Consider the following 144179-nt stretch of genomic DNA (forward strand, 5'->3'; position numbering starts at 1 on the left):
AAATGAAGCAGGGCAAAGGCTAACAGAGTTTTGTCAAGAGAACACACTGGTCATAGCAAACAACTTTTCCCACAACTCAAGAGATCATTACACATGGACATCACCAGGTGTTCAGTAGTGAAATCAGATTATGTTCTTTGTAGCCAAAGATGGAGAAGCTCTATACAGTCAGCAAAAACAAGACCTATAGCTGACTGTGGCTCAGATCATCAGCTACTTATTGCAAAATTCAGGCTTAAATGGAAGAAAGTAGGGAAAACCACTAGGCCTTTCAGGTATGACCTAAATCAAATCTCGTATGATTATACTGTGGAGGTGATGAATAGATTCAAGGGATTAGATCTGGTAAATAAAGTGCCTGAAGAACTATGGATGGAGGTTTGCAACACTGTACAGGAAACAGTAACTGGAACTAAACCAAAGAAAAAGAAATGCAAGAAGGCAAACTGCTTGTCTGAGGAGGCTTTGCAAATAGCTCAGGAAAGAAGGGAAAGGCAAGAGAGGAAAGGAACGATATACCCAACTGAATGCAGAGTTCCAGAGAATAGCAAGGACAGATAAGAAGACCTTCTTCAATGAACAATGTAAAGTAGAGGAAAACAATAGAATGGGAAAGTCTAGAGATCTCTTCAAGAAAACTGGGGCTATCAAGAGAACATTTCATGCAAGGATGGGCATGATAAAGGACAGAAATGGTAAGGACTTAACAGAAGCAGAAGAGATGACAAGAATACACAGAAGAGCTATACAGGAAAGGTCTTAATGACCCAAATAACAATGATGGTGTGGTCACTAACCTAGAGACAGACATCCTGGAGTGTGAAGTCAAGAGGGCTTTAAGAAGCATTATTACAAACAAAGCTAGTGGAGATGATGGAATTCCAGCTGAGCTATTTCAAATCCTAAAAGACGATGCTGTTAAGGTGCTGCATTCAATACGTCAGCAAATTTGGAAAACTCGACAGTGACCACAGGACTGGAAAAGGTCAGTTTTCAAACCAATCTCAAAGAAGGATGATGCTAAAGAATGTTCAAACTATTGTACAATTGTGCTCATTTCACATGTTAGCAAGGTTATGCTCAAAATCCTTCAATTTAGGTTTCAGCAGTATGTAAACCAAGAACTTTCAGATGTACAAGCTGGGTTAAGAAGAGGCAGAGGAACCAGAGGTCAAATTGCCTACATTTGTTGGCTCATGGAGAAAGCAAGAGAATTCCAGAAAAACACCCAATTCTGCTTCATTAACTATGATAAAGCCTTTGAATGTGTGGATCACAACAAATTGTGGAAAATTCTTAGAGATGGGAGAAGCAGACCACCTTACCTGTCTCCTGAGAAGCTGGTATGAGGGTCAAAAAGCAATAGTTAGAACCAGACATGGACCAATGGATTGGTTCAAAGTTGGGAAAGGAGTATCAAGGCTGTATATTATCACCCTGCTTATTTAACTTATATGCAGAGTACATCAAGCAAAATACTGGGTTGGATGAATTACAAGCTGGAATCAAGATTTCCTGGAGAAATATCAATAACATCAGATATACAGATGATAACACGCTGGTGGCAGAAAGTGAAGAGGAACTAAAGAACCTCTTGATGAGGGTCAAAGAGGAAAGGGAAAAAACTGGCTTGAAACTCAATATAAAACAAAACTAAGATCATGGTATCTGGTCCCATCACTTAATGGCAAATAGAAGGGGTTAAAGTAGAAGCAGTGACAGATTTTATTTTCTTGGACTCTCAAATTACTGCAGACGGTGACTGCAGCCATGAAATTAAGACACTTACTCCTTGGAAGGAAAGCTATGATAAACCCAGACCGCGTATCAAAAAGCAGACATCACTTTGCTGACAAAGGTCCCTATAGTCAAAGCTATGGTTTTTCCAGTAGTCATGTATGGATGTGAGAGTTGGATTATAAAGAAAGCTGAGTGTGGAAGAATTGGTACTTTTGAACTGTGGTGCTGGAGAAGACTCTTGCGAGTCCCTTGGACAGCAAGGAGATCAAACCAATCCTAAAGGAGATGAACCCTGAATATTCATTGGAATGACTGATGCTGAAGCTCCAACACTTTTGGTCATTTAATGTGAAGAGGTGACTCATTGGCAAAGACCCTGATGCTGGGAAAGATTGAGGGCAGGAGTAGAAAGGGACGACAGAGGATGAGACGGTTGGATGGGATCACGGATTCAATGGACATGAACTTGAGCAAGCTCTGGGAGAAATAGGAGGAAAGAAGAGCCTGGTCTGCTGCAGTCCCTGGGCTTGCAGACTGGGACACGACTTAGTGACTGAACAACAATAACATGCAATGTACACTTACAGAACATCAGTTTTGGATTAGCTGCATTTCAAGCCCGTATTAATCATCATAGTGGGCAACAAGGTCCAGGAATTCCCTGTCTTCTCCTTTCCACCCACCTGGAGCAAGACCTGAAGATGGCCGGGCGGCTTACCACCCGGTAACCCTGCTACTCTGGTGCTGAGAGGCAAAATCAAGAGGATGCCAGACTCTGGGATGTTGGAAACTTTAAATCTCTCCGACTGCATCCTCACCTCGCAACCATCCCCTACTCTGCACCCTCCCTCCAGACTCCGCGAGGAACCTCTGAAGGAGGCGCGCGAGAAGCCGCCCAAACCGCGGGAACGTGTTCCGCAGGGGATGCTGGGGAGAGGGGGAGGGGTTTGCGGGGGGGGGGGGAGGGCGGGGGAAGACGCAGCAGGACCATCACGCATGCGTACGGCGCGCGCGCGCTCATAAAGGCAGCCAGGTCGCCTAGCAACCGAGTTCCAAGCCAGTATCTCGTCTGAACAGGTGGCCTTCCCCAGAGTGCTAAGTCTCACTAGCCGGTCTGGGCTCTCCTCTGTCGTTTCACGGTTCTCCTTATAATTTCCGCTTCTTCTCTCCACTGGGTCCAGTCACGCCCCTGGTGTGTGTCCCCAAGCGCAGAGCCCGCTACTAAAATGAGTACTCGTTTCTGCCTGGGAACCAACCCCTGGAGCCGATGGCCCACCCTCCCCTGGCTCAGGGTGTTGCTGGGGCTGGGACTGATCCTGGGTCTTCAGACCGCCAGCTCCACCGCTTTCTATCTTCCCGGGTTGGCGCCAGTCAATTTCTGCGAAGTGAACGGAGAGACCAATTACTGTCAGGTGAGGACTAGAGGGACGAAGTGAGATGTGAGGGGAAGGCTTCGGGTTGGAGTATCGGGCACACCGGGGCCGACCAGTGCTGAGAGCTTTCTGACTCTACCCGGAATGCCCAAGCCCCCTCTGTGGGTGTGTCTCAGGGTCTCGATTGCAGAGCCTCGCACCTGGCGGATCCGGATCTATCTTTTTCCCTTGATCCTCTTTCTCTCCCTCTCGGTTCAGCCCCTCCCCTCCCGTCCCCTCCCTCTCAGCTCAGCCCCTCCCTTCCCCTCTTCCCCTAGGTTCTGCCCTCCCTTTTGCCCCCGCCCTCCCCTTGGCCCCGCCCCTTCCTTATCTCGTTCCCCCTTTTTCCTGCTCCTGCTTGGTCCCGCCTACTCCCTCACAGCCCCCTCCAAGTGGTTCCAACCTCCCCCCTCCCAATTGGTTGCTCCTCCCCTGTCATAGCTCCTCCCAGTCATAGCTCCTCCTCGTCATAGCCCCTCCCCCGTCATAGCTCTTCCCGTCATAGCCCCTCCTTCGTCATAGCCCCGCCCCGTCATAGCTCCGCCCCGTCATAGCTCCTCCCCTCCCCCTCCGTCTCGGTGGTTCCTTCCTCTTCCGGTGGGTCCTTCCTCTTCCGCTACGTATAGTCTTCTCCCTCACTTCCCCTTCCTGTTGTCCCCCTTATACAATCTGCCTGTCAAGACAAACTTCTCACTTGATCTTATGTATAGTCACACCATGTGTGTGTCACTCCTCACACCTGTGGTCTCAGACTTTTACCTGTTTAATCCTTGTTAATTCATCTTGGTTTCCCTTGGGCCCTCTCTGCAAACAGCAAGATAATATTTACCTCTCAGACTTGTGAGAATAAAATGAGACAAGGTATGAAAAGCACTGACAAAAACATCTGGCACATGGTAAGCTTTAAATAAGTTGTGACCATTATCATTATAAGTTTTCTTTAGTCAGAGATCTCTTGCTCAGTTCCTCTTCCACACGTCCACAAACCCCCTGATAAATTTTTGACTTCCTTCTTTGGCAGCCTAATTTTTTTAAACTAGAAACTCACTGTAAATTTTTTTTTGGCAAGTAATGCATTCAAAAAGTATTACTGAATAGTAAGACTTATTTTCTGATCTCAAGTTGCCGGTCAAGTGTGTGAGCAATGTTTTGGTAGAAGGAACCACAAAGGCTTTAGAGCTAAGAACAGTGCTAGGTGTGGCTTGACTACAGACTTAACAAATTGAAAGTTGGGGTTTTTAGAGACCAGGTCTAGGTGCAGCAAATTTGCACTTAAAACCTGGAGCTTGCCTTTTCCTGTGAGAAGTATTGATAGTAGTGTTTTGAGCTATCATCTTGCCAAATACAGTAAATGAGAAATGGCATTAAAAATAATTTTACACCTGCCTTTTCTCTGACTAGTCCTGGCTCTTTCTTCTTTATTACAGCAGACTTCCTAGCAAAAATGATATAATCTTTAACCATATCAAATGTCTGGAATTTCTTTTTTGTAAGCTCTTTTCTTTTTAGATTTACTTACCTCCTTGAATGTGTTCTACTTTTGATTCTGAGATTGTACCTTCTTTCCTTTGGTGAGTCTCTCATTTTATGTTTAGTATGCCAAACTTCCCGAATTCAGTAGTGTCCGGCCTCTTGATTTCAGATAGGCAGAAATCAGGTAGTGAGATGAGATGGTTGGATGGCATCACTGACTCAGTGAACAGGAATTTGAGCACTCTGGGAGACAGTGAAGGACAGGGAAGGCTGGTGTGCTGCAGTCCATGGAGTCACAAAGAGTCAGACACAACTGAGTGACCGAACAACAGTGCGCATTTATACTTTCAATAAACTTTATTTTTTGAGCAGTTTTAGATTCGCAGCAGAATTGAGCAGAGAGTGTATAGAGTTACCATATGCCTTGGCCCCCCAACACGTGCATAGCCTTTCCCATTATTAACATCCTCAACCAGAGGTACAGTTCTTATAGTTGGTGAACCTTCACTGAATAACATTATCACCTAAAGTCCATAGTTTACGTTACAGTTTAATCTTAGTGTTGTACATCCTATGAGTTTGAACAAATGTATACTGATGTGTATCCATCATTATAATATCATACAGGGTAATTTCACTACCCTAAAAATCCTCTATGTTCTCTGCTCACTCATCCTAATGTCCCTTTAATCCATGACAACCAGTGATGTATTTATTGTCTCTACATGTCTGCCTTTTCCAGAATGTCACATAGTTGGAATCATACAGTATGTAGCCTTTTCAGCTTGGCATCTTTCACACAGTAATATGATTAAAGTCTCTTTCATGTCTTTTTATAGTGGACTAGTTCATTTCTTTTTAGTGCTGAATAATATTCCATTGTCTAGATGTGTCACAGTACATTTATCTATTCATTAACTAAAGGACACCTTGGTTGCTTCCAAATTTTGACAATGATGAATAAAGCTGCCATAAACATTGTGTGTAAGTTTTTTGTGTGGACATGTTTTCAACTGTTTTGAGTAAATACCAAGGAGCAAAATTCCTGGATCATGTGGTAGGAGTATGTTTAGTTTTGTGAGAAACTGCTAAACTGTCTTCCAAAGTAGCCGTACCATTTTACCTTCCCAACCAGGAGTGAATGAGAGTTCACATTCATTTTTTTCCCAAAATAAGATCATAGTATACATGTTAATGACTGCAACAGCCATAAGGAAAGAGACATAAAATCTTTACACACAAGTTTATATTCTTTGGTAGAGTTGAGGGGGTGTGGGTAGCCGGGGTGTAAGTAGTCATCTCTTGCCATTCAGCTTTGGGGCAAATAACTCTTCTCATTTCACTTGATACTGAAGATGTCACAGAGTCAAAGCAAGTGCAATAGCTGATGCTCAAAATGACCCTGAGTCATCAAGGAAGGTTAAATTGTGATCATAATGTTCTGTTTAAGTTAGGAAAGAGTGAAGTGTATTTTAGAATAATTAAACAATAGTTAAAATAATGCAAAAAAAAGCACTTATGCAGGTAGCTTAATTATTTCAAGTTCTTGAGTTCCATGGACGCTAGGGTCCCTATGAAGACTCTTAAAGCTGAATAGGGAATTTGGTGAATGTGTGTGCTTCTCTGGGGAGAGGGGCCATAGTTTTCATCATATTCTCAAAGGGTTCTATGGTTTAAAAAAGTTAAGAATGGCTGAGGTATATGAAAAATTCATATGTTCAGAGACCCTGATGAGGCCAGATAAATGAAATGTTATGAATTTATAGCTATACTGTGTTAAATTTTATAACTGTACTGTGTTATGAACATATAATACTACACTAAGTTATAAATTTATAAATATACAGTTATAAATTGATGGGAGTAATAAACCCAATTACCTTTCAGTTACTTCATTATTACGTATTTTGCAAGTGCTACCTTATTTTACTTTGTATTAATTAATTAAATTAATGTTTTTTTTCCTTCTTGCAGTCATCAATAGAACTGTATGTAAACAGATTGGACTCAGTGGAGTCCGTGCTACCTTATGAATATAATACGTAAGTTATAAGTATTATAATTATATCTGATATAGTTGATATAATTGTAATTAATTTATATCAAAATTATGATATAATACTGTTAAGATGTGCCTTCAGTTTTTAAAGTTAGTGAATGCAAGCCATGGGTGTATTAAGAAATGTGGTGGTAATATTATAATAAAGGTAACAGGAAAAAATGATTAGAGAACTTTCAATGTGAGACAAATGCCTAAAAGATTAGGAAGTTTCCATTCTTGATTTTTCTTGCTAAGAAAGGCAAATTATAAATTTGCTACATTTTGAACCTTGAAAAAGTATCTTTGCAGTTGTACCTTATTTCCAAAACATCGAATAGGTAGGTTTCTACTAAGATTTTAATGGATGAAGGTGCTTAGTTTAGTAGTGAGTAGTTATTACATATTGAAGATTAAGTATGATCATTCATTTGACAATAACAACAAATGATGCACTTCTTGGAAAAAAATGATCATCGTTTCCTTTGGTATTGCTTTACTGCCTCTAATTAGGCAGAAATAAAATCAGGTCTCATTTTCATTAAAATACCAGGTGTAAATGTAGGGTGTTAGTATGAGTATTAAAAATATTACTCAGGCCTACTATTTATTTTATCTTCTACCTAAACCATTTTACATTCAAATTTACTTAAAGGTAGTTGTGATTCTTTTCAGTTAGTAACCATTTGATTTGTGAATATGTGAGAATGTGTTTGAGGGCTTTTTTAAAATTCCCCTTTGGTCAGAACTGATAATTACAGTTTCTAAATGTCTCAGGTTAGAATCAGTACAGACTTTAAGCCATGATTTCCTTATTTGTGCTTACATGTCATTCGAAGTGTAACCCTAAAAATAGTGTTGGTTTCTTTCTGATTGTGATTACCTACATTACAAAAGTCAAGAGCAGTATCATGAGCATTTTGAATCCTGAATTCATAATTATCAGAGGTTAAACAATTTAAAGAGAAATATAGAATCTACCATGAAAGGTGGAGCAGCTAGATAAATGATCAGGACTGATTTCTTTGTTGAATTTTTTTAAACCTTACTTAAACTTTTCTTTTTTTAGATTTGATTTCTGTCATGACTTCAAAAAGAAAAGCCCTTCTGAAAATCTCGGACAAGTCCTGTTTGGAGAAAGAATAACATCATCTCCTTATGAGGTTATTCAGTTGATCTTATTTTAAATTTTATTTTAAAATGAATCTTCTCAGAACTGACTACATACAGAGTTGTCTGTCAGTATCCATGAGAAGTTGGTTCCAGGACCCACTGTGGATGCCAAAATCCACATATGCTCAAAGTCCCATAGTCAGCCCTCCATATAGGCAGGTTCTGCATCTGTAGATTGAATGAACCATGGTTCATGTGTTAAGTTTTCCATCTGCCATCCACAGTTGGTTGAATACGTGGATGTCGAACCTACAGATACAGAGGGTCTGCTGTATATTTATTGAAAAAAATCCACACTTAAGAATGGACCTGGGTAGTTCAAACTTGTAGTTGTTCAAGGGTCAACAGTCATACCAAAGAGTCTTTGCTTTAAAAGGAAAAGAAAAAGGAAAGGAGGTAGAATCTGGTGTTGCCAGAAGAATGCATTAATATAGTCGGCCCTCCAAATCCGAGGGTTCTGCATCTGAAGATTCAACCAACTGAGAATCAAAAATATTCAGGTAAAAAAATTCTAGAGTCCCCAAAAGCAAAACTAGAATTTACATAGTATTTACATTATGCTTAAAACTAGTTGCACAGCATTTACATTGTATATTAAGTATTATAGGTAATCTGGAGATGATCTGAAGTACAGTTGACCCTTGAACAACACAAGTTTGAACAGTGTGGGTCTACTTATACCCAGATTTTTTTCCCACTATATGATCTATGGTTGGCTGAATCTGTGGATGTGAAATCTCATTCAGAGGAACCACCTATGTGGAAGACCACCTATAAGTTATAGGTAGATTTTCAGCTTCAGGGAGGGTTGATCCACTAACCTCTGCATTGTTCAAGGGTTACCTATATAGGGGAGGATGTGTATAAGTTATATGTGTATGCATGCATGCTAAGTCACCTCAGTCATGTCAGACTCTTTGTGACCCTCTGAACTGTAGCCCACCAGGCTCCTCTATCCATGGTATTCTTCAGGCAAGAATACTGAAGTGGGTTGGCATGCCATCCTCCAGGGGATCTTCCCGACCCAGGAATGGAACCAGTGTCTCTTCTGTCTCCTGCATTGGCAGGCAGGTTCTTTACCACTAGCGCCACCTGGGAAGCCCCATATACTCCACCATTTTATATGAGGGACTTGGGCAATGGTGGATTTTGGTATCTGTGGATCTTTATATCTTCCACTGATACTTTGATATACTTCACTGGGCTTCCCAGGTGGCGCGAGTGGTAAAGAATCAGCATGACAATGCAGGAGAAGCAAGAGACGTGATTTTGATCCCTGGATTGGGAAGATCCCCTAGAGGAGGAAATGGCAACCCACTCCAGTATTCTTGCCTGGAAAATTCCATGGACAAAGGAGGGCTATAGTTCATGGGGTCATAGAGAGTCAGACATGGTGAGCTATAGTTCATGGGGTCGTAGAGAGTCAGACATGACTCCGAGACTGAGCATAGTGACTGATACTGTGAGATGACTCTATACTCTTTAAGCTTTCTGCAGTAATTGGTGGTTCCACACAAGGATTTTGCCTTTGACATTTTATTTTTGCTTCATAAAGAGAAAAAGTTTAATTTTTTGTTCTTACATATTTTGGGTAGGGTGATATAAGGAAATATAATTGGACTCTCAGTGTCTATTGATATTGCCCTCAATATCTTAATAGATGTGAGGATAGAGTAAGGATGTTTTCATGAGCAGTTATGATTATGAAGGCACTAAGTTTTTTCTTCTTTTTTCCCCAACTTCATGGAAGTATAACTGAAGTACAATAAACTACACATATTGAAAGTGTATAATTTGATCCATATATGTGAAACTATCAGTCATTAGCCTGTTTTACAACTTTTTATTTTGAAGTAATTACAGATTCACAGGAAATGACAAAAGAATGAACAGGGAGGTCTCATGTATGCTTTGCCCAGGTTTGCCCAATGGTAACATCTTGCACATTGAAAGAAGAGGGTGGCAGAGGGTGAGATGGTTAGATAGCCTCAATGACTCAATGGACATGAGTTTGAGTAAACTCTGGGAGATAGTGAAGTACACGGAAGCTTGGAGTACTGCAGTCTGTGGGGTCACAAAGAGTTGGACACGACTGAGTGACTGACAACAACAACATCTTGTATAGCTACAGTATGACAGCAAAGCCAGGGAATTAACATTGGACAATGCACAGAGCTTATTTAGATTTCACTAGTTTTACATGCACTTATTTGTGTGTGTGTGATACAGATTTGTGTACGTACTACCACAGTCAATACATGGCATAGTTCTATCAGCACAAGGCTCCCTAAAGTTCTCCATTTACTATTCTTTTTCTGTTTAGTTTTCAGAATTCTTTATGTATTCTAGTTATGATTCCTTTGTTGCAACAGTCATTTGCAAATAGTTTATGCCTGTCTGTGACTTGTTTTTTTGGACTTCTTATTAGGGTCTTTCATGAAGCAAAGACTTTAAATTTTTTTTTTTTTTTAATTTTTTTATTAGTTGGAGGCTAATTGCTTCACAACATTTCAGTGGGTTTTGTCATACATTGATATGAATCAGCCATAGATTTACACTTATTCCCCATTCCGATCCCCCCTCCCATCTCCCTCTCCACCCGATTCCTCTGGGTCTTCCCAGTGCACCAGGCTGGAGCACTTGTCTCGTGCATCCCACCTGGGCTGGTGATCTGTTTCACCATAGATAGTATACATGCTGTTCTTTTGAAACATCCCACCCTCACCTTCTCCCACAGAGTTCAAAAGTCTGTTCTGTATTTCTGTGTCTCTTTTTCTGTTTTGCATATAGGGTTATCGTTACCATCTTTCTAAATTCCATATATATGTGTTAGTATGCTGTAATGTTCTTTATCTTTCTGGCTTACTTCACTCTGTATAAGGGGCTCCAGTTTCATCCATCTCATTAGGACTGGTTCAAATGAATTCTTTTTGACGGCTGAGTAAAATTCCATGGTGTATATGTACCACAGCTTCCTTATCCATTCATCTGCTGATGGGCATCTAGGTTGCTTCCATGTCCTGGCTATTATAAACAGTGCTGCGATGAACATTGGGGTGCATGTGTCTCTTTCAGATCTGGTTTCCTCAGTGTGTATGCCCAGAAGTGGGATTGCTGGGTCATATGGCAGTTCTATTTCCAGTTTTTTAAGGAATCTCCACACTGTTTTCCATAGTGGCTGTACTAGTTTGCATTCCCACCAACAGTGTAAGAGGGTTCCCTTTTCTCCACAGCCTCTCCAGCATTTATTGCTTGTAGACTTTTGGATAGCAGCCATCCTGACTGGTGTGTAATGGTACCTCATTGTGGTTTTGATTTGCATTTCTCTAATAATGAGTGATGTTGAGCACCTTTTCATGTGTTTGTTAGCCATCTGTATGTCTTCTTTGGAGAAATGTCTGTTTAGTTCTCTGGCCCATTTTTTGATTGGGTCATTTATTTTTCTGGAATTGAGCTGCAGGAGTTGCTTGTATAAGACTTTAAATTTTATGTGGTCCAATAATCAAGTTTTCCTTTTATGAATCATGCTTCTGGTGTCTAGTCTAAGAAGACTTTGTATAGCCTTCGGGCCTAAAAACTTTTTTCTATGCTTTTTTCTAGAAGTTTTATAATTTAGCTTTATATCTTCAAGTCTGTGATCCATTTTGAATTTTTTTTATATAAGGTGTGAGGTTTGGGTTGAAATTTTTTTTCTTTCTTTTTTGGCCTGTAGGTGTGCAATTACTTCAGTACCATTTGCTGAAAAGACCTTTTCAACAATTTCAGTTCTTTCTACACTGACTTGCTTTTGCACCTTTGTAGAAAAAAATCACTTGGGCCTAGTTGTGTAGGTGTAATTCTAGGTTCCCTGTTGATCTGTTCCATTGGTCTGTGTGTCAGGCATTTGCTTTTTGATGATTAAAGTTGCACACACTCCCCCTATTATACCATTGTACTAAAAGAAAAGTGCACCTTTCCAAGAAATGCTATGCTTTGCACTGAACATGACAGTTCAACTCAGTTTGGGGTTAATATTGTATGATTTCAGGATATCAGGTGTTGAATTTTCATTGTTTATTCTTGCTCATTGTTTTCTGATTAACAACACTAGCACTTCACCTTGGTCATCTCCAGTAGCCAGACTTTGTAAATAAGAGATTTCATATTAAAAGTTTCAAATATTTTCTTATCATTTTTTGGTAACACTTTTATTGAGGGATCATTTGGATGCCAAATAATTCACCCGCTCATAAGTGTCCATTTCAGTGCTTTTCAGTATATTCATAGAGTTCTATAACCATCACTACAACCAATTTTATTATCAGTTTTAAGTGAAGTGTTCTAGATCAGGGTAATTTATAGAAAGCTGCAGTGGATTTTATACCCCACCTTATATAGTATTGAAGAAGGCAGGTTCTCTTGAAAGCAGTGTGTGCCTATGTGTGTATGTGTCTAGTTTAATTATTTCAGATGTGTACTGAGGTGTAGAGGAAATAGTGTTGAGAGTGATGGCATACTGAAATCTCTGAAGAAAAGTTTTATCTGGAAGATAAAGTGCTTACTTTGTGACATTTGGTTTATACAACTTAATACAAATCTCTTAATATTTTAAATTTTCTTTCTTAACAGTTTTCCTTTAACAAGACAGAGACATGTGTGAAAGTTTGTAAGAAATCTTATGATTCAGCAAAGGAAGATCAAAAGAAAAAGCTGGATTTTTTGAAGAAAGGAATGCAACTGAATTATCAACATCACTGGTAGGTTTGGCATCTGACATCGTATGACTTAAATTTTCAATTCCCTTCAGAAGCAGTTTTATGCATTTTATTTCCCTTTGGAGAAATGTATGTTGTGATAGTATAAATTAGTAGTTTTACTGTAAAGTAATTAACCAGTTTGCAGTCTTTGAAAATATGCTGGTATTTGGGAATGGATTGGGGGAAATCTTGATTGGGGATTTAAAAAACATCTTCAAGGAAAGAGAACAGAATGAAAGACAATGTTTGACAATTGGTAAACTTGTGGGTGACTTCTTTATTTGCTGGATTTTATATAGCATCCTTTTTATTTCTTATCTGCAAACAAATTTATGTATTAGTGCCTGGCATATGGTAGGTGTTCAATAAATAGTTGCTGAATGGGTAATGAGTGGAAGAATTTTTTAAATTTTATTTTTTTCATTTTTTTGGCCATGCCACACAGCATGGGGGATCTTAGTTCCCTGACCAGGGATTGAACCCAGGCCCTTGGCAGTGAAAGAGTGGAGTACTAACCACTGGACCACCAGGGAATTCCTTAAGTTCAGATTCTTAAAAAAAGATTTTTTTAAGTATTGGAGTACAAATGAATTAATAAAAATAATTGGAATGTAATTTCTTTACAATGTATTAGTTTCTGCTGTACAATAGCATCAATCTGCTGTATGTATACATATACCTCTTCCTTGTTAAATCCTCCCTCCCACCTTCTCCCCATAAGTTAATATTTTTAATTAAAGCCAAGTCACAAAAAATAGTATATAATTTCAGGTAGATATTAAATAAATTTTAAAACTGCTTCTGGGGAATTTCTTGGCCGTCCAGTGGTTAGGACTCGGCACTTGCACTGCCATGGGCCTGGGTTCAATCCCTTGTCGGGGAACTAAGATCTTGCAAGCCATGTGGTGTGGCCAAAACAAAAACAAACAAGAATCTGAACTTAAATATATGTACGATGATGTTATTATTGCTTGTTAAATCTTTTCCTCAAAAATATTTATATTTAGGATTATTGATAATATGCCAGTGGTATGGTGTCGTGATATAAATGGTGGAAATAAGTACTGTACAACAGGATTTCCGATAGGATGCTTTGTTACCCCAAGTGGCGTATCCAGTGATGCTTGCATCATGCATGTAAGTATTGAGAACTTACTATAGAAATATAAGAATGTTGCTTCATTTACAATTTGCTTTCTAGTATAGTCACTTAACAAATATGAATGGGACACCTATTATTGTCTCCGTTTTATGCTAGAGGTTGAGGATACAAAGACAAGTGGTCCCTTGCCCTCTAGAAGTTCATAGTCCTAAGTAGGAGATAGACTTGTGAGCACACTGATGCAATAAAATGTTTTATGGTAGGAGACTAAGGAGAAAGGAGGATATAATGAAGGGAATGAAAAAAAAGTATTTGTTAGATGAATGGGTGGGTGAGCATTTCTAGAAGGGAAATCAGTCAAGAGATTGGAAGTCTGAAATAGCATGCTGTGATTGAGGGACTGTGAGTAATTGGATATATCTGCAGCATAAGGCTTGGGGTTTTGGGGATGCATGTAGAGATGAAGCTCAAAACAGGGGTAGGTAGAAGCCAGATCATGGCAGGAGGTCCTGTATACAGTGGTAAGAAAAGTCACATTAAATGCCTGTTATGAGCCAGAAGCAATGTTATATCAAACTCTATACACAGTGATTAATCCTTGAAACAGCCCTGTTGCTAGAATCTACTGCTGTTTTACAGATGATGAAATTCAATCTCAGAGAAGGTAAGAGACATGACTAGGGGCAGACAGCTAGTAAGTGGGAGACATAGGACTCCAACTCAGATCTTTTTAGCTTGGAAGTCCTAATCACACGGTTTGAAATTTATCTTGTGGTTCTCAAACTGTTTTCTACTGGGTCCTAGGGTAACAGAAGTGTCTTGGGGCTGCCTTGGAGGCTGAATGGGCATGGAAGGGCAGCACCACTTAGAATCTTTCTTATATGAAGAGACTCAATGTGGATCAGCAATGGGCTGAAGGGGAAGGGAGAGAGAGGAGCAGAGGCTGCCTGCCAGGTTTCTGTTTTGGAGTCTAAACTATGGTACCCTTCATTGTTTCTTTCCAGAGAAAAGGGCTGTGCTTCTTGCATTTCAGTCATTCAGGGACCACCTTGGTGATTTGTGCCACAACTGAGGCACTTGTAATTATTATTTATCTGTAATTTTAAAAGTTTCTTTAAAGTTTTATTGTTATGAATCTAGGAAGGAAAGTTATATTTGGTACTGCTAGTTATAACAGCTATAGCAAAAAGTATAGTGACCATGATATATAAAACAATAGATAACCAACGTGGATAACCCGGGAGGTCACTCTCCCCGGGCTCTGTCCAGGTGGCGTACGGGAGCATAGGGCTCTGCCCGGTGATGTACAGTCCCTTTCCACAACGTTGGAGATGAAGCCGGGCCTTGAGTCTGCGCCTGCATATTCCTACGTCTTCTCAGAGTCCTGTGGACAATGACTGGGGAGAAAAACCATGCAGGAAACAGCTCTCTGGAAAAAAAAACAAAAAAAAAAACAAAAACAAACAAAAAAAAAACAATAGATATTTAATCTTTAATAAATTTCGAAGGTATTTTTTAATACCAAAGGCTTGACATAGCTAACAAGACTCATGGGGCCTGAGGTGTAGTTTATACATGTCTCAGGGATTCCAGCATATCAGAGCAGGCCACTAAAAGTCCTAGTTACATGAAAACTCCATCTTTTCTCCCATCTCCAATAAAGACATCCTGGGAAAAAGGGGGCTTTTTTTTTTTTTTACACAAACATTTGTAACAATTTATGTTAGCCAACATCTGCAAACAATGTAAATGCCCCTCAACAGGTGAGTAAATGAGGAAGATATGGGGTATTCATTCCTTGTACAACAACTCAGCAATTAAAATGAGCAAACTGTTGACACATGCACAACATGGAGAGATCTCAAATTTGTACTAAGTGAAAGAAGCCAGAAATAAAATTTTACAGGTTGTGTGATTTCATTTATGAGGTATTACTAGCAAAGGTAAAGCTATAAAGACAAATGGCTTTAGATCTGACAAGCATAAGGATTTGGAGTGGAATACAGAGAAGACCAAGGCCAGAAGCTCCAATTCTTGGAGCGCAGAGAAATCACTCTGAGGTAACAAAGTTGAGATAAATGGGATACAGAGTTTAGAAGTATGTAACAAAATAGTTGTTTTATTTTTCAAAAGTTTTTCTTTCCTTTTTAAAAAAAACCCTGGAATATAATTGCTTTACAAAAGCTATTGTTTTGTTAAGGACCTCAAAAGTCATCTGGCTTAGTCTAGGAGACTTGTTAATACAGTGCTCTGCAAAAGAGATGGAAAATATGTATTTGTCTCTAATTTAACTTAAACTTATTTAAAAGGAAATTATAGAAATTACAGGCTTAGTGTACTTATATATTTTATTCATCTATTTTCAAGTACATAGAAAAGTAGAATACAGATTGTTTTTTCATCTACTACCTAAGATTATCTCATATATCCCCAGTGATATATATTCTTCACAATGGTAAACATTGACATAGGGAATGTGGGAGGAAAAGCAGCAAATAGCAGAAGAGAGAAGTTAATGAGTAGGAGAAATTTGGATAAATAAAGTTTGTGTTTGATACTCTAGATGAAATTCTATATGGAATGGTTCTTTTTTTGGTTGGGTCATGCAGCTTACAGGATCTTAGTTCCTTGACCAGGGATTGAACTGTGGCCATGGCGGTGAAAGTGCCGAATCCTAACCACTAGACCACCAGGGAACTCTCCAAAGGATATGGACTTAATAAAAACCCTTTTTGTTAAAAAAAAAACACAGATAACAGAAAACCACACAGAGCATTATATAAAGTTTAATGAACTATTGTAAGGGGAACAGCTTTGTAAACCTCAGCCAGATCAAGAAATTGAATTTGGCTGGCCTCCTCAGAAGGTGTCCATGTATCCTACCCGTTGAAACTCTGTTGTGTCCCCTAAAATAACCACAATCCTAACTTTTACCCTAATCACTTCTTGAGTTTCTTTTACAGTTTTATTACCCAAGTCTACATCTCTCAACACTATAGTTTAGATTTGAGCATTTTATATATCTTTTATCAATATTTTCTTATGAAAGTGAAAGTGAAGTCGCTCAGTTGTCTCCTGACTCTTTGCGACCCCATGGACTGAGCATTCTCTTTTTTGGGGGAGCATTTTCAAACACACAGAAAAGTTGAATGCATTGTATAGTGGACACTCATATACCTAGATTCTATAATTAGCATTTTTTGTATTTGATTTATCACAGATTTACACATTTGTCTATTCCTGTATCATTCATCCAAACAATGGTACATTTTCCTCTGTCCCTGATTTCTTTGAAATTGGTAGATGGATCTAGGGGCTTGATTAGATTCAGGTTTGATCTCTTTGACAAGATAAGGTAGTGGTGTTCTTTTATCAGGACTAACATAATATCTCTTTTTTAAAAATAGGTTTATTTAAAAAAAATAAAAATAGGTTTATTATTTAGAGCAGTTTTAGGTCAAAGAAAAATGAAGTGGCAGGTACAGAGACTTCCCAGGTGCCTGCTGCCCTCACACATGCATAGCTTTCCTCCTTATCAACATCACTCACCAGAATGTGGTACATATGTACAACTGATGAATCTTCATTGATACACAGTGAAGATACACATTATAGCACTATGTGATACACATTAATTAATGTGATAGACATTTCACCCAAAGCCCATAGTTTACATTAGGGTTCACTCTTGCATGCATTTTATGGGTTTGGACAAATGTATAATGACATGTGTCCACTGTTATAATATCATGCAGAGTAGTTTCACTGCCCTAAAAGTCTTCTGTGCTCTGCTTGTTCATCCCCCTCCACCTGGTGTCTTTTGTTTCTTTTACTGTGATAACTGGATCCACTATTCCTTAGAGGATGCTGAGGCTTCTGAAACTAGAGGGTAAAGAAACCGTATGCTTCCATCAACCAGGAAACAAAAACCTTTTCTCGTGCAGTGTCTAGCTAGCGCCCTCTACTGACAAAGCTTCATTTAGTGCCAGCTTGCAAAGGAAAGCTAGTTAAAATACTGAAAGGGCCCAGATAATTTTCACAGAGGTAAAAGAGCATGAATTTGGCGGTGAGAGGCAATAAATCAATAACTGGCACACCTTACACGCATGCACTGATCAATACTCTGATGAAAGAGAGCCCTTGTTTATCTCCAGAAATCTCTGTGCAGCTCTCGTTTCTCTGGTATTCTGCCCCACAAAATCCAGCCCCTGTGGCCTCTCTGGACTTTGAACTTTGTCTTTCCAACTGGGGAGATTGCGGGGCTCCCTTGGGTACCCCCTTCCCTGCACCACTGCCTGGAAATTCTCTCTGGGAAGGAAGCTTGAGGCTTCCCCTTCTCTAGGTGATCACTCTCTTATTAATGTTCTTTGTTGTCCAAGGTCTGAAAACCATTTTCAAATATTTTAACCATTTGAAAAAATTGTTTAAGGTGAAAGAGTAAATCTAGTCTCATGTTCTTCCATCATGTCTGGAGGAGGAGATTCCACTCTCCTGTTTTCTTTTTGCATACATTTGCTTGGTGTGACTTTGCCTATCCTTTCAACTTAACTTTCCAAATCTCTTTTAGATGTGTCTCTTTTATACAACATGTTATTGGTTTTTGCTTCAGGGCATCTTCTGAAAAATCTTTTCCTCTTAATGGGTGAGTTAAGCCCGTTTACATGTATTGCTATGATATTTACTTTCAGTTCTGTTATATTACCTTTAGTTTGCTATTTTGATATTACACATTTTATTGATTCTTTTTTTCCCATTTGTTTTTATTAGTTGGAGGCTAATTACTTTACAATATTGTAGTGGTTTTTGCCATACATTGACATGAATCAGCTGTGGATTTACATGTGTTCCCCATTTATTGATTCTAAGACTCATGTTTCCCCATATTTTATCATTTATGAAATCAAGATGTGTCTTCCAGTTGATGGCATGTTAAACTTTAATTGGCAGTGTATTTTTTTAGCAGCACATAAAATAATGTTTTGCAAGTGGTGGCATTTTCAATTCCATGAAATATAATATTTCTTCGAAAAGTCTTTATGTGGTCTACATTTTATTGTAATTCTTCTAATATTTAAGGTTTGAATTTCTATTATAGTCTTTTCATTTCTACCTACTTCTTAGTCACTGTTTTTTTTTTTTGCCACACCATATGGTTTTCAGGATCTCAATTTCCTGACCAGCGATTGAACCAGGCCTGAGGCCGTGAAAGCTCAGAATCTTAGCCACTAGGCTACCAGGGACCTTCCAGTTGCCTGTTTCTTAGAGGGTGTTATACAGTTTGATGATTATGCATCTGGTTATGGATTGTTGTTTTGCTTTGTTTTTAATCGTGTTGTTAATTCCTTGAGTTTCGTGGACTGGTGCCTTTTATCAGTTCTGTAATTCTCAACCATAGTCAGATATTTTCTTCTTTCCTTTTTAGACTCCAGTTAAAGCTACGTTAAGTGTTTTTTTCTTCTCCACATGTCTTAACTTTTTTTCTGTATTTTCTATTTTTTTTCTGTGCTGTGTTCTTCTGGTATATCTTCTAGTCTATAAATTCTCTTTTCACATGTTCCTTCTCTTAAAATTTCAGTAATAATCGTTCTCATTTCTACAAGTTCTGTTGTTTTTCAAGTCTGCTAGGTCATTATTTTATGCTTATCTAGTTTATGCACATGCTTTCACACTTGTGTTTGATGTCTTTGAAATATATATTGAGTTTGGTTAACTTTAAATCTGCCTCTTATCATTCCTGGATCTGAAATCTTTACAAATTCGTTTCTGCTGGTTCCTGCCCATGATTCCTTTTTTCCTTGTATACTTCATTATTTTGACTTCACATTCATTGTTCTCAAGTAGTATTTGTGGAGTTTGAGTCCTAGGGTCAAAATACTTTCCTTCAGGGAGGATTTTCATTTACTTCCACATGGTGTCTTTGGAAAATACCAGTCCAGGAACACCTTAAGGCAAATTCATAATTTAAACTTCCTGAGGCAACTTAGATGATGTGAATCTAGCCAGCAAATCTATGATTTTTGAGGATAGTTTTATTTCTCTCCCCCTACCCCCACCAGGTTCTGTTTATCTTTGAGGCCATCTTCCCAATAGTCCGTTGGGACTATAGGAGTAGGCTCACTTCTGGCTCACCTTTATCCTGAGGATGTTGCTTTTGGAAGGGGTGGGTGGTCTCAGCTTAGTGTGCAGAGGGTCTCATATTAGCCTTCTCATTTGGGAGGGCCCTCCCTGAGTGCCCCCCTCCTCATCCTATGAAGCTACCCAAACCGAAGTTCAGGTTTGCCCAAATTAGCAGGTATCCTTAGTGCAAGAGCAGCATCAGTGTTTCCTTACCCAGCTGACCTCTCTGGCTTGCTGCTTCCCCTTAGAATTTGGCATTGGGACCTCCCTCGCAGTCCAGTGGTTAAGACTCTGGGCTTTCAATGCAGGGGGCAGGGGTTTGATCCCTGGTTCAGGGAACTAAGATCTTATATGCCACATGGCATGGCCAAACAATAAAAATAAATAAAAAAAACAATAAGAATAATAAATAAAAAAAGAATTTGGCATTGGTAGTTCTTTACTTTCTTGTCACCTCATGTTGCTTTTTTAAATTTTAAAGCCTATTTTTTTAGAGCAGGTTTGGGTTTATAGTAAAATTGAGAGGAAGGTACAGAGATTTCCCATGTACCCTCTGTGCCATACAGACATAACCTCCTCCATTCTCAGCATCTTCCACCAGAGTGGGACATTCATTACAACGATGAGCCTGCATTGATGCATCACATGATGACCACCTAAAGTCCATAGTTGACATTAGGGGTCACTCTTAGTGTGGTACATCCTATGCTCATGTTACTTTTAAGGAGATATTTGTTATGATTATCATTTGTGCTTTGCAGCAGGAGATTTGGCCAAAATAAGATGGGAATTGGAAATCTAGTTAGTTTTAAAGCATACTTTTAATATCTAGTAGGAAGGAATCTAACATTTAATGACTTCCTTATTCTGTGCCAGGTACTGTACTAGCTCTTTCCATATGATTTCTCATTTAATCCTCTTAATAATTTTATGAATTAAGTGATGGTAGCCCCATTTTACGGACTTCCCTGGTGGTTCAGTAGTAAAGAATCTGGCTGCAATGCAGGAGACCTGGGTTCGACCCCTGGGTTGGGCAGATTCCCTGGAGGAGGACATGGAAACCCACTCTAGTACTCTTGCCTGGAGAATCCCCATGGACAGAGGAGCCTGGAGGGCTAGAGTCCATGGGGTCACAAAGAGTCGGACGTGACTGAGGGACTAAGCGCAGTGTGCTGCTTCTGTTAGCATATATCATGGCCATACCTCCATGCCAGTACGTGCAGATCTACTGTAGCTGCGTTGTATTTCTCTGTATGGTTATATTGTCTTTCATTTAATTGTACTGGCAGATACAGTCCAACCCATCACAAGTCTTATACAGAAGCTTCTCCCACATCCTTATGGAAAAATAATCATTCACTCTCCCTTAACCAGTTTTACCAGAAAAGAGCAGTCAGAAGTTTTCTTTCTTCTGAATTGGAGCAGTGGTTCTCAAAGTGTGTTCCAGGACCAGTAGCATCGGCACCACCTGGGAGCTTGTTAGACATATAGAATCTCAAGTTTCACCCTAGGCCCAGTGAGTCAGAATCTGCATTTTAACAAGATCCCTGGGTGATTTGTATAAACTTTCAAGTTTAAGAAGCACTGATGTAGGATAATTACCTACAGATATAGTTGTGGCTGTTAGGGAACGAACTAATGAATACTTGACTGATAGAGAGTTTAATTCACTTTTTGATGCCTCTGTTTGATGCCTGTGATTATAAATGTAAATATACCCTCATTATACAAAATTTGGTAAGTACAGAAAAATCTAAAGAACCAGTGGAAAAATGAATGCCTGTAGTATCACTACCGAGAGACACCATAGTTTACATTCTGCAACACGTCTTCTTTCTATTTTCTCTTGTTTCCTTACTTTTACCATAAGTAAAGCCCAAACTCTTGATATGCTTAAACTTTAAGTACCTATAACATTTTATTAGTTTATTTGCATTACTTCATATTTTTGTGTGGTTAAAAACCAGCAATGTGTGCATTTGTGAATTTTACATTTTCAAATTATTCCTTTGTAACAACTGTTTAAGACAATAGAATTAAGTAACATCTTAATTTTAGGACAGATATTCAGGGCTGCAGTTTTAACCTTATAAAAACACATTTACACTTCAGTATGCTTAATTTATAGCTTGGTTTTTTAGAACTAATATATCCCATTTTCATTCCATGCTCACAATTTATATTTTTGAGTTTGTAGGAAAAATTCAAACTTTTTTCAAATTTGTTTATATTTTTGCAGCCTGAATTCAACAAAAATAATACTTACTACCTCTTCAACCACGTTGATATTACCATTACATATCACAGTGAAAATGAAGTAGATTGGTATGTTTCAAAATTGGTTTCTGCTAGACTTGAACCCAAAAGGTAATTATAGAATATCTTTTAAAGTAGTCCCATTAATTTAAAAATTAAAGTGTAGAAGATCTCACCAGAATTTTCATTTTTAGGATATATGTGTGATATAACCTTAGACATAAAGTTTAAAAAAATCAAATAGACAATTTTATTCCCTTTTACTTATAGTAAGCATCTGAGTAACAGGTAATGTGAAAAAGAACTGACAGATCTGGAAGAGAATAGCCTTATTGAGGGTGTCCTAACTCTCTTCTTTAGTTGCTGCCATATGACGGAGATTACGTTAAGGTTTGTGTTTGCTCAGAGGAGAATTCTAGTTCCAATGGAGTCTATCAGGCAGGTATCAGTTGGGTTTGAGGAAGAATCTGCTAACAGTTAGAGCTCTCTAACAGTTGAATAAGCACTCTCAAGAAGCAGTGAGTAGTTAATCCCTAGATGTTTGTAGGAAGAGCCTAGATGACCCAGCTCTTAGAGATTTCATAATTAGGCACCCAGCATAGTGTCTGGTACTTAGTAAGTGAATACTTAATGAATTTTTATTTTATTTTATTATTTTTTTAACACTTAATGAATTTTAAGGGCAGTTCTGCATTGGGTAAGAGACTGGATAGGTGCAAATGATGTTCTAACTTCAAGATTCTTTGAAACTGTAGGATAAGATTGGTACTCTTCAATTAAAAGAGGGAGGGGGAATAAATCATACAGTATATCAAATCATGATCAATATGGGTAAAAATATTATAAAATCTGATATATTAGGATGGAGGAAGTTATCCTTTGAGACTAAGGTGAAGTATATTAAAGGAGGTAAGTGTGGTATAGTTTTCTGAACACAGAACAGGAATTTGGAAATTTGGATTTTAGTCTTATATCTGCTGGTTCCATTTTGGAAGTCAACCCTAAGTTCATTAAGATGGATCAGATTTCATTGTTTTTAAGTCTACTAGCTTATTTTATTTTACCCAAGGTTGTTCCATCTGTCAGAACTAATGACCAAAGGGAAAGAATAGTTAAAGAATGTACTGTACCAATCTTTTGGCCCTGGGTACATTAACTTGATGTCTCACAGGCTCAATTTCCTCATCTACAAAAGGAGGGGACTGAATTAGGGGTTTTTAATATAGATCCTTATGCATCAAACCCAGTTTTTATTGATGTGTATTTTTCTGGGTAAAAGGGTCCATATATTTCATTAGATAAACAAGACCCCAAAAGATGAAGAACATTGGTACTTTTCAACTCTGGTTTATCTTTGTTTTTTTATTTTTTTTATCTTTGTAAAAAGATATTCTTTTGGAAATTAGTGGTTATGTTAAAATTTTTTGAAGATTTATTTCATAAGGTATTGCAGATAGGAAATAAAAGAAAAGATTAAAAGGATCAGGGCATGTTTATCATTAACAGGATAAACAGAGCTACTCAGAGAGGCCAGGGAATACTAACCATTGTCAAGGGCAATCACCCATGCTTCTTTGTGTATGTCACTTCTGATAAGTGGGAATAGAATTTTAGGTTCATGGACTGTGAGATCTGACTCAGAATGGCTGCTCCTGTTGAATGTCATTTGGGTAGAAAGGTACTAAACATACAAAGTATGATATAGGAAGCTAATCTCATCAGCTATATGAAAATCAAATTTAGTGCTTACAGGCACATTGCATATTCTCAAACTGAGGGTAAAAAAAGCCAAGAAAATAATTTTCTAGAGCTGTGTTTATCTATCCTGCCCATAGTAATCACTTATGTATGCTTACAATAAAACTTTTATCTAATCACAGTAAAGCTCATTTATTTGGTCCCCCTGAGAATAAGGACTGTGTTAAAATTCATCTTTTTCGGAATTGGGCAATCTGCTCAAGGTCATAGATGTGAGTTAGGCCTAATGGTTTTCTAAGTTTGAAGTCTTGTGTTTTCTTTCAGGTACTGTACCCTGTTCATTTCCCTGATGGTTGCCATAGCTGATTATCTCTTTTTCCTTAAAACACCTGCTGCGTTGGCTTTTGGATTGCCACTTTCCTGGTTTTCTCTTGTCTCACTGGTTGCTCATCAGTCTTCCAATTTCTCCAACCTCTCTCTCTCTCTCTTTTTTTCTTTGTCATTTTTGGGTTTACCACACGGTTTGTGGGATTTTAGTTCTCCAACCAGGGGTTGAACCAGGGCCCTTGGCAGTGAGAGTATGGAGTCATAACCACTGGACTACCAGGGAAGTCCCTCATTTCTCCAGCCTCTTAATCTCAGTGGGCTCCAGAACTCAGTATTTGAGCTCTGCCTCTTTATTTATACTCACCTTGGTGATCTTACCGTCTCCTGGCATCAGACACCACAACGGCACTTAGGTCTCTGTGTGTGTGCTCAGTTGCTTCAGTCATGTCCAACTCTTTGCTACTCTGAACCGTAGCCCACCAGTCTCCTCTGTCCATGGGTTTCTCCAGGCACGAATACTGGAGAGGGTTGTCATGCCCTTCTCCAGGGGCTCTTCCTGACCTAGGGATCAAACCCATGTCTACTGTGTCTCCTGCATTGGCAGGCAGATTCTTTACCACTAATGCCACCGGGAAGCCCTTCTTAGGTCTCTAGACCTGTATATTTAGCGATCTATTTGCCACTTGGATGTCTAATAGGCATTTCCAACTTAACATGTCCCCAAATAAACTTCTAATCTTCCCTCCAAACCCACTTCTCTTGTTGTCTTCTCCATCTCAGTAGATGACAACTATATCCTTCTAGTTGCTCAGACCCCCAAACCATGACATCACTCTTGATTTCTCTTTATCATTCTTCCCTCATACCCTATATCTGGTCCAACCCTTTAGTATATCATGTGGCTCTGGCTTTTTTTTTTTGGCAGCACCATATGGCTTGTGGAATCTTAGTTACTAGACCAGGGATGGAACCCATGCTCCCTGTGATGGAAGCCCAGAGACCACCATGGAATTCCCCATGTGGCTCTATTTTAAAAACATATTTAGAATCCACCACTTCTCATCACCTCCAGCACTATCAGCTGGTCCATGACATCATCATACCTTACCTGGATTGTTGCAGAAATCTAGCTGGTCTCCTTGCTGCTACCCTTGTCTTCTCATAACCTTTTCTCAATACAGCATTCAGAGCATTCCTTTTTATTTTTTTATTTTAAACTTTTATTTTGTATCGGGGTATAGATGATTAACAATGTTGTGATAGTTTCAGGTGAATAGCTAAGGGACTCAGCCATACATATGGCTTTTTTAAATTTTAAAATTTAAAATTTCAGCTTGTGTTAATCCCCCACTTAGAATCATCCAGTGACTTCCCATCTCAGAGTTAAAGTTGAAGTTGTGAAAGTGGCCTGGAAGGCCTTATACAATTCATATATAAGGCCAGTGGTTTAAAATAGGGCTTCTAATTCGATTAGAGACCTTTATAGAATTTTTGCCACATAGTCTCTCATATGAAATGCAGATCTTCCCTGTATGGGGTTCAAGACCCATGCTTCATAGCATACTTGATATGCATTATCATGTAGTAATTTAATTTTTCCCTTCAGTGTGAAATGTTGACCTGTAGCCTTAACAATTATGATTTCTCTAATTCATAGCTATTTTAAAATGTATTTTGGCTTTAAATAGAACACGTTTATGCTACACTTGTAAGGGTACATTATGGACCAGACAGTAAGTAAGGTTACAAGAATGAATACAAAAGATGTGCACACCAGTAACCTTTGCAGTTGTGAGTGAGTGGTTTGATTGTGCATGTATGTGTAGAGATAATAATCTCATCAGGATTGCATAGTAATCTTTAGACAGAAACCACGGGGTAAACTGTATGTTGAATTAACTAATTAAAAAATGAAGCAACATGGTTTCTCCTTTTGATTTTTCTCCCTCCCCTTTATTCTTTTATTTTTCAAGAAATAGAAGAGTCACTTTATTTCTGACCAGGCATTTGCTAGCTTCACCAGTCCTGTCTAGTTTCAAGCTTCTCTAGTTTTTGTTTTCCATCTTTGGGTTTTAATGGTCATTCTCTTTTTCAAACACAAAATGTTCACATAGATATATCCTCAGGCCCTTTTATGGCTAAGCATGGCATTTTACACACAGTAGGCCCTCAAATCTCTGGGTGCTTATAAATATGATTTCGGTCTCATCTATTTGATTTTCTAACTCTATAGTTGAGGTTACAAGATAGATTTTTTTTTAGTATATAGAAGAGAGGGATGGGATGAAAGATGAAAAATAAAGCCATTTGCTAATAGGATTTAAAAAAAATCTATCCACTGGCAAAGAGAAAGTTCTTAAGTATTGTGTTTTGGGCAGTATATTGAGTCTATTTGCATGTTAGGGACATTTAGAAACAAGAATATTTTAAATTGCAAAGAGTTTTAAATGCAAAATATAATGAAAGGCCCATTTTTATCAGCCTGCTGTTATTACATGCCCAAAGAGCCATGAATCAGAAGTTTACAATTTCAATTTGGTATAAAAATTCCCTTCCCTTCCTTTTCTCCTTCTCTTTTACTAGCTATAAACATGTAGATGAAAACCATCTAACTTGTAATGGAACCCCTATGGAAATTCCTGGAGACAACACAGATAAGTTGAACATCATCTACACTTACTCGGTGAAATTTGAAGTAAGTATTCCATACCATAATCTTACTTTTTTTTTCTAAATCAAGTATATAAATATCATATACTTCAGTAATGTTAAAGCCTTTATTTCTATCAATTGAAAGTTGTATAGTGCACCTTAGGAGTCCAAGAAAGAAGGTAAGTTCTTCATGTTAAAACCATTCAAAGGACAATCATTACAGGAATTGCTGTATTTAATCTACTACATTTCAGGTAGCTTGCCAGGTACTTTACTTATTCTTACTTCATATTGAGGTTTGAATGAGGTACATGGGAAACCAGAGAGGTGTCGCCCGGGGTTGGCAGACTGGCTGACTGCTCAGGTGAGACCTTAAAGGAAGAGTATCTTGTGGAAGAGACGAAGTCTAGTATAGTGAAAAGAGCAGACATTGGACATTGGGACTAACCTGCGGTTCAAACTATGGCTTGGCCACTTACTAGACACAAGTGCATAGGCAAGTCATGTGATCTCTGAGGCTCAATTTCTTCTCATGTCATTTCATCCTCATTTTCAGAATATATAAAGCCCTTAGCATGATATAGAATAGGTCCTCAACATATAACATTTATTATTATTTGTACATCTGGAATTATCCCTTTTGTGAATAGCTATTTTTATAAAGATGGTATGTATTTTTGGTAAATAGGTAGATAGATTAATAACATTCTGGTGAATAATCTATCAGCTCTTTGAAGCCCATGTTTCCCAAAGAGTTTTCTGAAAACAAATTCCTTCATATTTTATTCATTTTAGCTTTTTTTATTTTAGCTTTATATTTTAAAAGGTGTTACATGAAAAAAAGGATCTATGATGAGGTTACGGTGGATAATGCTAGGTTAAACAATGTTAAAACAATGGCTTTAAGGGTATTCACTATGATAAACAGCATTGTAAATTTCCAAAAGATGATTATAACATGCAGCATTTCATAGACCATGGCACAGCTCATGGGGATATCATTTTCTGTAGGAAAATACTGTGTGTGGTGCTAAAAAGTGCACAACTTTGTACAAATGGGGTATTATATATATTATTTTCACTTACTGTATATGTCATGGACATTTTTCCAGGTCAATAAATACAGAGTCACCACCTTCTTTTTATTGACTACATAGTATATATAATGTACAGGCTGTAATCAACGTATTTAGTGCCCTATTGATAAAAATCCAAATGTCTAATTTTTAATTCTTATAAACAGTGTTTTAATTAGCACCCCTTTTTATTTTCTGATTATCTCCTTGTATTAAATTCCTAGAAGTAGGAATTTAGGTAACAGGGTGTACAGAACAGACTTTTAGACTCTGTGGGAGAAGGCGAGGGTGGGATGTTCAGGGTGTAAACATTAAAAAAATATATTTGTTTGCCTGCGCTGGGTTTTAGTTGCAGCACACAGGATCTTTGATCTTCGTTGCTGCATGCAGGATCTTTAGTTGCAGCATGTGGGATCTAGTTCCCTCATCAGGGATCAAACCCGGGACCCTGTATTGGGAGCACAGAGTCTTAGCCACTGGACCACCAGGGAAGTCCCAGGGTGTACACATTTTGATAACACATTACCAAATTCTTTGCAAAAAAGTTGGTAGGCTGTTCCCTAGCATGCTCCGCAATACTAGGTTTCTGTCAATTTAAAAAATCTTGCTTCAGAATTTTAATTCTGTGAGTATAACAAAGTGAGATAGATTCATACTAGGCAAACTCCTAAGGGTCTAATATATAAACCAAAACACCAATTTCATAATTTATTTGGAGAACTCTAAATGCCTCGTTGACCACATCATTCACGTTAGCTGGTTGGCACATCTGCCTATGATAAAGAGATATGAGAAAACAAATATAAATAGAGTAGAATAAGTAGAAAGTTTCTTGGTGAACATAGGACTCCAGAGAAAAAGGAAGACAAGTATTAAAAGATGATATTCACATGGCACATGGACCAGATGTTCATATTCATGGGTCAGGTACTCTTAGCCTTGGGCAGTTTTAGAGGTACTTCCCCAGAAAATGAACAGTGGGGCTTACCTTTCATAGGGAAAACTTTTTATCACTATGTAGGTATATGTATTTCTCTTTATAGTTTTTCTTAAAGACTATGTGTCATATTTTTGATTCAGCTTTGATTATACTTGATTTTATACAAGGCTTATTTCTTATAGCTTTGGATATGCTTTCCTGAGACAAAACCCTAATCACCTTATTTGGGATCAGGTCTCAAATCTCTTTGAACACTTACAAATTGTGCTTGGTTTGTGTCATTTCTATAGATGGCCTGACAGCCATTATAACACAATTCTTCCTAATCTCATTCTCAAAGCAATTCCAGTTTGGGGATGCCTTGCTTTTGTCCCTATGTATCACCTAGAGTGGTTATCTCCATTTTATAAATGAGGATCCTAAAGCCCAGTGAGCTGAAGTAATTTTCTCCAGATCATAGCTAGCAGGAGGTGGAAGTGATATTCAAACTCAGGTCTGTTTGGCCCCAAACTCATAGTTTTTCCACTATTCCATTCTGGCTTTCTATATTAAAGGTCTATTATATTTTCTGCCTACAGAGTTACTGTAAAGAAAATGAGAAGCGTTTATGTTAGAGATATGTGTGTGTACTTTGAGTCATCCAGCTAGAGGTCAGGATTACTTGATCCTACATCCTGCAGTTTACCCAAAATACAATTGGTGAAAACAGGCAATTTACCAGTCCAATAAGTATAGTCCAGTCTTCTAATCTCTGGATGAAACACAGAAGTGTAATCTGGGAAAAGGAATGAAGTACACCCTGAAGAAATTAAAATAACCTTTTCCTAGTGATTGAAAATAGTATTCCAACTCCAAGCTATTACCAGAAGTAGATTGAAGAGTGGAAGCTCTTATATATTTTTATCACTTATCAATTGGCTATTAAAATTAAGTGTAGGATGGTAACAGACTTATTTGTGGTGATTATTTTGAAATGTATAGAAATATTGAATCACTATGTTGTGTAACAAGAACTGACAGAGTTGTAGGTCAATTATACTTCAAAAACAAACTCAGAGAAAGAGATTAGATTTGTGGTTACTGGAAGCAGAGGATGAAGGGAGGGAGGAATTAGATGATGGTGGTCATAACTACAAACTTGGAGTTATAAGATAAATAAGTGCTAGGGATGTAATGTACATCATGATAAATATAATTAATGCTGTATGTTATATATGAAAGTTGGGAGTAAATCCTAGGAGTTCTGATCATAAGGAAAACATTTTTTAATTTCTTTAATTTTATATCTATATGAGATGATGGATGCTCACTAAACCTATTCTGGTCATGATTTCATGACATATGTTAAGTCCCATCATTATGCTGTACACCTTAAATGTATACAGTGCTGTGTATCAATTATACTCAGTAAAACTGGAAGAAAAAAATAATAAAATAAATTTAAGTGTAAGAATGCTTATGTTTACAGGAAATGTCAAGGGAAAGCACATCTAAACTCTGAAGTTTAGACTCAAGCCAGGGGCCTACATGGTATGGTGTTAGTGATCTGTCTGCCTGTTAGGAAGCAACTGTGGCAGTTAAAAGAGCTAAAGTGCAAGTTTAGATGCAGCTATAGCATATGGGGGTTTTGGGGGGAATTGCCTTATTTGGGGTTAGGTCTCAACTCCTTGTTCTTTAACTTTCCTTAATCCTGGGAGCTATTTCAGAGGAGGAATTTTCCTTCCCATTGAAACTCATTTAAGGTGCTTAGAAGGCCTGTGGCTTCCAGATGTGGTACAATGGAAAGAACCAGACAAACCCAAGGTCTGAATCCTGGCTTTGACATTTCTTAGCTGTGTGAACTTGGGCAGGTTACATTGAGCCTATATTTCCTGATCTGTAAAATAGGGATAAAATAGTTACCTCATGTGATTGCTAGCAGAGATAAGTTAACAAACATATAAAATATTTAGCACAGCTCCTAGCCAGTAGTAGACACACAGTGTTTCCTCTTCCTTCTCTCAGATACAGGAGCGCTTGCTTTATAAGTGTCTTATACAAAAGTAGCTCATAGGTGCAGAGTGCACTTATACAGTGAGAATGCACTAAGCCACAATGTTCTTTTTTTGGCCTTTACTTAATTGCTTTTAACCACAATAGTCTGTATCTGAACACCAGGAAGTTGCTGTTACAGTTGTGGGGAGGGCGCCAGGAAGAGTGGTTATGAATATCTCTGATGGTGTTGTTTCTTTATTTTCTGTCTTGGGTTGAAAATGTTTGTGTTTTTTAAAAATTTTTTACCCAGTGATAATCGTACACATCAACATGTCCCAAAGTGCATTCCCGAGAATGCTAGTCAAATAAATTTGGAAAATGCTACTTTCTACTGTCTGCTTTTGTAGCTTCAGAAAGCACATGAGTGTTTGATGTTTTTTAGTTGCTATGTCTGACTCTTTTCAACCCCATGGACTGTAGCCCACTGGGTTCCTCTGTCCATGGGATTTCCCAGGCAGGAATACTGGAGTGGGTTGCCATTTTCTTCTCTAGGAGACCTGCCCAACTCAGGGATCAAATTCACACTCCTGCTTAATAGGCATATTCTTTACCGCTGAATCACCTGGGAAGCCCACATCAGTGTTTTAAAGTCTCCTAATAGAGAAACCTTTGACTGCGTCTAACTCAACAGTTTAGAATCGTCTTTTGACTATGGAGTACTATTCTGGAGTAACATTTATATCCCACTGCAGATTCTACTTTGTGTACACTAGGTGTACATGGTTGTTGTGTCTTACAGTAGCTTACAAGATTCTACTGAACTAGAAATTTTTACTTTTTAAATTAAAAAAATTTTTATTGAACTATAGTTGATATACAATATCATGTAAGTTTCAGGTGTACAGCACAGAGATTCAGTTATACATGCATATATATATATATATATATATTATTTTTTAGATTTTTTTCCCCTTATAAGTTATTACATAATAGCGAGTATAGTTTCCTGTGCTATTTAGTAGGTCCTTGTCAGCTGTTTTAAGTAAAAAAAAAATTATAGTAGTAATTCATGTTCATTGTAAAAATATAGAAAGATCACAAAATGTAAATAAAAGTCATTTAGAATACCACCATGTGCTGAGAACCACCATGAAAATTTTGGTATGGAATTAGATAATTCTGAAATCAGGCAGCTGGGTTTGAATTCCTGTTTTCTACCACTACTTACTATACTAGCTCTTGCCTACCATTTACCTCTTCAGACTTCAGTTTCTTCATTTGTAAAACTGGGTCAATAATAGTAATTATCTACATCACAGGTGTGAAATTTAAATAAGGAAATATAACTAAAGGCACGAGTTATAGTTTCTGACACAAAGAAGGAGCTCAAACAATGCTTGCTACTAGTAGTGTCATTAGGTTGTGAGAATTGGATGAGCTACATTGTTTTGTAACCTGCCTTTTTAACTTAACCATATAATGTAAACACTTGCCATATGATTAAGTTTTCTTCTGCATTATCTAAATTTAAACTTGGTGAGATTATATTATTTTAAATTTAAGATTATGAAAATGAAAGTTCAATTCTCTACAATAAAAAATCATATTGAACCTATAACATAGCTTTCAGTGGACAAATGAGAAGCTGTGTACTTAATTATCATTTATTGAATTTCTTCAATGGGAATGACAGAATTTGAAAATAAGTCTCTTTTTCTGGATTTCCCTGGTGGTTCAGTGGTTAGGACTCCTCACTTCCAATGCAGGGGGCACAGGTTCAGTCCCTGGTCGGGGAATTAAGATCCCACATGCCAGACAGTGCAGTAAAAAAGAAAAAAAAGAGGTTTCCTTTCATCCTCCAACTAAATAATTGATTCAGGTCAATAATTGATTAAAGGATATTAAAGCTGTAGATGACTGAGTGCTGGAGAAACAGGGTTATTCTCACAGTGACAAAGTAGCACTCCATAGATTATTTTCTAACTGTAAATGAGAAAATATAAAAATAAATGGATAAAATAAATATGACAAATAGGAATTCATACTGATCTCTCTGACCGCAGTGGTCATGCTAGCCCTCTCCTCTTGTTGATCTGTAACTTCTTTCTCCGATATTGAGAAACCTGGCTCCCATTATCCACAAGATACTGACTTTTTGGTCAACTGAAGCACACATGTAAAATATTGTCTCCTGCTAACCCATAGTCCTGTGAGAAACAAATGTATTAAACAGTATATAGTGTTCGTGTAGCACTTTTTTGATAAATATCTTACATTCTTCTTTCTTGAACCAAATCTTTAAAATCTGATGTATGTTTTACACTTAGAGCTCATCTCACTTAGGACTGGCACATTTCAAGTGCTGAATAGCCATGTGTGACTAGCTGCCGCCATCTTAGCTAGATCTAGACCTCCACATTTTCAGGGACTGTCCGTTTTGATCTGTGTTTGTACATGTTCTTTGCCTTTTGCTACTTCTCACTCTTAATACAGAAAATCCCACCAGGTCATTTAATAGACTATAGTATACTTGTAAAAATTTTGTCTTTTTGCTTTTTAATTGAACATCTGTGCACTTTGTGTTTTCAGAAAATGATACATGTTTCCATGTGGGTATAAAGTTTGGTGTTTATATAATGATTTTGTTCAGAAGTTACTGAAGGATGGGACCATAATGATTAACATTTGAATGAAGACCTTTTATTCATCTGTTTATATAGCAAATATTTTTGAGGGTCTATTATGTTCCTGGGCTTCTCTGGTGGCTCAGCAGTAAAGAATCCACCTGCAATGCTGGAGACATAAGAATTACACTTATAAGAAAGGGAAGATGTAAATCTAGTGCAGTATTATTAATGTCTCTAGTTGGTGACATGGTGCTTCCCTGGTGGCTCAGTGGTAAAGAATCTGCCAGCCAATGCAGGAGATGTGGGTTTGATCCCTGGGTCAGGAAGATCCCCTGGAGGAGGGCATGGCAACCCACTCCAGTATTCTTGCCTGGGGCATCCCATGGACAGACGAGCCTGGTGGGCTACAGTCCACCAGGTCGCAAAGAGTTGGACACAACTGAGCGACTTGGCATGCATGATTATGTGCCTAGCATGGGAAGTTTTATAAAGTACCTAGTTTAACTTTATTTTTCATACCTGCCTCTGAAGGCAAGTATTTTAAATCTCCATTTTTTTTTTGGCCTCTTGACTTGCAGAATCTTAGTTCCCTGATCAGGGATTGAACCCAGGCCACAGCAGTGAAAGTGCCGAGTCCTAACCACTGGACCACCAGGAATTCCCTTTAAATCTTCATTTTATAGACTATAAAACTGAGACTCATAAAGTCACTTGCCCAAGGTCACAAATGTAAAGGATTATAAATCTAGATTAAGTTGGCTACAGAATCCGGGCTCCTAAAACAGCCACTTTAATGGTATGAGTTTATTTTTATTTTTTATCTATTTATTTTTTGGCTATACTAAGTGGCATGTGGAATCTTGCTTTCCTGACTTCCAGGGAAGTCCCCATGGTGTGTGTTTACAATGGGCAGGAACTATGCCTAGGAATGAAGGGTGGGTACGGGAGGGCTTTACAGACAGCCCCAGGGGGAGGGCAGGGCTCTGGCGGGAGGACAGTGTCTAGAGGCCAGCAGGCCCTGGGGCGTCCAGAAGGCGAGGCCCTGGGGGGGCTGGTGGAGGGGTTGGCTTCCCAGAAACCCCCAGGGTTCAGGTGGGCAGGGGAGGCCAGATCCCACCGTCCAGGCCCAGGCTGGGCAGAACTCCCAGGTGCTAGGAAGGCTTTTTAAGAGAGAGGCCTTAACCTAGTCCTTGAAGGATGTTGAGGATGGTTTGGATGGCATGGGTAGAATGTGCAAGGCATTCTGGGAAAGGTCATAGACTGAGTTAAAAGACCTGGAATTTAGGAATTTGGAGGGGGGCCAGCTGAAGGGCTTTCCAGGTGAGAATGTGCATGTGTATGTGGGAAACAGTGAATAGATTTGTCTGAAAGAAATTTTTTTCATTTGTTTATTCATTCATCAATAGGTAATAAGTGCATTCTAGGTGCCAGGTGTTAAGTCCTGGGTATATAAAGGCCAAAAAGATTCAGTATAACACCCCAGACTTTAACAGTTTATGTGTAAACAGTATTCATAGAAAGGTTAGAAAGATAGATTTGAGACACATTTTGAATGGCCTTGAATGCTGGGCTAAGGTATTTTTCTACTCATCATATTTTACTTTAGAAAACTTACTGTTTATACCACCAATTAAAGATTTTTTTGATTTCACTCTAATCACATTAATTTTAGTTATGTATCTGTGTATGTGAGTTATATAAGCTTTAGTTGTGGGCTAGCTTGAGACCCTAGCCACATATATAGATTGTTTTTTGCAAGATGCATTCCTGATTTTCAGGCACCATGGACCAATAACTGAATTTGAGAATCAGAAATTTTTGGTACTGGTTTACTTCAAACTCATACTTGACCTTGAGCAAGTTCATTTTCTTTTCTGGGCTTCAGTTTCCCTATAGTAGAGTGAGGGAATGGAGCTGGATAAGTAGTTCTCAACCCTATCAGATTAATATCTTCTTTTAATAACAAATGTTTTATCCTTCTCCCTTTGCTGTTGTAAAACAATTTTAATAGATATTAGATAATTATACTTGTCTTACACGTAGTTTCAAGAGACATCAGTATAGCACCACAACTATAATATAAAGGAGGAATAAAAAAATCAATTTTTAATAAGATATATTTCAGTCATTGTTAGATGCTTGCACCTTTGTGCATTCGTGCGTGTGTGCATGCTCAGTCATGTCCCACTCTATGGGACCCTATGAACTACATACAGCCTGCCAGGTTCTTTGGTCCATGGAATTTTCCTGGCAAGAATACTGGAGTAGATTGCAATTTCCTCCTTCAGGGACCTGTGTGTATAATCATTGTAAATATGATATATATGAATACAGATGAATATGAGACTATTTTATATTGGTGGCTCAAATATCACACCTTCCTAAAGGATGCCATGATTTTCTGAAATGTTGATTAATTTTAATAAAGTTTCAAGCCAAACAGTACCATTTTCCCTCAATTTACATGGTCGTTGCATTCCTGGGGGAAAAATAAATGTATATTAACTTGCCTGCCAATGCAGAAGATGCTGGAGACAAGAGTTCAATCCCTTGGTCAGGAAGAGCCCCTGGAGGAGGGTACGGGAACCAACTCCAGTATTCTTGCCTGGAGATTCACATGGACAGAGAAGCCTGGCGGGCCATTGCAAAGAGTTGGACACGACTGAAAAGATTTAGCACACAAAAATACTTTAATTGTAAAACGAAGTTAGAATCTAGCTGCAGATAATCATAAGCAGTTTTTCACTCACATAAATGGTGGATGGGGGCTTTTGGAAGTTGTTCTCAATTCTTTGTGTGGGTCTCCCAGTGCCCCGCAGGACGTCTGGCATTCTGCTATGCTTCTAATACCAGTAGTATCCTCGCGTCGTTTCATTATGTCCCCTAGAGGGTGCTGTTCTCCCTGTTGAAAACAACTAGACTGAAAGAAGCTCTAGTTGCCTGCCCCTTGATTCTTTGATTCCCTGCAGGTGTTTTTACTGAGTGAAACTCATCATATACTGGGTCCTGAATCAAGAACTCTCATCTACATTTCTGCCTTTGCTTCTTGTGATTTCATTAGAAAGAGCATTAAAGACCTGCCTACCTCATATGCTTTTATGTCTTATAAAAGATTTTGAAACTCTGGGATGTAAAGATGCAGAATAATTAATTTTAAATGGATTTAAAAAATGGGTTCCACCATTTAGTTATCTTTTTACATTTGTCATTTTGTCTCAAATGTGCCTTAGGATTTTAAAATAATTTCTTATTTTCTTATGGAGGAGTAGTATGTGTTGTGGATTGTTATTTCCAGCAGATGGCAATGTTTGGTGCAAAAACTACTTGATTTAACAACTGCAGATTTTCTAGGCTCTCTTTGTATTTAAAAGCCAAACTTCATAATGTATATTTGAAAGTATCTCTTTTTTTGAAGTTTTATTTTTTCTTCCAGTTTTATTGAGCTATAATTGATATACAGCATGGTATGAGTTTAGGGGCTTCCCAGGTGGTGCAGTGGGTAAAGAATTCTTCTGCCAATGCAGGAGATGCAAGAGATGTGGATTCAATCCTTTTGTCAGGAAAATCCCCTGGAGGAGGGCATGGCAACCCACTCGAGTATTCTTGCCTGGGAAATCCCGTGACAGAGGAGTCTGGTGGGCTACAGTCCATGGGGTCACAAAGAGTCGGACACAACTGAGTGACTGAGCACTGTATGAGTTTAAGGTGGACAGCATTATGGTTTGACTTATGTCATGAAATGATGACCACAATAAATTTAGTGAACATTCATCATCTCATATAGATACAAAATTAAAGAAATAGCAAAGCAATATTTTTTCCTTGTGATGAGAACTCTTGGGATTTACTCTTTTAACAGCTTTCATATGTAACATACAGCAGTGTTAATTATATTTATCGTGTTGTACATTACATCCCTAGTACTTGTTTACCTCATAACTGGAAATTTGTCCCTTTGACCACCTTCATCTACTTTCCCCTCTCCCCATTTCCACTTCTGGTAACTACAAATATGATCCCCTTTTCTATGGATTTATTTGTTTGTTGTTTTTGAAGTATAATTAACTTACAATACTATGTTAGATCTTGTTTGTTACAAAACAGTGATCCGATATTTCTATCCATTTTAAAATGATCACCGCGATAAGTCATTACCATCTGTCACCATACAAAGGTATTACATAATCATTGACTAGATTCCTCACCCTGTACATTTCATACTTGTGACTCATTTATTTTGCAACTGGAAGTTTGGACCTTTTAATTTCCCTCACTTATTTCACTCCTTGTTAAAAGGCTTGATATGAGTTAACTTGCTTAAGTCAATGGACAGTAGTCTGGTGAAGAAATGCATGCAATTCAAATTTTGACAAATTAAGTCACACTTTAGTATAATAACAATATTTTAATAATAAAATGGCTAAGACAAATCCTTTCATGCAATGACTATGTATCCCTGGATTTGTCAGTCTGTAAATTCAGATTTTCTAAAAATAACTTATTTAGAAAGAATTTCATACTACAGAGAAATTGCTAAAATAACACAAAGAACTCTTTTTTTTTTAAAAAATTATTTATTTATTTTTTTCCAGTGGGTTTTGTCATACATTGATATGAATCAGCCATGGGTTTACATGTATTCCCAATCCCGATCCCCCCTCCCACCTCCCTCTCCACCCACAAAGAACTCTTGTAGTCCCTTTAACCAGATACTCCAATGTTTAACATTTTACTTCATTTGCTCCATTGTTCACTCTTCTCTCTGTGTCCATTATCTTTAGCCTTTCTGTGAATCCTTTGAGAGCTAGATGTTGTCTCATCGCCCCTAAATCTGCCAGAGTGTCTTTCCCTAAAACAAGCATGCAACAGTGCAAACCAGGAATCAATATTGGCATTACAGCATTACATTACCATCTGATTCATATCCATCCATTCAGATTTCGCCAGCTGACCAACAATGTCACTTTCCCCCTTTCTGGTTCAGTATCCTTTCCAGGATTACATGTTATATTTAGTTTTTTTTTAAAAATTTTTTTCCATTTATTTTTATTAGTTGGAGGCTAATTACTTTACAATATTGTAGTGGGTTTTGCCGTACATTGACATGAATCATATATTTAGTTTTTGATCTCCTCCAATCTGGGCCAGTTCTTCAGTCTTTCCTTATGTTTCATATTCTTGAAAATTTTGAAGAGTACAGACCTTACATTCTGTGGGATGACCATCAACTTGGGTCTGTCTAATGGTTCTTCATGACCAGGCTCAGGCCATGGATTCTCAACAGGAAGACTGCAAAATGATACTGCACATCAGTAGATACAAAATGTCAACCTGACCTTTCATAGATAAGTTCATCATGAACACTGGGTCATCAGGTGTTAGCTAAAGTCTACTGTTGAATTAAAAGTCATTTCAATTAAAATCCATCATTTCAGTTTTTTTAAAAGCAGTGTACATTGACTTTCTTCATACCCATCCCCCACACTTCACAGAAAACATAGATACCTAATTTTATTAATTTTTTCTGCCCATTTTAGATTATTTTAAATTATAAAAGTATGATAATACATCTATAGGAGACTTGGAAAATACAGAACAAAGTTACTTATAGTTCCATTATATATTACAGTTATTTTTAAGTAGATAAATTAAGATTTTTAGTTGGAGCTTCAATATCAAACTCTCAAACATTAATAGGATGAATAGACAGAAAAGTAGAAGGATATAGTAGACCTGAAAAGTACTATGAACCAATTTAACGTAATTAAGATTTATACAATTTTCACAAAACAGCAGGATACAAATTCTATTCAAGTTCCCATAGACTATAAATCAGTAGACACTAGAACATATCCATGGACATAAAACAAGGTGCAAAAATTTCATGGTCTAAAAGTATTGAAATCATACAGAGTCTGTTTTCTTATCACTGGAATTATTTTAGAAATCATTATCAGAAGATATTTGAAAATAACCCACATATTTTCAAGCGCAATGTGACATTTACCAGGAGAGATCTTTGACTTAGTCATTGAAAGCCTCAATGAAGTTAAAAGATTGAAGAAACACAGTGGGTGATTGCAGAGAAGAAAGCATTTAAATGAGAAACTAATATAAAAATGAGAAATTAATATTAAAGATACTTTAAAAAACCCATGTTTTTTGAAATTAAATGTCCACTTTTTAAATGATGGGTGCAGATACCAAATTTTAAATAATAAGTCATTTCAAACATAATTTGGTCAATTTGTTACCTGTGTTTTCCTTTTGCTAAGAGCATGCCATTAATTTAAGGGGTAATAATAACACATTAATGGTTTAAATGTTTATCAGGGATTATCTTTTAAGATATTCATTTATTGGGGCTATTTTATAAGAAAGCTATTGAAAGGTTAGATTTGATCATACATCAGCAGAAACAACTGGTGATTATATTTTCTTAGGTTTTAATAAATATCGAGAACCACAATATTAAAAAACTTTTTATCAGTTTGTTGCTGAAACATTTCAAAATACTTAAAGTACAAAAGTAAAATATTAGAATATTCTGTAAGAAATAATGACAGAAATTGAATACTGTTTTCTAAGTAAACAAAATACTGTAATAATAAACCTATTTGCAGGAGGTGGATTTGGTGTGTTGTAGTGAAGCAAGTTGTCTTATAGTTCAAAATTTTAGTTCAATTTAAATAATAATATTGATAATACTTATATGTGGTAAAGGCTTCAAACCATATAGAAAATATATAAGTAAAATTCTGCCTTCCTTTACTACCCTTCCCCTAATTTCTAGTCTCTTCCTCCAAAAGTATAACCATTGGTTTTTCTTCCAGAAAAATGTTTGCATCTACAAAATATGTATATTTTTTTGGAGGGGGAATAGAATCTTGCTGTACATACATGTCTTACTATGTACTTTTCACCTTTATTTTTTCATTTAATGCTATTTCATAGACATGTCATCACCTAGAGATGCACATCATTCTTTTTAATGATTACATAGTATTTCTTAGCATGGATTACCATAGTTTGTTTATTCCTATTCTGAAGGGAATTTTTGGTGGCTGTTTTTAGGTTTTTAAATTTAAAAACAAACCACAGTGACTCTCATTATATATGCCTGTGAAGTTTCAATTAAGATGAAAATGTGGTCTGGACAAAAAGAAATGAAGTATGGGGTGGATTTAGGATGACAGAAAAATAGCAAAAAGGTGCTATTATTTCTGACGAACAGTAAACTAAATTTTTTTTCCTAGTCCCTTTCTGAAATGAGATAGTGAAGTGAAGTTGCTCAGTCTTGTCCGACTCTTTGCAACCCCATGGACTGTAGCTTACCAGGCTTCTCCATCCATGGGATTTTCCAGGCAAGAGTAGTAGAGTGTGTTGCCATTTCCTTCTCCAGGGGATCTTCCCAACCCAGGGATCGCAGCCTGGTCTCCCGCATTGCAGGCATCTGAGCCACCAGGGAAGCCTGAAATGAGACAGGATATCAGTAAATAAAAGTAAGATGAAAAAAAAAAAAAAAAAAAAGTAAGATGAAAATGTCAGGCTAGATTGCATGATTCCATGAAGTTAGCAGTAAAGAAATGGAGAATGTACAGGCAGAATAACTTTCTGTTTTAGGATTAAACCTTTAATAAAAGGTCAGTTAAAGTTTGGTCATGTGATTTTTGTATTTTTGTTTTTAGGAAAACAAACAGATCAGGTGGAGTTCTAGGTGGGATTATATTTTGGAGTCCATGTCTCATACCAGCATTCAGTGGTTTAGGTAAGCACTTATTGAATTAAAGAGTAAGTAGCTTCATGGTGGGAAATGTATATACACACATATATGTACATATGTGTATTTTAAAACTTATTTTGTTACCAGAGATGATCTTTTGTTCCTTCCAGTTTTATTGAGATATAATTGACATATAATAGTATAAGTTTAAAGTGTGCAGAATAATCTGACTTGCATTGATGGCCACACTAAGTTTAGTGAACATCAGTGATCTCCTATAGATACAAAATGAAAGAAATGTAAAAAATTTCCCCTCAGTGATGAAAACTCTTAGGATTTTCAGTCTTAACAACTTTCAGTATAATGTACGTTAGTGTTAATTATATTTATCATATTGTATATTATATCTCTAGTACTTATTTATCTTACAACTGCAAGTTTGTTGTACCTTTTAATTACTTCACCCAATTCCCTTTCCCCCAACCCCCTATCAGAGATGATCTTGAGTGACAGTTTTTCTTCTCTCTGGCTAATTTCCCCTCTTCTTCTCCTCCCCCACCTCTCTACATACACAAAGAGAAACAGGAAGGAAAATCTGTTTTAAATATACTAATGTTTATGCTCAAGGGAAGGAGAAGGCTGAGATGTCCAAGAGATAGCATGTCTGCGTGTAAAGAGTAATACATGCTGGGAAGTATGCAGGATAGGACTGTGATAGTGGACCCTGTGCAGAAGATGGAAGGAAAACAAGACAGATTCTTTCATTTGTGGGGTCAGAAAGTCTGAGCAAAGTAGAGTGGAGGAAAAGCAGTAGCCAGCTGGGGTGGAGGAAGGTAAAGATGTCATGAAAGACTGGGAAGAGAGCAGAGAAAGATGAAAAGATTACAGATGAGAAACCAAAGCACTGCAAGTGGTCAGTTAATCAAGGCAGGTCATTTAGATGAGACAATTGTGTGGAGATAATGTCTGTGAGTGAAGGTCGATTCATTTTCCAGGTGTTCTTTTTCATCCCTATTAGGATGCCAAGCACTAGGGGAGGTGCTCAGACCTGGCAGTGAATAAGGCACACAGGCTTCTGCTCGATGGAAGCTTACATTCTAGTGGATTCACAGTGAAGGGACTTGATTCCTCAGGAATTTTCAACAGGATCAAACCACAGAGTTAGAAGTCCTTCATGACTATGGAAGGAATAGTTTCGACATGAAACTGAAGGATGGATCAACTGAGAATGTGATGATTGAGGCTGTCATAAAGTGCTGACAGCGAGCATAGGATCTTCAGTTAGTAACTTAGGAGACTGATCAGAGAAGCTGATGAGAAAATAGAAGAAACTGGTACATATAGTACTTTTCCCCCTTCGTCTCTTATAATAAAGCAATTTTGGATGGAAGAACACTATAAAGGTAAAGGTGAAAGTAAGGAAGGATGTAATTCTATGAGTATGGCCTTCTGAGGTGATGATTTTCCTTATACTGCTATTGCCTTTGTTTTTTAAAAAATATTTTATTTTGGGTTGGGGGACACATGTACACCCATGGCAGATTCATGTCAATGTATGGCAGAAACCACCACAATATTGTAAAGTAATTAGCCTCCAAGTAAAATAAATAAATTAATTAAAGAAATATTTTATTGGTGTATAGTTGCTTTACAATATTGAGGTAATTTCTGCTGTACAGCAGAATGAATCAGCTATGTGTTTACATATATCCCCTCTTTTTTGGATTTCCTTCCTGTTTAGGTCACCACAGAGCACTGAATGGGGTTCCCTGAGCTAAGAGTAGGTTCTCATTAGTTATCACCTTTATTTTTTAAAATTTCATTTTATTGAAGTATAGTTGATTTACAATGCCTTTAAAGTGAGAATAGCTCCCATTCTCCTCCTCCTCCTATTTCTATCCTCACTCTTCCTTCTCCTCTATCTCCTTCTCTTCCTCATTATAATTATCATATCTTAATTTTTCTAGAAAATCTTCTGTTGGGGCAATAGTCCACATCCCATTTTGTCACACCCCCAAGGAGTCTCTTCAAATAAAATTTATTTAAATGGTTTCTTTAAAGGGGTCGTGAAAGGAAAGGGCATCCAGATAAATGGTGGGGCTAATCTCTAGTATTAATATTTATGATGTAACAATAAATGTACTTTAGTTTCTGTCTCGAGCTAATTTACTTATGACATTTAACAGACATTTTAGACATCCTAGTGGCATTTTTCTATGACAGTGCTGGTCTTTTCAGAGATTCTGGTGAAACTTTTTTAAATGTGTCTGGATTTGGCTGGGTGGTGGGATGACAGATGGTCTTGGTTTTCATTTGGACATAATTTTTAAGATTCAGTTTTGGAACCAGTAAGAGCTGGTAGGTAAGTGGTCCATGGGATCTTTACCCTGAAACTTGATAAAGACTTGATTAAGTTAAAAGCCTTGATCCATCTAAGGATCCACCTAAGGACTGACTGACTAAAGTCATCAATTTAACCTTGACTCCTGAACTTCCATTCTCAGTTTCATGTTCTGGAACTAAGTTTGTGTTCCTGATCTTTTTCATTTCCCCTTGTTTATTTTTGGGGATGTACTCTTAAAAAGTTGTAAAATAACCTTAAGAATAGTGTTGCTTCTATTGCTTAATTGGTAGTGAACTTTTGTGATAGAACTTTAGGTTTATTTAATATATTGATGTATTATCCAAATGTATTAGCCTTAGATCCAAATTTAACTTTAGAAAACTGTTCGACATGATAATTTGAATGTCTTTCTTTTACATGTGCAAACTTTTTTTTTTATTTAACTTCTATTTTTCCTTCTTTCCATTTTCTAGTATCTTGAATTCATTTGTTGTTGTTCTATTCTTAACTGGAATGGTGGCTATGATCATATTAAGGACTCTCCACAAAGATATTATCAGATATAATCAGGTTTGTTTTCCTGTAAATAAAAATGCACATATTTGATTCAGCCAATATTTGAATGCCTGCTTTGCCCAGTTCTCAAGGTTATGTTTCTACTTAGAGTATAACACCTTGAATACAACACATTTTAATGTCTAGTAATTTTGCATATTGTGCTGAATCCAAGTATAGAGTATTGTGTAGATTCTTAAAAAGTATAGGTAAGTTTATTAGAGAGTTATTTGCTATCAGCTCTTTGGTTATATACCTTTCCATGTCCTGAGCTTTCAAAATATCATTATTTAAGATTTTCATTAATTTGGAACATGAGAATATGTAAAAAACATTGCAAAATACTACAATTTAGGGCAAATTTAGTTTTATCTAATTTATACTCTTTTGACTCTTATGATCATTTATGTATTGATGAACTTTTAATTTCTATAGAATTAGTTGAATTTTTTTTGTAAGTTAAATCATGTTGCTTTCTCCATGAAAATCAAGCCAGTTGTGTGCTTTACATAATTAATACAGTGCAAAACTTAGAGAATGGCTCATTTGTATGGCCGGATCACATACCTGCCAGAGACCTACTTTATCCAAAATGAGCCATTAGTCTTGTCTTTAGAGGAAAATTACTTTTCCCCTAACTTTCAGAGCTCTTGTAAACTTTCTGTCATAATAATTCCTGTGTTTATTAAAGACTTTCTCTTATGCAGGAAGATATCCAGAAGGATTATGGTTGGAAGCTTGTTCATGGGGATGTATTCAGACCTCCAAGGCATGGAATGTTGCTATCAATTTTACTGGGTCAAGGAACACAAGTTTTGATTATGACATTTATTACTTTATGTGAGTAGGCTCAGATCAATATGTGTCATTCTCAACATTCTGACATAGGTTAAACTTCGATTCATGTGTATAAAAGAACTTTGAAAATTCTACCCTAAAGTTTAAGGAAATGTGTATTTTATAGTATATTTTAATGAGTATTTGTAGTGTATTTAAAATAAAATTTGTATTTTATTTTAAGGATATGAGTCTGAATATGTTCCTATATCAAGGACCTTTCATAGTTTCTTCAGTTCTGAATAATATATTGTAATGTCCAATATACATGTTCCTTGCTTTGCGTGTGGGTAGATCATATTTTAGGTGGGCTCGGGGAATTATAATTCAGAGATTAAGATTTTGAAATGCTAAGGCAAGCCTAAGCACTGGTCTTTAAATGTATAAATGAAGTGGTATCGTCAGTAGTCTTACAATGGCTGATGAACTCTCTCTGCCTTCATTATCAACCAAGAGTAGAGTTTGTCAGTTTTTCATAATCAGAGTGGGGATTTTCACAAACAAAGCTTCTGTAAATAAATGGCTTATTAGGTGTTTCAGATGTCAATGATAACTTCTAAATTTAGCTCTTAAGGTTATGTTTTCCTGAAACCAAGTCTCACTGTGATGGTTTTCCCCCCTCACCTTGGATAAAAGGAAACAGAAGGAAATTTTTGTGGGGAAAATGATTTGCTCTTTAGGGAGTGACTACTGGAGTAGGGAAAGGGAAGATCTTCTCTTTGATTTTGATTTAAAATAATATAATTAATGATTTAAACAAGGTGATTAAAGACTAAATTGAAAACACATAGTTTGCCTTGTATGGGATCAGACTTTTTATTAAGAACAGATTGTCAAAAAATTAGCTAAGTAACATCAGAGAATTTCCCTGTATTCTGTTTCATAAAAATGTCTTAATAAGGTGTCTTTAATATAAAATAAAGCCTTATGTGTTTTGAGGCTATTATTGTCACTGGTTTGATATTTCTTCTTTGTGCTTTTAGTTCTTGCCTGCCTTGGTTTCCTTTCTCCTGCTAATCGTGGTGCTTTAATGACCTGTTCTGTTGTGTTATGGGTCCTTATGGGAGCATCTGCTGGATACGTGTCTGCTAAGGTGTACAGATGTAAGCATTACTATTCTTATTCCAAGTTGGTGTGTTAAATATAGAAATTAAAAAGCTTGAAAATTTTAAAAATTGCATCAGGAATTTTAGCTGACCTAGCAAAATATAATTGTGTCTTCGTTATTGTAAAGTATTTGTAAAGTGGACTAAATCTAGTTGCCCTAGTAATTATTCTGTCCTTTACTTCCTCAGCATTTAGAGGTCTGAAGTGGAAGACAAATTTCTTGCTGACAGCACTGCTGTGTCCTGGGTTAGTATCTCATGTTCTCTTTTCTCTACACAATTATAATCTTCTTTATACTTTACCTTGGAAAAATCATTGTACACAATAATGAAGAGTAGAATGGAGGTGAGTGACCACTGTTTTTTCTGTGGCTGCAGCATTCTTTTTTTGGTATATTTGCATTCTTTTCATCTTTTTGTACATCTTAACCCTTAGTACAAAGAGATGGTGATGGTGCTGCAATATTCAATTTTGATCTTTGTTTTTGAAGCAGGTTTCATAAATGCTCATCTCAGTTATGCATCTTCCCTTATATGTCATGTTAGAGTGGCAGCTTATATACCACATTGTGTTACTCTCTTGTCTCTGCCTTCTGTGATTATTTCTTCCTATCTCACCTAGTTACTGCAGTGTCATTAGTGACTGCAGACCCCAGGCAGAGTCATGGTCAGGGAGTCAGGGTGGTGCTGCACAGGGGCTCTTAGGGAGCTCATCTGGTCCCCTAGTTCTAAAGATGCAGAATCAACGTGTTCAAGGTCATACGTGAAGTCAGTACTGGAGCTCGGGCTGTATACTATCTTGGCCAAAAAGTTAATTTGGGTTTTTCCATCTTGTGGAACAGCCTGAGTGACCTTTTTGGCCAACCCAGTATCCCCAACCAGTGCTCTTCCCATAATCCCTCACCAATAAGGTGCTGACTCATTTTGAGTTTTATCTCCAAATCCTTTAATATGTTTTATCTTAGTCAGCTCGGGCTACCATAACAGAATACCATAGACTGGGTGGCTTAAGCAACAGCCATTTATTTTCTCACAGTTCTGGAGGCTGGGAAGCCCAAGATCAGGGCATCAACAGGATACGGTCCTGGTGAGTGCTCTCTTCCTGGTCACTGATGGCTGCAATCTTGATGCATCCTTACATGGCAGAGGAAAAGAGAGACACTGAACTCTATGGTGTCTCTTCTTGTAAGGGCACTAATGCCATCATGAAGGCTGCACCCTCATGACCTCATCTAAACCTAATTCCTCTCCCAAGGCCCCATTTCCAAACACCATCTCATTAGAGATTAGGGTTTTTTTTTTAAAAAACTTTTTATTTTTTTGGGGGGTGTATGTGATTAACAATGTTGTGATAGTTTCAGGTGAACAGTGAAGGGACTCAACCATACATATACATGTATCCATTCTCCCTCAAATTCCTCTCCCATTCAGACTGCCACATGACATTGAGCAGAGTAGGGATTAGGCTTTTAATGTTAGAATTTTGGGGGAAACAATTCAATCCATAGCATATTTCATTAAAAAAATTCTTTCTTTGATATGTTCTGAAGGACAGTTTTTTTTTTAGGAAATGTCATGGATTATATCTTAATTGTTACATGGAACTTAAAAAAAGTTGTGTTTTTTGGCTGCACTGGGACTTCATTGCTGCATGGCTTTCTCTAATTGTGGTGCACAGACTTCCCATTGTGGTGGCTTCTTCTGTTGTGGAGCAGACTCTAGGCACGTGGGCTCAGTAGCTGCGCCTCATGGGGTTAGTTGCTCCATGGTATGTGAAATCTTCTCAGATCAGGGATCAAACCCCTGTCCCCTGCATTGGCAGGCAGATTCCCTATCACTGAACCACCAGGGAAGTCCTGTTTTGTGGTAATTTAATTTCCATTTGTTGTAAAATTCCCATGTCCTTGATGCTAGAAGTGTGTCACAATAACGCATGTATGTGTGCTCAGTCACTCAGTTGTGTCCGACTCTGTGACTATGGATTGTAGCCCACCAGACTTCGCTGTCCATAGGATTTCCTAGGCAAGAATACTGGAGTGGGTTGCCATTTCCTCCTCCAGGGGATCTTCCCAACCCAGGGATCAAAACTGCATCTCCTGCATCACTTGTATTGGCAGGCAGATTCTTTACCACTGAGCCACCTGGGAAGCCCCATAACAATGGTGGAAATTCTATAATGGAAGTTATATATAATAAATTCAGTTACATTGTATACTAATTAGTGACAAAATGAGAGCAAATGCTCTGTGACTGAGTATAAAGCCATCATCAGTGCAATGCAGTGATAGATGATATATTCAGTAGACTCATAATGTTTTATCTACATGTGGCCTTTCCCCTCAACTCCAGGGAAAGGCTTGAATATTCCAAGTTTGCACATCAAATACATGTACCACAGAGTTTTTGATTTATTTAAAATAAGGACAATGCACTCCTCTCCCCCTTGCCACCTTGAATAGAGCCATCTGCTTTTTCTGTAACTCTTTTCAAGGGAACTAGAATGGGTGGTCTTTCCTGAGCTTTAATACCTTTATGTAAGAAAGCAATGTCCTTGACAATATTTCAGATATTTGTTGCTTCAAGTTCAAGACTCAGATGAATCTGACATTGAGTAACTTTGGCACAAAAGTGCCATTGTGCAAAAGTCATTATACTGGATTGTAATACAAGGGATATTGCGAGCAAGAACTAGTCAATAAACCGTCTACTGTTCTCTTCATTATTTAGTTACTCATTCAACTTATTTATTGTATTTTTGAAAAAAATTTTTTTTACTATATTTAATGCATTATGCTAGGCACTGGAGAGGAAATAAATGTAAATCTCTCCTGAAATTGCCTTCATGGATTCAGATGAATAATAATGGCCTATTTTTCATCAGACAGATGTTCCATCTCATTGTAAAAAGAAGTTACGTCATTAGAATAGAAAATTTAAAAGAATTAGAATATGCTGTGTCACTAAGCTTGATTAACTAAATTGAACAATTAATGTCTGGAAAAACATTAGCATTTTCACTGCACTATGAGCTGTTTTTATCTCATTTTCTGTGGGATCAGTTTTGAAGAATGTTTTACACAGAAAAATTTAAAAATTCGAGTGGATGTCCATAATAACATGGCTCAGGGTTACAGGGACTATGAAATAGTTCAGTATCAAACCATAGTTTTGTGAAAATATTTTTTTTTAATTTGAAAAACACCTGTTAACAGTGGTTGTCCCCAGGTGGGTTGCTGCATGGCTGGGGGAAAGGAGTGTGAAGGAGACTGTTTTATACTTATTTTCACTGTTTCTCTATTTTTCTTTTTACTTTTCACATTGTATACCATATACATGTACTACCTATTTTTAAATAATCTCATTATAAACAACTCATTACCATATATTAAAGTGGAGAGGCAGCATTAAAGGTTACCAGCACAGGTGTTAGAATCAGACACACACACACCCTACACTCTGTACACATAGGGGTTCATTTCCCAATTCTGCCTCTGTCTAATTAATGAGGCCTTTAGTAGGTTTTGAATAAGGCTGCAATGAACATGGGAGTGTAAGCTATCCCTTTGAGATTCTGTTTTCATTTTCTTTTGCATACCCAGAAGTAGGATGGATGAATCATATAGTAATTTTATTTAAAAATTTTGGGGAGAGGACTTCCCTGGCGGTCCAGTGGTTAAGATACCACACTTCCACTGCAAGGGCATGGGTTTGATCCCTAGTTGGGGAAGTAAGATCTCACATGCTGCATGGTGTGGCCAAAAAAAAAAACTTTTTGGGGGGGAACCTCCATACTGTTTTCCGTAGTGCCTATACCAATTTAGATTCCCACCAACAGTGCATAAGGGTTCCTTTTTCTCCATATCCTGCCAACAATTGTCTCTTGTCTTTTTGATGATAGCCATTCTGACAGGTGTGAGGTGTTATCTTATGGTAGTTTTAATTTGCATTTCCCTGATGATTAGTGATGTAGAACACTTTTCCATATATCTGTTGGCAATTTGTGTGTCTTTGGAAAAATGTGTATTCAGGTCCTCTGCCCCTTTGTTAATTGTTGTTTTTTTGCTATTGAGTTGTTTGAGTTCTTTATATATTTTGGAATTTAACTCCTTATCACATGTATGATTGTGATATATGTGATACCCACACCACACAGTTTGCAGGATCTTAAGTTTCTTGACCAGAGATCTAACCCAGCCCTTTGGCAGTGAAAGTGCAGAGTCCTAACCACCGGACTACCAAGGGATTTCCTATCTGTTTTTGAGTATAGCCATCCTAATTATTATGAAGTGATGTTTTATTGTAGTTTTAGCTTATATTTTTTGGTGATTAATGGTATGGAGCCTCTTTTATTACTCATTGGTAATTTGTATATATTCTTTAGCAATATGTCTATTCAAATCCTTTGCCCACTTTAATTTTTAAACAATAATTAATTTACTTTGGCATGTGGGGTCTTAATTCCCCAACCAGGGATCAAACCTGTGCCTTCTGCATTGTAAGCATAGAGTCTTAACCATTGGACTGCCAGGGAAGTCCCTGCCCATTTTAAAATTGAATTTTTAAAATTATTGAATTGTAAGAGTTCTTTATATATTCTGTTAACTAGATACTTATCAGATATATGATTTGTAAATATTTTCATGTCTTCTGTATGTTGTCATCTCAGTTTCTTGATAGTATTCTTTGAAGTACAAAACTTGAAATTTTTGAAGACATTTATTTACTTTTTCTTTGGTTGCTTGTACTTTAGATATATTTAAGAAAGCTAATTCAAGGTCACTAAAATTTATGCTTATGTTTTCTTATAAAAGTTTTCTAGTTTTACGTACTAAATTTTGGTCTTTGGTCCATTTTGAGTTAATTTTTTTGTATATGTGAGAGGTAGGGATCTAACTTCATTCTCTTGTACATGGATATTCAGTTGTCTGGACACTATTTGTTGAAAAGACTCTTCTGCCCCAGTTGAATTGTCTTGAGTCCCTTATTGGAATTCAAATGTCCACAAATATGTGAGCTTATTTCTGAATTCTCAATCCTGTTCCATTAGTCTATGTCTATCCTTAGGCCAGTACTCATCATCTTGGTTATTGTAGATTTTAATAAATTTTGAAATTATGAAGTGAGTGTTCTCCAGCTTTTTTCTTTTTCAAGAATATTTTGGCTATTCTGAAACTTTGCATTTCCATATGAATTTTAGAAAAAGTGAAAGTGTTAGTCTCTCAGTTGTGTCTGACTCTTTCCGATCCCATGGACTGTAGCTTGCCAGGCTCCTCTGTCCATGGGATCCTCCAGACAAGAATATTGGAGTGGGTTGCCATGCCCTTCTCCAGGGGATCTTCTGGAACCAGGGATTGAACCCAGGTCTCCCACACTGCAGGCAGATTCTTTACTGCTGAGCTACCAGGGAAGACCCTATGAATTTTAGAAAAAGCTTTTCAATTTCTTCAAATAGCTGACTGGAATTTTGATAAGGTTACATGGAATCTGCAGGTCAGTTTGGGGGATATTGCCATCTTAATATTAAATCTTCAATTCATGAACACAGGATGTCTTTTCATTTATTTGGTCTTCTTTAATTCCTTTCAATTACATTATACTTTGTGTGATTTCAGGTCTGTTAAATTTACTGAGACTTGTGTTATGGTCTAACATATGGTCTACCCTCGAGAATGTTCCATATACACTTAGAAGAATGTGTATTCTGCTGACAATGAGTGGAGTGTTCTACAGATGTTTGTTAGGTCTAGTAGGTGTACACTGTTGTTAAAGTCTTTCATTTCCTTGTTGATTTTCTATCTAGTTGTTCTATCCATTATTGAAAGTGGGTATTCAAGTCTCCAACTATCACTGTTGAATTGTCTGTTTCTTCCTTCAGTTCTATCAGTTTTTGCTTCATATATTTTTTGGATTCTGCTGTTATGTACATATGTATTTATAATTGTTTTTTTTATAATTGTTATATATTCTTTTTTTTCCATTTATTTTTATTAGTTGGAGGCTAATTACAATATTGTAGTGGTTTTTGTCATACATTGACATGAATATATGTTCTATATTCTTGATTGACAGTTTTATTGTTTTTTAAAATTATTTGGCTGCGGGGTCTTTGATCTTTGTGTAGCATGCAGGATCTTCTGCTGTAGCACACAAGCTCTTTAGCTGCAACATGTGGGATCTAGTTTTCTGACCAGGGATTGAACCCAGGTCCTTTGCATTGGGAGTGTGGAGTCCTAGCCACTGGACTACCAGGGAAGTCCTAACACTTTTATTGTTATAGAAGTCCTTCTTTACCTTGCATAATGCTTTTTGTCTTAAAGTCTATTTTGTCTGATAGAAGTATAGCCACTTTAGCTCTCTTTTGGTTACTGTTTGCATGATCTATCTATCTATTTGTCTATCTATATATATCTAGAGATCTTATATAGATCTCATATAGTTGACCCTAGAACAACATGGTAGCTAGGTGCCCTGAATCCCTGCAGAGTTGGAAATCTGTGTATAACTGTAGAGTCAACCCTCTGTATCCATGGTTCTGCATCTATGGATTCAACCAATAGCAGATTGTGTAGCACTGCACTATGTATTTATTGAAAAAAATCCATGTATGAGTGGACTCAGGCAGTTCAAACCCATTTTGTTCAAGAGTGAACTATATGTAAAATCATTTCACTTTCAATCTATTTGTTTCTGTGAATCAAAATTGTGTCTCTTGTAGACATCATTTATTTGGATCATTTTTTGGGGTCCCTTTTGCCAACCTCTGCCTTTTAATTGGAATATTTAATCCATGTACATTTAATGAAATCATTGGTAAAGTAGGATTTACATCTGCTATTTTCTCTTTATAAGTTTTAAGTCTTTTTTGCTGTTTCATTAATGTTCTCTGTTGTGTTAAATAAATATTTTTAGTGTACTGTTTTTATTCCCTTATCATTCCTTTTACAGTTTTTTGGTTTGTTTTCAGTAGTTGCATTATGTATTACATTTAATGTTTCAATTGGAAACAATCTAGTTCAGATTAATACCAACTTAATTATAATATTATTAAAAATATTATATGCTCTTATGTAGCTTCTTTCCCTCTTCCCTCCTTTGTGCTGTTATTGTTATACAAGTTGCATCTTAATGCTTTGTGTGCTTATCAACACAGATTTATAATTACTGCATTATGCAGTTGCCTTTTAAATTTGATAGGCAAAAGAGGAGTTTTAAATAACATTTTATATCATGGGACCTTGAGCAAGTTATTTTACCTTTCTGATCTTAGGCTTCTTTATCTGCAGTATGGAAATAATGGTATTATGTATTTCATATGATTGTTGTGAGGATTAAATGGGATAATGTATTAAAGCTTTTGTAAGTGCCTAGCACATAATAAGTAAGTGTTAGTTGCTCAGTCGTGCCCGACTCTTTGCGACCCCATGGACTTCAGTCCACCAGGCTCCTCTCTCCATGAGATTTTCCAGGCAAGGATACTGGAGTGGGTTGCCATTTCCTTCTCCAGGGGATCTTCCCAACCCAGGGATCGAACCCAGGTCTCCTGCACTGCAGGTAGATTCTTTATTGACTGAGTTACAAGGGAAGCCCAATAATAAGTGTTTAATAAAGTACATAATAAGCACATAATAAGTGTTTAATAAATGGTAACTGGTTTATTAGCTACTATTTTCTTCCACTAACAGGCCTTTGCTCAAGCTGTTCCATCTATTTTGTTCCAATTTTCCAATGCCAAATTTGCATTCATTCTTTAATTTCCAGCTCACCACCACTTTCATGTTTTAAAATTGTACAATATCTATTACCGTTATTACAATGCCCACCACAGTATTCCTCAGATTGAGTTATTAATGATATGTCTTATCTCTCATTTTACATTCTAAGACTCATGTGAGTGAGTGTCTTATTCATTTTTGTATCTTTCACAGTGTGTAGCCCAGTGCCTTATATGAAGTATAAGTGATTTATAGAGTGTAAGTGTTTATTAAATGATTGAATCATGTGAAGAATTTAAAATGCAAGACAGGTTCAGTTTCCTATTTCTGTTAGTAGAACTGAACACAGTTTAAAAGCAATAAACCAGACATGATACAAAATACATATTCTCTTCAAGAGGTTTAGGGGCTTTCTTAAGTAGATGAGAGGGAGAATCTCAAGGTACTGGGATTCTTATTTGTTAGAATGTGGTAGGTTGAAAGAGTTTCAGTGCCTCATGGTATGGACATGGACAATGTAAAAATGGTTTTGAACTTAAATGGAGAAGCAGTTAAATTAATGAGCATACACTTCCTAAGAGAAATTGAAAAAAGTAAAATTATTAAATGATGTCATTTTGCTGCATGTAGCCCCAAGAGTGGTAGTAAGTAAGAGAAGAGTCAGCAGAGGTTGATGGGCATGTACCCAAACTTTAAAGTTAGAAGAAGGAAGGTTGAATTGTAGTACTCAGTATTAGCTAAGTGACTTTGGATAAGTCCTATAACCTTTCTGATTGTCCATTTCCTTGTGTGTAATGCTTGTGTCACAGAGTCATTTAGAGAAGTAAATGAACTAATGGATTGTGAAATTGTTTTGTGAACTACAAAGCATTTTTGGCCACTCTCTTCTTCTGTGTTCCTACTGTTTTATATCTATTATCTGCTATAATATTTCCTATGTTATAATTTGTTTGTCTCTGTCCCCCACTAGACTGAGCTTTTTCAGAGCAAGGATTTTTGTTTTATTTATCTTGGAACACCAGGGCCTAACTCATAGGTACTCAATAAATGTTTGATGAATGTGTGAATAAATGTTTCAAGTAGGAGATGGACCCGGGTGACCTCTTAAGTTTCCTTCTGGTTTTGCTGTTTAAGATTCTATGAAAAGGTCTAGAAATAATTAGACATCAACAAAGGAAGAAATACTTAGAATATAAAAACATGAAATGGAAGGACAGTTACAGAATTGTTAAACACATATTAGCATTCTAGAGTGTACTTTCAAAAGGGAAATCGTTGAGACGGGTTAATTGAGTTTATATATAAGAAAGAAGGTTATGATTTGTCAACTGAGAAGTAATTTTTCTGGCTATGGAAAGATAACAGCTAAAATGAATCTTTCCAAAGCTAGAAAATGTGGCAGAGGAATATTGCGGCTAAACAAATTCATTAGAGCAGAAAGGTATTAAAAAAACATTTGAGGAAGTATGGTTAAATCATGGGAAACTAAACTCCCTTATTGAGAAGCCAGAAACTGATGAGACGTAAGGTGGAGGTTTTATTGTTGTACATGCTGTTGTTTGAAAGGACTGGAAGCTATATCTCCAACAGGAGCAAAGTATGAGCCTTTAAAGAGCAGAATAGATACACCTACTGAAAAAAGTGTTAATAGAAGAGTCTGTAAATGCAAGGAGGAAAGGTGAAGTAGAAATAGTAAAATGAAAGAATAAATGGATAAAAAGGAATAAAAGAATAAAATGAAAGAAGGTTTAGAAAGGACAAAATCACTTATAATGAGGGATGGGGAAGGATCCAAAAACAATGATCCTAAGTAAGAAATTGAAAATAGATGGAAAATACGAAGGAAGCCTTAAAATACTAGAACTGGAATGGGCCTTGAGAGAATTTACAGCTGAAGACTGAAATCAGAGATTCTCTAAACAGTAGACCTCAAAGCCTAACCTGGTGCAGCATCAAGTGGCTGTCACCACACTCCCTGTCTCTGATCTTTGACAAAATGTTTTGGGGAGGAGAAGGTAGATGCGATTGCTCTGGTTGGTTCCTACTGTAGAGGCTTTATTATAGCACAGTGGGATGGAGAAAGCTTGCTGTTAAACACACACACACACACACACCCCTGAGTAAGAATCCCAGCTCTGCCTCTTTTCAGCTGTTTGATCTTCAGCAAATTACTTACTGTCCCTAAAAGATATTCAGAAAGAACTCTATCCATGTAACTTCTCTTTTACATTTACCTGGGTTGATCATTAATTTTCCTTTTTTTTCTTGCCTGTTCTTCATTTTTTTCTCTTTTTAAACTGCTTTCTATGACATTTCATCAGCTTTATCTTGCAACCCTTTTACTAAGGTTTATATTCACCTTGTCATTTTTTTCAAATTGGAGTATAGTTGATTTATAGTGTGTTACAGGTGTACAGAACAGTGATTCAGTTATACATGTATCTGTCTACCATATATATATATATTCTTTTTCACAGTCATTTCCATATAGGTTATTATAAAATATTGAGTATCATTTCTTGTGCTATATAGTAGGTTCTTGCTGATTGTCTATTTTATATATTAGTAGTGTGTATATATGGGCTTCCCAGGTGGCGCTAGTGGTAAAGAACCTGTCTGCCAATGCAGGAGACACAGGAGACACGGGTTCAATCCCTGGGTTGGGAAGATCCCCTGGAGGAGGAAATGGCAACCCACTTCACTGTTCTTGCCTGGAAAAATTCCATGGACAGAGAGGCCTGGTAGGCTACATATGTTAATCCCAACCTCCTGATTTATTCCTCTCCTCGCCTTTCCTTCCTGATAGCTGAGTTGGTAAAGCATCCACCTGCAATGCCGGAGACCCTGGTTTGATTCCTGGGTCAGGAAGACCCGCTGGAGAAGGGAAAGGCTACCCACTCCAGTATTCTGGCCTAGAGAATTCCATGGACTGTATAGTCCATAGGGTCTCAAAGAGTCGGACACCACTGAGCAACTTTCACTTCACTTTCCCGTTTGATAACCATAAGTTTATTTTCTATGTCTGTCTCTTTCCATTTTGTAAATAAGTTTATTATTATTATTATTATTTTTAGATTTCACATACAAGTGCCTCTGGTCATACTTTGAATTCCTAAGACCTCTTCCAGGGAATTCCCTGGCAGTCCAGTGGTTAGGGCTCTGTGCTTCTGTTGCAGGGGGCACAGGCTGGATCCCTGGTCGGGGAAGCTAAGATGCTGCAAGTCCTGTGGCACAGCCGACACAAAAGCAAAAACACAACAGCAAGAACTCTTCCATTTTCTCAAAAGTCTTAAAAAATTTCCTCTTCCTGTCTCATGGCTGCAATGTCTCCTCTGATTTCTCTGAGGATCTTAAATTGTCTTGGTAAAGTTTTTACCTGAGCTTCAGGAATCTTCTCTAAGGAACTAACCCTCCTGTCTTTTGCAGGGGTTGTGAAGTGACATTGTTTGGTTCTGCAGAGTTGGGGGGTGGGGGACAGAATCTGCAGGTCTGTCAGCATCTCAGGCTGACTTTGAACCAGTCATTCTGGTTTTAGCCACTCCTTCATCCCTACCTGTAGAGGTACCTGGCACCACAAATTCCCGAGCCTTTTTGGACCTCTGTGGTATAAATTGAGTTGCCTCTCAGCCTTTTCTACTGACGACTTAGGATACAAGTTCGCACTCCAACTAACTTGGTTACTATTTGTCTGCTCTCTGGTTTCCAAACTTTGCTGTTAATGTCTTCTCCCCTTTACAACATCCCCCAATCCTTATGCCTTTAAAAAATTCTTTTGCTATAATTTTATCAGGGTTTTGATGAGGGAGCAGAACTAAATATGCATTCAATGTGCCATCTTTAACCCAAAGTCTTTTAATTCTTCATGTCTTTTGTATCCATTCTTTACATTTTAACCATCATCACATTGTACAGATTCTTAACACTTTATATCTAGGCTCCTTGCCTCTAGTATCTCCTCCTTTAGATTTGTCCTTTGGAATGCTGTATACTCATCTTTCTGGAAAATTGCATGGAGTACCTCACAGCTTTGAGTGTAAAAACCCTTTAGTTGCTTCCTGGTGTTGACAGGATAAAGTCTATATTCCTTAACTGGACATTCAAAGCCTTCCACAATCTAACTTCTGCCCATCTTTTCAACCTCATCATTTAGGCTTTCAGAAATACTCATGGGACTTCCCTGGTAGTCCAGTGGTTAAGATTCCATGCTTCCAATGCAAGGGGCCTAGGTTCAATCCCTGAATGGGGAACTAGATCCCACATGCAACAACTGAGACCCAGTGTAGCCAAATAAATAAATGTTAAAAAAGAGGAAGAGATAAATCCCTGTCAGAAACACTCACATCCGTACCACTGATACCCATACTCACCTGTAGCTGTGATTAAACTTGTCTGGAACATCTACAGGCATAGTAGCTGGGCTTGCCTGGTGAGTTATCCATTAGACTTAGGGGTTGACCTGCTGATTTTGAATGGTTAATTTAAACAGTTTGTTTTATTTTGGGGGAAAATTTAAATTATTTTATTGTAAAATTTATACAAAATAAACCATAAGCACACAGTTAAACTTTAAACAGAATTAAGCCAGTCCATAAAAGATTTAAAATAAAAAAGTAATAAAAACCTTATCAGTTCATTTGAAATTATTCATCTTTAGATACATGATGGCTTATTTCCTAGATTTAGAATAGTGATCTCCATTGCACTTAGGCTGTAAAATATTAAATACTATTTTTAAAAGACAGATTCTTTTAAAAGTTTTTTTCATTTTATTTTTTTCCCATTTATTTTTATTAGTTGGAGGCTAATTACTTTACAATATTGTAGTGGTTTTTGCCATACATTGACATGAATCAGCCATGGATTTACACATATTCCCCATCCTGATCCCCCCTCCCACCTCCCTCCCCTTATTTTTTAAATTATGGAAGTATAACACATTTACAGGAGACTTGGAAAATACAAAACAAAGTTATATGTAGTTCCACTATATATTACAATTATTTTTTAAGTAGATAAATTAAGATTTTTAGGGGAACTTTCAATATCAAACTCTAAAACACTAATAGAATGAATAGACAGAAAAGTAGAAGGACATAGTAGACCTGAAAAGCAGTATGAACCAATTCAACATAATTAAGATGACAAAACCCACTACAATATTCTAAAGTAATTAGCCTCCAACTAATAAAAATAAATGAAAAAAAAGATTTATACAGTTTTCACATAGCAGCAGGACACAAATTCTATTCAAGTTCCATAGACTATAAGCCAGGAGACACTGTAACATATCCAGGGACATAAGGTGCAAAAATTTCATGGTCTAAAGGTATTGAATTCATGTAGAGAAAAAACAGATTCTTATACTCAAGGATTAGCAAACACTTGCAAAGTGATCACCAAAATCTTTATTTGAGAACAAAATTGTAAATCCAGAATACAAAAATCTACTTGAAATAATCTAACCAAATACTAAATTACCTAAATGAGACTCAGTTTCTGAGGTGGTATCAAGAGGAAAAAAATCTTATTTACATACAAGTTTGTATACACAAGTAGGTTTTTGTCAATATATGTTTTAAAATTTTTTTATTGAAATATAGTTGAATTACAGTGTTGTGTTAATTTCTGTTGTACAGCAAAGTGATTCAGTCACACACACTCACACAGGTTTGGCCAAAAAGTTTGTTCAGATTTTTCCATGACATCTTAAATTCTCTTCATATTCTTTTTCCATTATGGTTATCACAGGATATTGAATATAGTCCTCTGTGCTATACAGTAGGACCTTGTTGTTTATTCATTCTGTGTATACCAGTTTGCATCTGCTAATCCCAAAACTCCCACTCCTACTGCCTCCCACCCCCACTTTGGCAAATATACTTTTTAAAAAAAAAATCAAACTGGCCACCATTCCCAAAAATGCTTCTTACACTATGCTGGAATTTAAAAGGACTTTTAATAACTTTGAGCCCTATCTGCACTACATGTGAAACAGCTTTTAAGATTTCTCTACCTCCTGTACTGAAGGTAAAAAAAAAAAAAGCTGAAAATGTCTGCATGATAGTAAACTTTTCCCCCCATCACTTAGAGATATTATTAGAAATTGTATGGCAGAATCTTTGTTAGGAAGGCTCTGAAAAAAAAAAGGTATGTGTAAGATAATTTTTAATGAACTTTCTTCCAGGAAATCATTGTAAAACTCTTGGTTTTAAATGAATACTTGTTTGACAAGAGGCTTCATATAGCCCATTTCAGTCTAGTATTCTAAAATCTGTTTGTAATATATGTATTTTCTTAATTGTGTTTATTGCATATTGTTTTTCGATGGTATATTATTCCACACCTTATTTATTTTCTGCTAGGCTCTGGAACTGCAAAGACGAGTGGGATGTAGAAATTATGTCCTGTAATAAACTGCTATCTTGTTATATATATGGTATTGAGTTTAAGCTCCAACTCAATAACTGGGTTTACACAGAATGATTTAATATTCTTCTAGGGTTTAATGTTCTAACATTCATATCAAGTATGTTTATAACATTTTCCTGAAATCGTAACATTTTCTGATGGTTTTTCTACCCTAGTGTGGTCTTTGTTGACATCTTCATCATGAATTTAATTCTTTGGATTGAAGGGTCATCATCTGCTATCTCATTTGGTACCTTGATAGGAATCCTTGCATTGTGGTTTGGAATTTCAGTGCCATTAACATTTTTGGGTGCATACGTTGGAAGTTTCCAAAAGGTAAACTTTTAAAATACTGCTTTTAACCATTGAATGATGTCTGAAATAATACCTCGGTGTGAATAGACTATACAGGAAATGGAAGATGTACCACTGGAGAAAATGACAAAGAATAATCATTTAGGGATAAAAGATTTTTTACAAACTTTAAATGAAAGACAGTAACACTTTAAAAGACATTCTTTAATGTATTTCACATTTTATGGGTTGTTTATATTTCCCTCTCTCGGATGGGCAAAATTTAAAAGATATATTATAGGAAGGCTGACTTTAAGAAAGTCAGAAAAATAATGAGATTATATAGTTGTGGGAAGAAAGCCAAGATACAATCCAAGAAATGGGTTCTGTTGATGGATTTTTTTTCCGTTATGGTTTATCCAGGATATTGAATATAGTTCCCTGTGTTATACAGTAGGATCTTGTTTATCCATTCTCTGTGCAGTAGTTTGCATCTTCTCACCCAGTTTACAGATTTGAAGATAGCCTATTCAACATATAGGGAAAAGGAACAGTATACCAAAAAGACTAAATGAGGCCACACTACAAAAGGGTTGTATTATGAGGACATAGTGTGAATTTGCAGGGGAGAAGTCAGACAAGACAAAACAGGAAGTGGAGTTCCACATAGAGCAGAAAAAGAAAAATTTCTGAAAACTATTGACAAATTTTCAGAGACAAATTATTAGACAAATTCTAGGAGAGAACTTTTTGACGTCATATATTATTTTACATTGAAACAGTCACTAGTAAGTTTTGTCCAATATCTCCCTTGAAATGTGTAAGGAAAGATAAACATCCTTATTGTCTAGCTGTGTCCTATCTAACATGGTGGCCACTCAACAACTATGGTTTTTGAGTACTTGGAATGTGGCTAGTCTGAATTATGTGCTGTAAGTATAAAATACACACTAGTTTTCAACCACTTAGAACAACAACAAGAGGAATGTAAAATATCTTGATTAATAATTTTTATATCGGTCACAAATGTAAATGATACTATTTGGGCATGTTAGATCATTAGATCAATTAAAATATATCAATAAATTGATTCCACCTTTTTAAAATGCACCTACAAAGAAACTGGATACTGCATTTGTGGCTTGCATCATAGTAAGCATTGGTCTAGCCTTTGCCCATATAATTGCTCTTGAAAATGTTCAGATTCAAGATTGTGTATTGTGATGTTGTCTGTATAAATTTACTTCAATTTTATTTCATTCTGATTTTCACTTGATTTATTTTTGAGCAGTTTGACTATCCAGTTAGTACAAACCTGATTCCTCGTCAGATTCCTCACCAGGCTTTCATTAGAAGACCATTTTTTAGTGTCATCATCGGTGGTGTTTTACCTTTTGGTTGTATTTTTATCCAACTATTTTTTATTCTAAACAGCATTTGGTGAGTATCATATCTTCTTTTTTTTAGCTTATTTATTTTTAAATTGAAGGATAATTGCTTTACAGAATTTTGCTGTTTTCTGTCAAGCATCAACATGAATCAGCCATAGGTATTCATATCTTCTTAATCTCCAAAATATTAATTGTTAATAAATTAATTTTCCTATATGTCGAGGTTGAATTCTGGTATAGTAAGACTTCATGTGCTACCCTGTTTTATCTAGGGAATAGCAATCTGACCCAAGGGAATTTCCTAGGAAACTAAGACTTAATTTACAACATTTTAAAGCCACTTTTGGATGGAAATGTCTATAAAGGTTTCCTTTTTGAAAATTAATAGCCTCTTTTTAATCCTTTCCAGGTGACTTAGAAAAGTTGGTCTCAAACCAAACTTCTCTGAGACTTTGCAGGGGGTTAAATAGGGGTGTCCCTTGGAGGCAGGTACCTAAAGATGGAAGGGGCAGCTCTGATTTGTATCTGTTTTCCATACAGGCCTCCCGTGCAAGAGTTCATTTATTTTCTCTGCTAAAGATAACGTGAATAGCACTGATTTTGGGTCTTTATCTGTACTGAACTATAAGTAATGGTTTTCTATCTTCCTTTCTGTCAATTGTTAGTTCTGCTGTCAGATGCCTTTTCCTTATAGCCTTACTCTTTTTATCTGCTACTTTTAATCTGTTGTAATTTAAGAATTCTAATAATCAATATGGAGCTTCCCAGGTAGCTCAGTTGTAAAGAATCTGCCTGCCAGTGCAGGAGATGCAGGAACCTCAGGTTTGATCCCTGGGTCAGGAAGATCCCCCTGGAGGAGGAAATGGCAACCCACTCCAGTATTCTTGCCAGGAGAACCTCATGGACAGAGGACCCTGGTGGGCTACAGTCCATGGGGTCGCAAAGAGTTGGACACAAGCTGAGCACACACGCACCAATAACCAATATAGAAATGCATGTGAAGTAAGAACCAGTGCTCTCTGATTAAAGTGCTACAGTTTTAGTGCCCCTGCTTTGTGACAGCTATTTCAGTTGCTCCAAGTCCCTTTTTTTTTTCTTACATCCTGATTCTTGACAGCATTTTGGTTTTGGGAGCTGCCAAGTGGGATTTACTCTGGAAGGATTTTTGGAGATGGGGCAAATGCACAATAAAATAAAATGCAGTCACCAATTGTGCATGTTTATAACACTTTTGTCCCAAAAGAATCTTCTAGACAAAGCTTTGATGTCCTAGGAAATTAGGTTTAATCATAAACATTAATTGCACACCTTTTATAAACAGCACTGTATCAAAGTTGTTTGAAAGATAAACAGTAAAATCTGTTATCTTGTCAGCAACTAAATATTTAGCATGCTGCAAAATAGATTATAGTAACCAAATTTTGCAGATGTTTTTGATGGGAAAGTATTTGTAAAGCAAAACTGAAAGATTCTTTGAAGTGTTAGTCACTCAGTCATGTCTGACTCTGTTTGCGACCCCATGGGCTGTGGCCCACCACGCTCCTCTGTCCGTGGAATTCTCCAGGCAAGAATACTGGAGTGGGTTGCCATGCCCTTATTCAGGAGATCTTCCTGACCCAGGGATTGAACCCGGGTCTCTCATATTGCAGGCAGATTCTTTACTGTTTGAGCCAAGATTCTTTAGAGGATTTAATTTTTGTTTCAATGAGAAACCAGGGTGCTTGTTGTGTACAAGCACAAAGTGTACAACTTTGTATATATTTATGAACTCTAGACATGATTCTTCCCAACCCCCATCCTTCATCCTCACCCCCAGGTGTATATTTTACATGAGGTTTTAAAATGGAATATTGATCAGTTCACCAGTTTCTTCTCTTCAGAAGGCTTTTTGAAATGTCTATTTCTTATCCCAGTTTAGTCAGCTTGCTCTATAATAATGAAAGGAATTACTTCATTCCTTTGAAGTTTGGCCTAAATGTAATCTACACACTGATATTTTTAAAGATGCATGTTTGAAAGTAGATTTCATGAATTATGTGTGTTGTGCTATGAAGACCAATTTGGAGAAGCTACCTGTTAATAGACCTCCAAAGACAAAATTTGAATCTGTGGTTTTCTGTTGTATAATATAGTTGCTGGTATTTATGCCATTTGCAACTTTCTGTTTCTAAAGTCACCAGCCCAGGTGGGATGCATGAGACAAGTGCTCGGGCCTGGTGCACTGGGAAGACCCAGAGGAATCGGGTGGAGAGGGAGGTGGGAGGGGGGATCGGGATGGGGAATACGTGTAAATCTATGGCTGATTCATATCAATGTATGACAAAACCCACTGAAATGTTGTGAAGTAATTAGCCTCCAACTAATAAAAAAAAATAAAATAAAAAAAATAAAGAGAAAACATGTTTTCAAATGTGTATAGAGAAAATTGATGGGTTTCAAGTGAACACTAAATTATAGGAGCAGACAAATATTGGTAAGTAGCAATACTGTTTCTGATGAGAGAGAACATGGCCAAATTCTGAAGCTGTGTAGGTGAGGGAATATACATATATATTTGATACTACATGGATACTACATGGATTTGATGATATTACATGAATAGATGAAGTCTGGAATGAAAATCTCAAGGTGAGAAAAGTGTGTGACAGTTTACTGTTTAGAGTTGGATGGACCTTTCTGTGTGTATCCTTAAGTTAAAGCTTATTTTAAAATTGTCATTTTTCTTTTCAGGTCTCATCAGATGTACATCATGTTTGGCTTCCTTTTCCTAGTCTTTATAATTCTTCTGATTACTTGTTCTGAAGCTACCATTCTGCTGTGTTATTTTCATTTGTGTTCTGAGGTAAAGACATAAGAAACTAATAATACATCTGAAGCTTTCTAAACCTGCATTATTAGAATTAGAAGTCTGTTGAGAAAGGGATTAAACTAAGTGTTAACTGCATGGTTTCTACAACTTGGGATCACTTTTATATTGTGTTTTCCTAATGACACATTTTGATTTTGATGCAGCTATCAAGTTAATGCTATGTTTTTATTTAAATTAATTTATTTCAGTTGGAGGCTAATTACTTTACAATATTGTAGTGGTTTTTGCCATACATTGATATGAATCAGCCATGGGTTTACATGTGTTCCCCATCCTGAACTCCCCTCCCACCTCTCTCCCCATCCCATCCCTCTGGGTCATCCCAGTGCACCAGCCCTTGCATTGAACCTGGACTGGCGATCTGTTTCATATATGATAATGTACATGTTTCAATGCTATTCTCTCAGATCTTCACACTCGCCTTCTCCCACAGAGTCTAAAAGACTGTTCTATACATCTGTGTCTCTTTTGCTGTCTCGCATATAGGGTTATTGTTACCATCTTTCCAAATTCCATATATATGTGTTAGTATACTGTATTGGTGTTTTTCTTTCTGGCTTACTTCACTCTGTATAATAGGCTCCAGTTTCATCCACCTCATTAGAACTGATTCAAATGTATTCTTTTTAATGTCTGAGTAATATTTCATGGTGTATATGTACCACAGCTTCCTTATCCATTCATCTGCTGATGGACATCTAGGTTGCTTCCATGTCCTGGCTATTATAAACAGTAAACTGCAATGAATATTAGGGTATACGTGTCTCTTTCAATTCTGGTTTCCTTGGTGTGTATGCCCAGCAGTGGGATTGCTGGGTCATATGGCAGTTCTATTTCCAGGTTTTTAAGGAATCTCCACACTGTTCTCCATAGTGGCTGTACAGGTTTGCATTCCCACCAACAGTGTAAGAGGGTTCCCTTTTCTCCACACCCTCTCCAACATTTACTGTTTGTAGATTTTTGGATAGCAGCCATTCTGACTGGCGTAAGGTGGTACCTCATTGTGGTTTTGATTTGCATTTCTCTGCTAATGAGTGATGTTGAGCATCTTTTCATGTGTTTGTTAGCCATCTGTATGTCTTCTTTGGAGAACTGTTTAGTTCTTGGGCCCATTTTTTGATTGGGTCATTTATTTTTCTGGAATTGAGCTGCAGGAATTGCTTGTATATTTTTGAGATTAATTCTTTGTCCATTGTTTCATTTGCTATCATTTTCTCCCATTCTGAAGGCCGTCTTTTCACCTTGCTTATAGTTTTCTTTGTTGTGCAAAAGCTTTTAAGTTTAATAAGGTCCCATTTGTTTATTTTTGCTTTTATTTCCAATACACTGGGAGGTGGGTCATAGAGGATCCTGCTTTGATTTATGTCAGAGAGTGTTTTGCCTATGTTTTCCTCTAGGAGTTTTATAGTTTCTGGTCTTATGTTTAGATCTTTAATCCATTTTGAGTTTATTTTTGTGTATGATTTTAGAAAGTGTTCTAGTTTCATTCTTTTACAAGTGGTTGACCAGTTTTCCCAGCACCACTTGTTAAGGAGATTGTCTTTTCTCCACTGTATATTCTTGCCTCCTTTGTCAAAGATAAGGTGTCCATAAGGTGTGTGGATTTATCTCTGGGCTTTCTATTTTGTTCCATTGATCTATATTTCTTTCTTTGTGCCAGTACCATAGTGTCTTGATGACTGTAGCTTTGTAGTAGAGCCTGAAGTCAGGCAGGTTGATTCATCCAGTTCCATTCTTCTTTCTCAAGATTGCTTTGGCTATTCAAGGTTTTATTGTATTTCCATACAAATTGTGAAATTATTTGTTCTAGTTCTCTGAAAAATACTGTTGGTAGCTTGATAGGGATTGCATTGAATCTATAGACTGCTCTGGGTAGTATAGTCATTTTCACTATATTGATTCTTCCAATCCATTAACATGGTATATTTCTCCATCTATTTGTGTTTTCTTTGATTTCTTTCATCAGTAGGTTAATGCTACTTTGATAGAAAGTTTTCAACAGAAAGCAGTTTCTCTCTGGCTAGTTACTATAATTTCTGTATAGTATTCAGTTAACATAAAAAAAGTAGGGAACTGATTTGATAGTTCAGACATAAACGATCTGATTTGATGATGTTTTCTTTTTAACAATGAACATTTTCTTGTAGCTTAGGCCAGGATTATATTTTATGGGCTTGAGGTTGCTGCTAAAGACCCTTTCTCTTTCTTTTTGTTGTTTTGGTTGCCATGGACATAAATAATTCTTTTTACCTAATGCCACCCTCAATTTTTCCTAAGGTCATTTTGAATAACTGAGCTAGTGGTGAACATATTTTCTTAAATCCCCTAGATCCCTCTTATTTTGGTAATTTAATGTGACTTTCTAAAGGTGACAAGAGAGTTTAGGGAATGATTATTATATACATGATATCTTAGAGCATTTTTTTCTTGAGCTATAGGAATAAAAGTAAAAGATATATAATTATGTACATATTATACTTAGGTAAGTATATACTTAAGTATATACTTATGTACGTATATACTTAGAATGAATGAATACTCATTCATTCTATGATACATTTTGTCATAGGAATTCTGTAACAATCATTAATAAAACATTAATAGGCATAAGATATATATATACACATATATTTCTTAGAAAGGTTTGAGGGCCCCCAAAACCATCCACATATTTGGTGACTCACTAGAAGGACTCATGAGACTCAGCATATAGACATCTTCTTGGCTAGGGTTTGTTACAGCAAAAGGATGCACAACAGGATCAGTAAGGGAAAAAGACACAGATGGAACCTGGAAAAAAAACCCATGTGCAGTCTTCCTGTGTTTTCTCTCCCTCATGAGGGGACACACCAAGCGTGCTCCTTCTGCAGCAGTAAAAAATGCAGTAGTATATGTGCAGTGTGTCTGCCCAGGGAAGCCCACAAGAGACTCACTAGCCAAGGCTTTTATTGGGAGCTAGTCACATAGGCACACTCTGCCTAACAACTCCAAACTTTTCAGACACTCTAAAGGAAAGCACGTGTTCGCCATGAATCACATAGTTTGTACAGTCTAGGTATAGAAAACCAGTCTTATCAGTCAGGGAATGATTAAATGCTAAATTCCCAGGTATTAAGCCAAGAGTCAACCTTGTAAGCAGACTTTTTTTTTTTTTTTTTTTGTAAGCAGACCTTTCTAAAGATGGCAACCTCAGACCTGCTATGTTAACTCTTTTCTGCATTTATCCCCTTGGCCCTTGACCATGGTGCTTTTATGGTAATTTTATTATCAGAAGGAACCCATGGGCAGGGTGAGACTAACCTGATTATTGACCTCTGTCATGCCTCCATGGATCATGAATTTAGCCAGTTAAAATAATTCCCATTAACCATAAAGGTCTATCTTAAACAAACAAACTTATAGAAAAAAAGAGCAGACTTGTGGTTACCAGAGGCACGGGTTAGGGGGAGGGAGAATTGGATGAAGGTGGTTGAAAGGTACAAACTTGCAGTTATAGGATAAACAAGTACTAGGGATGTAATGTACAACATGATAAATATAATTGACACTGCTGTGTGCTCTTTATGACTGTTGTTAAGATAGTAAATCCTAAGAGTTCTCATCACAAGGAAAAATATATTTTTCTCTATTTCTTTAATTTTGTATCTATATAAGATGATGGATGTTTAGTAAAATTACTGTGATAATCATTTCATGATAAGTTAAGTCAAATCATTATATTGTACACCTTAAAATTAGACAATGCTGTGTATCAATTATATCTCAATAAAACTGTAAGGGGGGAAAAAGATCTATCTTAAATTTCTCTACTAACCTTTTTTTACCTGAACTGAGGCATCAATTCAGGCCCAGCACAACTCTGGCCAGTAAATTGAAGCTGACCTGAAAGCCTTCCAGGGCTGAGGCAGCGTCTAGGGAGAAGGGATGTGCATATTAGAAGTACAATCCCTGAGGGCACACATAGTCCCCCTGGAAACCAAGAGTTTATCATTGTGAGGGCGCCTCAAGCAGGATGTACATTAGTCAGACAGTACATATGAAATTAAATTTCTTCTGAAACTTCCTCTTTTATTTCTTTTAATCCACAGTCCTATAGAGCCTATTTTATGTTGCCTCTTATTATAATTACTAACCCATGTATAGTTAGAGTTTCATCTAAAAAGTTGTTTTTTCTACCTCTTCTCATAGGATTATCATTGGTGGTGGAGAGCCTTTCTTACCAGCAGTTTTACAGCTGTTTATTTTTTTGCTTATGCAGTTTACTACTTCTTCGCCAAACTTAAAATCACAGGCATTGCAAGCACCATTTTGTACTTTGGGTACACGATGATCATGGTCTTGATTTTTTTCCTATTCACCGGTAAGCACAGAATTACATTTTGTGTATTTTGGATTCTCTAAAGAGACTTGGAGATAGCCATAATATAATAAGCATCAATTAACAATTAATGGAAGGAAGAGGGAACAAAGTCATCATGTTCATTTCTATGCTTTGGGGATAAAAGATTGCAAGGCCTGGGGAGCTGGAGGGACCTTATGTACTTAGCTGCAAGACCGTCCCTTGTGAATGTTTTTAAACAGTAGGGATGTGTTCCAAAACACAGTAAGGGTTGTGTGTAATCACTTTTGAATTCCTTTCAGGCATAAAAAATTAACTGACTTGAATAACTTTTAAATTAGTAAAATTAGATTAAGTCAATATAAGCAATTATAGGTGAGGAACAAGATGGATACTTCTTAGGATTACTCATTTGGGATTGTTATTTTGGTTCAGATGTGATGGAAATTCTTGTTTAGATGAATGCTTAAAGCAGGTGAAAAAATGGCATTGTTTCTAAAATGATCCCATTGGAGAAATAATGAATTTGGAGAGCTTTATGCCCTTGCCAGCCCAAGGGAAGCAGTGGTCCACATTTACCTGCCTCACTTTTTAAGTTCTGGTTTTAGCTCAAGTCACACCATTTGTGTAGGTCAGTTTGGAACATTTGAAGCATCTTCCTATGCTTTTAACGCTCCAGGTTCAACAAATATGCAAAAATTAACAATGAAAATTTGTCAGAAATCAAAGCCTTAAGACACATGCAAACATTATCTGAGAAACTGGGCATCTTGGTGGTGACTTCTTTCTGTCGTTTTTGTGTACCTGCTGCTCTTAACTCTTCAGTAAGGAGAAGACTGTGCAGGCCTCCTCTCATCTCTCAGTTCTATTTAGGAAATTCCCTGGTGGTCCAGTGGTTGGGACTCCATGCTTCCATTTCTACTACAGGGAGCCTGAGTTCCATTCCTGTTGGGGGAACTAAAAAATGGGTTCTATTTAAAACCGAAGGCCTGACAGTGTCTCACTATTCTAGCCTAATGAGGCTCCTCACGTTTGCTTCTGAGGTTTTTAAACTTTTTACTGAAATATGCCTGCAGAAAAATGCACACGTCATAAGTGTACAGCATTGAACACACTCTGTAACTGACAGCCATGTTAATAAAAACTACGTGATCCACGGACCCAAAGCCTCTGTTGGGCATCTTTCCACTCATCTTCCCCAAAGGCAACCACTATCCTGACTTTTAACAGCATCAGTGAACTTGCCCTGTTTTTGAATTGTAGGTTAATGGAATCATACAAGATAGACTCTTCTATGTCTGGCTTCTTTGAGGTCAGGTTTCTTTTTCCCCAGATTGTTTGTGAATTTCACCCATATTGCTGTGTGTACATGCCATCTCTGCCCACAGTGTCTTGTTTTGGATTTCTCTCTTTGTAAATTACTGGCTTTTCTATTTGTGTAATGTGCAGTTGAATGGATTGAGTGCAGTGATTTCAGGCTAATGTTTTCTTCATTACCTAACATTTTGACTCAGGCTACCTTTTTCTGGGAGTCTTATATTACCAGTAGCTTCTTTCAAAAGTGAAATGTCATCCCAAATGGTCCCATTGCTGACAAACATCTATGCCCATTGGTAGTCTCCACCACTTAAATTGCTTCTGTCACTAATATCTGACTCTGCAAGGTTCTCAGTGGTCTCTTGCAAAAACCTAATGGCCGTTCCCTGGTCACCATCCTCCCTGGCTTCTTGGTTAAACACTACTCCACACCCATTCTGTGAAATTCTTCTAGCAAGATTGGCATTCTTCTTCCTGTGCCGAATTGTGAATTCTTTTGTTTCCCTCCCTCTTCCTGTCACCTAACTCTAGGCTTTATTGAGGGTTCCACCTTCAGCATTTCAGTCCTTTCTGCACTCTCCCTTTTAGAGTTTATTTAGTCCCAGGGCTTCATTTATCTCCTTAGTGCTGACAGTTCCCAAATCTCTGTCTCTAGCCATAACCTCTCTTCACGTATATTCTGAACATTTTCATGTCATGTTGGTTCATGCCCCAGAAAGTGAATCTAGCACTTCCTCCCCCACCCACTGATTCATCTGAATTTCTCTCTCTCTTTGACCCTCATCTCTAATCTCTGATCTCCTTGGCTTAATTTGCATGAATTCTTAACATAGCCCTTCCATGCTTTATGGACCTCCCTGATAGCTCAGTTGGTAAAGAATCTGCCTGCAATGCAGGAGACCCCAGTTCGATTCCTGGGTCGGGAAGACTGGCTGGAGAAGGGATAGGCTACCCATTCCAGTATTCTTGGGCTTCCCTGGTAATTCAGCTGGTAAAGAATCCACCTGCAGTGAGGGAGACCTGGGTTCAATCCCTGACTTGGGAAGATCCCCTGGAGAAGGGAAAGGCTACCCACTCCAGTATTCTGGCCTGGAGAATTCCCTGGACTGGATTAGTCCATGGGGTCACAAAGAGTCGGACATGACTGAGCGACTTTCACTTTCATTTTTCCATGCTTTATAGTTAATCACAGCCTCCCTATTTATTCTTCAGAAACTTCTTTTTCTGTCTTACACAGCGCTAGACTCTGGGCTAGGTGCTGGGAGCACAGTGGTGAACAAAACAGGTAAGGGCCCCTGCTTTTGTGGATGTTATATGTTAATAGATGGCAGACAAAGAAGGAATTAGGGTTTGATGAATTTTGTGAAAGAAATGATATGAAAGAAGAGGTGGATAATCAAGTGTTTCAAACAGGTGACAGCATGTTCAAAAATTCTGAAGTAGGAAGGAATTTGACATCTTCAGAGAGCATGGAGTTCACAATGGCAAGGGGAGCGGGACTTCACTAGGTGGCAATAGTGATGTTAGAGATGTAAGGAACTGGCAGATCTTACCAAGGTCTCAAAAACTCTACTAAGGAATTTAGATTTTATTGTTGGAGTGATGGGACGTTGAGGGGGTTTAAATGTGATAATTTCATTCATCTTATTAGAAAACTTTAATAGTGCCCTACTTCCTTATCAAGATCTAAACTTACCTTGGTGTTTGGGCTCCTGTTCTACCTGCTCCGTGTATTTTCTAAATCTCTTAAACTGAATCATTTATTGAGTTCAGGTGTGTATCCTCCTGATTTTTTTTTTTAGCATGTTTCTCCACCTAACTTGGAATCTTCTTGAGAAAAGGGACCACACATCTTATGCCTATTTTCTATCCTTCATAGTGCTAAGCACATGGTTCCTCTTGAATTACATAGTGTATGAAAGAGAGTAGATACCCTTATGGAATAATGTTTCCATATCTATTTTACTTTAAAAAATTTTTTAGATTGAAGTGTAATTGATATACAACATTTTATTAGTTTCTGGTGTACAACACAATGACTCTATATTTGTATATATTATCAAATGATTACCATAATGTCTAGTTGACATCTGTCATACACAGTTACAAAATGTTTGCAATCAATGAGAACTTTTAAGGTTTATTCTCTTAGCAGCTTTTAAATACTAATAAGTATAGTATTATTATTTATAATCACCATGCTGTGCATCATATCCCTATGACTTATTTATTTTATAGCTAGAAATTTGAACTTTTGACCACCTTCACTCATTTTGCCCACACTCTTTTATTTTTTTCCATTTATTTTTTATTAGTTGGAGGCTAATTACTTTACAATATTGTAGTGGTTTTTGCCATACACTGACATGAATCAGCCATGGATTTACATGTGTTCCCCATCCTGATCCCCCCTCCCACCTCCCTCCCCCTCCCATCCCTTTGGGTCATCCCAGTGCACCAGCCCTGAGCACTTGTCTCATGCATCCAACCTGGACTGGCGATCTGTTTCACCCTTGATAATATACATGTTTCAATGCTATTCTCTCAGATCATCCCACCCTCGCCTTCTCCCACAGAATCCAAAAGTCTGTTCTATACATCTGTGTCTCTTTTTCTGTCCTGCATATAAGGGTTATCGTTACCATCTTTTTAAATTCCATATATATGCATTAGTATACTGTATTGGTGTTTATCTTTCTGGCTTACTTTGGATGAAACTGGAGCCCATTATACAGAGTGAAGTTTGCCCACATTCTTGTCTCTATCCCCCAGCCTCTGGAAACCACCAGTCTGTTCTCTGTATCTATGAGCTTGGTGTTTTATGTTTTTAAGATTCCACATGTAAGTGAGAGCATGCAGTATTTGTCTTTCTTTGTCTAACTTATTTCACTTAGCATAATGCCCTCAAAGTCCATGTTGTCACAAAAAGGATTGTATTTTTTATGGCTGAATAATATTCCACTGTGTGCATATACCACATTTTCTTTATCCATTTATACATCAGCAGACACTTAGGTTGTTTTCATATCTTGGCTACTGTAAATGACACTGCAGTGAACATGGTGTACATGGCTTTTTTTCTGTAAGTGTTTTCATTTTCTTTGGATAAATACCCAGAAGTAGAATTTCTGGATCATATGGTAATTCTATTTTTAATTTTTTTAGGAACCTCCATACCATTTTCCATAGTGGCTATACCAATGTATATTCCTATTAACAGTGCACAGGGTCCCCTTTCCTGCACATCCTTGCTAACACTTTTTATTTCTTGTGTTTTTGATAATTGTCATTCTAACAGGTGTGAGATGTATCTCATTGTGGTTTTGATTTGCATTTCCCTGATGATTAGTGCTACTGAGCATCTTTTCATGTACTTTTTGGCCTTCTGTATGTCTTTGGAAAAATGTCTATTCAGATCTTCTGCTCACTTTTTGGTAATAAATTGCATACATCTATAGTAACAGGGGGAGAAGGAAATGGCAACCCACTCCAGTATTCTTGCCTAGAGAATCCCATGGACATAGGAGCCTGGTGGCCTGTCGTCCATAGGGTCGCACAAAGTCGGACTGAAGCGACTTAGCGTGCATGCATGCATTGGAGAAGGAAATGGCAACCCACTCCAGTATTTTTACCTGGAGAATCCCAGGGACAGAGGAGCCTGGTGGGCTGCCATCTATGGGGTAGCACAGAGTTGGACACGACTCAAGTGACTTAGCAGCAGCAGCAGCAGCAGCATAGTAACAGGCCTAAAATCTTTCTGGAGGGTGTATATATTTTTTCCTTTCCAGTTTTATTCAGATTTTTTATTGAGGTATAGCTGACATACAGCTCTGTATAAGTTTCAGGTATACAGCATAATTATTTGACTTTCATGCATCATGAAATGATGACCACAGTGGTCATGAACATTGACCACTTGAACATTTATATCAATGAACATTTATATCATACAGATACAAAATTAACAAAACAGAAAAATTTTTTTCTTCTGAGAACTCTTAGGATTTACTCTCAACAACTTTCATATGTAATGTACAACAGTATTAATTACACTTACCATGTTTTACATTATAAGTACTTATTTATTTTATAACTGAAACTTTGTATCTTTTGACTGCCTTCAACCAATTCCTCTTCCCCTATCCCTCACATCTAGTAACTACAAATCTGATCTCTTTTTCTATGAATTTGTTTGTTTCTTTGTTGAAATATAATTGACCTACAACACTATGTTAGTTCTTGATATACAACAGTGATTTGATATTTCTGTCCATTTCAAAATGATCACCATGATAAGTCTAGCTACCATCTGTCACCATACAAAGATACTGCATAATCATTGACTATATTCCCCATACTGTACAGTTCATCCTATGACTTATTTATTTTGTAACTGGGATTTTGTATCTCTTAATTTCCCTCACCTGTTTCACTCCTCCCCCCTCCCCCCAGCAGCCACCTGTTTGTTCTCTAAATCCATGACTCTGTTTCTATTTTGTTATGTTTGTTCAATTGTTCTGTGTTTTAGATTCCATGTACAAATGAAATCATACAGTATTTGTTTTTCTCTGTCTGACTTCTTTTACTTAGCATAATACCCTGTGGGTCCATCTATGTTGTCCCAAATGGTCAAATGACAAGGTTTCATTCTTTTTTAATGTCTGAGTTATATATATATATAATATATGTGTATTATGTATATATATATCTATGTGTTATATATATTATGTATATATATGTATCTACACACACATATACCACATCCTCTATTGATAAACACTTAGGTTGCCTCCATATCTTGGCTGTTGTGAATGAGGCTTCAGTGAGCATATGGGTTCATATAGCTTGAATTAGTGTTTTTGTATTCTTCAGATAAATACTCAGGAGTGGAATTGCTGGATCTTGTGGTAAATCTATTTTCAATTTTTCAAGAATCTGCATAGTGTTTCCATAGTGGCTGCACCAGTTTACATTCCCACCAACAGTGTAGAAGGGTTTCTTTTTTTTGCACACCCTCTCCAGCATTTGTTATTTGTAGACTTTTTAATGATGGTCATTCTGACTGTTGTGAGGTTATACTTCATTGTAGTTTTGAGTTTTTAAATTAATTTATTTTTATTTTTATTTTTTTTATTAGTTGGAGGCTAATTACTTCACAACATTTCAGTGGGTTTTGTCATACATTGACATGAATCAGCCATGGAGTTACACGTATTCCCCATCCCGATCCCCCCTCCCACCTCCCTCTCCACCCGATTCCTCTGGGTCTTCCCAGTGCACCAGGCCCGAGCACTTGTCTCATGCATCCCACCTGGGCTGGTGATCTGTTTCACCATAGATAATATACATGCTGTTCTTTCGAAACATCCCACCCTCACCTTCTCCCACAGAGTTCAAAAGTCTGTTCTGTACTTCTGTGTCTCTTTTTCTGTTTTGCAAATAAAAGCAAAAATAAACAAATGGGACCTAATGAAACTTAAGAGCTTTTGCACAACAAAGGAAACCATAAGTAAGGTTAAATTAATTTTTATTGGAGAATAGTTGATTTGCAATGTTGTATTAGTTACAGGTGTACAGCAAAGTGAATCAGTTATACATATACATATAGCCCCTCTTTTTTAGATTTTTTCCCCTATATAGGCTATTACAGATTGAGTAGAGTTCCCTGTGATATACAGTAGGTCCTTATTAGTTAACCTATTTTGTATATAATAGTGTGTATATGTCAATCCCAATCTTCCAGTTTATTCCCCTCCACCCCCTGGTAAGCATAAATTTATTTTCTACATCTGTGTCTCTTTCTGTTTTGTAGATAAGTTTATTTCTACCCTTTTTTTTAAGATTCCACATATAAGGGATATCATGTGCTGTTTGTTGTCCTCTGACTTCTTTACTCAGTATGACAATCTCTAGGTCCATCTGTGTTGCTGCATATGGCATTATTTCGTTCTTTTTTATGGTTGAATAATATTCTATTGTATATATAGTACCACATCTTCTTTATCCATTCATTGTTTATGGGCACTTGGGTTGTTTCTATGTCTGGCTGTTGTAAATAGTGCTGCAATGAACATTGGGGTGCTTCTATCTTTTCGAATTATGGTTTCTCCAGATATATGATATATGCCCAGGAGTGGGATTGCAGGATCATATGGTAGCTCTATTTTTAGTTTTTTAAGGAACCTCCATACTGTTCTCCATGGTGGCTGTACCAGTTTATATTCCCACTAACAGTATAGGCGGGTCCCTTTACTCCATACCCTCTCTAGCATTTATTGTTTATAGACTTTTTGACGATGGTCATTCTGACTGGTGTGAGGTGATTCCTCTTTGTAGTTTTGATTTGCATTTCTCTAATCATTAGTGATGTTGAGAATCTTTACATGGGCCTCTTGGCCATCTTTATGTCTTTGGAGCAATGACTATTTAGATCTTCTGCCCATTTTTTTTGGATTGGGTGGTTTGTTTTTTTGATATTGAGCTGCATGAACTATTAGTATATTTTGGAGATGGCATATGAGCCCTTAAGAGCCAAACTTCAGTTTGTATCAGCTGCTTGGGTCTCATGGGTATGACCTCCATGGTTTTTCAAAACCCAATGTCTGGAGAGTTTATTTCTCAGGTGCCAGTCTTAAAGGTTGGAGTGCCTGATGTAGGGCATGAACCCTTTGGTCCTCAGAAAGAAGCTCCAGGTTTTGGATTCCCTCCCAATTGTGTATCACCATGCTGGACTTGGGGTTTATGGTGAGATCATTGTCCCAGCCTTTCCTACCCACTATGATGCAGTTTCCCCTCTAATTTGTCCCTTGTGAAGATGTTGCTCTGCCAGGTTTTTTTCAGAGGAATTTGTTCCATGTATTGCTGTAGGTTTGGTGTGTCTATGGGAGGACGTGAGTTTAGGATCTTCCTATGTCCCTGTCTTGAATCAGAGCAAATTATTTTTCATGGCGGGGGATGGGGAGAGGAAAAGAGATCTCCATATCTATTTTAAAATTAAATCATGAAAAACCTCCAAAGTAAATCCTAGTTATCGTTCATATCAGGAAAAAAATTTTAAATCGTGAAGTGTGCTTTGGACATCAATTTTCTACAACTGTTCTTTAAGAAGCCCTTTCTGCCTAAGACTCTTGAATGGCATCTCTGTATTCCATTTCACCACTATATTTTGAGGTTCACAGCAGGAAGCAAGGCTTATTGCCTCTCTGCTCATGGTGTTTCACTTTTGAGGAAGACATTCTTAATGAAATAATTAGTCTTAAGAATATAGATGTACACAAAAGTACAGTTCTTAATTGCTGATTACTTTCTTGCTACAGGCAGATCTTTCTGAGAGTGAATTTTTTAAATGAGAACTTTAAAATTAGCAATATCTATTCATGTAAAAATTACTGAAGAGTTTTACACTAACTTAGAATAATTATGCATTCATCCAGATTTCTTCCTTGTGGTCACCACATTCCTCTTTGGTATTTGAATTCATCCATGGCATCATAATGGAAGTACAGGACCTCATAGCTTTTCAATATTGAGTATGTTCCTATATATCCTTTATATTTGCCACTTTTATGGCTGTTTAATCTGTTGAGAAGATTACTTAACTGTTTCTTCACTGTTGAACCCCCCCCCCACCTCCCCCCACTTTGAATTATTTCCTTAGGATAGTCTGTGAAATGGGATGACCGGGTCAAAAAGCATAAATATTTTTATGGCTCTTTATGCTTTTCTGGCATCAGCAGAGTTGTATCATTTTCCCTACAGCCTTGGCTGGCATTGAGTATTATTTTAACAGAAATAATAACCAACTCCCCCCAAAATGGTTTTCTTTTTTGTTAACTCAGTATGTCTAAAATGGCACCCCATTGTTTTCTTCCTCTCAGTTTTTGAGGCAAAGGAAATGATGTGCATTGTGGCTGGTGTTCCTCTACTCAATTTTCAGTACATAGCACACTAACAGATGTGTTAATAACATTTTGAAATAGAATTCAAAGAACAGGCAGAAGGATAAGCCACACTATACCAATAATGTCACCAAAGGGTACCAGGAGAGAAATGTTACATTGTAGAGACAAAGATAAACTTCAGTTCAAGTTGGGTGACTTGTCCCAAATCCTAACTAGTTTCAGTATAACTAGTTTAACCAGCTGTTAAGAAACCAGCTATTAAAGAAATGAAGTCTATGTGTGACCAAGTAGGCTGTGATATCTTCTAATTTGATCATTTTACTCAGATTTCTAATGGAGGTTGATGGTCGGCACACATGTGGATACTTGATCTTGATTGGAGGATAGTGATTTTTAAAATTTGCATCAAGTTCTCTTTTTGATATCAACAAATGAGTTAAAGTCTTAAAATTAATTGAAATAATGTATCTCTAGTTTGATATAATAGACATAAGATCAGAATAACCAATTCAGATCTAACACTTAAGATTCCCTCTCCTAAAGTTTAAATGCTATGTTCTATTATGATAGTAGAGTTTATGGTTTAATATAAATCCTGGTTGGCATTACCATGGGTAGCAAATTAAATATTTTATATAAATGTTTGCATTTAGCCACAGTCTATTACTCCTGAGCAGTGGTTCTCAACCAGGGACAGATTTATCCCCTTATAGGACATTTAGCAATATCTGGAGACAGTTTTGATTGTCACGACTGGGATGGGAGGATGCTAATGACATCTAGTGGGTAGAGGCCAAGGATGGTGCTAAAGATCCTATGATGTACAACAAAGAATTATCTGGCCCAAAATGTTAATAGTACTGTAAGAAATACTATTTTTGAACCTCACTTTTACCTGGGAGTTAATGCTATTTTCCAAATATAGTTTTGTTCATCTCAAGAGAACATGTTTAGAATCAGCGACTTTGAATCAGCAATCACTGTGCAGTGATTGAAGCCAGTGTGATGCAAAGAGTTTCTAAGACCCAGAAGTATCAGCCAAGTTTAGAGTGCTTTTCTGTTGGCTTTCTCACTAAGTGTCTATGCTTTAAACATATTTTTATTCATTAAAAGAAGCAAATAAAGTTCAGTATATTTTGAGAGTGTCTACTGTTTAATATTTTTGTCACTAAATTGAAGTGAAAAATGTTCTCACACAGTGCATGATGAAATAAACTATACTGAAGGAAAAGTCCAATTATCTTAATATACAAATATTAGCTATAGTGGTTCTTTTGTGCTTTATTATACCAAATTGTCTCTGTCTTATTAAAAATTTAAATTCTAAAGGACAAAAGATCAGAAAGGAATAAAGATGTATTAATGCTAATTGTTAAGCAGCCAACAAATATTTACTAAACTTTTTATGGGCTTGGCAAGGTGCTTACAGGGAATATGAAAACATAAGATATAATACTATTTATTTCTTATTGAGTCAATTATGTGTCAACTATTAACATACATTTATCTCAATTTTCACCTAACTGTCTAACTGTTGTGAGGTGTAAGTCATATTACTCCTATTGCATGGATGAGGAACTGAGGTCCAGAGAGATTAAGTGACTTGTTCAAGGTCACTTAGCTAGCTTAGTCTGGGAGCTATGATTCATTCAAATCCTGGTTGGTCTGACTCCATTGTTTATTCTTTTTTTTGTTTGTTTATTCTCTTAAATACAACTCTCCACATCCTCCTTAAGCAAGAGGTACTTTTTTAAGCTAAGGCCAAACCAACCACCAAATGATGCCTGCAAAATCTCCTCTGTGGCTTTCTGTTAGATCTGGTGGACTTCCTATAATTGGGAGAATGAAGACAGGTGCATGTACCTAAAGCCATAAAACATCACCCTCAGGGGTAGATGACGATAACAGCCAATTCCAAGTCTTTTCCATGCTCTTTCAACCCTTCCAGCCCTTCTTAAAAAAATAAAGGCACACCCTTCCAATTTTTCCACATTATTCTAGAATACAGGGAGTCAAGGCCAGTATAATCTTTGGGATAATTCTATTACCTCTTCAATCCCAGCTCATTTTTATTTCAGCTTATATTTATGGACCAAAATGCCGGGTGCTATTGGAATGAACAGGACATAGTGTTCTCTATTTTCAAGAATATTGAGAACCTCAAGGTCTTAACATTTTTTCCCAGTACAGGTAGTTACAGACCTATTCTAACTCTGGGCCCTGTGGTAGCTAGTATTCTTCTAGTTTCAAGTATCATACTAAAAATTTCAAAGGAAGGGAAGTATTCCTTTTCCTTATGCTCAGTTGCTAAGTTGTGTCCGACTCTTTGAGACCCCATGGACTGTAGCTGGCCAGGCTCCTCTGTCTGTGGAATTCTCGAGGAAAGAGTACTGGAGTGGGTAGCCATTCCCTTCTCCAGGAGATCTTCCTGACCCATGGATCAAACCTGTGTCTCCTGCACTGCAGGCAGATTCTTTATCACTGAGCCACCAGGGAAACCCAAGCATTTAATAAATAACAGCTATTGTCATTATTATAATCATCATCGTCATTTTCTTGGTCATGAAGGTATTTGTTCATATCTCTGGCTAAACTAAACCGACTAAAACCAATAAATCTGATGCCCAGGGCCTATCCTAAAGCCTCTGAATCAGAATCCTTGCTTATCTGTATTTTTAATTGCTTAACAAGTTTGTAATACTCTCCAGGGTTTAAGTACCTTTGCTATGGAAAGCTATTTAAAGTTTGTAAGTAGGGGCTGGGCAATCAAATTTGTGTTTTGGAAATATCACAATCACTCTGATAGAGTGGAGAATTGATTTGAGAGGGAGACTGGCCATAAAGACAAGCCAAGAGATAGTTTTGTAGATGAGAGATTTAGTGAGTATGACTTAAGACCCAATGGCTATGGAGATGGACAGATGGATGGAGGGGATGGATTCAGAAAATTCCCATAAAAAGCAACATCAATCATGTTCTAGAACTGATAATAGAGTTTTTAGAGAAAAGATCCTAGAAAACATTATTTTATTATTGATAGAGCATTGAGCTTGGAAAGTAAGCATAAATTAATCAAGGAATCAGTGAAAACTATATTTACCATATCTGATTTTTATTTTTATGAGTTATACAATTATGCAAATATGAGTATAAAATATGTTTATAAATTATATTAAATTGTCTCTATTAAGACTTTCTGCATTAAACACAGAAACAAAAAATGTCACGGGTTACCAATTGAGAGGGGAAAAGTGGTTGTATTCTGTATCATGGTAAGTATTCAGTTGAGGAAAAGAAGTATTTATGAGAGTGATCCATTGCCCACTGTGCCATGAAGGCAGGTGAGAAGAAGTATTTAAGTAAGCATGTAAAATAAAATATTTGCACTTTAAAAAAAATTCCAAGTTGGAAGGTCTTGGTGACTGATAAAATATGAAAGTGAGAAAGGCTGGAGTTAAGGGTCCTTTCCAAGTCTCTGACTGTGACCTCTATATAAGCAGCAATATGTTGATTAGCCCCTGGCATTGTTCCCCACCAGAGGTCCCCCTGCTATTTTTTTACATTTTGACCACACCTCACAGCGTGCAGGATCTTAGTTCCCTGTCTTGGGATGGAACCTGCACCCCCTGCAGTGGAAGTGAGAAGTCTTAACCACTGGACTGTCAGGGAAGTCCCTGAGCCACTTTTTCTATCCTTTACATTACCTGGCAAGCGCCAGGCCCAGAGAAAGTGTTTACTGAATACTGAATCAACTATGGCTGAAGAGAGTCAAGGTCCCTAAGACCTTTGCTCCAAACAAGCTTTCTCTTTATTCTGTGCAATGGCTGTAATTCCAATGGTAGGAAAATCTTTTCTGCATGTCTTAGTCACAGGTGCCAATTCTCAAAATAATATATATTGGAATTTAGTCCCCACAGTAGCTGTGGAAAGCCTCTTTAAAGGTTTGTTTATATTGAATAGAATGTGATAGACTTTCAAAATGTTTTATTAGCTAGTTTCTTCTTCTTTTTTCAAGTGTACATGAAGACTTTGGGAAGGCCCTGGAGGAAATGTGTATTGGATGCCAATCTTAGATCAGGCTGTGAATTTTGTTTTTCTCATTGTAGAATTGCATTTAGGGAAAGGAAAGGGGGAAATGGGCTTCTCTGCTTGTCTTAGACGGCCTCATTCAAGATCCTGTAGTTGGTTTGTCTTTTTGTAATGTGTCTCCTGACCTAATGAAAAAAGGTTAAGTTTAGAAAGAAACTAGGACATTTCTAGTACTGGTTTAGTACTTTCTCTGTCCTGGGGCAAATGTAGGCAAAGACACCAAAGGTATAATACTTCTCCCTTTTTGTCCCATCTCCCTTTTTCTATCCTTAACTTGTAGTACCAGCAATTGAGTTGTAGAAAAAATTTTTTAAATTTCTCCAGATCCTTTGTTGTTGTTATTGAGTCACTCAGTTGTATCTGACTCTTTGCAATTCCATGGACTGCAGCCTGCCAGGGTCCTCTGTCCATAGGATTCTCCAGGCAAGAATACTGGAGTGGGTTGCCATTTCCTCCTCCAGGGGATCTTCCCGACCCAGGGATTGAATCCCTGTCTCTTGCATCTCCTGTATTGGCAGGCAGATTCTTTACTACTGAGCCACCTGGGAAGCCCACTCCTTTACATTGCTTTTAACTTGTGTGGTTTTTTAACTTGTGTGTGCTTTTAACTTTACTTGCTTTTAACAATGACCCTTAGAAATTTCCACACCTTTCTTAATATTTAATGTTTGTTTACAAAGAAGGAAGGAATAAAATGAAAGAAAGGAAGGAAGGAAGCATTGAAGGAAGGCAGACAGATAGGCTAGCCCAGAGGTTCTGAACCCTGGTTTCATAGTAGCAGGACCTGGGGAGATTTAAAAAATCTTGACATTCAGGCATCTCAATCAGTTAAGTAGCATAGCTGAGGGTGTGACCCAGATAATAGTATTTGTTACATCTTCCCAGGTGATTCCAGGCTACAGGTGATGTTGAGGCGTTTAGTCGAATAAATCCCAAGTGAACATACTTTTCAACCCCAGATCAGAACATCATTTCTTGAGTGCCTATTTTGACAGACACTCTAATGTATTTTGTCCTTTTTTTCCCTCAGGTCAAGCCTGTTGGGTGGGTGGGAGTATGATTCCTTTTCACTTATGAGGAACAGAGGAGAAAGGTAGCTTGTTCTACATCACCCAGCTAAACATCTGCGTGACTCGAAAGTCCAGCTTCTTTAGCTCAGTCAGCTCTCAGAACAGTGTGAGGGCTGATGAATTTTTGTGTTTTGGGTAGGACACATTTTGGTATTTTAAGTAGAGCATCAAAAGGTTGAGAATTCATAGACATTTTCTTAATTTATGGGACTAATATGCAGCAAATGGAAATCAGGAGTGTTTTAGATTCAGAGACATACGTTATCTCATGAACCTTTGAAGTTGTTGGATTCAGAAAAGGGAGACAAAAGTAGGAATAGGTATTATCATCCCCATTTTTCCACTTAGAAAACTGAGGGTTGGCAAGACTCTCACTTGCCTAAGATCAACAAATAACCAACAGAGGACGCTTGTGTCCCTCCAGAGCCTATAATCTTATCACTATTCCATGTGTGTATTCAGTTGCTAAGTCATGTCCGACTCTTTGCAACCCCATGGACTGCAGCACGCCAGGCTTCCCTGTCCTTTTCTATCTCCTGGAGTTTGCTCAGATTAATGTCCATTGAGTTGGTGATGCCATCCTACCATCTCATCCTCTGTTGCACCCTCTCCTCCTGCCTTCAATCTTTCCCAGCATCAGGGTCTTTTCCAATGAGTCGACTCTTCTCATCAGGTGGCCAAAGTGTTGGAGCTTCAGCTTCAGCATCAATCCTTCCAATGAATATCCAGGGTTGATTTCCTTTAGGATTGACTGGTTTGATACCATATTAACTGACAAGGAGCTGTAAAGAGTGGGAGGGAAGTGGCATGATGGTATATAGGATGGAAAGTTATTCTAAATTTAGAAATTGGCATAGAAAAATGTAACAAACCCTGCCTACAGCTTTCTGTGATCTTGCTATTAAGATATTCTCCTAGATGATTGACTTGTCTTATGGTGCCCCATTTAGACTATGGGATTTGGAAATCTTATTAGAATTTTCTTCAATTAAGTCATTGAACATTAAGGTCATTTGAAAATTAAAAAAAAAAAAAATTTATTTTTATAGTATGAGCATCAATGGAATTCTATGTTAAAGAAAAATTTGTCCATAATCATGTCACCCTAAAATAGGGAAGTATCTTCTGTCATTTATGCTGTGCTCTAGTCTACGGGTTTAAAGCTTATGTAATGTTCTCATAAGTGTGATACCTGGAACTTGTTTAAGACCTGGCTTTTTTCACCTAATACCATATTATAAAGATTGCCCCAGGACTTCCCTTGTGGCACAGTGGATAAGAATCCACCTTCCAGTGCAGGGGACACACATTTGATCCCTGATCGGGGAAGATTCCACATGCCTCGGATTAACTAAGCCCCTGTGCCACAACTACTGAGCCAGTGCTCTAAAGCCTGTGAGCCACAACTACTGAAGCCCACAAGCCGTAGAGCCTGTGCTCCACAATAAGAGAAGCCACTGCAATGAGAAACCCGCACATTGCAAGGAAGATCAGTGAAAGCCTAAGCAAAGCAACAAAGACCTAATGTAGCCAAAAGTAAAATAAATAAATAAGTTATTAAAAAAGATTGGCCCATGCTGCTTTATATATCTTTATGTTTGTCATTTTTAAATAAAATAATTAAACTAATCAATTAATTTGGCTGTGCTGGTCTTAGTTGTGGCACATGGAATCTTTTTTTTTTAGTTGCTATATACGAACTCCTAGTTGCAGCATGTGGGATCTAGTTCACTGCTGCTGCTGCTAAGTCACTTCAGTCGTGTCCAACTCTGTGTGACCCCACAGACATCAGCCCACCAGGCTCCCCCGTCCCTGGGATTCTCCAGGCAAGAACACTGGAGTGGATTGCCTTTTCCTTCTCCAATGAATGAAAGTGAAAAGTGAAAGTGAAGTCCCTCAGTCGTGTCTGACTCTTAGCGACCCCGTGGACCGCAGCCTACCAGGCTCCTCCATCCATGGGATTTTCCAGGCAAGAGTACTGGAGTGGGGTGTTATTGCCTTCTCCACTAGTTCCCTGACCAGGGATCAAACCGTGGCCCCCAGCATGGGGTGCTCAGAGTCCCAGCCACTGGACCACCAGGGAAGTCTCTATATTTGACATTTCTGCTGCCTCTCTTATTTCATCTTAGTCCATCATTTAGCTAGTCACCTATTTGGGGGCATTTGGTTTGTTTGTAGTTTTGCAATATTATAAATCAGTATTATGAACATTTTTTGCATGACATTTTTTTCTCTATAGGATCATTTCTTTAGGATAAATCCCCAGAGATGGGATGTTTCTCAAGCTTAATATTATAAAACTTTCATTTAGAAAGCTAATATATGCTCTGATTATATAAGTAAATAGATTATTCTTGCTTTTAAAAAATGTATTTATTTGGCTGCGCCAGGTCTTGGTTGTGGTACACAGGATCTTTAGTTGCCACACGTGAACTTTTCTGGCATGTGGAATCTAGTTCCCTGACTAGAGATCAAACTGGGCCCCCTACAGTGGGAAGCAGAGTCTTAGCCACTGGACCACGAAGGAAGTCCCAAGATTATTCCTTATTTTGCTATGTATAATGATAATGGTTATTTACATTTTCCAAATTGAAGCAAGTTATACAAAGTTTATTATGTTAGAAAAGTAGCCTTGGACCTTTTTGTATCCGTTTTGAAATAGAGAACTTAAGCTACTTGTTTTTTGCTTTGGTTAAAGACCTGCAGTGTTCAATCAAATGGATTCTCACACCCCTTTGCAGGTGACTGCCTCCAGCCCTGCTGCTCATCCTCTTTGCTCAGCAAGAGAGCCTGGTGATTTTTATTGGATAAAGTACAAGTCTTGAGATGCAGAGAATCAGTACTCCATCTCCAAACTGACATGCTTTGCATTTTTGAGAAAGCTATTTTGATTTTCTATAATGTCTGGTTAACAAAAATCTTTCTCATTTTGTTTCAGGAACAATTGGATTTTTTTCCTGTTTTATTTTTATTTCTAAAATCTACAGCGTGGTGAAAGTGGATTAAAGAATGCCCCCAAAGGCTTCAAGGCACGTCACCCTTGCCTTTGAATATGTATCTGTATCTTGTATGAACATCTACAGAGATACATATGCTTCCAATTGCATGCTTTTAAATATATATCAATTTAAAAATCTCACTGTCTGGCCTCAGTTTGTGTAACACAAAATGCTATTATATGGGAGAAAAATCAAGGTGACAAGTAGGTTTATTCTAAGTACTATTTTCCTGAAATGGTACCATAAAAGGGTATTTAATTTAAAACAACCAGAGCAAGGGAGATACTTTTTCTTAATTTAAGTACACTGGTTTTTCAGTTGAGAAGGTTTTTTCCCCTTCTTTTTCTTCCTTGTCTGTTCAGAATATCAGAACTCTTGTCAAATAAATGTTAGGTAAAATGTGACATTTTCCAACTTAAGTTGATTGTACAAACAATATTATACCTTTGTATCTAAGTGATCACTTAAAAATATCCATTGGTTTAGCATACAGAGTTTATGAAATACCAGATACTGCTGTCTTATTACTCAGTTAAATCTGTACATTCCTGATTGTTTAGCTGCCTATTGTTTTTGCTTGTTGCCCTTGGAAAACATGCTGAGAATGTGCAAGCTTGACTTAGTTGTGTGTAGATAACAAATTTGAAGTCAATTCTCTTGGATTTATTTGCTCCTACTAGACAATAGTCAGGTGTCACAACTCCCCAAATATTGGTAATTTGTATTGCAAATGTTCTTTGAGCTTGCAGTTTCGGGGGAGATGGCATGAAATTCATACATTGTTCTGTGATAAACATTATTGATAAATATTTGTCTTATTGAGGTAAAGATTTAAAAACCACCTATACATACCCTTCAATTCATGAATGTTCTCAAAGTGGGCCTCAAGCTGAGGAATACATGTTGGTGTGTGCAGGGATCAAAGAGGTGGTGTGGCTCTTGACGGGGAGTCTGCAATGAAGAGGGACAAGGTCAGAGAATTGCACTCTGAAAGAGAGTAGGAGAGGGAGGAAGAGTTGACTAGTTGCATTGGGGAAGAAGAAACTCATTTGGTCGCCTGCAGTAGGCCTTCTTCTATATTGGAAGGAGCAGGGTTTTGACTGGGGCCTGGAGCAGACTGAGGGGAGGAGTGGCTACAGACAGTCAAAGGTGTCTCTTGACAGTGGGATTTTCTGATCCTCTCAGCCCTCTTGCATACAGTCTCATAGTCAAAAGCTGACCCCTAAACCCTGCCTGAGAGGAAGAGCTGTTATGAGGAGATGCCATGGAACCAGGCCCCTTCTCCTCTAAATACTCTGCACTAAGCATTGTTCCAGCTTCCGGCTCCTACCAGGTTTGCTGCCTGATAGTTTTATCTGAGTTCACTTGCTTGCACTGGTAGCTTGCTAGAAGGTATTAATAAAAGTATTTCGGTAGCAGGAGAGGGTCGCTGCCTGGTGGGCATTCACAGACCAAGGTTAAAGGTGACTGTGTGAATAAGGCAGCCATCTTTTAACATCTTGAAATACAGCGTGTAGGTCAGTATTCGATTTAATTTTGGAGTAAAAATGGGAGAAGGGAGGGCACTTTCTTTTGATTGAAATGGGCATGGATAGCTCGGATAGCTCCCTGAACCTCTGTAGGGCTGCTTCAGAGGTACAAGGGTGCAGGTCCTTAGACCACCGCTGATAAGATTTGGAGAAGAAGGGCTACCAGTAGGTCAAGCACCTGGACTTGAGAGGAACCAGTAGACTCTTTTAGATATATTTGTTTGTCTCATCTGTGCCCTGTGTTTTCATGTCATGATTGGTGTTAGAGGCAGACCCATTTTCTTAAACTGGGGCTTGAGGGAACACGCTCCTGCCTCTTGTTACATAAACCCTGTGAGTTGGAGCTGCATTGTGTGTGTGTGGGGGGGGTGGTGTGGTGGTTAGATGGTCTGTGTGTGGCTTAATTGTGCCAAGGGAGGTGTCCTGGTCATGAGTAGCAGGACAATAGGGGCAGGAGCCCAGTGGGGGTGATCCAGGTGCTGGGCAGTAGTGTTTCTTAAAGCCTATTCACCCCCACCCCGCAACCTCATGGCCTTGGGAATAAGGCTGGCATTATTCCCACAAGCCATCTGGCCCCATTTTTCCACTCAGCCCACCCACCCTCAGTTTGCCATTTTTAAAAAATTTTATTTTATATGAGAGTATAGTTTTTAAAAAATATTTATTTTATTTGGCTGAACTGGGTCTTGGGGCTTCCCAGGTGGTTCAGTGGTAAAAAATCAGCCTGCCAATGCAGGAGACGTGGGTTCAATTCCTGGGTCAGGAAGATCCCCTGTTGGAGGAAATAGCAGCTCTAGTATTCTTGACTGGGAAATTCCATGAAATTCCTGGTGGGCTACAGTCCATGGGATCACAAAAGAGTTGGACATTACTGAGCGACTAAACACCAACCAACCAGGTCTTAGTTGCAGCATGTGGGATCTTTAGTTGCGGCATGTGAACTCTTAGTTCAGCATATGAAATCTAGTTCCCTGACGAGAGACTGAACTCGGGCCCCTTGCATTTGGGAGGGTAGAGTCTTAACCATTGGACCACCAAGGAAGTCCCTATATGAGAGAATAGTTGATTTACAATGTTGTGTTAGTTTTAGGTGTACCGGAAAGTGAATCAGTTATGTGTATACATATATCCACTCTTTTTGAGATTCTTTTCCCATATACGTTAGAACAGAGCATTGAGTAGAGTTTCCTGTGCTATATAGCAGGTCCTGGTTGGTTATGTATTTTATATATAGTAGTGTGTATTTGTTAATCGCAAACTCCTAATTAATCCCTCCTCCCACCTTTCCCGTTTGGTGACCATAAGTTTATTTTTGAAATCTGACCACTCTCACTTTGGGAGGGCTAAGCAGATTCCCCTCTTCCAGCAAGCCCCTGAAGACCACTCCCCCTCCCACTGCATATTCCTTATATTGGAAAGACACAATGCAAAAATATTGGAGCCCACATATTTCATTCTACCATGTACTCTGATTAGTTTCTCCCCTGTCTCCTCTATTCAACCAAAAGGGAGGGGATGGAGAACTAGTTATGTGTCTCCCTCCCTTATGTTTTCCCCATGGAGCTTGGAACAATAACCAGATATGCATTAAAATTAGACTTTATTTAGCATATTTAAGAAGAATATACCAAGGACAGATTAACAGCACCTATTTAAGAAACACAAACATTATTTAATAATATTTAGTTAAACCACAAACATCAATCTCTCTGCATTCCCCAAGCAGGAGTCCATTATTCCTGTCCAGCAAGAACATGTGCTGTAACCATTTTAGAAAGGATCCAATTGAAGTCAACCAATATATGAAACCTTGTCCTTGGGCAGAGTCTCTGAGACTCCTGATCTGTGTAACAGTATTGATGTATGAATTTGATTGGGGTGTGAAGGGGTTTCTCTTCTTGCTGGGGGGAGGAGGATTAAGTCCACCCCTTTTGTGCACCTGAAGGTAAGTTGTGCCAGTGGGAACTTGGCCCCAGGATTGTAGTTTGGCAATCCTTTCAAAAGGCACTTTTAAATTGCAAATACTTTTTGAAAAGGAAAAGGAAAAATTCAGATTCAAAATACTAAAGAAATCTGTTTATTGACTGAATGCATTTTCCTCCTGCTTTCAGTCTCAAAAACAGCACATAAAATTTGGTATTAAAAGGCAGTTTTAGAAATTATTCAATATATATATATATAGCTTTTAGCTTTACTATTTTTATTCTTAAAATATAATGACTTCATCTCATAGTTCTCTTTTGTTGTCTGATGCAAATGCTGCTGCTATATGATTGTAATTCTCAAACATCTTAGCTTCGACTCCTGGAGGAGTCCCACTACTTCTTTATCTATTTACCCATCTAAGCTCTTCTCAGGCAATCAATCAAAGAAAAAAAAAAAAGAGCAGCCTTTTTCTGGTTTGTGGTACTGCTTTGGGAGGGGAGAGATGGTCACAATATAGATCTGCTCAATGCAAACCGTCAGTTCACAGTCAGGTACTGGTTGGATCTTGAGAGTACATCATTCTTTCCATCCTGCTAACAGGATTCCAATAGCCTGTCCTGGGGTCTTTGCTTTGTAAGGATGAAAGGATTGTCTTTTTCATTTTGCATTCTATACAATGAATGAAAAACAGACGTGTCAGTGCCAAGTGTGTCGTGGAACTGCCAGTGATGACTTCAGCCAAGACGATTAAGTCGCCGTAATGACCAATTGTACCAGAATCAGTTCTCACCTGTCGTATACTGTACCAGGGATTTAAGAAATGAAAGGCACCACTTCCTGCCACCCCACCTTGGAGCCTCTTCTACATCCTGAAGTATATACTTTAAAAAGAAAACTTTAAACACAAATATACTATGTTCTACTTTGGAAACTGACCAAGGTGTTGGTCACAAATAGAATTGTGCATGCATTTGATTAACTAACTTTACATGGACGCACTACCCATTTTTGAGGGTGACACAATCTATAGACACATACAGTCTAATATCTAGCACCTTATCTCCAAGAACACATATTTTATATACAGTAATAGCTTACATTTAGAAGAATTACTACAGAACGGAATACACCACTGAAAAGGACAAAAATACCAAAAGTTTTAACATCAAAGTTGTAGCACAGATGAAGGGGTGGGGGAATCCACTCAACTTTGAAGCACCAAACTGAAACCAATCTTGTTTTTGCGTGTATTTTAGAACAAGAGAGATCCAGGAAGGAATTCTTGGCCATAGCAAACCTCTTGTGAGTGTACAAGTTACTGTGTTTTCCCCTTGGTGTGTAGACACTGAGACAGGTGAGCTTTGAGAGGCAGTGATGAGAATACTTGACAGCTATTGGCAACCTTCACTGACCTTGAGGATTCTTACTCTACCTTTTAACAAAGAGCAGTGAACTTTAGTTGTGGATTTTAGCTTTCCTAGTTCTTCCTTCAGTCAGCTGTGCTGCTTTTAGCAGAAGACTGCTGTAAGCAAGCTGGGCCTTTGCCTTAGAGGAAAAGATTGTAAGTAACTGGAAAGAATTTATGACAAGGGTCTCTCTCCTTTTGGACTTCTAAGCTATGATCTGTTGTTTGTGGCTCACTGCTTCTGTCTCCTCATGCCTCAACTTGGAAGGGCTTTGAGAGGGGCCAGGAGCACCTGTCTGGCCCATAGAAAAGGAGAGACAGAGATAAGGACCGAGAGGGTTAAAAGCCATAACTGACCAGATTTTCTCTCCTTATCTTGGTGACTGGCTCACAGCCACCTGTTCCTTGAATCGTTTGTCCGCTCTAGAGGGAAAAGACATTTTGCTTAGAGAAGCCTCTCCTGACAGCACAAGGGTTTGTCTTAAAGAAGAATACAATAAAAAAGATATTATGAGGGGAAAACACTTCTTTTGATTTTTTTTTCTCAAAATCTGGGAGAAGTCAGTTATGAGAAAAAAAAATACAGTCCATAAGTTGACATTGGTACTCTCTTTGTTCGATCTTGACGACCTCTGAGGGTTTTATTTTGGAGCATTCAAATGACCAGATGATGCATAATTTTTCTCTTCCAAATGGTATATTTCAGACAGTTTTAAGAGCATTTTGGCAGTCTAAAAAGAAAGTGTAGTTTAATCTTATATGTTACTCTTTAGGTAGTATGAAAAAAATCTTTTGAAGTAACTTTACCTAGCTTAATTGGCTAATTATGTAGAAAATAAGGCAGTATCAGGCACCTTACAATTTTACAGGCAATTTTTTTAGTGTTTTTCTTTTTTTGCTGAAATAATTGGACAGTATCTACAGAATTGAATGTGCTCCCAAAGATGTGTTGTAGTGGGTGTTTTTTGATAAGAAATGAGGTGCCTACCCCCTCCTATGATAAAATGGCAGTTTTCCTTACCTGCTGAATTTGAAGTAGATATCCCCTCATCTTTAAATTGGACTGGAGTTGGGGGAGGAGACAGAAAAATACCTTTAATTGCTGCTCCCTCTGTTTACTTCTGTTCTTCCCTGCTTCATGGGCCCCCGGGTCCCTGTGAACCTGTCAGCTCTGGGTGGGAAGGGGATGAACGGGGGTGAGTGAGCACACGGAGCTTCAAGAAGGGCCAGCACAGCAGGGGGAGGGGGTGAAGGCAGTGGGCATAATGGCAGGAGGTAGGCAGGGGGCCGGAAGTACACAGGACTTCCAAGCAGCTGGTATTTGTGGTGCCATAGAGAAGATGGACCCTCGCAATCATAAAAGTCACAGAAGCCTGGGGCTTGCTCCTTATTACTGCCTTCCCAAGCTTGTTGAAATTGGTGTGTTAGTCAAAGCACCTGCGACTCCTTGGCAAACTGGATGCTCTATTATTTTTAAATAAGGAAATCATTAAATTGGAAACCACATCATTTCAAAGTCTGGTTTGTCTGGCCCCTGGACTTTAATGGGATTTTTACTGCATGTATGAAGTGGCCTTGGCAGAAGAACACCTCCTTTAAAAACATTTAGGGAAAGCTATTGCACACAAGGATCTGTGAGGCTAATGATGACTTCTGTGTGTGCTTTCAGATTTTCAAATGACAAAACAGTATGTGCAGTAAAACCTCATTAAGTTGATAGTGTTTTATTCAAAATAGCATACAATTTGAAGCAGTTGCTATCTCCAAGCTCACTAGAGGCCCTATTGTTCATTAAGAAGATGTCAGCAAAGCAGAATGCTCTTAATTCAAAGGTCCTCTTTTTCCAGTCCCCTATTTTCAAAAGGTTTTCGACTTTGAAAAATCCAATTTTCTATGAAAATGGACAATGACTAAATTAGGGAAAAGAGGAACTTGAAAAAGGAAATTGGTGAGTGTTGGTGCCCTGGAGGATGTTGTGTGTGTTAAGTGAACTTACCACACTCGGACAGGTTCTGCTTCCATTTGGATTTGGGATTTTGGCAAACAATTTTCTCTGATACACTTTGAAGGGGTTGCGCTTTAAAAATAAAACAAGAAGTTCAGTTTCAACAAAATATTTGGAGACACTTATGTTTGAAAACCTGTCTCCTACCCAGGTAAGCATTTCTACTTAAAGGACAGGCTACCACTATGTCAAACTCCTTTGACCATGACTGATTTTCAAGGCAAAACCCCTCCCCCCATAGAAGGATTGGTCACATGGGCCATTTCTTCACCCAGAAATCCTTTGAGGACAGACTGATACAAGAGCTTGGCAATAAATTGGTATCATAAATTTATGACTGTTAATTCACATTTTGGTAGAAAAATGATTTACAAAGGTAAACTTTAGCCCCCATGTCTTGTCTGAATTACCACAAGTTCCAAATTACTGGGGTTGAAATCAATATGATTTTCATGGAGATATCAAATTTATGGGTCAGCTCAATGCTATTTGGGTCTATCCCCAAATTTATTTCCTAAATTCTGAACATGGCAATGCCAAATTCCATGCAGACTTATTCATAGCCCAAATACACTGACTGCTGTTTACCTCTTCCCCCTTGAGATGCTCATGCTGGAATCTGTCAGGAGGAAGAGATAAAATATAAGTGAGCTTGGCTTTTAAATGAAAGAAATTTCAGTTCTAATACAGACATGGTCATCACACAAGAATGAGACTAAACCCTGAATATAGCCATCTTTATATATACCACCTGATCAACCATTTTTTCCATGAAATACTCTTTCCTCTCCCTCCACCCATATTAACATTGGATTTCTGCCTGAACACTTGATCACAGAGTTGCTTTAATGTGATCTTCAGGAGGATCAAAACACTGTCTTGACCATTTTTTGGTTCCATGTTATTTGGTCATGTCAACATGACCTCAGAAATACACAAGTATATACCCACTCAAAGTGATTTCAGGGCTTGGGATTTGAAATTTCCTCTGTATTGACCCTAAGGATGATTTAGATATTGTAAAGGTTTTCCCAAAGTGATATACTTCGACAGAAATAATGAGGATAAGTCTGACCTGAATGCTTCGATTTAGCATTGTCTGGAACAGGTCAGGTAATAGTCTGGGTATTGAAAAAGCATCCTCTCTGTTATTTCCAACTCTTACTTTTCTCTGCTACATCTGTGGAGACCTTATAGGTTTCAGAGATGGTAATAGGTAGAAAAGAATCATGGGTGTGCCTGGACGAAGGAAAACATTTATCCTGCTTTACTTTTACCCCATGTGGAGATCATATGTCTTGTTTATGATCTCAGGGACACAAAAGACATTTCTAGTGGGCATATCTCTCTTGATTGGCAGTTTGAGTTTTGTAGGACAAGTGACTGGCAGAGGTGATTTGGAGGATTCTCATGAGCATCTCAATTCAATCACAAAGGGAAAATTGTAAAACAGTGGTGATTTCTGTCCCAATATTATTCAAATAGGAGACAGAAAATAGTTCAGTGTCAACAGACAATTTTCCATTTGCATAAAACAATTGTGGCCTCCGCCCATGCCCAAACCCAGGATTTTATAGAAAAAAGTAAACTGTTTAGCCCCACAGATGTGTGATTTTCCTAACTTCTCCCTTGGACTAGCTTCCCATTTCAAACATCCTCTATTATCCTCTTTCACTTTTCTGGATCCCTTTGGAGGATACAGAAACCTTGGTCTTTTGACTACACAGTGCCCTTAGTTTCTGTAATAGTCTTTGCACCAGACTGTGGGGGCTCTTCAGTCTAGAATTTGGCTAATACGTTGATCAGTCGGTCAGGTTCTGCTTCCTGGGCTCCATGAATGACTTAGTCCATTGCTTTTCTTTCAGTTGAACATACGCTGGAGCCCTTCCCATGAGCTCACAAGTCCTTAAGTTCACCAGCATCATCTTCCTTTTCCCTCAGAGCAAAAACTGATAGATGGTAGCTCTGGGGAGACAGACATAATACCAAGCACGTGTCCAAACTGGATAGCCCTTGTTGCTTTAAGAAATTTAGAGCCTAATAACTTTTTTTTTGGGGGGGGGAGAGAAATTTCAGTCAGAATCCTCAAGTTCATTCTTTGAGGGGCACGCTTTTTAGGGAAGACCCCAGTTCCTACCTCTTCCATATATGTATCTACCTTGTGGTGAGAGGGGTGTGTGCAGAACCTTTGCCTGGAATGGTATGGGTTGGCATTAACGCGATTGTGGATGGTCCATTTAAGAGAAAGCTGCTCCGGTATTCTGTGAACAGTTCAAGGTTTACCTTAGAACCAACTTCAAGGCGAAGTGGCAGAATCATAAGAAGGGACGATCTTGCCTTCAGTTCCACCCTCAGTGCCGGCTTCGGTTCCGGGCAGGTCTGGGTGGCTGTTTTCTTTGGGGGGCTTCTCCTTGCAGAAGAACTTCTTCAGCATATCCTGGATCTCCTTCTTGATGGTCTTGTGCATGTAGCCATAGACGTAGGGGTGGATGCAGCACTGCAGGAAGAAAAGCCAGATAATTATGGTGATCACCCACTGGGGTACCTTGGTTTGGACATCCACCCACACGGCCAGGACCGCTAGAAAGCAGTAGGGCCCCAGGGACAGCACGTAGGAGAAGATGATGAGGAAGATCACTTTAGCAGCTTTGCACTGGTAGCACCTGGGCAGAGGGGGGTCACCATTGCTGTTTCGACGACTGGCTGGGAGACTCTCTGGAATGTTCACCGCCTCAATGTCATCCTCGCTGAAATGAAGGTTATCCTCACCAAACTCTAGGTCGTCTTCACCCAGGTCAATGTTGCACTGGGTGACTTCGAGGCGGCCCTTGTCTGCCTTCCTGCTGCTCTGAATTTTGGTGCTGCCTTTGACCACCAAAGAGTTGCTTTCTCTGACCTCTTCACTGCCAGTGGCCTCCACGCTCCCCTCACCAGTCTCCACGCTCCCTTTTTTGGCCTTCCTGCTGCCCTCCTTGGCTTCCACGCTGGCCTCCTTGGCCTTGACCTCACCTTCATCCTGGCCGTGGAGCTCACTCTCACTCTGGAACTCATCCTTCTTGCCGCCCTCTTCGTTCTCATTCTCCACCCGGTCCTTGGCTCGCACTTCCAAGCTGTGGCTCTTGACGTTGTAGAGCAGCGCGTGCTGCCGGCGGGCAGCCCCGAATACCACAGAGTAGCAGGCAATCATGACAATCAGCGGGATGACGATGAAGGACACGACGCTGACCACTGTGTAGCTGGGGCTGGCCCCCCAGATCATGGAGCAGAGGGCATTGCGCTCATCGAAGGCAGCCTGGCCCCAGCCATAGAGTGGGGGCGTGCTCTGCAGGATGGCCACGATCCAGGTGCCATAGAGGAGCAGGTAGCCCCGGCGTGGGGTCATCTTCGCCGGGTAGGAGAGAGGGTGGATGATGGACAGGTAGCGATCCACAGACACCACCACGATGGTGTTGACGCTGGCAAAGGCGAACAGGTGAGTGAGGCTAACCAGGGCAGTGCAGAAATGGCTGTTAAGGGGCCAGAAGATGGGTACGGAGGTGGCCACCACCCAGGGGGCCACGAGCGAGATCTGCAGCAGGTCAGTGACGAGGAGGTTAAAGATGAAGCGGTTGGTCACCTGCAGCAGCTGAGGCTTGCGCTGCAGCACAAACGCCAGCACGATGTTGCCCACGAAGGAGGCGGTGAGGAAGATGAGCAGAACGCTCGAGCGGATGATGCCGTGCGCTAGGCTGATGGGCATTTTGGAGAGGGGCATGCACGCGTGGCTGCTGTTGTTTTCGCGCGTGCTGTTGGTGCAGGTGGACGCCATGGCGGCAGGGGCAGGAGGGCGACAGGTGCGGGCGCCGGGCCGGCCCCGGCGGGCGGCGAAGGGGCGCACGGAACACTCAGCGTCTAGGCTGGGGACGAAAGAAACGCGGGCTGGGTTAGTCCCCCTGCTTGGGGCGCGGGGGTGGGGTGGACGCTTCCACGCTGGGCAGCAGCGCTGCAGGACCCCAGCCCCGGGGACCCCGCGCGCGTGGCCCCCCGTCTCTCCCCCGCGTCCGGGCAGTTTCTCTAAATCCGTCTCTTTGGGTCTCTCTGCCTCTCCCTCTTTTGGGGGGTTTCCGAGACACCTCTCCCACAGCTGTCTCCAGCTGGCGCGTGCATCTCCCACACTCTCTGGGGGTCTCGCAGTTTGGGTTTCTCCAGAGATCTCTCCCCGGGCTCTCCCGCTAGCGCATGCGCGCGTGCGCGCTCCATCCCTGCCTGTTTACGTGTGTACACTTGTCTTTTTCTCCCCAAAGTCTCTAATTAGGCACTTTCCCTGTATCTCGTGTGTGCGTGTGCGTGCGCGCGCGTGCGTTACCGGTTTTCTCTGACTGTCTCACCCTTGTCTCTCACTCTGGGGTCTGTCCCTATTTCTCAGACCCTCGCCAGCACGTGCGCGCTGTCTGTCCTCTGCCAGTCTGTCCTTCTCTCACCTCCGTTTCTGTTGCTCCCCTCTCGCCCGCCTACTCGCGGTCAGCTTCTCCGCCTCAGTTTCTCTCGGAGTCTGCTTTCGCCAGCGCACTTTCTCCGTGGCTGTGTGCGCACCTCTGCGCGCAGAGACGCGCCTCTGCGTCTCGCCGTCTTTCTCTGGGTTTCGTCCCTGTCTCTCCTTCCGTCTTTTTCTGATGCCCTCCCGTTTCTGTGTCTCTGCCAGTCACTGTCTCTGTCGCTCGCTGGTGCGTGCGCTTCTGCGTCTTCCCCTGATGCTGTCTCGTCTCCCCACTTCTCTCCCACAGTCTATTTCCCTGACAATCTCCGTGGGTCCCCGGTGCACCTGTTCAGTATCACTCGCTGAATGTGTGTCTCTGACCATCTCCTCACCTCTCCAGCTCTCCTGTCACCGTGTCTCTCTCTCGTTTCTCTCAGCGTCCTCCATCTCTCGCTGCTCTTGCTCTGCATTTCTCGGATCCTCTCCCCTCGGTGTCTCTCCCTGTTTACCCCCTGCAGCTTCTGCCTTCCCCGCGCCTTAAGTTCTCTGCTTATCACTATCTGCCCGTGTCCCTCAGGATCTACTCCGTGTCTCCTGACTATCTCTGCCTCTGCGTTACTCAGACTCTTTCCAGCGCGTGCACTTAAAGGGAGTCGGCTTCTCTGTCTCTCACTCTCTTCTCTGGGACTCTCGTGAAACACTTTTTTTTTTTTTGGTATGTTTGAGTGTGTGTGCAGTCTCTTTTACCATCCTTCTCTGATGATCTCTCACCTCGGTTTATCTCTGGCTGGATCTCTGTCTCTGATCTCTAGCTCTCTGTCGACTTTATTTTACCATGGAAACCAGCTGCCGCCTTGGCCGCCGCGGGCTCTGGCGGATAAAGCTCCCAGTTTCTCACAGCTCCTTAGCGGCTGGATGCAGGGGGGATGCCTACTGCGGACGCCCCCACCCCTCCAATTCGGCATCCTGTCTGCATTCTCCAGCCCACCTGGCCTCCTGACCTCGGCGGTGGCGGGTGGAGGGATGGGTGAGCTGGGGAGACCCGGGGAAGAGGCGGAGGTGGTGGGGGAGAAGTCTGAGAGAGAGAGCGCAAGAGATTGAGACACAGACAGAGAAAGAGAATAAGAAAACATCAAGAGACAGAGACAGAAAAAGATGAGAGACAGAATGAGAGCCACCCAGAGACAGAATGATAGAGAAAAGAGACCTAGAGTCAATGAATGAGCCAATGAGAGAGAGACAGAAGAAGAAGGCGAGACAGGGCAAGAGACAGGGGGAAACAGAAAATTTTTTTAAAAGGATGGGAAGCAGAGAATGTGAGAAAGAATGAGAACACATCGAGACGATAGGGGCGGGGGACGAGGGAAAGTGCGAGTGAAAAAGCGAGGGCGAGGGACTGGCTGAGAAGGGGCCGCGCCGGGGGTTGGGGCGGGGGGACCCCACGCGGGGCAGCGCAGTCGCCGTCCGGCCGCGGCGGACGCGGCGTCCGGAGCGCCAGAGCACGGGGGTCCGGCTGGGCGCAGGGAGCAGGGCTGGGGCCGCTTACCTGTTGCTGCCGGAGGCGTCGCGCCGCGGGAGCTGCGTGCCGGTCCCTCGGGACGCGGCGCGCTCGACCGGGCGGCCTCCAGAGGCGCCGGCGGCCGCTAGCTGGAACCCAGCGGCGCGAGCTGCGAGAGCCCGGGCGCCCGAGCCCGCACGTCCGGCTGGCGCGGCGCGCTGCGAGCTCTGAGCGGCGGCGGGGGCGCGCGGCGTCTTAAGGCGGCGCGGGGCCCTCACCTTGCGGCGCCCCCCTCCCCCCCGCGCCCGCCCGCGCCGCTGACGCACGAGGCCGCGGGCGTCCGGAGGAGCAGGCGGGCGGGGGACACTGCGTCGGGCCCGCTTAGCGCCGCTCACCCCGCATCGGCGCCCCGGGCGGTCCGAGCTCACTGGAGACTCACAGACTGGGGAGCGTCACCGGGGCTGGTTTTCCTGCCGACTAGCCTCCCCGGATTTCGGTCTAGGGTCAGGCCCCAGATATGGCACGCGTCTTCCGAAGAGAAGCAGAAAGCTGGCCGGGGCCTGGGGCCTCGACCTTGGAAGACCCTCCCCCAGCCTCACTCCCACCCTCCCTCAAGTATGAACCTCCCTGGGACTCAGAGGAAGTGACTCTGATATCACCGATTTGCCACAATTTGCTCTAGCTCCCAGCAAGAGCTAAAGAGCAGTTCCTTTCCTGTAGGCCTTGGGAGCATTTCCTCTAAGAGGAGCTGCTCAATTATCCACTCTGGTATTTGACTGAAGTCTGTCTGTAAGTCAGTCTGTTGGTCCACCCACCCCCAGGTACTGTGGGAAAACTGTTTACACAGAGAATACCCCCGAATCCTCACCCCAGCCTTGTGAGATAAGTGCTGCTATTATCTTCATTTTTATAGAGACAGAAGCAGAAGCCGGAGATTACCCAACTTGCCAGAAGTTCAAGTAAATGTACCTGCTTTGTTAACTAGGGGCTTCCCTAGTAGCTCAGTTGGTGAAGAACCCGCCTGCAATGTGGGAGACCTGGGTTCGATCCCTGGGTTGGGAAGATCTCCTGGAGAAGGGAAAGGCTACCCACTCCAGTATTCTGGCCTGGAGAATTCCATGGACTATATAGTCAGTCTATGGGATCCCAAAGAGTGGGACATGACCGGGCGACTTTCACTTCAGTATTAACTAAGACTTTCTGGGCCTCTTCCAAACACGTGCACATGGATTGTTTGCTCTTTACCAGGCAGGCAAACACCAGACTGTAACTCCCTCTGCCTCCCAGAAGAGAGAGTCGTGTCCAGGAAGGTGGTCCAGAGGAGGGGTTGTTTTCATCTGGTTTCCAAGGAGTGATGAGATATCTTCTGGGCATGACAGACGGGGAGAATGTGTTCTTTTAGAAGGAGATGCACGGGCAAACAGGGCTGCAGCAGAGAGCTGGGTGCCAAGAGAGGCTGCAGCATGGTGAATGCCAGCAGGTGAGCCAGAAAAATGGAGTGGAGGCAAATCCTAATGGGCCCTGAATGCCGGTTTGGACTTGATCCTGAGATCCGTGGAGAGCTGTTGAGGATATGTTTTATTATGCACAGTTTCAAACATGCACAAATATGATGAGAATCATCATATAACTCCCCGTTGTTCTCACCATGCAATCTTAAGTATTCTGCCATTATTGTTCATTGTTTTTTTTTGAAGTTTTAATAAGTGAAAAAAATCAGAGTATAAAATTAGATACTCTTTTTGTTTTGGTTGTGCCACAGCTGCTTGCGGGATCTTAGTTCCCTGACCAGGGATCAAACCTGTTCCCCCTGCAGTGGAAGTGCAGTGTCTTAAACACTGGACTGCCAGGGAAGTCCCCTAGATACTTTTGTTTAAAATGGCCTATACATTTTTTATACATGAATTCAGAATATGAAGGTGGATGTGTTATAAGTTATCATCCAGTGTATGATAAGATTATATATTATTTAAAAACAATTTTCAGTTTTCATTGATGGTTTCTGTGCAGGGCCATGTGGGAAGAGTTCTGTTTTTCTAGGGTCTCCTAGAAACAAAGCTGGGGTTGGGAGTGGAGGGGGCAAGACTTTGAATGGGGAGAAAGCACAAAGAAGGCTGTGGCAGGAGATAAGACAGTCTCAACAGGTCACAACGAGGGGGCTGAGCATAAACCCCCAGACAGGCAAAGTTGGCAGTGGAGAGGGATAAGGACAGGGAGGTGCTTGGGAGGGTCTAGGATGATACAAGATTCTGAGTTGATTGATGGGATGGATGGAGATCCACCCCACCCTCCACTGCACCCCATGCCTTTGGGCAGGGATACAAGGCAAGTGTAGAATCAGGCCCCAGGATGTTCTTTGGATTTCAAGTCCTATCATTTGCTGTAGATTTCTTGTCTTTTTTGGGGGGAGGGTGTGTGGCTAGGCCTGTTTTTAATCTTCCAAAGTTTAAATGGTATAAATGTGGTTGTTTTTCTTAGAGACAGTTTCCATGATAGTCGCTCACAATTATGAATTCCCAGTCTCACACTGGCCATGGTGCAGAATCCTGGGTGGCATGAACTGTCCTGTGGTTGTTCACTCAGACTCCATATTTTAGAATCACTTGGGAGACTGTCAAGCTGGGAGAAATGACCAGAGACAAAGGCTAGTCTAGTCTGTCCTGCTCTTTCTTCTTTTTCACCGTGGTCCTGAGAGTTTCCTGGACTGCTGGGATCCAGCAGGGCACAGGGAGAAAACCTCTCGGTACATGTCAGAAGTAAGTGCCTCAGAGAGGTGGGCTCATGGAATCAGCAGCTACACTCCTTAGTGCCAAGGGACATGATGGCAGAGCTTGAGTGCGTGAGGCCTCTGCACCCAAAGTCAGTCTGCCTACAGGAGACAGTACAAAAGGTGGGGAAGCCCTGAGGAATAAATATAAGCCACTTTTCTGTACGGGGAGTTGTTTGAGGGTTGTTAATCCTCAGGTGTCTATTTCTTCTTTTTTTCCCTCCAGGCGGGAGCAGAGTTGGTGTCCTTGAATTTCAAAGGCATGCAAGTATCAGCATCCCAACTCGAGGTATGTGGGGGGCCTTGGGGAATGTGGATCTGGCTTCAGGCCCTGCAGGGTCTGATTCCAATGGCCTTGGGAGAGCCCTTCGACTGACAAGCTTTGTTAGATTCTGTGGAGGTTCTTTGGGATGAGACAGGGAGAGTCTGGGATGATGGCACCAGAAGTCACCTTAGCAGCAGAGGTAAGATCAGGCTAGTGGTGTTCATGAAGCAGAACTGGAGGGCAGGAAGCTACTAGAAAGCCTCTAGGGCCTGATGACAATCACAAGTTGCAACACCAGCCAGCAGTGTGCCAGCCCGGTCTTCCCAGACTTGTTCACCTCATCAGACTGCCCCGATGGATGTACCAGCTGCCAGGTGAGGGAAGTCAGAGGCCCAGGACCCACTCAGATATTGGTTCCAGTAACAGTGAGAGTGCAGGAGTCCTTCAGCACCTACCACTTGCCAAACTGTATGTATGCTTGCTTTATCCTATTTAATCCTTGAGGAAACTCTGCATGTTAGAGATTAATACAGGGTTTTTAGAATCCAAGACATCGTATACTATTAAGAATAAAAAACTGCAAATTTAACCATCACACCACTGCTGGCAATATGCATCTTGATTTCAAAGGTGCTAAAATGCAAAGGGAAATGAACATTAGAATCAATATATGCCAATACCCTCCCTGTCCTTACAGAGAGGTTAAGTAACTTTACCCAAGGTCACACAGCAAGTAAGTTTTGGAGCTGAGATGTAAAACCTGTTCTGACTCCAAAGCAGGAGAATATCCTAGGCTGCTTCTTGGAAGAGTCAAGAGGCAGGACAGAAAGAAAAGCTCCCAGAGACCAAGCCCAGAAAGAGTTTTTAAATCCAGATGAATAGCTAAAATTGTGGGAAGACAAATGCAGTTGCAGTGATAATGGCTTCTTTCTGTAGGATACATGGTTCCCATAGGTGGTGAAATGACTAAATTAGCCAATCTAAATTCTAAGTCACACTCTTTCCTGCATAGTGAGTTCATAATAAGTCAATGGGGAAAAATATATGGTTTTGTTCTAGAGTGCCTACCCATGGGGGTATTTTAAGTTTTTCAGTGTTATAAGCTGCTCTGGTATTCACTTTAGGCCAACCTTAGGGATTGTGATTGCAAAAATCACATGAAATTAAATACCCTCTGGGTGTGAGCTAATTTTTCCCACTCAGTGGGCTTGGGCAGGACAGAAGGTCTAGATTTCCAAGCTGTATCTATCCAAATAAAATGGTTTGGAAGAAAAAAATCAACAGAAAATAACCAGATGGAATAAAAATAAAGAGCAGGAGACCTGATTTCTAGTCCTAATTCTGTGGCTAGAATTAGGTGTGTGACTTTGGGAAGATACCCTCCCCCTCTGATCTCAGTTCTGTTAATCCACCAAATGAAGTGGGGGTAGTGTTAGGTAATCTCCAAGGATTCTGTCTGGTTTTGACCGATTCCATCTATTTTATATCTTAATGTTATTAAAAATCCCCAAACTAATCCACCTCAACTATTTAAGAACTGAAAACTGGACCTCTGCCTCTGGCCATAGATGAGTAACAGGGGCTGGATTTATCCTTCCTTCTTAACTAACTGAAAAAGTGGGCAAAACATGTGAAATAATGGTTGTCCCATGTTGGAAAATAGGATGTGCAGGACAGTGATTGTCAAGGAAAGGGAAACAAATGAGATGAGCCCTACAATTGCCCTAGTTTACTACCTAGAGAAAGTTTACCAGTTGGGAACCCAGGCTGAGCCTAGAAGTCTGCCTAAGCTGAGAAGACAGAGGTCAGAATTCAGGAAGGTAGGTAAGGGTGGCTAGAATTTGCAAGGGATGTTTCAGAGAGGAGCTTCCCAGAGAGAGAGCTCTGGAGACCTGATTCCAAAAGAGTAGGTGGAGTGATTTCTAGAGCTCACACAGGACTGGGAATAGCTCAGTTTCCTAACAGCCAGAGAGAAGAAACTCATCATATTCAGGGCATTAGACTGAGTACTCAGAGAGGACTACCTCAGCAGTGGAGCCAAGTTAACCTTGGTGTAAAGTTTGTTCTGGTTCCATGTAGCAAAGCTTAAAAGCAAGCTTTAAGAGAGTTGAACTGTTTTCAAGTATCTTTACTGCAACTTAAAGCAAGGCTCAGAAATATTTAAAGGAGTACAAAATTCTCTATCACACAAGAAGGTAAAATTTGCAAAGTTTGAAATCTAATAAAACATTATAAGGCATGCAAAACAGGAAAATACAACCCATAATAAGAAAAATTCTTAAATAGAAGTAGACATGGATGATGAAATTGGACAACAAAAAGTAAAGAGACTTAAAACATGTATTTTGTATGTTTAAGAAGGTAGAGGGAAGTGTAGGCATGTCAAGGAGAGACAGAGAAGATAGAAAATAGATTAAATCTTACTTCTGGTGATGAAGAATATAATGTCTGAGATATACAATAGATGACATTATTAGCACATTAGATACTGCAGCAGAAAAGTTTAGTGAACTTGAAGACATAGAAATAGAAGCTGTCCAAAATGAAGAGAAAAAATATAAGTAGAGAAACAGTGAGCTGTGGGACAATTTCAAGTTGCCTAAAATAAGTGTAAGTGGAGTCCCAGAAGAAGTTAGGAAGACAGAAGTGTTATTTGAAGAGATAATCACTGAAACCTTCCCAAAAATAAAAACTATAAACCCACAGATCTAAGAACCTCAACAAAACTCTAGCACAGGAAACATGAAAACCATACCAAGGCACTTCACAATACTTACTGTTTCTCCATAAATCCTTGCCATATAATTGGCGAGGATATTTGGAGAAACAATAACTTTGATACACTGCTTTTGGAATGTAAAATAAAACAGCCACATTGATAAAGAGTTTGGCTGGTTTAAAAAAATTTAATGTACACTGAACATACGACTTAGCTTTTCCATTCCTAAAAGAAATGAAAGCATTTGTCCGTGTAAAGATGTACATGAACGTTTATAGAACCTTTATTTGTAAGATGCAAACTGGAAACAACTTCAGTATCTATCAACAGGTGAATTCACACGTTGAGGTTAAGAAAATATTCTAAAGTTGAGTGTGGTGATGACTACTTAGCTGAAAAGAGAACAAAGTGTTGCTGTATACAACAGCATGGCTGAATCTCACAATAATTATGCTGAGTGAAAGAAACCACTCAAAGAGAATACATACTATATGGATTCCTTACTATGTAAAATTCCAGAAATGCAACTAAGTGCCATAAAGCAGATCAGTGGTTGTGTTGAGATGGGGGAAGAGAGAGGGAAGGGTATGAAGAATCTTTTAGAGATGACACAAATGTTCTCTATCTTGATGGTGGTGGTGATGATTTGTGGTGTACTCCTGTCTCAAAACTCATCAAATTGTACTGTTTAGATTTTTGCAGTTTTATCTAAATGTATTATACCTAAATAAAACTGTATGTAAATATAAGTCCCCAAGGGAAAAAAACCCAAAGCAAATGGTTTGGTGTTCAGGATTCCACCTCCAGCATTAGAACACTCACCTTCCTCTGAGGGAATCATCAGGGCTCCCAGTACCCCGTCTTGGCTCTCATCAGCATACCCTTGTGTTTGATTATCAGTGTTCTCGCCCCTTTATCCCTCTGTGATGGGAACACGATGTGAGCTCTTTCCAAATGCTTGCAGAATTGTGTACATCCCCTCATGGCAGTATAGCAGCTCTCATTTACTGAGGATTTAACAGTGTACCTAGCACTTGACCTCTCCCAGCTCATTTAATGAGCACTGTGCTATCATTTACCTCGTTTTATATATGGGGAACCAAAGGCTTAGACAGAAGCTGTGGCTTACTCAGAGTCACTCAGAAACAGGCAGGGCTTGAATTTGAATTTAGGACTGACTCTGAATTTATAGCCCAGATGCTTAGCAGAGACATGATTTTGCTTCCCTATCCTAAGCAACTTTTTAAAACTTCCTTTTTAAAGTTCCTCACTTATACATGAGGAACTTTATACACCTTATCTCATGTAATTCTCCAACAATCTAATGAGGTGGGTATTGTTAATATTCGTTATTTTGTAGATGAGAAAACTGAAGCTCAGAGAATCTAAATAATTTGCTCTAAGCCACCCCAATAGCATATGGATAACTACAGAACCCACTCTCCATAGCTGCTTTGCTTACTGTCATCCTCAGGGCCGGAAAGATTTAAATCCTCTCATCTTTGTAACCACACCTAACTCTTCTTGAATCAAGTTGTCCAAAGGCTCTAGAGTTTCACAGCCTAACTTTGGTGCCATGTCAGGTGCCAGGAACACTGAAACGGCCTACTCTGTTTTATGACACGTGAGTGGAGGACTTGGGTGGTTAAAACTGATGTAGGGTTGGTAAATATTGGATATTCAAAGTACCAAACACTTCAAACCTCCCCTGTCTCTGCATGAAATGTTAGGGTCTGTGGAGTTTCCAAAGGCAAATTTATATTTTACTTTTCACTGAATTAAGACTTGGAAATTTGATTAAAAAAAAAAACAGAGTTTGATGGTGTTAAGAATCAGAAGGGAGCTGCAGAGCCTGTGGGTCAGCTAGAGACAGAGGTGGTTCCTAGAGTATGTTCTGGTGCATTCCTTGAACTGTTAGTATTGCTTGTTGGCTGTAGAGATGTGGCCAAAGTACCTTAAAATTGAGTTGATAGAAAGTAGGATTATGTTTCCACATTTAGGAAAATATTTCTGCCATGCTCAGATATCAGCATTAGAGGGGAGAAAGCAACCTCTTCAAGTCAAACTGTAATGACCATATAATTTTTAGAGTTTTTGCCCAGAGGAATGCAAAAGGTGGCAGTTTTCTGGAAGCTGCACATGTGAAAGTCTTCAGAAAGAGTGTTCTGTGGTACAGTGTGGTAGAGACAGTCTAGAGACAATCTGTACTGGTTCGTGAGAGCTGGTGTACTGGTCTGTTGTGTTATCAGGAATTTTGCAAGTGATGGTTAAAAATTAAATTGCATAAGTGTACAGTTAAATGAATTACACTCAAAAAAGGTAATAAATACTCAAAACACATCACTTCCTAATTATTTCATCACCTTTTACTATTATCCATGATTATCTATGCCCATTGTATATGTATAGTGCAAATACTTTATAATGGTGTGCTGCCACACAACTCCTCACAACTCCATGTTGACTGACATCACATTGGTCACTTGAAATTGGCCAAGGGAGTATTTTTACCATGGAAATCATCAAACACTACAAATCAGGACTTTATTTCTCTGAAAGCCAGATGTTAAACCTTTACTGACACATCACTGTCTGTAGAACATACTGTTTTTATTTATGTAGCTTTATTGAGATGTATTCTATATGTAGCTCAGTCAGTAAAGAATCGGCCTGCAGTGCAGGAGACCCAGGTTCGACCCCTGGGTTGGGAAGATCTCTTGGAGAAGGAAATGGCAACTCACTCCAGTATCCTTGCCTGGAAAATCTCATGGAGAGAGGAGCCTGGTGGGCTGCAGTCCATGGGGTCACAAAGAGTTAGGCATGACTTAGCGACTAACACTTACTTACTACATGCCATACACCCATTTAGTGTACAATTCAACTGATTTGAGTATATTCACAGATATGTGCAACCATCACCATGCTCAATTTTAGAATATTTTCATGACCTAAAAAAGAAACCCTTTAGCTAACAGCCCATTATCCCACATCCCATGTCCCCACTCCTTAGCCTTAAGTAATCATTAATCTATTTTTTGCCTCAAATATATTAAATTGACCTATTCTGAACATTTTGTATAAATGGAATCATATACTATGTCATCTTTTGTGACTGGCTTCTTTCACTTAGCATTGTGTTTCCAAGGTTCATCTATGTTGTGATATGTGTCAGTACTTCATCCCTTTTCATGACTGAATAGTATTTCATTGTATGGATATACCACATTTTGCTTATCTGTGTATCAGTTAATGGACATTTGAGCTGTTTCTACCTTTTGACTATTGTGAATAGTGCTGCAATGAACATTCATAGCCAAGCTTCTGTTTGAACATCTGTTTACAGTTCTTTTGGGCATATGCCTAGGAGTGTAATTTCTAGATCATGTAGTGATTCTGTTTAACTTATTGAAGATCTGCCAAATTGTTTTCCACAACAGCTGTACCATTTTACATGTGCACCTGTAGTGTATTGGGATTTCAGTTTCTGCACATCCTCGCCAGTGCTTGTTATTTTCCTTTTTTGATTATAGCTATCCTAGTGAATGTGAAGTAGAATCTTATTGTAGTTTTGATTTGCATTCCCGTAATGACTAGTGATGTCAAGCATCTTTTCATGTGTGTATTGCCATTTGTATATCTTCCTTGGAGAAATGTCTATTCTGATCCCTTTGTAGAGCACTTTTAAAATACTTCTACTGATAACAACCTTGGAAAGTATGTTTTATGATTCCCATCTTACAGTTGAGGTAACCGAGACTCAAAACAATTAAGCAGCTTGCTGAATTTGTACACAGTTAGAATGTATCTGGCTTGAAAACCTGTGCTCCCTGCCTTATACCATACTGTTTCCAAGACTCCTTCATCTGTCCACTCATACTTTAAGGCTAATACTCTTTGCTGGGGCTTTCCAGGTGGGGCTAGTGGTAAAGAAGCTGACTGCCAGTGCAGGAGACAGAAGAGAAGACACTGGTTTGATCCCTGGATCAGGAAGATCCCCTGGAGGAGGGCATGGCAACCCACTCCAGTATTCTTGCCTGGAGAATCCCATGGACAGAGGACCCTGGCGGGCTACAGTCCATGGGGTCGCACAGAGTCAGACACGACTGAAGCGACTGAGCACACATGCATGCACTCTTCTGTGATTGCTGTGCTCCCAGTGAAGTCCTCTGGCCTGGGTTCTAGTCCCGGCTCTGTCCCTCAGCCTCCATACCCTCATCTCTAGCTGGATGACCTCTGTGTCACTCCATTTATATAATAGAAGAATTAGCCCTTTCATTTTGGATGCAGATGTCCCGAGGATTGTACAAAGAAGGCTTGATTGCTTCATATGTTATTTTGAGTGGTTAATGGGATTCTTTTCCATGGTGCATTATGTTGTGCTTGCCTACACCAACGCTCACCTGCTACTTTTCAGCCCACTCGTTCAGCCTCTCAGCATCTTCTGCAGTTTAATCTAAAGAGCTTAACATGTTACTACTCAGAAGGGTTGAGTGTTGCCTGGAAACCTGAAGTTTTTACTAGGCTGACTTTCTTCCACATAATTTTTGAGTAAGTCAGATGAACTAGATCTCTTCATCAGTTTTTTTTGGGGAGGCTGTAATGTCTAGAGGGTGTCCCAGGTGGCTCAGTGATAAAGAAATGTGCCTGCCAATGCAGAAGATGCGGGTTTGATCCCTGGGTTAGGAAGATCCCCTGGAGTAGGAAATGGCAACCCACTCCAGTATTCTTGCCTGGGAAATCCCATGGATGGAGGAGCCTGGTGGGCTACAGTCCATGGGGTCACACAGAGTTGGACATGACTGAGCATGCACACACACACACACGGGGTCTAGACTTCTCTCCTCAGAGAAAATCAGGTTTTCCCGTGTCTTGTCCCTGTGCCCATCATTTATCCTGATACAACCATACCTGCACTCCAATGGTGGTTTGGAACTGTGTCAAAATCTTTTGTTTTCACATTCCCTTTTTAATCCATATGTATTTTTGCTACTTAAAAATTTCTGATAGATTGGTCTGGCATGACATCATCTTGTGTAAACTGTTGTCCAAGTGGTCACTGAACTCATTTTTTGACTTAAAACTTAGGTGTTGCCCAGCCTGTGCCCTGGGATCTCTTTAGGACCCTACTTTATGAATGGAGCTCGTATTGGCCATGTGGCAGTCTTGTCACGGGGCCCTTGATGAGGACAGGCTGCATTTTTGGACCTAGTTTCATGTAGACACTTTGCCCCTGAGTCTTAGTGACGGGCGCACAGTTAAGCTATTCTGTAGGCCTTGGACATCCACAGCATTTGCCACTATCTAGCGGGGGGCTTCCCTGGTGGCTCAGAGGTTAAAGCATCTGCCTGCAATGCGAGAGACCTGGGTTCAATCCCCGGGTTGGGAAGATCCCCTGGATAAGGAAATGGCAACCCACTCCAGTATTCTTGTCTGGAGAATCCCATGGATGGAGGAGCCTGGTGGGCTACATTAGTCCATGGGGTTGCAAAGAGTCGGACACGACTGAGCGACTTCACTCACTCACTCACTCAGTTTCATGACTTGGACACTTCTAGTGGGAGCTGGGGAGCAGACATCCCACTGATATTCTGCTTGGTATTTGTTCACTTTTTGGTCTCCCAAACATGGCTGCTATCCAAACTGTCAGTTGTCCCCATTGATTGTCTTGCTGGCATTCTTCTTAGACTAGATCTCAAATTTGGCTTTTAGGTAACTTGTCTGGTTCCTTTTCAGTTCCCTTGGTCCCCCTGAGTTTTAGTGCCTTTGTTCTGACACTTTTCAAGAGCATCTTTGTTCCCTTTGCTTGAGCCACCTTTCCATTTGGAGAAGGAGCATTTATCTTGCAGCTCGTCTCTCTCTCACTTGGCTTCTTAGTTGCTCAAAGGTAATTCGTTCAAAGTTTCTGATATTTTGGATTCTTGGTACACATTGCCCTGGGTTTTCGATAAGGTACTTTCTAAACTACCTACGGGCCTCTTGTGGTTATTGCCGTACTTAACCTTTTCGTGTTCTTTCCTAAGGAATGCTCATGTTTGGTCAGGGTTCCATTTGCTGGAATGAAGTCAGTCTCTGGTGGATTTCTTTTGGTTTTCCCTCTCCCACTGGGATGCTGACTCTGGTTATTCCAGGATCAGCATTTTAGAAGCCTTATTCAAAATGACCTGATCAGTATCTATTACTAACTATAGGCCTTTGTCTTCCATAGGGGCCCCGGGTGCAGGGAGAGGACAGGTGAAACCAGTAGGTGCTATGTGGTAATATGGGGGTGGCAGAGAAATCCAGCTTGTAGCCAGGCTCAGTCACAGTTTTCCTGAATGACAGTAGGTAGGCCATTTCCCCTCCCTGGGCTCAGTTTCATCCTTTTAATGAGAGGACTGGTCCATAGGAAGGGCAGGGATGTATAAATGTTATCCCAGTGATTCAGTTTGCATTACTACATTTTCAATGCACACTCTTGTCCATGGATCAGTCAGGCAAGATTTTTAGATCACTGCGATATCTGAACCCTGGAGCCAGGATTTCCATCTGGATTGGTGGCTGGGACTGGGCTGTGTGGCTCTGAAGAAAATGGCCCTGAACTTTCATCCTCAGTTTCATCATGCCCAGCCCCGTACTCTGGCTCTTTATTCTTCTTCACAATACCATGGGGAGAACTGCTGACCAAGCTTAGTGTTTCTTTGAGTACAGTGATGCTAAACTGTTTGCTTTTTAGATCAGGGACCCCTTTGAGAAACTAATGAAAGCTGGGGACCCTGTCCACCAAATATTGCATGTACACACACATACACACAGACACACCAATCTGAATATATTTGTAGGGGGTTCATGACCTATGAAGGCAAGTCCATGTAATCTGGAGTCTAAGGATCTCGGGTTCATTGTTCCAGCCCTAGAAGGTGGCTCCTGGCCTGTGCTGAGCTCAGCATCCCCCACTGCAGCTTCGTTATACTCCGACTTCATGGTCTAGGACTAGTGTTGGTGATCAGCGAACCACCAGAATTGATCCAGAGCCTTGACTGTATCTGGAAGGAGTCATTTGCCCTTGGACAATAATTCTGTGCTGAGCCCCACCAACAATACAAAGGAGAGGGGATGAGGGTCAAGTGGAAGATTCTCATGGCATCTCAGGTAAGGGTGCTTTCTGTGATGGGAGGCTTGCTGGTGGATATAGAATCACTGGGACGTACTTCTGTGGCTGGCAAATGGGGATGAGACTCCATTGCTTTCTATTATAGCAGCCAAAATCTATGAAGAAAACAGGCAAGAGTAAGGTAAAAGCTCAATTAATAGTGAAGTTATGTTTGAATGCAAAGCCGTGGTTTGATTGAAGGTGAAGGACTAGTGGATGAAATGAATAGACTTAGAAAGCCAGTGACACAAAGAAAGAAGCGAGCCTAATGAAAAGTAAATGGTAGAGGAGGGGGAATGTTATTAGTTAAAACCTCTCTCATCCTGATATTTTATTTCTTGGTGGAGACATCATGATTCCCTTCAGGAGAGCTTGCTCATGTGTGCCACGGAGCTTTGGGGACATGTGAGGGGGGAAGCTGGGATCCAGAAAGTAGAGATTAAGAGTTGGGCAAGGAGCACTTCAGGGCATGCACACCTGTCCTTAATGTACCTGAGTCTGGTCCATTTTGAAGCAAAATGTCCTTTGTGAAGGCAGAGCTGTGTTGAGCTCCTCACATCCGCCATGGTGAGCAATTATGGAGAGTGACTAAGATACGGAGCTTGTGCAGCAGCTTTGGCTAGACTGGTCCCATCAGAGACATGCTCCTTTGGCGCTTACAGGCAGAGGGAAAAGGGGTCAGTTAGTTGGAATTCACTGTGGCAGTCTTCAGTATCTCTTTGGCATCATGAATTTACCCCAGCATTTGGCTGGCATTAACCCAGTCAAAGAGCTGGAGTGGCAGCTAAAGTGTAACTGCAGCAGGTGGAGAGTCCTACTTCTCCTGTGGTGTATTCAAGCGGGACAAGCCAATGGGGCTTGGAGGCTGAATAGCTTTCTTTGCTGAAATGTAGCACTTTCCCTGCCTAAGGCAACACGCTACTTGTGTGGGAGGTGGTAGGTGCGCTCATGGGGTAATAACCGGGGAAATGTTTGTAATCAGCCTCTTCAGAGGTGGCAGGGGTGACATGCTGCTAACGGACCACTCACTGTCACTTACTTGCCCCGCCACAAGAAGGCAGACACAGGTCTGGCCACCCAGAAGTTTTTTCTTTTTCTTCTTAAACATCTCTTATCATCTTTATGGTCAATTAATTTTGGGAGAAAACTCTTGAGAGTAGGTTACCAGAGAAAAGGCGTTGAGGAGAGGTGCTGGGCCTGCTGAATCACTGACCTCTATAGGTTGCTGGGGACTTCCTGAGTTTCTTTAGGTCCACACTTAACGTCCATGGGCCCTTAAGAGGAGTTTGACTTGTTCTTTAACCTTTGCCATCCAGTGCTAGACTAGGGTACATCCCATCACTTTTCGTTCATTCTTGCTTGTTGAATTTCAGACTCAACTGCTAGAGCCGCATGCAGGAAAGGCAGTTCCCGAAAGGTAGCACCTTCTGTTATGTTCTGTGGGCAACAGGAATGGGGTCTATATGGGACATGCTAGCGTCTCACTCAACTTTCACTTCTAGAGCAAACAGCCTATTCCACAGCCCCCTCCCCGGGGAACTTGGTGCATATCATTTTGCATGTCTTTCTTTCTTCCCCTTTCCTGCCTTCCTTCCTTTCTCTCTTGCTTTCCTTCCTTCTTTCTTTTAAAAAATTATTTATTTATTAGGTCTTAGTTGTGGCATGCAGGATCTTTAGTTGAGGCATGTGGGATCTAGTTCCCTGACCAGGGATGAAACCCAGGCCTTCTGCATTGGGAGCATGGAGTCTTGGTCACTGATCCACCAGTGAAGTCCCGTCCTTCTTTCTTTCTTCCTCCCTTCCTTTCTTTCCTTCTTTCTTCACTGTTTGGACCAGAAATGGGCACCTGACCCAAGAGTGATCCTACCGAGACTGGCACCAAGGGCTTGGCCTAAGAGTGGCCTTGGCAATCAACCAGACCGTGAAGACAGTGCCATCTGGAATTTGGACTAGAGAATGTTGAGCGGCTTTGTCAATTGGTCATTCGAGCGGCACAGGACACCATGAGAGGTAATGTGACACATGAAAAAGAGAAATGGAGAGAGTAGCAGGTCCCCAGAGAAACTTCACTTCCTGATGACTTTCAATTTCCACTTCCTCCGACTTCCTCCTCTCACTTTTTAATTATTTTTTATTGTGGAAGTTCTCAAACATATGCAAAATTAAAGACAATAGCTTAATAAACCCCATGTACCCATCACCCAGCTTAAGCAATTATGGCTGATCTTGTCTCATTTAATTCCCACCCACTTCTTCCTCCCATCCCCTGGAGCACTAAAAGCAAAATAGGTTTATTGAGTTATAATTTACAAACTATAGAATTTACCCATTTAAAAAAATTTACCCATTTGAAGTGTAAAACTGAATGGCTTCTAGTCAGTATACAGAGTTGTAGAAATATCAATAACCACATCCAGTTTTAGAACATTTTTTATCACCCCCAAAGAGATTCCTTGTGCTCATTTTCCTGAACTTTCATTGTTATCCTGAGCACTCTGCAACCACCAGTTTGCTTTCTGTCTCTATAGATTTGCGTTTTTAGGGCATTTTATATAAATGGAATCATACAATATGCAGCCTTTGCTTCTAGCTTTCTACATGTGGCATGTTTTTGAAGCTGTGGCGTGTATCAGCTGTTCATACATTTTTAATTGCTGAATAGTATTCCATTGTATGGACATATCACATTTTGCTTATCCATTCACCACCTGATGGGCATTTGAGTTGTTTCTACTTTTTGTCTGTTATGAATAATACTGTTATAAATATTCACCCCTAGAACATTTTGAAGCCAGTCTCAGATATTATCATTTCATCTGTAAATACTTGGATATATATCTCTAGATCAAGCATGGGAGTCTTAAAAACAGTCACAGACACACCACCATTACCACATGTAAACTAATTAATAATAATTCTTTAATACCATAAGCTCTCCAATAAGATTAAAATTTCCAATCATCTCTCAGATGCTATGGGATTTTATTTACTTATATATTTTGTTAGAATCAGGATCTAATTATGATCTACACATTGCAATTGCTTGATATGTATTTAAGATTTTTTTTATGACTTTTTTTGGGCCATGCTGTGTAGCATGCGAGAATCTTAGTTCCTTGACCAGGGATCGAACTCATGCCCACTGCGTTGGAGTCTTAACCATTGGACTGCTAGGGAATCCCCTGTTTAAACTTTTTAATCTACAGGTTTCTCCATGTCTTTTCTCCTTCTTGCTCTCCAATTTATTTGTTGAAGAAATGAGATCATTTGTTATGTAGAGTTTCTGGGAATCTGGATATTGCTGATTACATCCCCATGATGTCTTTTAACATGTTCCTCTGTCCTCTGTTTTTCCTGTAAATGGGTAGTTGGATTCATGTTTGATCAGACTCACATTTGCCTTTCAGCAAGACTTCCACAGAGATGGTGTCATGTGCCTCTGTTAGGAGATGCATGTTGTGTGGTCATCTTACTCTTTGTGATGTTAGAAGCCACTGGGGATTATTAACTAGAATGAATCCTGAATGAAATTCTCCTTGTCCTTTTCACTTCAAAGTACCTAGCTAGCCTGAGGAACTCATTTTCAAGCTGAGGCAGCATGGCAGGGTGGATCTGGAAACTCTGAAGCTTCTGCAAATGTGTGCATTTTGAAAGGAGCTGCTTGGGTGGCATACCTGGTCTAGCAAGAAGTGCCAATTATTTGGGCCTTCCTCTGTGTCTTATTTTGAGCTGCCATAATGAAACAAAAAATTAAACAGCAGAAATTAATTACTCATGGTTCTGGAGGCTGGGAAGTCCAAGATCAAGGCAGCAATAGATTCAGTGTCTGGTAAGAGCCTGCTTCCTGGTGCAGAGACTGCTCTCTTTTCACTGTGTCCTCACGTGGTAGAAGGAATGAGACTGCTCTCGGGTCTTTTATAAGGGCACTAACCTCATTCATGAGGCTTCCACCTCTATGACCTGAGCATCTCCCCAAGTCCCTACCTCCCAACACCATCACATTGGGGGTTAGGATTCTGACATATGAATTTGGGGGGAGGGACACAAATATTCAGTGCATAGCACTTCATCTCTCAAGTTATGGGGTTCTGTATATACATACTGGGACTTCCCTGGTGGCTCAGATAGTAAAGAATCTGCCTGCAATGCAGGAGACGCAGGTTCCATCCCTGGGTCGGGAATATCTCCTGGAGAAGGAAATGGCAACCCACTCCGGTATTCTTGCTGGGGAAATCCTATGGACAGAGAAGACTGGTGGGTTACAGTCCCTGGGGTCGCAGAGAGTTGGACACCACTGAGCGACTGATTACACACAACATACATACTGCCTTGCTGCTTTCCCAGTTTCCAGCACCCCGCCATTCCACCTTTTTCATCATGTTTCCTTATCAATTCTTGCTTCCTCCTTCTCACTGCCCATCTTTCCATTTCTTATCAGTAACAGCCTGTTTGGCCACTGCATTATGAGAGAGAGGGAGAGATATCCAGCCCAAAGCATCTGATTGCTACACAGCACTCTACTTTAAGTGCGTTACTAGCAAATGGTGGAGAAGATGGGAATTTGCCAGACAGTGGTGTCTCCTATTAATATTCATTTGTATTTTGGCTTTCTATAGCATAGATGAGTACCTGTTATCAAAATACAGCTGTGAAAGAAAGATGAAACAGGGATCCAAACAAGAAGAGAGGACACAGTGAACATTGCATCATGCCAAGGAAATAATTCACCTTTTCACCATTACTGTTGTCTTTTTATAAACTCTACCTGTCAGCAGGCATCAGTCTTTCAAATAAACAAACCCCCAAACTAGACGAAAAAGCAGACAGGGCCACCTTGTTTAATTGGTGGAAAGTGATAGATGTTGTAAGCAGAGATGCGGCCCTAATTCAATTTCACAAGTCCCCAAGAGCTACTGCTTGTCCACTGCTGACATGGCCTCTGCTCCCGTGGTTCTTGCCAGCTCTCTGTGAAGACAGACACACACAAGAGAATCAGCGAACAGGAGTTGGAAACAAGCAAGTCGCTACAGGATGGCTCCTACATTAAGTATTAGGGGGAGATCAGAGACAGAAAGTAATGTGGGCTGAGAAAGCTTCTGGAAGGAGGTAAGATCCTGGCATCAGTAGTTTATGCCAATGTGTTTAGTGATACCTCTGGACCACTTATTGGATGCTTTTCCATTCTGTGCCCAGAAAGCAGATCTTGCAAATGTTGGCAAGAAGCCAGGCCTGAGAGTCTAAAGGACTCCGGGTGTCTGGGCCACTGTGGCTCCTGGTGTGGGCGATCACTTCCTAACTCAAGTGGGGAAGGCTTACTTCAACCAGTCTGAGATACCACATTCAAAGGACACCAGAGGAAGGTTTGGGGGTTATTTCCAAGTGAAAAGAATTAAGAGCCTGAGTTATTTTTATAAACTCATATGCTTACTTTTTAGCTTCAGTATTTCTTGCTGGATTGAAGAATTGTATAAGCAGTCATTTGGCCAGCTGTGTTCCCCATCAGGGAGGTGGTGTGGATGGTGAAAAGAACGCGGTTTTTGTGTGAACTTGAACAGATCCTATACCCCTTCTGAGCTGCAGTTTCTGCCTCTGTAAAGTGAGGCTGAGAATGCCTCCTGGGATAGTTTTGAGGATTAAATAGAATGATTGATGTGCAAGTGCTCAGAGTCACAGTGGCAAGTACAATAGTAGGTGCTTTTCGGATGACTGTGATACAGTTCTGTGCATCCTTAGCGGACGCCCCCTTGGTGGGTGGCACCTGGCATCTCTGAGGTGGGGTACATTCCTCAGGACAGAGCCAGCGCTAAAGGATTTGCGAGATGCGGCAGGATGGCGTCTGATGGCAATTGCTCATCCTCAGTCGTTTGAAAATGACATTTGCTTGAGCTCCCGTGGGTGTTATGGATGCTTCCCCCTCCTTCATTTGCGTTTTGCCAGCTTGTTAGCAGAGGTTACCTGATCCGATGTTTCCAAGAAGCGCGGGCCCCTCCCTGTGGGCTGCAGAGCGAGGCCCGGGGTCGCGCGCTACCGGGGGGTGGGTGGAGGGGGCGATGGTTCAGGCGGGCGGGCGGGCAGGTGAAGAAGCCTCGCTTCCGTCCCTCACCTCCCGGAGGCCCCCAAGTCCCCACCGGTGCCCGGCTCGCGGCGAAAGCAAGCTGTGCGCGCGGCGCCCTCTGGTGCCCCGGAGCTGTCACTGCGGGAGTGCTCGAGCCCCTAGCCCGCCCGGACCCCCGAGAGTGATTGCGAAGACCCCTGGCACCGCCGCCCGCCTCCACCTCCAGTCCCCGGTGTCCTGGGTCCCCCTAGACCCCAGGACGCAGACCTGGGCGGGGGTAGCACTCCGGGTCTTTTATTTCTTTAGCAAAACTGTGCCTAAAACGGGGCGCTCGGCCTTGGCCCCGAGGGCAGCGCCTGCGGTAGCGTGCAGCCGGGGTCCCTGCCGCGCCCTCTCGGGACCGCGGTGCCCGCCCGGCTCAGACGCTGCCACTTCCAGCCCCCGTCCCGCAGCACCCTGGAGGCTGCCATCTGCTGCCCTCGCCACCATTTACGTTTGGGGAAGCACTCCGAGGAGAAAGGGGGGCTTTTCTCTCTCTGGTACCCTGTTGGGAACCACATGTAATGTGCAGCCCCAGGAAGATGCCCGCGGGTCTGTGGAGTGCAGGCGCTGCGGGTTAGAAAACCCTGAGTTTGATCAGACGTAGAAATGGATTTTCACCCCTGCGCAGCTTCAGTCTATGTTTCGACAAACTATTAAAGAGAACTGGATTTCACAAAGGGAAATAAATTTGCGAGGGCCTGCTGTGCCGAAATGTGGGTTGCTATCAGCACCCGGCGTTTAATGAGGACTGAATTATCATTAATACGTGGAGGAAATTTATAGTGCATCATTAATACTTTTGGAAGACAACATTCCAGGCATCGTCTCTTTCTTCCTTCTGAAAAATATGGATGGGCTTCAAAATATATGTCTGGATCGCCTGAGCATTTTGAGCTGCAATCTAATTGTCATTCATTTCTGGGTTTGGCCATAGGGCTTATAACACCGGCCTTCATTTCCCCCTTGCTTGATGTTCTTAATGCTACGGAGATTCCTCTCTGCTCCCTCGTAATGAATTGTATTATTGAATAGCAGAGCCTGAGAGGCTATGTATTCATCCCTTCAAATGTTAAAATGTTTTTAACGGTAAAAGTAAGAAGAAGAATTACTATTGTCTCAATTATGGCATTATCTTCTCTTACTTGAGTTCCCCCTCCTCGCACCTCCCCTCTCCTTTTATATAAACTCGGCAGGACAGGTTTATCACAAGTAGAGTGTTCCAATTCAGTACCCATCACCAAATGTGTTTCTGTGAAAGGCAGATCTGTAAGAGGTTGGAGAGAGAAAATGATAAGAGAAATACAATTGCAAGAAACAATTGCATGTCACTTTTAAGAAAACCCAAGGCTTGCAGAAGCACTGCCATTGTGTGGGCCTTCTTAAATGTGCGTTTTTCTTCTTCTTTTTTTCCCCTTACCTATCCTCTCTATTGTAAATTTTATTGTTTCACATATGCAAAGTTCAAAGTTCAAACTTGATTTCTTCTGCCAGTGTTCAACTGCTTGCTTTTCTCTGTAACTGTGCAACCTCCCTGCAAGGGGAAAATCTTGGAAGGCATAGCAGGAGAAATACTGAGGACCACTTCCACGGCTCAGGACTTAGTATAGGTCTGTACACCTTGGGTTTAGAGGGACGCGTGCTGGACCACCAAGAGAAGGTGGCAGAGAGCCCCAGGGGCGTTGGTTTTTTTGTTTTGTGTACTTGGTCTTCTTGGGAGATAGGGCTGGTTGGTGGACCTAAGGCTGGACTCCCAGAAAGGACCACTGGATATTTTCATGGTGTTCTTAGCACTTTTCACAAAGGAGGGAGGTGGAGGGAGTGGCCTGCCCCACCCCTACAGCCTGAGACTCTGCCCTTGATCTCCAGGCCCGATGGTGGGGAGCTGTGGCAGCCCCAGGGGTTAAACTGGGAATTTCAGTTGTGCAGAGCACTAGTGTTGCAAGGTTTCTGCTTTGATTCTCAGCCTCAGTTGCCTCATATGGAGAAGGAGGATGACAACCTGTAGGGCTGAGTGAGGATCAGAGGGGTTCATCAAGTGGACAGCTCGTAGGATGCATTCAAGTTATAGTAGTACTTTCCACTTTGTTGAGAATGTGGATCCTGTGAACTGTTTGTATGTAAGGGGAGAAGGCAGAGGAGAAAGAAGACTTCCATTAGAATTCCTTCGAGATGGGAATAGCAAATTGCAGTGACTCCTAGGAGAGAGAGAGAGAGGAGCATTCGTGTTCAAGTGGGACTAATGTCAGGGTAAGCATAGTGATGGAATGGAAATATTTCTGAGTTTATAAACCAATGGATAAGACTGGATTCAAGAGCTGAGGACTTATCTCAAAGCGGCAGGATGCTGAACCTACCAATAATGTTCAAATCTACTTACCAAATCTACCAATAAGGTAAAAGGAAAACCATCTCCAGAAAAATGAGAAGCACTGAAACCAGGGCAAGAAGAATGGAAGTTAGACCCAGAAAGAACTCTATGAGTGAGGGCAATGAGCAGTGTTTAGCAAAAGGAGGAAATGAAATCTCATTCTGTGGAAATACAGTGTTTTTGAAGAGCCCTGCCTGGGAGCACAACCCGGCTGTGCAGGCAGGCGGTGCAGTGGCTGCTTCACATGCTCACATAAATACAGATTTCTCCTTTCTGTTTTCATCAAAAACTGAAATTGATATCTTCTGTGTAGGATTAGACTGAAAAAAAAAAAAAAAAAGAGTTCCGCGATCAAAGTTACCCCTTTCCCTGAACAGTCTTAGCAGCCCTGGAATGGATTTTATTTCAAGGGAACCTTTTTACTCATACACTTATCTATAGACGCACACCAAATGCCTGACCATCAGGAAGATTTTTATTTTCACAAGACAACAAGCAGTTTTGGTTGCTATGGCATTTGTCAGTATCATTTTCACTATATAACCTCGTACAGACCCTTCATTTCTATAAAACCTACTCAAGATTCAATCCTACTATTGCTACTTTTTTTTTTTTGCTGGCTAAGTGTGTGATGGTTATAGTATTAACAAAGCTTTCTTGGGCAATGCTGACTCTCCTTTTCAGGGATTAACAATACCAGGCGAGCTGTGACATTGCAGTTCTTTAAAACTCTTTACCAGGATTTCTGTACAGACGATGGCTTTGAATGGTGCATTCTTTTCTGCCTGGCTAGAAAAGTAAGCTTTTGCAAATATATTTAAGGGGAAATTAATCTGTAGCTAAGTGGGAGTGGGAGAGGTATGTGACATGTTATATAAGCTTCTCAAACGTCTTCTTCCCTCATGGATACAATTGCAAAAATCCCCATTTGTGACTAGAAGTCAGTTACTTCTGAAGGTGGAGTCAGCTTTCATCTGAAGTGGGATGTACATTTTCTATTATTTATTAATGGATAGAATCTTGGTTTTATGATTGCCCTAGTGAGGAAAGAATCATCTCTTAGCCTCAGATTGGGTTTGAAATCAAGGCTGAGATGTCATAATGCACAAAGATGGTATGAAAAAGCTATTCCATCATAAGGTGAGCATGGCAAGCTCCCAAGCAGGTCCATTTAACTTGAATGAAGGAAGAGGCTAGTGGTTGTTTTAGTTTTATTGTGACTAGGGCACGGGGTAAGGGTGAGGGTTCCTTTGAAATTTTAATGGCTTGAACCTCCCGGCTGGCATGAAGGGAGGGATCACTTGGACTTTATTCCAGAGTTGTGCAAACTTGAGACAAATGAGAAAGAGGGAATGGGCTGGAAAGCCATCAGCAAGCATAAAACATGGATTCAGACTCTGTTATTGATGCAATTCATCTCTGATATTTCACTGATGACTGAATTATGCTGTGTTTCATTTAATTGAATTTGAACTTGTTGAAGTAAGCCATTATGGTGCTCTATGAGGCCTGCAGCCTGAGACCAGTGAGGGTCTTGAACGTTCCTTTGAATACCTGCTTCGAGAGCCTAGCATTGTGTATTCTGAAAAGTGAAATGAATGCCTCATTCACTGTCAGTGATGTCTGGACCTCTGAAGAGGATAAGGAGTGTCTTGCTGGGACCTTGCAGAGACATGTGTGACCTTGATTTAGATTTTGGGTAACTGTGAAGTCATAAATTCCCAGAATTTTTTACCCTAAAGGGGCAACCTTGGATAAGGAATTGTTGCTGCCGTTGATCGGATTAGGTGACCACACCATTGGCAGTGACCCAAAAGTCTAAAGAAAAAAACAACAACAAGCAAATGCTTATGGGATCGATTGTCTAGGGTATCCTCTAGTGCTAAGATGATGGCCTGTAGTTGACTCAGTTCTGATGATTCTTGAGTCCTGTCCATGATTAGGTACGTCCAGGTTAGATGAACAGCAGCAGCTCTCCAGCAGCGCTACTGTCTGTAACGTGTTCCAGTTCCCTTTGTGGATCTGAAGTTGATCCCAAGGGACTCTTCAGGTGATCATTGAATCTGGGAGAAGGTAATCTCCTTCAGCATTATTGGATCTGTCAAGGGCCTGGAGACAGAGGAGGCCACCCATTTCTCTAGATGAGCTATGCTAGAAGGCCCAGGTTTGGCCCTATTATGGACATATCATTTTCGTTGCAATAAGGAGGGGTGCTGCCACCATGATCAAAAGCATCCTGGGCAGTTGGCGTGGAGAGTCCCCTGTGAGAGTCTCCATCTGCAGAAGGGCCTGGTATGTTCAAATAGCCAGCAGTTGTTGCTCTAATGCATGTAGCCTGGGGCTGAAGAGCAGCTTTTGCACCAGAAAAAAAAAGTTTTCTGCATAGACAACTTATGGCCATCTTAGGTGGTCCAGAGATTCCAGGAGGCAGGAGAGGAGGTTCCTGAAGCCTCTACAGTGAAAGACTGTCTGGAAGACACTAATGAGAGTGCCTGCCATCTTGGGCTTTGGACACATTCAAGTGCATTTCATTGGTGGGAACTTCATTCAAGATGGGCTGATTTGTAAGTAACAGCATAAGTGGGTTTAAGTAAAATTTGTGAAGAAGGAATATATTGCCTTGGGAACCCCCAAATGCCTAAAAGATGTTTGGCTTGTTTTAATGATGTGGTTGCTGAGACGACCAATAGTTGTTTCTTGACAGTATTGGGGTGGAGTGGCCCTTTGGCCAAATGATTAACGGGAATTTAGCCAAATGCTGGGGCAACAGCTCATCCTCCTTTGTGAGCTCCTTTGTGAATATTTTTGTGTCCTGAATCAGTGTGTCAGATGAATCTCTTCAGAGGAAGATGTCGTCAGTGGGATATTATACCTGTGCTCCTGAGGAAAGTTGGATACCATTGATGTCTTCCCTGCAAAGACTGTGTGTGCCATGGCAGTGTTGTTAAGATACTCTGTGTGTAGCTGGGTGAAGGTGTATTATATTTCTTTGAAGATGAGGGGAGACTTCAATTGAGAGACTATGGAAATAGGCACTGAATAGAGCATATTCACCAAATATTTAGTAGCAAAACATTTTCCAGTTGTGGATTGGGTCCTACTGGACCAATATTTCAATAATATTAGTTATGGAAGCTGTGTAGTAAAGAATGTAACCTTGCCCAAAGACAGGTTCAGCCTTTTCCCTTAGCTTCTTGGAGATAATATCTAAGCCCTTGAAATACCGTGCCTGATAGGAATGTCTTCATTTGTCTCAGGGCTTTGGGTCATATTAACAGTCTGATTTAGGGTGGGAGCTTTGGGTCATGAGGTCTCACTTGACCTCTGGAGGGACTGGAATTTGAGATCAGCCATATGGATCGCCAGCCAGGTGTACACTATCAAGCCCCAATAAAGACTCTGGACTCAAGGCTCAGGTGAGCTTCCCTCATGGACTCAATGTATATTGTCACATATTGATGCCAGGAAATGAATACTGTCCTTGACTGTGGAGAGAGGACAACTGGAAGCTCCAATTTGGAGGAACTTGGTGCCATGTGTCTCTCCCCTTGGCTGATTTTCATCAGGGAGGAGGTCTATGTGGTTCCATTTTGTCACACCAGTTGTAAATACCAAATATTTAATTTTATTTCAATTTATTACTCATTTGATCAGAGCATCCATGCCCACTACGGGATGTGTTAGGGAAGTGGGTAGTGTGACCTTGGGGACTTTAGTCAAGGCAGCAGTCCTGATGGTTAAGGTGAGGCATACCTTTCCCTGCCTCTACTTTATGTTTGGTAATTCTCTGAAAGTATAGAGGATACCTTGTTTAAATTTACTGAGACCTACAGGTATGGCTTTAATTTGGGCCCCAGTATCAATTAAGGCCATGGAAGTTTGCCAGTTGGTTCATTTCAGCAGATGTTAAAATTAATTTAGAACGTTTTAGAAGTGCAAAACCCAATCAGCACACTTTTAACTTCCTGTTGCATAAATTGTTTTCAAACAATTTGGATATGCAATTGGGTCAAATTGCAGGTCTCTATTGTAGTTTCTCTCTTTCCTCCATCCCACATCAATTTTTGTTTGTTTCATTTTTTTTTGTTTGTTTTGGTCATTACTGAATATACCTTGTGTTGGAGGACTCCTCTCTACCCTGGTCATGTTTATAAGTTTCTTCCTCCAAAGCATCCCAAATCAGTATTATTAGGGTTAGGGACCTTTGTTATGGCAATTATTGTTTTATTGGGCCTAGAGACTCTGGGCTTAAATTGAGTTTGAATTAACCTTTTGGTATGTTGATCACATGTGGCACTCAGTAGAACCCAGAGTCTTCATTGATCTATTTTGCAACCATCTAATAAGGTGATGGTGACCCCTGGTTCTTTAAGAGGGTTGGGAATAAAGCATTAAGGATGTTTTTCATAAGGGTCTTTGCCACAGGGGTACCAGGGGTGCATGCTTTCCACTATAATACTGAAGATCAAGATATTTGTTGCACCAGAGGCATTTAGGGTCCTAATATGCCATCTGCTTTTAGACATGTGACCTCAGCATTCCACATGACCACCCATGACCATCATATCGCACATGTTATCAGTCTTTTCCCTGAACACTATATAGAATAGGACCAACGCCTGGTTGAAACATATGCTCAACAACCACTGGGTGAGAGTTGTTCCCCTGTCATACCTTGTGCAGGAATTGAGAGACGAGACTCAATCTGAGACCGATAGGTCCAGGCTGAGATACCCAACACAGGGCCACTTTAAGTAGTGTCCTAATCCCATAGTCTTGGCCCGAAATGCAAATCTTATGACTCGGATAGATTAAATCAGTGACTAAGGCTTGCTAGGACTTATTAAATGCTGCAGCAACTCTAACGTGAGTTCACTAGTAGGTAGCAGCACGGTTCAAAGAGCACAGTAGGCAGCAGGCCCTAGGGAGCAGCTCAGAGTGTAGATTTGCCTCCAGGAGGTACTGGGCATCTTTTAGACACTACTGCTCTCAGCACCAACCATCTTGGAGTTCCTCTGTGAAAGGGCAGTATCACACCTGCTACTCACACACCAAATTGGTTTGAATCTTGAGGCCAAAGATGCCACACATGCACCAAGAGGATGTGAAAAAGTTTATTATTCACATCACGAGGCTTTCTGGGAAGAGTAGGGCTGGCGTTCAAGCGCATCCACTTGCCTTGCACAAAGGATGTGTGGTGAGTGGCTCTGGTTTTTAGTGTGGGTAGAAGATGGGGTTGGGGTGAAGAGTCTTGAACATGGCTCAGGGTGTACTTGGTTTGAGCTTTCTCATCAGCACCAGGCGAGAGAGGGCCCAGCCTTTCTCATTGGCTTACTAGATGTGGGGCAGAAGGGGAAAAGGGGAAAGTAGCTTGAAAGCTGTCAGCAGTCAAATATCAACAATGGAGCTTTTTGTTACCATCTTCCTGTCACTTCAGATAATATATTGCATGCACGAATACAGTTAATGGGAAAGTAAGATCAATAAAATGATGAAACCGCCAAATTACTTCAAGGGAAAATATCACATATTGAGTTCAGAGGAAATCAGTTGGGAGTTAAAAATGATCATACACCATAGAAGCAAAAACAGAACTCTGAAATGAAATGACTTTGGCCCAAACTAAAGAAAATGGAGCACTCCTTGGCTTTGCTGTGGTCAGTTCCTGAGGGCCCTAAACTATTGAGAGAAAGTAAACACCTAGCACTATTCCATTTAATACATTTTCAAGAAAGGTCAAGATTTGTAAAAAGTTCTTTGTTTATACTTAATCCTCAAACTCCCTGTTTGCCTGATGCCTTTTTTGCCCTAAGCTACTCAACCCGCTCTGAGGGGAAGCCAAATTGCTGTCTCTCAAGCTGCACTGTCCAGTAGGTAGTCACTAGCCCTGGATGGCTGTTGAGCACTTGGAATGTGTTTAGTATCAGTTGAGTTGTGCTGTACATACAAAGGCTTAGATTTTGTATTCATTTCCTAGAGCTGATGTAACACAGCACCACCCATTGAGTGGCTTAAAAAACAGAAATTTATTTCCTCCTCGTCTGGAGACTGGAAGTCTGAGGTCAAGATGTCTGCAAGGTTGGTTCTTTCTGAGAGTTCTAAGGGAGGATATGTTCCAGGCGTCTCCCCTAGCTTCTTGTGCTTTGTTGACAATATTGGGCATTCCTTGGCTTCTGCTCCATCACCCCTTTGTCTTTACATAGCTTTTTCTATTTGTATGTGTCTGTTTCTGTGTTCAAATGTCCTCTTTTATTTATTTTTTTAGTATTAATTTATTTTATTTTTTCCCAATTATTTTTGTTAGTTGGAGGCTAATTACAATATTGTAGTGGTTTTTGCCATACATTGACGTGAATCAGCCATGGATTTACATGTGTTCCCCATCCTGAACCCCCCTTCCACCTCCTTCCCCATCCCATCCCTCTGGGTCATCCCAGTGCACCAGCCCTGAGCACTTGTCTCATGCATCCAACCTGGGTTGGTGATCTGTTTCACAGTTGATAATATACATGTTTCGATGCTGTTCTTTCAGGTCATACCACCCTTGCCTTCTCCCATAGAGTCCAAAAGTCTGTTCTGTACATCTGTGTCTCTTTTTCTGTTTTGCATATAGGGTTATCATTGCCATCTTTCTAAATTCCATATATATGCATTAGTATACTGTATTGGTGTTTATCTTTCTGGCTTACTTCACTCTGTATAATGAGCTCTGGTTTTATCCATCTCACTAGAACTGATTCAAATGTATTCTTTTTAATGTCTGAGTAATATTCCATTGTGTATATGTACCACAGCTATCTGCTGATGGGCATCTAGGTTGCTTCCATGTCCTGGCTATTATAAACAGTGCTGCGATGAACACTGAGGTACACGTGTCTCTCTCAGATCTGGTTTCCTCGGTGTGTATGCCCAGGAGTGGGATTGCTGGGTCATATGGCAGTTCTGTTTCCAGTTTTTTAAGGAATCTCCACACTGTTCTCCATAGTGGCTGTACTAGTTTACATTCCCACCAAATGTCCTCTTTTAATAAGGATAACAGTCCTATTGAATTAGAATCCATTGTAATGACTTCATCTTCATGTGATCACCTGCAAAGACCCTTTTTCAAATAAGATCATATTCACAAGTACAGAGGGTTAAAGCTTCAACACCTTTTTGAGAAATTCAGTTTGGCCCGTAACTGATTTCAAAGACTTGGTATGATAAAAAACATGTAAAATATCTCATTAATAATTGCTTTGTTTGTTGTATGTTGAAATGATAATATTTTTGATATACTGGGTTAAATGAAATATACTATTAAAGTACTCCTCTAAAAAATACACTACTGAAAAAATACACCTCTTTCTTTTGGCTTTTTAAAATGTGGATTCTAGAAAAATTTAAAGTTACCGCTGTGGCTTGCATTTGTGGCACAGATTATATTAGATAAGGACTTCTCTAAATCAGAGATTGGCAAGCCATGACATGAACACCAAACCTTGCTCACTGCCTGTTAGCTTTCTTTAATTAAATTTATTTATTTTTTTAAGTTGAAAGATAATTGCTTTACAGAATTTTGTTGTTTTGTGTCAATCATCAACATAAATCAGCCATAGGTATACATATGTCCCCTTCCTCCTGAACCTCCCTCCCATCTCCCTCCCCATCCCACCCCTCTAGGTTAATGCACAGATCCTGTTTGAGTTCCCTGAGACATATAGCAAATTCCTATTGGCTATCTCTTTTACATATGGTAATGTAAGTTTCCATGTTACTCTCTCCATACATCTCACCCTCTCCTCCCCTCTGTTTGTGTCCATAAGTCTGTTCTCTATGTCTGTTTCTCCATTGCTGCCTTGCAAATAAATTAATCAGTACCATCTTTCTAGTTTCCATATATATGTATTAGTGGGGAACCTGGTGGGCTGCCGTCTATGGGGTCGCACAGAGTCGGACACGACTGAAGTGACTTAGCAGCAGCATGATACTTACCTTTCTCTTTCTGACATACTTCACTCAGTATAATAGGCTCTAGGTTCATCCATCTCATTAGAACTGACTCAAATGTGTTCCTTTTTATGGCTGAGTAATATTCCATTTTGTATATGTACCACAACTTCTTTGTCCATTCATCTGTCAATGAACATGCTTCCATGTTCTAGCTATTGTAAATAGTGCTGCAATGAACATTGGGGGTACATGTGTATTTTTAAATTTTGGTTTCCTCAGGGTATATGCCTAGGAGTGGGATTGATGGGTCATATGGTGGTTTTATTCCTAGTTTTTTAAGGAATCTCCACACTGTCTTCCATAGTGGCTGTATCAATTTACATGCCCACCAACAGTGCAAGAGGGTTCCCTTTTATCCACACGCTCTCCAGCATTTATTGTTTGTAGACTTTTTGATGATGGCCATTCTGATTGGTGTGAGGTGATATCTCATTGTAGTTTTGATTTGCATTTCTTTAATAATGAGTGACTTTGAGCACCTTTTCATATGTTTGTTAGCCATCTATATGTCTTATTTGGAGAAATGTCTGTTTAGGTCTTTTCCCCACTTTTTGATTGGGTTGTTTGTTTTTCTGCTATTGAGTTGTATGAGCTGCTTGTATATTTTGGAAATTAATCCTTTGTCAGTTGTTTCATTTGCTATTACTTTCTCCCATTCTGAGGGCTGTCTTTTTACCTTGTTTATAATTTCCTTTGCTGTGCAAAAGCTTTTAAGTTTTACTAGGTCCCACTTGTCTACTTTTATTTCCATTACTCTAGGAGGTGGGTCATAGATGATCTTGCTTTGATTAATGTCATCGAAAGTTCTGCCTATGTTTTCCTCTAAGAGTTTTATACTTTCTGGTCTTACATTTAGGCCTTTAATCCATTTTGAGTTTATCTTTGTGTATGGTGTTAGAAAGTGTTCTAATTTCATTCTTTTACATGTAACAGTTCAGTTTTCCCAGCACCACTTATTGAAGAGGCTATGTTTGCCCCATTGTATATTCTTGTCTCCTTTGTCAAAAACAAGGTACCTGTAGGTACATGGGTTTATTTCTGGGCTTTCTATCTTGTTCCATTGGTCTATATTTCTGTTTTTGTGCTAGTACCATACTGTTTTGATGACTGTAGCTTTGTAGTATAATCTACAGTCTGAAGATTAGGAAGTTTGATTCTTCCTAATCTGAAGAATCTGAAGTCAGGAAGGTTGATTCCTCCAACTCCATTCTTCTTTCTCAAGACTGCTTTGGCTATTCAGGGTCTTTTGTGTTTCCATGTGAATTGTGAAATTTTTGTTTTAGTTCCATGAAGAATGCCATTGGTAATTTGATAGGGATCACACTGAATCTGTAGATTGCATTTGGTAGTATAGTCATTTTCACAATTCTTCCTACCCAGGAACGTGGAATATCTCTCCATCTGTTTATGTCATCTTTGATTTCTTTCATCTTATAATTTTCTGTATACAGTTTTTTTTTGCTTCCTTAGGTAGGTTTATTCCTAGGTATTCTATTCTTTATGTTGCAATGGTGAATGGGATTGATTCCTTAATTTCTCTTTCTGATTTTCCATTGTTAGTATACAAGAATGCAAGTGACTTCTGTGTATTGATTTTTGTATCCTGCAACTTTGCTAAATTCACTGATTAGCTCTAGTAATTTTCTAATAGTATCTTTAGGGTTTTCTACATATAGTATCATGTCATCTGCAGACAGTGAGAGCTTTACTTCTTCTTTTGCCCATCTGGATGCCTTTTATTTCTTTTTCTTCTCTGATTGCTATAGCTAGGACTTCCAAAACTATGTTGAATAATGGTGAGAGTGGACACCCTTGTCTTGTTCCTGATCTTAGAGGGGATGCTTTCAGTTTTTCACCATTGAGAATGTTTGCTGTGGGCTTATCATATATGGTCTTTACTATGTTGAGGTAGGTTCCTTCTATGCCCATTTTCTGAAGAGTTTTAATCATAAATGGGTGCTGAATTTTGTCAAAGGTTTTTTCTGCATCTATGTTCATCAGTGATACTGGCCTGTTGTTTTCTTTTTTGTGTGTTGTCTTTGTCTGGTTTTGGTATCAGGGTGATGGTGGCACTGTAGAATGAATTTGGAAGTGTTCCTTCCTCCAAAACTTTTGAAAGGGTTTTAGAAGGATAGGTATTAGCTCGTCTAAATGTTTGATAGAATTCACCTGTGAAGCTATCTGGTCCTGGGATAGCTTTTGTTTTTTGGGAGATTTTTGATCACAGTTTTGATTTCAGTGCTTGTAATTGAGTTGTTCATAATTTCTATTTCTTCCTGGTTCAGTCTTGGAAGATTGAACCTTTCTAAGAATCTGCCCATTTCTTCCAGATTACCCATTTAATGCCATATAGTTGATCATAATAGTCTCTTATAATCCTTTGTATTTCTGCATTGTTTGTTGTAACCTCTCCTTTTTCATTTCTAATTTTGTTGATTTGATTCTTCTCTCTTTTTTTCTTGATGAGTCTGGCTAAAGGTTTGTCAATTTTGTTTATCTTCTCAAAGAACTAGCTCTTAGTTTTGTTAATCTTCACTATTTTTCTTTAATTTCTTTTTCATTTATTTCTGCTCTGATCTTTATGATTTCTTTCCTTCTGCTAATTTTTTTTTGTGTGTGTTCTTTTTAGGTGTAAAGTTAGGTTGTCTATTTGATGTTTTTCTTGTTTCTTCAGGTAGGATTGTATTGCTGTAAACTTCCCTCTTAGAACTGCTTTGCTGCATCCCATAGGTTTTGAGTTGTCATGTTTTCATTGTCATTTATTTCCAGGAATTTTTTGATTTCCCTTTTGATTTCTTCAGTAACCTGTTCATTATTTAGAAATGTATTGTTTAATCTCCATGTGTTTGTGTTTTTTACAGTTTTTTTTTCTTGTAATTGATATGTAGTCTCATAGCATTGTGGTCAGAAAAGAATCTTGGTATGATTTCAATTTTCTTAAATTTACTGAGGTTTGATTTGTGACCCAAGATGTGGTCTATCCTGGAGAATGTTCCATGTGCACTCGAGAAGAAGGTGTATTCTTCTGCATTTGGATGGAATATTCTGAAGATATCAATGAGATCCATCTTATCTAATGTATCATTTAAGACTTGTGTTTCCTTATTAATTTTGTTTTGACAATCTGTCCATTGGTGTAAGTAGGGTGTTAAAGTCTCCTACTATTACTGTGTTACTGTCAATTTCTCATTTTATGTATGTTAGTGTTTGTCTTATGTATTGAGGTGCTCCTACGTTGGGTGCGCAGATATTTAAAATTGTTATATCTTTCTCGTGGATTGATCCCTTGATCATTATGTACTTCCTTATGTCTTGTAATCTTCTTTATTTTAAGGTCTATTTTGTCTGATATGAGGATTGCTACTCTAGCTTTCTTTTGATTTCCATTTGCATGGAATATATTTTTCCATCCTCTCACTTTCAGTCTATATGTGTCTTTAGGTTTGAAGTGGGTTTCTTGTAGACAGCGTATATATGGGTCTTGTTTTTTTTTTTTTTTTTTTTAATTTACACGTATTCCCCATCCCGATCCCCCCTCCCACCTCCCTCGGTCTTGTTTTTGTATCCATTCAGCCAGTCTGTGTCTTTTGGTTGGAGCGTTTAATCCATTTACACTTAAAGTAATTACTGATATATATGTTCCTATTGCCATTTTCTTAATTGTTAGTGGTTTTTATTTCTTTTTTTCCTTTTAATTGGAGGCTAATTACTTTACAATATTGTGGTGGTTTTCCCATACATTCACATGAATCAGTCATGGGTGTACATGTGTTCCCCATCCTGACCCTCCCTCCCACCACCCTCCCCATCCCATCTCTCAGGGTCATTCCAGTGTATCAGCCCTGAGTACCCTGCCTCATGCATCGAACCAGGACTGGCGATATATTTCACATATGTTAATATACATGTTTCAATGTTATTCTCTCAAATCATCCCACCCTCGCCTTCTCCCACAGAGTCCAACAGTCTGTTCTTTACATCTGTGTCTCTTTTGCTGTCTTGCATCATAGGGTCATCATTACCATCTTTCTAAATTCCACATATATGCATTAATATACTGCATTGGTGTTTTTCTTTCTGACTTGCTTCGCTCTGTATAATAGGCTCCAGTTTCATTCGCCTCATTAGAACTGCTTCAAATGCATTCTTTTTCATAGCTGAGTAATATTCCATTGTGTATGTGTAGCACAACTTTCTTATCCATTCATCTGCTGATGGACATCTAGGTGGCTTCCATGTCCTGGCTATTGTAAACAGTGCTGCGATGAATATTGGGGTACATGTGTCTCTTGCAATTCTGGCTTCATGCTGTGTATGCCCAGCAGGGGGATTGCTGGGTCATATGTCAGTTTTCATTCCAATCCCTAAGAAAGGCAATCCCAAAGAATGCTCAAACGACCGCACAATTGCACTCATCTCACACGCTAGTGAAGTAATGCCCAAAATTCTCCAAGCCAGGCTTCATCAATATGTGAACCGAGAACTTCCAGATGTTCAAGCTGGTTTTAGAAAAGGCAGAGGAATCAGAGATCAAATTGCCAATATCTGCTGGATCATCGAAAAAGCAAGAGAGTTCCAGAAAAACATCTGTTTCTGCTTTATTGACTATGCCAAAGCCTTCGACTGTGTGGATCGCAATAAACTGTGGAAAATTCTGAAAGAGATGGGAATACCAGACCACCTGACCTGCCTCTTGAGAAACCTGTATGCAGGTCAGGAAGCAACAGTTAGAACCGGACATGGAACAACAGACTGGTTCCAAATAGGAAAAGGAATATGTCAAGGCTGTATATTGTCACCCTGCTTATTTAACTTATATGCAGAGAACATCATGAGAAATGCTGGGCTGGAAGAAGCACAAGCTGGAATCAAGATTGCTGGGAGAAATATCAATAACCTCAGATATGCAGATGACACTACCCTTATGGCAGAGAGTGAAGAGGAACTAAAAAGCCTCTTGATGAAAGGGAAAGAGGAGAGTGAAAAAGTTGGCTGAAAGCTCAACATTCAGAAGACTAAGATCATGGCATCTGTTCCCATCACCTCATGGGAAATAGATGGGGAGACAGTGGAAACAGTGTCAGACTTTATTTTTTTGGGCTCCAAAATCACTGCGGATGGTGACTGCAGCCATGAAATTAAAAGACGCTTACTCCTTGGAAGGAAAGTTATGACCAACCCAGATAGCATATTAAAAAGCAGAGACATTACTTTGCCAACAAAGGTCCGTCTGGTCAAGGCTATGGTTTTTCCAGTGGTCATGTATGGATGTGAGAGTTGGACTGTGAAGAAAGCTGAGCGCCAAAAAATTGATGCTTTTGAACTGTGGTGTTGGAGAAGACTCTTGAGAGTCCCTTGGACTGCAAGGAGATCCAACCAGTCCATCCTAAAGGAGATCAGTCCTGGATGTTCATTGGAAGGACTGATGCTGAAGCTGAAACTCCAATACTTTGGCCACCTCATGGGAAAGTTGACTCGTTGGAAAAGACCTTGATGCTGGGAGGGATTGGGGGCAGGAGGAGAAGGGGAGGACAGAGGATGAGATGGCTGGATGGCATCACCGACTCGAGGGGCATGAGTTTGAGTAAACTGATGATGGACAGGGAGGCCTGGCGTGCTGCGATTCATGGGACTGCAAAGAGTCGGACACGACTGAGCGACTGAACTGAACTGAACTGATGGCAGTTGTATTTCCAGCTTTTTAAGGAATCTCCACACTGTTCTCCATAGTGGCTGTACTAGTTTGCATTCTCACCAACAGTGTAAGAGAGTTCCTTTTTCTCCCCCCACTCTCCAGCATTTATTGTTTGTAGACTTTTCGATAGGAGCCATTCTGAAATGGCAGGAGATAGTAGCTCATTGTGGTTTTGATTTGCATTTCTCTGATAATGAGTGATTTTGAGCATCTTTTCATGTGTTTGTTAGCCATCTGTATGTCTTCTTTGGAGAAATGTCTGTTTAGTTCTTTGGCCCATTTTTTGATTGGGTCATTTATTTTTCTGGAATTGAGCTGCAAGAGTTGCTTGTATATTTTTGACATTAATTCTTTGTCAGTTGCTTTGTTTGCTATTATTTTCTCCCATTCTGAAGGCTGTCTTTACACCTTGCTTATAGTTTCCTTTGTTGTGCAAAAGCTTTTAAGTTTCATTAGGTCCCATTTGTTTATTTTGCTTTTATTTCCATTACTCTGGGAGGTGGGTCATAGAGGATCCTGCTATGATTTATGTCAGAGAGTGTTTTGCCTATGTTTTCCTCCTGGAGTTTTATGGTTTCTGGTCTTACATTTAGATCTTTAATCCATTTTGAGTTTATTTTTGTGTATGGTGTTAGAAAGTGTTCTAGTTTCATTCTTTTACAAGTGGTTGACCAGTTTTCCCAGCAGCACTTGTTAAAGAGATTGTCTTTTCTCCATTGTATATTCTTGCCCCCTTTGTCAAAGATAAGGTGTCCATAGGTGCGTGGATTTTTCTCTGGGCTTTCTATTTTGTTCCATTGATCTATATTTCTGTCTTTGTGCCAGTACCATACTGTCTTGATGACTGTGGCTTTGTAGTAGAGCCTGAAGTCAGGCAGGTTGATTCATCCAGTTCCATTTTTCTTTCTCAAGATTGCTTTGGCTATCCGAGGTTTTTTTGTATTTCCATAGAAGTTGTGAAATTATTTGTTCTAGTTCTCTGAAAAATACTTTTGGTAGTTTGATAGGGGTTGCATTGAATCTATAGATTGCTCTGGGTAGTATAGTCATTTTCACTATATTGATTCTTCCAATCCATGAACACGGTATATTTCTCCATCTATTTGTGTCCTCTTTGATTTCTTTCACCAGTGTTTTATAGTTTTCTATATATAAGTCTTTTGTTTCTTTAGGTAGATTTATTCCTAAGTATTTCATTCTCTTTGTTGCAATGGTGAATGAAATTATTTCCTTAATTTCTCTTTCTGTTTTCTCATTGATAGTGTATGGGAATGCAAGGGATTTCTGTGTGTTAATTTTATATCCTGCAACTTTACTATATTCGCTGATTAGTTCTAGTAATTTTCTGGTAGAGTCTTTAGGGTTTTCTATGTAGAGGATCATGCCATCTGCAAACAGTAAGAGTTTTACTTCTTTTTTTCCAATCTGGATTCCTTTTATTTCTTTTAGTGCTCTGATTGCTGTGGCTAACACTTCCAAAACTATGTTGAATAGTAGTGGTGAGAGTGGGCACCCTTGTCTTGTTCCTGCCTTTAGGGGAAATGCTTTCAGTGTTTCACCACTGAGGATAATGTTTGCTGTGGGTTTATCATACATGGCTTTTATTATGTTGAGGTATGTTCCTTCTATTCCTGCTTTCTGGAGGGTTTTTATTATAAATGGATGTTGAATTTTGTCAAAGGCTTTCTCAGCATCTATTGAGATAATCATATGGGTTTTATCCTTTAAGTTGTTAATGTGGGGTATCCCATGGATTGATTTGCAAATATTGAAGAATCCTTGCATCCCTGGAATAAAGCCCACTTGGTCATGATGTATGATCTTTTTAATATGTTGTTGGATTCTGTTTGCTAGAATTTTGTTAAGGATTTTTGCATCTATGTTCGTCGGTGATGTTGGCCTGTAGTTTTCTTTTTTTGTGGCCTCTTTGTCAGGTTTTGGTATTAGGGTGATGGTGGCCTCATAGAATGAGTTTGGAAGTTTACCTTCCTCTGTGATTTTCTGGAAGAGTTTGAGTAGGATAGGTGTTAGCTCTTCTCTAAATTTTTGGTAGAATTCAGCTCTGAAGCCATCTGGTCCTGGGCTATTGTTTGTTGGAAGATCTGATTATGGTTTCAATTTATGTGCTTGTGGTGGGTCTGTTAAGATTTTCTATTTCTTCCTTATTCAGTTTTGGAAAGTTATACTTTTCTAAGAATTTAACAATTTCTTCCAAGTTGTCCATTTTATTGGCATATAGTTGCTGAGAGAGTAGTCTTTTATGATCCTTCGTGTTTCTGTGTTGTCTGTTTTGATCTCTCCATTTTCATTTCTAATTTTGTTGATTTGATTCTTCTCCCTTTGTTTCTTGATGAGTCTGGCTAATGGTTTGTCTATTTTTTTTTATCCTCTGGAAGATAGGATGTTGTTGATTTTTGCTATGGTCTCTTTTGTTTCTTTGCATTTATTTCTGCCCTAATTTTTAAGATTTCTTTCCTTCTACTAGCCCTGGGGTTCTTCATTTCTTCCTTTTCTAGTTGCTTTAAGTGTAGTTAGGTTATTTATTTGATTTCTGTCCTGTTTCTTGAAGTAGGCTTGTATTGCTATGAACCTTCCCCTTAGCACTGCTTTTACAGTGTCTCATAGGTTTTAGGTTGTTGTGTTTTCATTTTCATTTGTTTCTTTGCATATTTTGATTTCTTTTTTTTAATTTCTTTGTGATGTGTTGGTTATTCAGAAGTGTGTTGTTTAGCCTACATTTGTTTGTATTGTTAATAGTTTTTTCCTGTAGTTGACATATAATCTTACTGCACTGTGATCAGAAAAGATGCTTGAAATGATTTCAATTTTTTTAATTTACGAAGGCTAGATTTATGGCCCAGGATGTGATCTATCCTGGAGAAGGTTCCGTGTGCACTTGAGAAAAAGGTGAAATTCATTGTTTTAAGGTGAAATGTCCTATAGATATCAATTAGGTCTAACTAGTCCATTGTATCATTTAAAGTTTGTGTTTCCTTGCTAATTTTCTGTTTAGGTAATCTATCCATAGGTGTAAGTGGGGTATTAAAGTCTCCCACTATTATTGTGTTACTGTGAATTTCCCCTTTCATGCTTGTTAGCATTTGTCTTACATATTGCAGTGCTCCTATGTTGGGTGCATATATATTTAAAATTGTCCTATCTTCTTCTTGGATTGATCCTTTGATCATTATGTAGTGTCCTTCTTTGTCTCTTTTCACAGCCTTTATTTCAAAGTCTATTTTATCTGATATGAGTATTGCTACTCCTGCTTTCTTTTGGTCTCCATTTGCATGAAATATCTTTCTCCAGCCCTTCACTTTCAGTCTGTATGTGTCGCTAGGTTTGAAGTGGGTCTTTTGTAGACAGCATATATAGGGGTCTTGTTTTTGTATCCATTCAGCCAGTGTTTGTCTTTTGGCTGGGGCATTCACCCCATTTACATTTAAGGTAATTACTGATAACTATGATCCTGTTGCCATTTACTTTGTTGTTTTGGGTTTGAGTTTATACACCCTTTCTGTGTTTCCTGTCTAGAGAAGATCCTTTAGCATTTGTTGGAGGGCTGGTTTGGTGGTGCTGAATTCTCTGAGCTTTTGCTTTTCTGTAAAGCTTTTGATTTGTCCTTCATATTTGAATGAGATCCTTGCAGGGTACAGTTATCTGGCTTGTAGGTTTTTCTCTTTCATCACTTGAAGTATGTCCTGCCATTCCCTTCTGGCTTGAAGAGTTTCTATTGAAAGGTTAGCTGTTATCCTTATGAGGATCCCCTTGTGGGTTAATGGTTGTTTTTCCCTTGCTGCTTTTGATCTTTGTTAATTTGATTAATATGTGTCTTGGGGTGTTTCGCCTTGAGTTTATCCTGTTTGGGACTCTCTGGGTTTCTTGGACTTGGGTGGCTGTTTCCTTCCCCATTTTAGAGAATTTTTCAATTATTATCTCCTCAAGTATTTTCTCATGGCCTTTCTTTTTGTCTTCTTCTTCTGGGACTCCTATGATTTGAATGTTGGGGCGTTTGACATTGTCCCAGAGGTCTCTGAGTTTGTCCTCATTTCTTTTCATTTTTTTTCTTTTTTCCCCTCTGCTTCATTTATTTCCACCATTCTGTCTTCCACCTCACTTATCCTATCTTCTGTCTGAGTTATTCTACTATTGGTTCCCTCCAGCGTGCTTTTGATCTCAGCTATTGCATTATTCATTATTGATTGATTCTTTTGTATTTCTTCTAGGTCCTTGTTAAATTTTCTTGCATCATCTCAATCCTTGTCTCTAGACTATTTATGTGTAACTTCATTTTGTTTTCCAAATTTTGGATCAGTTTTACTATCATTATTCTGAATTCTTTTTCAGGTAGACTCCCTATCTCCTCCTCTTTTGTTTGGTTTGGTGGGCATTTATCATGTTTCTTTGCCTGCTGAATATTTCTCTGCCTTTTCATCTTGTTTAGGTTGCTGTGTTTGGGTGACCTTTCTATATGCTGGAAGTTTTTGGTTCCTCTTTATTGTGGAGGTTCCTCCCTATGGGTGGGGTTGAACGAGTGGCTTGTCAATGTTTCCTGGTTCGGGAAGCTTGGGTCGGTGTTCTGGTGGGTGGAGCTGGATCTCTTCTCTCTGGAGTGCAATGAAGTGTCCAGTAGTGAGTTTTGAGGTGTCTGTGGGTTTGGTGTGACTTTTGGCTGCCTGTGTTTTTGTGCTCTGGGTTATGTTCCTGTGTTCTTAGAGAATTAGCTAGGTATGTCTTGCTCTGAAACTTGTTGACCTTGGGTGGAGCTTGGTTTCAGTGTAGGTATAGAGACTTTTGGATGAGTTTTTGCCGATTAATGGCCCCTGGAGTCAGGAGATTTCTGGTGTTCTCAAGTTTTAGATTTAGGCCTCCTGCCTCTGGCTTTCAGTCTTATTCTTGTAGTAGCCTCAAGACTTCTCCATCCATAAAGCACTGATGACAAAATATCTAGGTTAATGCTGCAAAGATTCTCCACAGTGAGGGATACCCAGAGAGGTTCACAGAGTTACATGAAGAAGAGAAGAGGGAGGAGGGAGATAGGGGTGACCAGGAGGAGAATAGGGGGAATCAAAAGGGGAGAGAGCAGTCTAGCCAGTAATCGATTCTCTATTTTCTCTCCATAGTCTGGAACACTCAGAGATTCACAGAGTTCCATAGAGAAGAGAAAAGGGAGGAAGGAGATAGAGGTGACCAGGAGAGGCTGGGGAGTCTAAAGGAGAGAGACTAATCTAGCCTGTGATCAGTTCCCTAAGTGTTCTCCACAGCCCAGAACACCCAAAGAGATTCACAGAATTAAGTAGAGAAGAGAAGGGAGAGGGAGGAGATAGACGTGACCTGGGGGAGAGAGTCAGTCAGTCAGTTCAGTCGCTCAGTTGTGTCCGACTCTTTGTGACCCCATGAATCGCAGCACGCCAGGCCTCCCTGGCCATCACCAACTCCTGGAGTTTACTCAAACTCATGCCCATCGAGTCGATGATGCCATCCAGCCATCTCATCCTCTGTCATCCCCTTCTCCTCCTGCCCCCAATCCCTCCCAGCATCAGGGTCTTTACCAACGAGTCAACTCTTCACATGAGGTGGCCAAAGTATTGGAGTTTCAGCTTCAGCATCAGTCCTTCCAATGAACATCCAGGACTGATCTCCTTTAGGATGGACTGGTTGGATCTCCTTGCAGTCCAAGGGACTCTCAAGAGTCTTCTCCAACACCACAGTTCAAAAGCATCAATTTTTTGGCATTCAGCTTTCTTCACAGTCCAACTCTCACATCCATACATGACCACTGGAAAAACCATAGCCTTGACCAGACGGACCTTTGTTGGCAAAGTAATGTCTCTGCTTTTTAATATGCTATCTGGGTTGGTCATAACTTTCCTTCCAAGGAGTAAGCGTCTTTTAATTTCATGGCTGCAGTCACCATCCGCAGTGATTTTGGAGCCCAAAAAAATAAAGTCTGACACTGTTTCCACTGTCTCCCCATCTATTTCCCATGAGGTGATGGGAACAGATGCCATGATCTTAGTTTTCTGAATGTTGAGCTTTCAGCCAACTTTTTCACTCTCCTCTTTCCCTTTCATCAAGAGGCTTTTTAGTTCCTCTTCACTCTCTGCCATAAGGGTAGTGTCATCTGCATATCTGAGGTTATTGATATTTCTCCCAGCAGTCTTGATTCCAGCTTGTCCTTCATCCAGCCCAGCGTTTCTCGTGATGAAAGGAGAATCAAAAGGGAGAGAGCAATCAAGCCAGTAATCACATTCCTAAATAAAAATGCATAATGAAGATTTGATTCTTAAAGATACAAAATTCATAACAATTACCAAAAAGCTAAGATTAAAATCCTAGAGTAGAGGTTAGACTCTCAAAAATACAATATTAAAAAAAACATAATCGCAAAAGTTATATAAAAAATATGATATTTGCTTTAAAAATAGGGTCTTTTTTTTCTCAAGGTAATAGGTTTTAAAAATGAAAATTAAAGGATTAATAAAAAAGTTAAAAATAAAAAAATGAAAAAGAAATTAAAAAATGATAATAGTAAAATATATCTAGGAATTTCTCTGGAGCTGTTGAGGGCAGTGTGTGGTCAGTTCAGTTTCAGATAGTTCCTTGTTCCACCTTTTACTTCTCAAAGTCTATAGGTCCCCTTCCAATGTAGTCAGTGTTAACTACAGGGTTTTAATCTGTTGCACCTGTCACTTCTAGAGTCGTTCCCTCTTCTTGGTTTATTTTGGCTTCCTCTGTTTGCAGGTCTCTTCAGTGTCTAACTTCTGGTCTGACACAAGGGAGCGAAGGTGGTCATTTATTTAGGCTCACTTGTTCAGTTGTGCTGTGGGGAGGGAGGAACCCTGCAAGCAAATGTCACTGGCGTGTGTGGGGAGTGCTCACAGTGCCTGGGCCACACTGGATTTTTCCCCGCTCATGGCGTGTGTTCTTTCCCAGTCTCCACTGCTCAGGCTCTGGGTTGCTCTGCTGAGGGACTTCCTGGGGCGGGCCCTGGGTTGCGTGGACTTCCCAGATCTACGCCGCTCAGGTTCAGGTTCTCGGGTTCTCCACAGAGGCACAGACTCAGTTGGGCCTGCATTTTGTGCCCTTCCCAGGTCTGAGCAGCTCAGGCGACCAGATGCTTGGTGAGCGCACACTCCCCAGATGCGTTGTGTCTTATCATCTCCCTGATACCAGCTGCTTGGTTTCCTGGGTGCGCAGCTGCATCTCCGGTGTGCCGTGTATCTCTTCTTGGGAGCTGATCTCTGGCTGCGACCCTCCTGATGGATGTCAGCCGTCCAGGATCCCAAGAAGACTTGGTTAGTTACTGAGAGCCTGCTTGCTATTTGATTGGGGATGCCGTCTCTGGGGCCGAGTTTCCCCCTTTCCTTCTGGCTCTGGCTGGCACCCGCCTGCCTCCCTGCCTCCGGTGGGGGATGGGCCAGTCCACAGCTGGCTAGCTCTCCTTTGGTATTCTCTCAGTCCTTTGTTTTGTGAGCGGGCCGGCAGTGCCTTAGGTTAGAACTTTTCGCAGGAAAATTCTCTCTTTCCTCCTTTTTTCCCCCCCCTCTCTGGCTCTCCCGTGTTTTGGGTTTCTATCTCACGTTAGCTCCCTCAGAGTGCTCTCAGGGCATTCAGGCCCAGTCCTTACCCTAAGCAGTGTAGCCCGCGCCTCCCTGTTCAGCCCCCGCTTGCTGGTGGCGGACACGAACATCTTAGCTATTTCTCCTCTGGGAGTTGTAGTTAGACCCCTAATCTCTGGGTTTTATTCATTTATTTTTTCCTCCCAGTTGTGTTGCCCTCTGAGATTCCAAAACTCCCCACAGACTCACCGGTAAGAGGGTCTCCTGGTGTTTGGAAACTTCTCTTTTAAGACTCCCTCCCTGGGACGGGTCTCCATCCCTAACTCTCTTGTCTCTCTTTTTATCTTTTATATTTTGCCCTACCTCCTTTCGAAGACAATGGGCTGCCTTTCTGGGTGCCTGGTGTCCTCCGCCAGCGTTCAGAAGTTGTTTTGTGGTATTTGCTCAGCAGTTCAAATGATCTTTTGATGACTTTGTGGGGGAGAAAGTGGTCTCCCCATCCTATTCCTCTGCCATCTTAGGACCGCTTCTGTGGTTTGTTTTTGTAGATCTTTTTCTTCTCTTGTATTTCCTGACTATATAAGTCCCGTTAACATTTGTTGTAAAGCTGGTTTGGTGGTAGTGAATTCTCTTAACTTTTGCTTGTCTGTAAAGCTTTTTTATCTCTTCATCAATTTTGAATGAGATTCTTGCCAGGTAGAGTAATCTTGGTTGTAGATTTTTCCCTTTCAGTACTTTAAATATATCCTGTCATTCCCTTCTGGCCTGCAGAGTTTCTGCTGAAAGATCAGCTTTAAATGTATGGGGGTTTCCCTTGTATGTTACTTGTTGCTTTTCGCTTGCTGCTTTTAATATTCTTTTTTTGTGTTTAATCTTTGATAGTTTGATTAGTATGTGTCTTGGCATGTTTCTCCTTGGGTTTATCCTGTATGGGACTCTCTGCATCTCTTGGAATTTATTGACTATTTCCTTTTCCATGTTGGGGGAATTTTCAACTATAATCTCTTCGACAATTTTCTCATACCCTTTCTTTTTCTCTTCTTCTGGGACCCCTATAACTCAAATGTTGGTGTGTTTAATGTTTTCCTTCATTCTTTTTACTTTATTCTGCTCTTCAGCAGTTATTTCCACCATTTTATCTTCCAGCTCATTGATCCATTCTTCTGTTTCAGGTATTCTGCTATTAATTCCTTCTAGAGTACTTTTAATTTAATTTTAGTAATTGTGTTGTTTGTCTCTGTATGTTTATTCTTTAATTCTTCTAGGTTTTTGTTAATTGATTCTTGCATTTTCTCCATTTTATTTTCAAGGTTCTGGATCATCTTTACCATCATTATTCTGAACTCTTTTTCAGGTAGTTTGCTTTTCCTCTTCTTTTATTTGGACTTGTGTGTTTCTAGTTTGTTCCTTCATTTGTGCAGTATTTCTCTACCTTTTCATTATTTTTTTAACTTATTGTGTTTGAGGTCTCCTTTTTCCAGTCTTCAAGGTTAAATTCCTTCTTTTGGTTTCTGCCCTCATACGTTTGGTCCAGTGGTTTGTGTAAGCTTTGTGTAGGGTGTGACTTGTCCCTCTGGTGGGAGGAAGTGAGTTTTTTTCCCCTCTGATGGGCAGGGCTGAATGAGGTGGTAATCCTGGCTCCTAATTGGGTTGTATTTTTCTCTTGTTTGTTGTTCGGAGGGCTTCCCTTGGTGGCTCAGATGGTAAGGAATCTGCCTGCAATGTGGGAGACCTGGGTTCAATCCCTGGGTTGGGAAGATCCCCTGTGTCAGGGAATGTTTGACGGGAGGATTCCTACGTGCTGTCTCTCATGAGTCCTTTGTCCCTCTTCAAGCGGAATAGCACGCTGCTCCCAGGGACTGAGGTCATTGTGTTAGGCAGGCTTGGGTCTCCTTTAGTAAACATTCTCTTTAGGACAAAACTGCTTAGTCTCGTTCCCCTTTCTTGAGATACGGATTGTGTCCTGACCTTGTGACTAACATTACCCCTTGTTCCCTTGGTAACGGTTGCTGTACGTTTGGTTTTCTGATCTCTATCATTCCCGAAAGAAGTTTCTTGTACCACAGCCTATATATACTCATAGGAAAATCATTAAAGCACCTTTGCTCCATCAGAGCTTAGGTCCCCGGGTCTTTTTTGTCTCTCTCTCTCTCTTTCTCTCTCTCTCTTTTTCTGGCTGACTCTCTGGAGTGTGGAGACCCATCGTGCTCACTTTTCTGCCCAGGCTTCTAAGACCCCCTTGAGAGGGCGCCTGGTGCCTTCGTGAGCGATGCAAGTCCTGTGTCAAGGACTTTATTGGTCCTCTGCGTAAACCAAGGGATATCAGCCTCTTTCTCTCTTTCACTTTCTTATCGTTGACTCCGTACCACCAGGTTCCGGTCCATTAAGGGACCTCAACACCCCTGGAGAAGGGAACAGCTATCCACTCTAGTATTCTGGCCTGGAAAATTCCATGAGCTGTGGAACTTTGT

General features: G+C 39.7%; 2 protein-coding genes and 1 non-coding gene across 3 annotated transcripts; 2 read left to right on the forward strand and 1 right to left on the reverse strand.

Moving 5' to 3' along the window:
- Nucleotides 1-2787: 2787 nt before the first annotated feature.
- On the forward strand, nucleotides 2788-86399 carry LOC122689658 (transmembrane 9 superfamily member 2-like). The gene is made up of 17 exons (XM_043896263.1): nucleotides 2788-3152; nucleotides 6600-6667; nucleotides 7733-7826; nucleotides 12445-12572; nucleotides 13580-13709; nucleotides 22031-22158; nucleotides 26656-26767; nucleotides 41030-41109; nucleotides 43882-43978; nucleotides 44671-44803; nucleotides 45784-45903; nucleotides 46096-46153; nucleotides 60203-60362; nucleotides 61612-61760; nucleotides 64442-64553; nucleotides 68769-68940; nucleotides 86235-86399. Exons 1-17 carry the CDS (start codon nucleotides 2967-2969, stop codon nucleotides 86300-86302), a joined length of 1995 nt encoding a protein of 664 aa, XP_043752198.1. The 5' UTR covers nucleotides 2788-2966; the 3' UTR covers nucleotides 86303-86399.
- Nucleotides 14898-15101, forward strand: LOC122691070. The gene has a single exon (XR_006340312.1). It is a non-coding gene; the product is annotated as a small nucleolar RNA SNORA73 family (small nucleolar RNA).
- Nucleotides 86400-95456: 9057 nt separating the features above from the next.
- GPR101 (G protein-coupled receptor 101) lies at nucleotides 95457-96968 on the reverse strand. Its single transcript, XM_043895340.1, has one exon. The coding sequence runs from the start codon at nucleotides 96966-96968 to the stop codon at nucleotides 95457-95459; it is 1512 nt and encodes a 503-aa protein (XP_043751275.1).
- Nucleotides 96969-144179: the final 47211 nt, after the last annotated feature.

Source organism: Cervus elaphus, chromosome X (assembly GCF_910594005.1).
Source record: "Cervus elaphus chromosome X, mCerEla1.1, whole genome shotgun sequence".
NCBI lineage: Eukaryota > Metazoa > Chordata > Mammalia > Artiodactyla > Cervidae > Cervus > Cervus elaphus.

Bases quoted from the DNA above. Each gene is read 5' to 3' on its own strand.
- GPR101 (XM_043895340.1), bottom strand. From the start codon at position 96,968: ATGGCGTCCACCTGCACCAACAGCACGCGCGAAAACAACAGCAGCCAC.
- LOC122689658 (XM_043896263.1), top strand. From the start codon at position 2,967: ATGAGTACTCGTTTCTGCCTGGGAACCAACCCCTGGAGCCGATGGCCC. The intron at 26,768-41,029 runs GTAAGTATTCCA...TTTTGTTTTTAG, and splicing joins CTTACTCGGTGAAATTTGAA to GAAAACAAACAGATCAGGTG. The intron at 46,154-60,202 runs GTTAGTATCTCA...TTTCTACCCTAG, and splicing joins ACAGCACTGCTGTGTCCTGG to TGTGGTCTTTGTTGACATCT.